This window comes from Syngnathoides biaculeatus, chromosome 18 (genome assembly GCF_019802595.1).
Source record: "Syngnathoides biaculeatus isolate LvHL_M chromosome 18, ASM1980259v1, whole genome shotgun sequence".
Lineage (NCBI taxonomy): Eukaryota > Metazoa > Chordata > Actinopteri > Syngnathiformes > Syngnathidae > Syngnathoides > Syngnathoides biaculeatus.
The window spans coordinates 4,317,438-4,424,092 of record NC_084657.1 but is presented as its reverse complement, the minus strand read 5'-3'; the positions used below and the strand labels follow the sequence as shown (position 1 = coordinate 4,424,092).

General features: G+C 41.1%; 3 protein-coding genes and 1 pseudogene across 11 annotated transcripts; 3 read left to right on the top strand and 1 right to left on the bottom strand.

Moving 5' to 3' along the window:
• Positions 1–6,443: 6,443 nt before the first annotated feature.
• LOC133491482 (RIMS-binding protein 2) lies at positions 6,444–78,425 on the bottom strand. 9 transcript variants are annotated; one of them, XR_009792418.1, is made up of 34 exons: positions 78,086–78,423; positions 76,051–76,953; positions 59,843–59,950; positions 59,523–59,651; positions 58,683–58,859; positions 58,343–58,564; positions 57,729–57,914; positions 40,601–40,768; positions 39,169–39,252; positions 38,949–39,038; positions 38,646–38,768; positions 38,455–38,559; positions 38,243–38,293; positions 37,776–37,808; positions 35,993–36,173; positions 33,982–34,071; positions 33,363–33,568; positions 31,150–31,256; positions 30,956–31,065; positions 30,020–30,889; positions 27,388–27,539; positions 26,819–27,292; positions 26,341–26,721; positions 23,577–23,732; positions 19,780–19,873; positions 18,446–18,591; positions 17,975–18,143; positions 16,554–16,622; positions 15,166–15,213; positions 13,520–13,632; positions 13,200–13,271; positions 12,140–12,259; positions 7,310–11,193; positions 6,444–7,013 (listed from the first exon to the last, which is right to left on the bottom strand). XR_009792418.1 is itself a non-coding variant. In XM_061802647.1 (33 exons), exons 2-33 carry the CDS (start codon positions 76,861–76,863, stop codon positions 10,879–10,881), a joined length of 6,162 nt encoding a protein of 2,053 aa, XP_061658631.1. In that variant the 5' UTR covers positions 76,864–76,953; positions 78,086–78,423; the 3' UTR covers positions 6,979–10,878. The 9 variants fall into 9 exon arrangements, 7 of the variants coding, with proteins under 7 accessions (XP_061658631.1, XP_061658634.1, XP_061658635.1 ...); XM_061802647.1 differs by having other exon boundaries at positions 6,979–11,193; XM_061802650.1 differs by lacking the exon at positions 15,166–15,213 and having other exon boundaries at positions 6,979–11,193.
• Positions 63,904–64,580, top strand: LOC133491552 (uncharacterized; annotated as a pseudogene).
• Positions 78,426–80,607: 2,182 nt separating the features above from the next.
• On the top strand, positions 80,608–91,089 carry LOC133492230 (scavenger receptor cysteine-rich domain-containing group B protein). Its single transcript, XM_061804307.1, has 11 exons — positions 80,608–80,734; positions 82,555–82,688; positions 84,785–84,823; positions 86,916–87,218; positions 87,353–87,421; positions 87,906–88,217; positions 88,592–88,675; positions 89,292–89,354; positions 89,459–89,773; positions 90,175–90,291; positions 90,619–91,089. Exons 2-11 carry the CDS (start codon positions 82,559–82,561, stop codon positions 90,933–90,935), a joined length of 1,749 nt encoding a protein of 582 aa, XP_061660291.1. The 5' UTR covers positions 80,608–80,734; positions 82,555–82,558; the 3' UTR covers positions 90,936–91,089.
• A 3,190-nt stretch (positions 91,090–94,279) lies between these two features.
• On the top strand, positions 94,280–103,331 carry ywhag1 (3-monooxygenase/tryptophan 5-monooxygenase activation protein, gamma polypeptide 1). The gene is made up of 2 exons (XM_061802828.1): positions 94,280–94,567; positions 100,802–103,331. The coding sequence occupies exons 1-2, from the start codon at positions 94,481–94,483 to the stop codon at positions 101,456–101,458; spliced, it is 744 nt and encodes a 247-aa protein (XP_061658812.1). The 5' UTR covers positions 94,280–94,480; the 3' UTR covers positions 101,459–103,331.
• The last annotated feature ends 3,324 nt before the right edge of the window (positions 103,332–106,655 follow it).

Genomic DNA, 106,655 nt, shown 5'->3' with positions numbered 1-106,655 from the left:
ACCATCAGCACCGGAGCACCCCAAGGTTGAGTCCTCTCACCTCTGCTCTTCTCGCTTAACACTAACGACTGCACCTCGTGGTATCAGACCGTCAAACTCCTGAAGTTTGCAGGTGACACCACGGTCATCGGCCTCATCAAAGACAGGGACGAGTCTGCATATCAACAGGAAGTGGCGAGACGAGAGCGAGAGAGTGTGATCTACACAACCTGGCGAACACACTAATAGACTGTAGAAGTGATTGTGGACTTCAGGAGACAACCTTCACCACAGTTGCCCCTGATGCTGTCCAACTGTCGAGACCTTCAAGTTCTTGGGAATTACGGTTTCAAAGGACCTGAGGTGGGAGACGAACATCAACTCCATCCTCAAAAAAGCCCAGCAAAGGATGTACTTCTTGCAGCTTCTGAGGAAACACGGCCTGTGGCGTGAGCTGCTGAGTCAGTTCTACACATCGGTCATAGAATCAGTACTGTGTACCTCCATCACAGTCTGGTTTGGGGGCGCCACACAAAAGGACAAACTCAGACTGCTACGGACAGTCAAAATAGCTGAACGGATTATCGGCACCACGCTACCCACTATTGAGGACTTGCACGCAACGCGAACGAGGTCCAGAGCAGACGGGATTCTTTCAGACCCTCCACATCCTAGCCACGAGCTCTTCCAGCTCCTTCAGTCGGGAAAGTGCTACAGCTCAATGCAAGTCAAAACTAGCAGCCATTCAAACACTTTTTTCCCCTCTGGCAATTAAGTCATTACATTCTTAATCATCAAATTTACTACTTTCTGCCTTGTGACATTGTTGGGACACTCACATTCTGCAGGTCCAATCAATAACTGTATCAGTAATTAATTTTTTGGGACTATCGCACGATTCGTCACTTTAAACTGCTCCTTTTGCACAACTGTCATTGGTAAAGGGACTGTACAAGCTTTACACAATGTGGGACGTTGACACACTTATCTCCTACCTGTTCTAAATGAAGATTTTACATCTTCTATGATTTTTATATGGAATAGTTCCTATAAATAAAAATGTCTCTTGTTTCTTGTTCTTGCTCCTTCGTTGTTCTTTGTTCTGTAAGTCGTACCAGGGCAGCACCGTTTTTTTTTTTTTTTTTTTTAACACAAAGATGGTTCTGATTCCGATTGCAAAAAAGAAAAAAAAAGCACAAAACTATGATTTCAAAATCCCTGTTTTGAAATATGTATATTAAGATTTAATTTGATTGCAACTCGTTAATTTATGTCGATGGGGAAAAAGTGTTTACAGTGAAGGTCAGAGCAAATTAACTGCAGTGATTATCAATTTGCATATATCAAGACAGTAACCACAAGATTTAGATGTTCTTAAGAAAAGTAATCATAACCACTTCTTTTCCATGCTATGTGCTTGCTGGTCAGCACTTTTAATTTATTTTTGTGTTCAGCGTTGCCATTGAACCTTTTACTATCTAGTTGAGTGTTAGAGGATCATTTGCTTTTAAAACTTACGATTAAATTAATGGCTCCGCACCAGAGTATGTGTGTGCCCCGCTTTAGGGAAGTGGAAGTGCAAATAATAAGTGTTGAATATTTCCAATATTTACATTGACATTTTTCTTGCATATCTGCAGCCAGTTTCACTTCGAGGCATTCTACATTTAGCTCTGCAACATTTGGGCAGCGGGATTGCACTGCCAAATATTACCAGCAGGGGGGAATCATAAGTGATTTTTCTGGCATCAGTCAGCAACTGTCCTTTGCTGTAGCCTACAACAAAATATTATCCATTTCCATTCACAGACCTTTAACAAATACTTGCACAAAATCTAATACGTAGATTTAGGATGTAATCATATTGCTGTTGGGGGAATCAGGCGAGATCATATTACCGGTACTGGTCGTAAAGAATGTTTATTTTTTTTGTACTTATTGTTCAAGATCACTGTGCTCTTTTCGTTGTAACCTCATGAATTTAGGTCATGAACAGGAAATATAAGGATGGTAAAACCAAGGCACTTGGAGTTCGGATTAAAGATGCTACAATGCAGTGTTCGGGTTAGTTACGTCTTATACTGTACATCACAAGTAAAGCATTACAATACACTATTTAATATGGATAGCAATGCAACATAAAAACATTCAAAAGTGATGGAATTGCCACGTGGTACAAACTTGGTCTAAATTAAACTGCACTTTGTTTTTGTTTTTTTTGCAGTGAGCCTCCAAATCTGTCACACCACCTTGAAATGTTATGTAGTAATAATGCAGGAGTCCGTATCTGATAACCATTACATTATTCTTACTTAAGTATACTGCTACACGATAGCTACATTTTGTACTTTCCGTGTTTAAGGTGTCGAGGTTTGTGTGTGATGTGCGCTTTTGCTGCTTCCGCTAGGACCACTGTCAGTAAATTAGTATCTCTGACACAGTACAGCAGGGGTGTCAAACTTTTTGTCGCGGGTCACATTGTGGTTATGGTTTCCCTCAAGAGGGCCGTTACGGTGGTGAAAACATAAAAGTTTGATTGCCTCATCATATTAGTGGATACGTGCAACAAATGTATGAATAATGTACAAACACAATTCCAAAGAAGTTGGGATGTTGTGTTAAATAAAAACAGAATAAAACTATTTGCGAATCAGGTTCAACCTATATTTAATTGAATGCACTGCAAAGGCAAGATATTTAATGTTCAAAATGATCAACTTTGTTTTCAGCAAATCAATTTAGAATTTTGTGGCTGAGGAATGTTCATCAAACAGTAAACAGGCTAATTGGGAACAGGTGAGTGCTATGATTTGCGTATAAAAGTAGCTTCCCTGAATTCATTCACAAGCAAAGATGGGGCGAGGTTCACTTCTTTGTGAACAGGTGTGTGGGAAAACAAACAGTTTAAGGACAATGTTTCTCAATGTACAATTCCATGAAATTGTGGAATTTCATCAGCTATGGTCTAAAATTTCATCAAAAGGTTCAGAGAATCTGGAGAAGTCGCTGCATGTAAGCAGTAAGGCCAAAAACCAACATTGAATGCCTGCGACCTTTGATCCCCCAGCCGGTACTGAATTAAAGAAAAAAAAAAGAAATCACATCAATGTGTAAAGGATACCACCACATCGGCTCAGCAACACTTCAGAATACCAATGTCAGTAAATACGGTTCGGCGCTACGTCCGTAAGGGCAACTTAAAACCTACTACGCAAAGCAAAAGCCATTCATCAACAACACACAGAAACACCGCCGGCTTCTCTGGGGCTGTGATCATCTGAGATGGACTGATGCAAAGTGTTCTGCGGTCCAACAAGTCCACATTTCAAATTGTGTTTAGACATGGTGGATGTCGTGTCTTCCAGGCCGAAGAGAAAAAGAACCATCCAGACTGTTATGGACACAAAGTTCAAAAGCCAGCATCTGTGATGGTATGGGGCTTGTGAAGGCACCATTATCGCTGAAAGGTACATACAGGTTTTGGAGAGACATATGCTGCCATCCAAGCAACTACTTTTTCATGGACACCCCTGCTTATTTGAGCAAGACGATGCCAAACCACATTCTACATGTGTTACAACAATGTGGTTGTTGGTATCAAAAAATGCTTGCAATATCTCATTATTATTTGTCATATGACAATTTGAAATTTTGGTACGCACTCTAGCAAGAGAATGGAAGCTCACACAGATAATTTGCTTTTGCAGGCCACAAAACACAAAAGGGGCCAGGCTGGATCTGGCCCCCAGACCTTGAGTTTGACACCAGTATCCTTAAGTACGGTGGTAAATCTTTAGAAGACCAGGAGAGGACTCCACTTATTAAATATTCCAATTTACATTTATAACATCACTATTGAAACCCTCCATATTGAAGTTTTGTTACAATTGTGTAAAAGCTAAGCAAATGTTAGTCAATTCCAAAGCAACACTATTCCCTATGTGGGTCCACTTTATGTTTTGGCCTGATGTTAATCATGCAAAGAGTAAGAATGGACTGTGATTAACTACAAAAGACTTAGAGGTGAGACCCCACCCCATTTTCACTATCTGCTCACCATGCATATCACCCCCCATACTCTTTGTCCCCAACGGCAAGACAACGTTTCCTCCATCTATTCATTTTTTTATGCTCCAAATGACAGGAACAACAACAACAACAATAAAAACTCCAATTTGACGCCTCTCAATGGCATTGCTTAAAAGTCTACTGCTGAGATGGCTTTTTTTTTTTTTTTCCATATTAACCCTTTTATTCACCAAGTGTTTGTGTTACCATTGCCGACGAGAATCTGTTCTCAATTTCCTTACAGCCCAAAGATAAATGATTAAGAGGCTGCAATCAACCAATGCTTTTGTGTTATGGGAAGAAGCTAGAGTACCTAGAAAAAAATCCACACAAGCACAGGAACAACACAGAAACTCCACACGGCAAGGCTGCAGTCAAGATTTGAACGCAAAACTGCAGAACAGGCAGACATCCGCTAGCCTCTCTCTTATCGCTTAACTTCTCCAGAAGTGAATGCAAAAGTTAAGAACTATTATAGGGTCCAACTCCAAACCAAAATGAATTTGAATCTCTCGTGTCACGCAACTTTCGGGGTAAAGGTCACCCGCGCCTGTTTTCACCGCACATTTAGCTTCACGCGAGTAAAGTCATTCCACGCAAGCGTCTTAGCAAAAACAAAACCGAGAACTGCGTGCTGCAAGACTTCCGCGACCACAGGCCTTGTCAAACAGGAAGGCAGACGCGACTGCCAGGCTCAACCAAACGTGGCGTGCTTTTTCACGCAGACCGTGGCCTAGTTGCGAGTTGCAACTGTCGCTTTTGCCCTTATTTGGGTATGTCCGTAACATAGCGAACAGAAAAAGCTGGGGTCTCGTTTGAAGCACCTCATTCACAGGACAACTTGCAGTGAGTCTGGCCTACGCTGAAATTCCATCACCACACATACGAAAGAACACTGTAACATTGGGGATGTAGGGAGTGTCCTTGGTAAGGAGGGTGGACAGCGTTGACAAAAAAACCACAACCACACCGTGCTTCATGAGGACTTCCTCTCTTTAGCAGTTACAGCGTGTAGGCAGATGCTCTTGAGCATTTCACTTCCTTTTACAGAGAATGCCATCTTCAGGGGACGTGAATTCAATAAGGGAACTTCTGCTTGAGCGAGCACATGCGGGGAGGGGGGTTGGGTGGAAGGGGAGCTGGCTGCCAGTCCAGATAAGTTGTATCACCTAAAGGCAGTAAGGGCTCTCCCGGGAAAGGCCTCGGCCTCACGCGGCTCTCCACACAGGGAGCCAGAATCACTTTCTCATTAGCGCCACACAAGACGTTGTACTCACAACTTTGTATTAAGTAGTAGCACTCGTGGATTTGTCCTGACTGAATAACTCCATTTACATGAGTAGGTGAGAGAGTACTTGTGTTGTGTTGTGACATATTACTCATGACACCTACAGGAAGTGGAAATGGAGGCAAAAGTAGAGCTGTATGTAATTGATCGTCACGGAGGGTGGGGTAACGTTGCATTTTTTTTTTTTTTAAACAGATAATTCCTAACACACGCGTTGGCCATTGCTCAGTCTACGGTTGTCACGGCCATTCCTGGCTCTGCCCCCGTGCGTCACTGTCAACCCCTACTGGGGACAAGATGAAAAGTTAAAACCAATGTTTTAAAAATGGGCCTTTTCTTAATGGTGGGACAAAATTGCTAATCTTGGGAAGTCATGGTTGATAAATCTGTTCATATTTCACAGTTTGGATGTCGGGCAGGAATAGAAAAATCATGCCTCAGTTCAGACAGCTTCCCTGTGGCCCCCCACCCCTCCATTTTGTGTGGGGCCACGCCCATTTGCAGTCTTATTTGGGGGTCTTTGACGTGTGTGTGTGTGTCCAGACTCACACGATAGCACTTCCAATATGATGATACTAATTACGTTAAGTAAAACAGCGCAATCTAATGAGTTCAAATACAAGAGAGTTGTATCAAATCTCCCCATTGCGATGATAAAAAAAAAAATATATATATATATAAATAATGGGACAAGCCGAAAGAAAGAAAATATATATTTAGTGACATTAAAGTCAAAATATTATAAACAACAGCACAGTATAGTCTTAGATCATTGTGTACTCCAACCAGATTAAAGAAAAGTTCATTGAATACTCTTTGACCGCGGAAATTCAAGCGGATCATTATCATCTTAGTAAATGGTTATTTAAAACAAAAAAGAAAAGAAAAGAAAGGTTCTATTCACTGTCCTGCAAGTGGTCACAATATTTGGGGCTGTTAGGTGTTTACTCTTACTTTGGATTTGGGACTTCAGAAATGTTCCAATACGGCTTTATTGAACCTTGCAGGGGGATGACAATAAATGCAATTAATGTAACTGTGTCACAGTTGCCTGATGCAGAGCAGCAAAAACTTTTTGGCAGAGACACAAATCTGATGTTGCCGAGTTTTACATTTACAAAAAAAAACAAACGAGAAAAAAAAAAAAACGGGAAAACAAACTGCCTAACGAATCGGATTCCTTAAGAGTAATACTCTCTTTAAATGATTTCCAAATATGTTAATTTACTTGCGCTCTTGTAGCGATGCATTTAGGTGCACGTGTCAAAGGCCAAAATCGGCCTTCATTTGACTTAAATAGGCAAAGTTAATATTGAAAAAGTTGATTTGAAAATTAGTCAAACAGAAAATAGAAATATTTTGGCAATTACACCAACTGAACACAGAAGATTCTCACATTTAGTTCAAGTAGATATATCATCTCCCCAAGTAGTTTGTGTTTTAATGGCTGGAAAAAAACGACATTCTAACCTGTCTGCCCATATTTTCTTCTTCTAACCATCTGTAGGAGGCAAAGTGTTAAGACGGAAGACCAGAAGGAGAGCGGCTGTGACTGTTAGACCTCTTTCCTGTGGTTACATCACGTGGTTGAGGAGGGTTCAAAAGGAGACAACTTCTTCTTCTTCGTTCACTTGTGGAGCTGGGCGACGGCACCCGCTCGGCTGGACGAAGACGATCGCTTCGAACAGAAAAAGGGAAAAAAATCGAGGTAAAGTATGACAGACAACTTTGATTCCACTGTTAGCATCGTCATCACGGCAATGGGAGAAGAATCTTTTGAAGTCATTTTAAAGCTCGGAATAGACTGAAGAAGTTTTGGTGGGACTTTTTCTTACTATGAAAATTATGTGATTTTGTTGTACTTTTTTTGTAATGCTTCTGTGTTTGCATCCGTTTGATTAAACAGCAACTTCTTTGCTTTTTTTTTTTTTTTTTTGGACGTAACTTGTGAATATGATAGAAAAGCTTACTCACCCCAGCCAAAATGGCTTCCTCAAGATAGTACTTGCTGTGGTGTTTATGCGGTGGCCATTTTTCTACCTTTGGGGGGAAAAAAAGATTACCAACTAAACTAATCAAATACACTTTTCAAGTGAAGAAGTAATTGTTTTATGGGGCGATAGGGAAGAGAAGGTTGCACGTTGAACATTTTTAACGTGCAACATTCACGTGTGGTTTCCAGAGTCTTAGTGGAAAGGGGGTTGGGGGTTGTTGTGTTCATGTGCAGGTGCAGCCAGAAGAGGAGACTACAGATAACAGAAGTCCAGCAGATATACAGTGCAGTCATCCATAAAGTAGAAAGCACTACTAAACTCCTCGCCACAGTGTAGTGTTTCCTACTTTATGGATGAGTGTACTGTTGGCTTCAGGGAACAAATAAACGGCGGCCTCTCCCCGGAAGTCCAAAAAGAGGAAGCGGCTTTTGTCTCGCGAGGCTACATATGTTACCCAGAGTGTTGTCGCTGCTATGTCACATGGGTGCTGTGTAGCATGCAGCAAAGCCTGCAAACTCTTTCCTCTGTTTTATCATCACTTCAACTCGGGTTTGGGGTCAATCGTGTACGTACATTCAATTAAATGTCATAGGGATGAAATAAAGAGTCAGTCAAATCTTTGGCATCCTTTCTTTCACAATTAAGAAATACACATGCTCTGAGTGCTTCTGTTTTGTGTGAAAATATACATACTTTATTTTATATGCGAAAAGACCCATATTTCAATTCTTTTGCATTCTACGCCTTCACCATACCAACATGCAAAAACAATATTAAAAATATTTACAGATGAGCTTCTATTTAGGTCATAAAAGCATTTTTTTACATCATATAAAAAAGGTTTTACATTATAAATGTAGGAGAGGTGGGGGGGGGGAGTCCAAACAGTCCATTATATACACAACTCCAACTACTTTTTCACTGCATTTTAGACCATCTACAACTCACATTGTAGACGTGTCAGACAAAGAAAACATGGAGATGAAACAAATGAATAAATAAATAAATAATAAGGCAGAATTTGGGCATAATATTGGTATTCATGCAATCAATAAACATTCTGTAAACAACATATTAAGACTAAGCAACGTCTTCTGGTAAGGCTAAATACTGTCAACTATGCGTATGTGGCCGCGATGCCGAGTAGGAGAAGTGCGGTCTACTAACTAAACAGCAGGTAGACATAATACTTGTGCATTCAAGGCCGTAAATACCAAAACAACTGTACACTTCAGAAACTCCCGTCTTCTGAAAACAAAACAAAAACAAGCAAACAAAAAAAGACCATTACATCCTCAGTCTTGCTTATGTCCCGGCTAATTTACAAATAAAGCGCCCATGCGATGCCCCGCCCCTGCCGCCTCCTTTTTATAGTCTTGGCATCTTCATGCTCCTTCTGGCTAACAGCGACTAATTACTTAACTGCTTAACGTGTAACTAAAGTGAGTGACACGACAGGAGCGTGACTAGATCCTCTTCCTTTGTAGCTAAACGAAGTGAACTAAAAGCACCTAAAGAGTTTGGCATTTTCTGCACTTTTTCCACTTTTTTGACGGGAGGCTACGCAAGCTACATAGTGAATAACCTGAGAAGTTACCAACAGGAGTCACAATGTTATGTGACGAGCTCGGACGCACACTCACTTCAACTGCAATGGAAATATAGTTTCACACAGTACAGCACACTCACACTACACGTCATCCACAAGTGTGTGAAAAACGTAAAGTGGACTGAAAATACTGCACACAGTTAAGTTATAACACTGTAGTGACCACACTTGGGTAGACACAAAGACTAAAGCCACACCACGTGGGCTCACAAACATGATGAAGCTGACACTGAGTCACACGATAGCAATTTTTCTGTCCAGTTCTTTTTTTTTTTTTTTTTACAAAATTAGTTACCACTATAGCAAAAAAAAAAAAAAGGTATTAATTGATTGGCGCGGCAATTATATAATACTACTGGGAGATTATTAGCGTACCCGCACAAGCAGCATTAAAGAGCCTCTCCCAGGCTTTTCAAATGGCGCACAACCAATAACAAATCCATGGTTAGTATTTTTATTGACTAATAATGCAAATGGTTACTGTTGCCCTCATCTGCACAGATTATTTACGATAAAGGAGGACTAACTATTGATCTTGCGCTTTCCTTAAAAGAAAAGCTTGGAGATGTTAATGTGTATTTTGAACATCCTTAAATCTGTCCCTCGTTACCGGAGATAAGTCATTTGTTCTCAACTGAAAGGTGAACTTAAAACCAAAGTATTGACAGTACCATACAACGTTTTTGGGTGGACCATTACGCCAATGTGAATTCTATATTTGTTATAAGTGCCTCCCTGAAGGCAACCACAACTATGATGAGGCCCACGAGGGAAACAAACTTGAGATGCACCTGTGTGCTCTTGCCTTCAAGTCACAAAATTTGTTCAGAAGAGTTCAGTAGGATATACAAAAAAATGAAGCGCTGTACACTATTGCATTTGAACTCAACTGTTCTCCATCAACATAGTGAACAGAACTGCCCCATAGAAAGGTTTAGAGTTTGAACATTAGCATGGGCTTTTCATGTTCTCACTATGCTTCTCCCAGTGGTATTTTGGTGTACAGTCGGTTCACCCAAGACAATCTAAATTTTTAACCCTAACCCTTTAGGTGTGAATCTGTGTGTCCATATGTGTGTGTGTTGCTACTTTTACAAAACTAAACAGCCGCCGTTTTCTGAGCTCGATGTGCAAGAACACCTGCAGCTATGCGCATTGAAAAAAAAAAAGTTCTGCTTCACCACACTTGACAAACAAAGACGTTGCCAACGTGCTGTGCAAAATTATGAGGATGTAGTACATATGAATTCAAATTGATGCAGTGCATAAATAATACCTTTTATTATGGTTTCTAAAAGTTTCTTTTTGTATGAATGCTGCATGCAAACTTTTAAATACATGAAATATGTTGTGTATATAACTTGGTGGTGATGGTGGTGACAACAGGAAAAGACTTCCTGTGTTAATCTCTGAAAAAGGTGTTTGCTTTGGGGAGCACACACAATTACACAACTTCTCAAACGTACTCTAGAGAGTTATCCACTGGGTGTACAATGAGGGAAAGCGATTGCCGCAGGATCAGTGTGACAAATGTACACACACTCAGAAACACGTGAGGACGAGTGAATAGTCGCGCAGCAGATGAGGTGGACTCCTGCTTCTAGTTGATAAAGTGTAAAGCATTTTTTTTGTTATTACCTGGACGCAGAAGGCTGAGGCCTTTCAGTAGCCTTCTGTAGTAGGGAGACGACCGCACATTTGATCTTTTATATTGCATATGGAAGCACGGGACGCTTTGATAAGGAACTATGAGAGTAGAGCGATTGCACAATTGGACAGGGTAACACTGTAATTTCCAGCTAATCAAGCAGTGCACTAAGGCAAATGTAGAATTCTGGACAGCTCTGATAGCCCCTGACTGCGATAACAAAGAGCAGACAGAAAGTCCTTCATTGAGAAAAAAAAAAAAAAAAAGAAGATTAAGTCTGAGGTCCTGCCTTTCATTCTTTTTTGCTGGATCCAAACCTTCTGAACAGTTTCTTGCCTTTAGAGAAGAAGCCCTTCTTTTTCTTGCCATTTGCAGAGCAGTCGGCCAGCACCGGCCTGTCTGCTGGGGGTGGGATTAGACGAGAGGCGTGCCCTGGAGCAGGACCTGGAACTGGGCCTGGGTCCGATGTGGTGCTTGTGGGCACTTGCAGATGGGGTGGTGGTTCTGAATGTTCTACTGGATGCGAGCAAGGAGCTTCTGTTTGTGGGATCAGAGTATCTTGGCTTGTTGAGGAACCGCCATCTTGGACCTCGAGAGAGGAGCTTTCCTTTAATAGGAAAAGGACATTGGAGAAAAAGGTTCAGTTATATGAATTAATGTATTATAAAATAGTAATATTTATTATAATGCAGGGTCCTCGGTTTACGATGGGAGTTACGATCCAATGGCAGCGATATACTCTGAATTTGTGCATGAGTCGGAATGTGCCACAATCACTAACCTGTGGGGGGGGCTGCATTGGGTATCTGGAACCTCAGTGTGGACTTACCGGGCATAACATGGCAAAAATATAAAAACAAAATAAAATATAATCATACTCACCAGAGGTGCTTAGTATTAAATGTTTTGTGTGCAGCTCTGTAGCTCTGACCAAGCAATCAAAGGACAAGAAAAACGCTGTCATATTTTCTAGGGCTGGATATAAAACAAATGAAAACTAATCACGGCTGTGGCGACATATTCTTACATGCCCCGCAAACTAGCTCATTATGTACTAGTCACCACAATGAAACATCAAATGTTGGGACCGCCGTAAACTGAGGAACCCGCGTACAAGACAAATGGTAGGTGGGATCATATCATCAGAAAAGTAGTCACATTTTATTCTAAGAACCACTGCAAGACTACATTTGGACTGAGGATTTGATGCAGGGAGCAAAGTGGACCTACAGCGGAAGGACATTAACGTGAAGAGGAATTGAATGGGGGTGGAGGGGGGGGGGTGCCAATAATGCAAACCGATGAGCTGCTCTCTCCCCCTTCAGATCACACTTACAATCAAGTCTCAAAGTGCACAGTTCGTTTCTGCTTCTGCAAAAGGTCATGCAGGAAATGGCGGAGCGGAAAAAAAAGCAACAAAAATTGAAAAATAGAAACAGAACAGTGCAAGACAGCAATCAAGATTCAAAGAAATACCAGCATGAATAAACAAAACGAGTGTGTTAGGAACATACAAAGGCTTTCAACATGCTGGATGACAATCACTGAACTACCTGCAATTCCTTTTTTTGCTCTGGTGCAGGCTGAGCTGAGATGTGTTCTGCTGGGGCATCTTCTGGTAAAGCCTGCAAGAAGTTGGAGGGCACTAGGCCTTGTTGTCCATTCAAATCGCCCTGACAGAGAAACACACACAGCTGTCAGATGGGAAGGGGGGGCATTGTGGGACAAACAACTGAAAGAAGAACAATTTACCCAAACTATGAAAAGATATCTATGGCAAGTGTGTCTACACTGGGCATTTTTTTGCTTTTTGCATATTAATATTGTAAATCTCTCAAGGCTGGATTTGCACTGCAGGTCCAAGTGCCCAATTCTGATTTCATGCCTCTTTGTGACATCCAATGTTCTTCTATTTTTTGGTAAATTTAAAACAAGACATGTGCTCATATAAATTTATGAGCGAAGGGCTAGCATATTTTTTTATTTTTTTTAATTTTTTCTTTCATATTACGTCACTTCAACTTTGCTGAACTTGTTAAGATCATTTCAAAATTTACGTATCTAATGGAGCATTTAAATTATATTTAATGCGTTATGCTCTCCCTGTAGTTTTTATTTGTGTTATTTGGGCAGGTGTGTTTTCGTCACGATTTGGTGTATTTCAATAATGTCAATTTTGCAGTGACAAAGTAAAACTGATCTGTGTGCTAACGCTGTATCTGCACTGATTTTCATCTCCATTTGGAGGACGTGTCATTCCAGTCAGACGATAACCAGTACCAATGCATTTCTTTCCTATTTATGCTGCCATGATGCATATTGAAATTATTACACTCGAGCAACAAATAAAAATAATCTAAATTGTGTTACTTGAACAATGCAGTGTAAATCGGCCACCAGTCGGCCACCTTTCCACCCAATGCTCGGGTCCTTGGACCTTGGTTTGTGTTGTTTCATTGTTGTACAGTGTCCTCGAGGGCCTCAAAAGGTGCTCATTAATTAAATTGTATTACTAGCGAGATCATTATTAAATTTCAATTATTTGCCACTGATACATTGAACTTTTGTTTGAAGTACAGAGCAAAATCAGAAGTTTTTAATTGTAATACTTACATAGAAGAAGCCATCTTCATCCATTTCACCAAGCACATGGATGATGTCTCCGGCACTGAAGGTCAACTCGGCCTAGGCAAACAAAGTAGATTATGAGCGAACATCAATCCATCCACTGTGCTGGTCAGGGTCGAGGGTAGTGTGAGCCAAAGGCGGACGGACACACCTTGGATTAGTTGTCAGTCAATCACAAGGCAAATTCAGACAACCATTCACACTCACATTAGTACCCTTACCAAGTCAGAACTGAACCCTGTACGAAAATGAGGCTTGTCATACAATCAGTAACTTCATGGGCAAATACGTGTGCCATGTCTGACCTCAATATCAGTGTTTGGGGAGCTCTCTCGTGGATCATAATCAAAGATGGCCACCATCTGGCGAGATCCGGGCTTGGGGTTTGCTGCAGTTGCAGCGGCTGCCTGGCTTGGATCTGTCCATCAAAAACGCATGGCCAACAAATACATTATAAGTAGTACAAGATGTTTTCAGTGACCACCAGCATGCAGATTGGTGCGACTGTATGTGTGAGAATCCACTTCATGCAGTAGGACACAAAAGGTAAAACTGACAGCATTAGTTAGTATTTTTGCCAACTGAGAGTTACTTTGCTCTTCATTCTTTGTAATCATTGTGGCACCACTGCGCGGAGAAAATATTATTATCATATGAGGTGAGTAAATGATGCAACCTGAGGAAAGAAGAGTTAGGATGAGAAACTGATTGCAATTGCCAATGGCAACTCATTAATGAAGAATTAATAGAAGACGTTTTTCCCAACTTGTGTGTTATCGATCTTCCCAATACCCATCAATTTTCTTAGCCGCTTAGCCTCACGCCTGTCCCAGCTGTCAACGGGCAGGAGGCAGGGTACACCCTGAACTGGTTGCCAGCCAATCGCAGGGCACATAGAGACAAACAGCTACACTCACAATCACACCTAGGGGCAATTTAGAGTGTCCAATTAATGTTACATGTTTTTGGGATGTGGGAGGAAACCGGAGTGCCCGGAGAAAACCACGCAGGCAAGGGGAGAACATGCAAACTCAACATAGGCGGGTCCGGGATTGAACCCGGGACCTCAGAACTGTGAGGCCATCTTCTCAATATATAAACAGTGAATTGGTGTACATTTCAGTGAACATCGGTTGAAAAAGATTGCTTGTCAACAATAGGGCCAAAACAGACAACCTCTTGCATAACAATGTTTGGGTAAGTACATGAAATTAAGGACCTTAAAATAGCTTTTAATTAGTACACATAGGCGGCATGGTGGAGCAACTAGTTAGAGCGTTGGCCTCACAGTTCTGAAAACCGGAGTACAAATCCCAGCCCTGCGTTTGCATGTTCTCCCTGTGCCTATTAAGTTTAAAAAAAAAACTATAACCTAACCTATCCACCTTTGAATGGCGGCGAGGTAAATAGGCTTCACTTGCTTCAAGGTACTCAAGAGCACTTTTACACTGTCTCCCCATTCAGGAAAGCATCACAGCACCAGAAACAACAGGGCCCTCAGTATATTGTTCTAGAAAACTGTGACTTGGTCACAGCGGAGGTAAGGATGAAAAGGACAACCTTCTGGTTGAGATGTAACCATTCTACAACTTCAGCTGTAGAGAAGTTCACCCTGAACTGGTCACCACTCAAACACAGGACTATGGGAAAAGTGGAAGTCTTCCATTAACCTTGCATTCATTTTTTTTAAAGAAATTGGGAGTATCTAACCCCCCAAAAATAAAATAACTAACTGAATAAAAGTCTCTTATAATGGCGGATGAAGATTAGAAGTGGCGTTACCTGCAATCAGAACACAACCTAGATGTTGAAGTAACTAATAATGAAAGGTCAATAAACATGAAAATAAAAGATGAACACATGCAAATTGTCCAGTGAACATTTGAGTGGTCACATGGTCATGCAGAAAAAAAAACAAGAGAAATTAAGGTTCAAAGAGGAAACAGCAAACCTTTATTGGTGGAGTCTACATTCTCCTCCCAGAGTGCTACAGACTCCACTAGAAGAGATGAGGGATAAAATTGCAAACATTTGCAGAAACAGCAGCAACACAGACCCAAGAGACACCTTAAATACTTAAAATGCATTCCGAATTTACAGTCCACATTACATAGCAGTACACAAATTCACAGGTAACGATCAGAGGGGATGATGACATTGGTTAATTGACCAGTTATGACATTAAAACCGATCAGCTGATCAGCATTAGATGCTAATTATCGTCCGATTCCGATCATGCTACTAATTTGTTTGCATTTCTGAGTGTACCAAAGTACCGTATATCAATAACCTATGCTTTAGTCATAATTACATAAATATTTGCATGAAAAACACTGAGGCTATATTTATAAAACAATCAAATGAGAAACAGTAAGCAGCAGTAACTGACTGTCCCTTTTTCTTTAAGTGATAACGTATTCTTACATGACATCTTACATCTTCAAAATGTCAGGACCCCATGTATTATAGGTATCATTTTCAGTACTATGGTCTTCCTCCTATTTATTCCTTTTTGTCATCACTTGTACATTTTCATGGTGGCCTTAGTAATACAGCAGTTACACAAAAACAAAGAAGCCACATAATTGGATCCTGTAGATCAGCAGTCCTTCACTTTTTTTACGCAATGGAGTAGTTTCACGCAAAAAAAAAAAAAAAAAGTATTTTGAAGGAAGGACTTAATGGTATGTCCAGACTACTTCAACATTTTGTTTTGGTTTACGTTATTGCAGAAAACCCCACCTCACAAAAGTAGGCTATTGAAAATGGAAGCAAAAGTTATTATTATTATTATTTTTTTGTCTTATATGCAAGGCTGTAGCCACATGTTACCCAGAGCACGCTTGGCGAGTACTGGTTACTGGTCTGTGGCCTAGTGGTTGGTAGCCGCTGGTTTAGATGGATATCACCGATACAAGTGGCTCGGTAAATGGATGGATGGATGGATGGATAGATGGAAGGAAATTACATCACAGGTTTGATGTTTTTTCATAGCAAGATGAATGATTGTAGTTTAGGCTCCGGAATACTGTTGCATTTTAGAATTTTCAATCAATTTATTTGTTTAAATTCCTGATTCATTAACAAACTATTCATCTTTAGAGGTTGCATTGTACAATAACAAAAACAGCTTCAGTAAAAGAAAATTAAAGTAGGCACAATAATAATGTTTGGCTAACACGCAGAGCCCGACTTTATATATCCCCTCTGGTCACTATGTGAAATGTAGCAAATCATGTTAAAGAACAAAGGTTTAAAACAAAACAGCCAAAAAGAGAAGCAAACCAGAGAAGACCCAAAAAAGAGGGGCAGTGGGAGGTAATCTGCAGTGAGACACACCTTTCTTGGATCGTCTCGGTTTCGGTGGTGGAACAGGGCGACGTGGAAGCTGTGCATGTGTGCGAGTGCCTTCATGGGATTTCAGAATAGAAAACCAAAATATGTGAAACCAAAAGTCACACCAAAAAGGAGGACAGGGGTGCAAAAACAGACCAAACAACGAGACAATGAAAAGCCAGTAACAACCAGTGCGCAGCAGACATACTGTAGCCGTGAGCACAAGTGGAAGTGAAAAGGTTTAAACTGTAGATGTTTACTCTGTACTCTGCACTGTGTAGAAAGCAGGAAACAGAAGCAAAGTGTCAGCTTGATTTTTCCAAGAAAACACTGCATGAAAACAGCCACTACATGATTGATGGTTATGAACTCAGCAATAACAACACAGTGGGTAAAAAAAAAAAAAAAAAAAAAAAAAAAACTTTAAAAACCATTAGAGCACACATTGACATTAAAAGTTGGAAAAGCTTCCTCCCCTTGATTAATAAGAAAAATGGGCCTCATCCAAGAACAGCTTTGTACAGGAGTCATGCGTCTTAATGAATAACAAATCTTTATTGTATTTGCTTTTTACAGCTTTGAACTGCAGCCGCCAATGATCTGTCACATGAGTAGCACTAAGTTAGGAAGTTCAATCACAGAAACTCCTTTCGAAAACCAAACACTCCATGACTAACACAACAGATCACGAGACTTTCATTACATCTTACAGCTTGGAATGGTATAAAAAGTCATATCCTCACAATTGCTGGAAAGTCAAAGTTGTTGTCCTGAAACCCTAACAGTGGAAAAAGACCAAACATAATCTTTATGTTGTCTAAGAATTTATTTACCTCACTAAGTAGCCAAAAATGTATCAGTGCATTTAGGGGCTCAGTACTTGCTCCAGGATACTTTAGCGTGGCCTCAGGAAGATAACACGGTTGAACTGCTAACTGCTTACTTAGTCACTTAATGAAAGGTGGGTCCAAGTTGGCTCAGACTGTTGAGTCCTTTTATCCCAAGTGGAATGTGTACTGTGTGATTGCCAGTACAGAGCTTAGTCATTTTACGTTAACAGACACACATAACAACATCACAATAATGTTGTGCACTGACGTAATTCATTCTCTCCACTCTGTACATTACACTTTTGTGAGTTTTGCAGTTCAGGTGCATTTCAATCTTGGGGCAAACTGTCTACCGCTCAACAAAATGGACTGAAATATCAAGTGGTTCTTGCATAAGACCCACTATCTTTGCAAAGCAAGTTTAGGTTTGTGCAAATGCAGCCATTTTCACCCTTCCCACTCAAAAATAAACAATGGTGATAATGTGAATAATTGTTTTAACGTGGAAGTCCAAAAGCAATTCAATTTTAGGTGTAATGTAACATATCTGTAAGGCATCATTTAACAACAACAAAAAGAGATCCGTTTACATACCAATTTTTTCTATGGCTGCTGGTGTCGATAAGAAGCCCTGTTCCAAAAGCTGCAGCCGGGTTTCTTCATCCTCCACCTGGATCTCAGACACCATGTTGCAAGGCACATAACCGAAACGACCACCAGACTCCCCTCTGTAGAACCCATCAGAGTCTTTATCCCCGCAAACCTAAGCAGATGATATAAACTGCCCGTAATTGATGCTTCATTCACAGATGACGTGCAATTGAGCTGGCGTCACTAATACTGTATGTTCAGCTTCATTGTTTGTGCACTACTAATCTATTTAAACTGGATGTTCACGAAAATGTTAATGGGATACTGCAACTCTATTCTTTGGCATTTTTACTCGAGATGTATCAAACGTCATGATCATAGGTGGCTGCTGAACTGGGAGCAAAGAACACTTTTTTTTTTAAGGGGATCATCTTTGTTCTGGATTGTGTGGTCTATGTTTTGCAGGTGACATACTATGATGATCTGTCCCTCTCGAAAGGGCAGCTCCTCCTCAGCAGCATCCGGGTTGGGTGACATGGTGGCAGGGTCGTAAGGAAAAAGGGCCACAAAGATGCGAACTTCACCTTTGTCCCCTTTTGTCTTTGGTGATTCAAAACAAGCTGCAAGTACAGTATAGTGTTATGGATTCCGAAAGATACATACTAAAAGTTATCAAAATCAAAATGATATGATATGGTATTTCAAAAATGACAAATATGGCATCATTTATCTACAAGTGTAAGTTCTTCACCAGTGTTGAAGACATAGTATATTCATTAAGCGAGCATAGCTTGCAAGGATCTCTAAAAATGGTTGCGGAAATTTGCCCCTCCCCCACCACAGTGCTGCTCTGAACAGTGCTTGCTTAGCCCAGGCGTGTCCTTAAAAGAGGTAATCAAGCTAAACCACTGATCCTAAGCTGTTTGAGCTGTTTGACAAACATACACTTGGTCATGATCTCCAACACCCAGCAAGAAACGGGAAATGTTGCTTGACACAATCTGATCTTGAGCTAAGAACTGTACACTAGCAACACAGCCACATATACAACAGGCATTAATGTCATTTTACTTTTTTTTAATGCAGGCTTTCAAATGCTCCATCACATTACTAAGGGAATTTAAAAAAAGAACATTTTATGGCCTTGCTCCTGTGCACAGTATTGCAGAGGTGCAGCACAATGCTGGTGTGACCCAAGAATTTGTGACCACGTGTAGACAAATTTGAAGAACTGTAGTGAGACTTAAGCTCTTTTGAAGAGAGCTGTTCTCTATCTCATTATGGAGAATCAGGCCATCTGTGGCAAGAATCATGGACCGAGAACTTGCAGTTTCACATCCTCGCTGATTTGTAATAGATACAGAACATCTCTGATCGCACTTTCAAATTAGCAGATACTTGAATGCACTTAAGCTACACAGGAATATCTAGTTTTAAAGAGTCAATTTAAAATAACTACTTCACAATAAAATCAATAATAAAAATTCAGTGAGAGGAGGAAGAGAGCTGCTCCTACATTATCACTCCTTTTTTGGGCCAAACAATGTTACTATTTTAAGATTGTCACTTCCTCCTGTCATGACAAGCCACTTTAAGTTAAGCCGGTTCTGAGCTTAGTGGGCTCCCACTTCTCCATCACTGCTGACACTCCTGCTTCCCCACACATGTTGTTAATCTAGCAACTAGCATACAGGTGATTGGTCAACTGTAAGCACAAATGTGTCGTCAAGACTTCAACATTCCCACTGGATTGCTTTGTCGTGGAACAAGAGTTCAAGAAGAAACACAAAAACAAAGGAGTGTCTGACCTTTGAGCTGCCTGCTCTGCAAATCAGATGAATTAGAAGATTGTTTGGAGTTTGGCCCCCCTGATGGACTTGCTTCAGTTTGTTGACTCGGCTCCTGCGCATCAGAACATAAAAAAATAAGTACAACATTTCAAGAAGAATGGTGATCAGCATTTACAGGGGAAAGCACAAGGGGAATTCAAAGGAAGAAGCAAATGTATTTTAGGGGTTTAAGCCGTAGCTCAGTGGTTAGAGCACTGGTTTGGTAAACCAGAGGTTGTGGGTTCGTATCCCACTGGGGCCTCCACTCCCTGAGAAGGGCTGCGTCAGGAAGGGCATCCGGCGTAAAAATTGTGCCAAACATATATATGCGTTCATCTGAGATGACACGCTGTGGCGACCCCGAAAGGGACAAGCCGAAAGAAAACACACACACACAAGGTGGTGAAATCTCTTGTAATCTAGGGTGCTCATCAATAGGAAATATTACTTGCTGCTAAAAACCAATACTGCTCACTGAATTGTCATAATTTTCATGTTCTCCATGATTCGTTATATAAAAAAAAACAACCATAGTCTCACACAGGGTTTCTGAAAAAAATGCCGCATCAGAGGTGTAAAGGGACAGAGCCTTTCAGACATAACGGCTGAAGAAGTGGTGCTTTCTCGTACCTGTAGTGAACATTTACACAGTCGATGCAGGTTCGACTATAGCGATCATTTGATTTTAGCGACGTCAGCACCAGTGTCTAAATAATTATTGAACATCAACAAATTACTTTTCATTAACTGGAGACTCTAAATTACCCGTAGGTGTGACTGTTGTCTGTCTCTATGTGCCCTGTGATTGGCTGGCAACTAGTTCAGGGTGTAACCCGCCTCCAGCCCGAGGAAAGCTGGGATAGCCTCCAGCACTCCCACAACCCTTACAAGGATAAGAAGGTCAGAAAATGGCTGGATGGATGGAACCATTTTTCTTTAACAGAAAGGGGACACTGAAAGATGTTATTCTCAGTTGTTAAACTTCACACAGTGGTTGTGGATTTTTTTCTGGTATTAATTTAATTTAAATCTATTGAATAAAATGAATAAATAATATTCAGAATCAGAATACTGAATAAAATCATACTATCTCTCCAACAGATAGTAGCCATTCTCTTGTCCTCAGTAGGACGTGAATCATGAGCCTCATGTAACAAAGCCCAAGTCCTTACTCATGAGGCACAACGTCGGAAGCAGGCAAAGATACAGGTCGACTTAAAAATCTCTATTTTGTATGACTAACTTGAACAGAGGATAATGAGATGGGAAAAGTCAGCTTTGATGGACAGAGTAAAGGGGTAAAGTGTCTGATGATAATGGAAGGAGGATTCATTTCTATACCGCTATGGTACTGTTCCGGGGAACTACCAAAAAAGGATTCAAAGGGAAGGACCAAGAATGCTTGGAAAGGATGGTTGCTGGATGCTGTACTACTGTTTTACCAAGGACTTTGTTCCTTGGCGGGAAGACGGTTTGATGTGCTCCATTTCAGCCCCCTCGATCCACCACTCTGAGCTCATTTGTTCCAGCACCACCTCTCCTGAAGAGCACGCCTCTGGTTCCTCATTGTCATCCGTGCCATAGTCCACATCAATCTCCATCCCACGACTAATGGGTGACTTCACAGTACGTACTGTTTTGCTGACTGGGTAGGGTCTTGGCAGGGTAGGGCCATGGCCTGCATTAGCTGCTGCTGCTGCAGCCTTCTGACTCCTGAGCATGGCCTCCCTCCTAAGGCGGTCCCCTAACCCTCTAAGTAGTACTCTGTCTTTGTTGAGAGCAGACTGAGGAGGACAGCGGGCAGAAACTCGCCTGCTAGCTGGACCTTCACATAAACGCACTTCTGTTTCACCAGGATAACTCACAGTGTCAACTGCATCTGAATGATAGACTCTGTGCTGCATCTTGGGCTTGACTTGTAAGGGTCCTTGCCTAAATAAAGGCTCTTTGGTGAGGGATCTGAGATCCCTGTTGAAGTGGTGCTGCCGAGGGGGAACGTGTGGTTGGTGGTGACACTGGGAAGCATGATGAAGGCGTTCTGTCTCTCTGGGATGAAGCTGGCTGGGCCTCGGCTGAATCTGTATGTGACGATGTAAAGGGTCTTTCAGACAACCATCGTCCTCTTCAGTCACCTCAGGAATACTGAACAGTTGCTTGGTGTGGTGTGCTTGAGGGGGTAACTTGAGGATCCTCTCAACATCTTCATCACTCTCTGAAGGCTCTGATTTGGTTAACTATGATTGACAATAAAAAGGTCCAGGAAGAAAGGCCATATCATTGTTGAGCAAAAAAGAAAAAAAGAGGCAAAGAAAAGAGGATGAGCAAATCATGCAAATGGACAGGAACAACACAACAAGAATCACAATAAAGCATGTAACAGGAAAAAGGTCATAGAAACTAAGTTTTCTTGGACTCCACACCCCTGGTAGGGCCACCCAATGCAAAAAGGTCCTAGGTGAGGGACCAAACCACAGCTCCATAACCCCCTATGACGAATACAAAAATTGGATCGAGGGTTCTCTTGGCCGGACGCAGGTCACTGGCGCTCTGGAGCCAGGCCTGGAGGTGGGGCTCGAAGGAAAGTGCCTAGTGGCCAGGCCTTCACCCATGAGGCTCAGCCTGAAAGGGCAACATGGGTCCCCCACCTGATGGAGTCACCACCTTTAGGAGGGTGCATAAAGGTCAGGTGCAGTGTGAGCTGGGCGGTGGGCGAACGTAGTGACCTTGGCAATCCAATCCCCGGGTACAAAAGCTGGCTCTAGGGACGTGGAATGTCACCTCTCTGGCATGGATGGACCCAGAGCTGGTGTGTGAGGTCGAGAGGTTCTGACCACATATAGTTAGGCTGACCTCCATACACAGCATGGGTTCAGGTACTAGTTCTCTTGAGAAGGGTTGGACTCTCTTTCACTCTGGAGTTGGCACAGTGAAAGGAGCCGAGCAGGTCTGGGAGTACTCATTACCCCACCAGCATGGTGCCTGCACGTTGCAGATAATGTGGTTCTGTGGGGTTCATCAAGCTCTGATCTCTAATCCTCACAGTAGCAGTTCACAGGTGAGTGAGAAACAGCTGGGATGTGAATAAGAACCTCCAAATCTGAGACCGTGGTCCTCAGTTGGAAAAGAGTGGCATGTCTTCCCCAGATTGGGGATGCGATGCTGCCCCAAGTGGAGGAGTTTAAGTATCTTGGGGTCTTGTTTATGAGCGGTACACTGTCTACAGTGACGTGGACTTTGTATCGGTCCGTTGTGGTAAAGAAGGAGCTAAGTCGAAACACAAAGCTATCAATTTACTGGTCGAGCTATGTTCAACCCTCACCTATGGTTACGAGTTGTGGGTCATGACCGAAGGAACAAGATCCCAGATACAAGCGGCCAAAATGAATTTCCTCCCCAGGTTGTGAGGGGTCTCCCTTAGAGATAGGGTGAAAAGTTTGGTCAGTGGGAGAGCCACTGCTCCTCCATATTGAGCTGGCTGGTGCATCTGATTCAGATGCCTACCGGACCCCTCCCTGATGAGATGTTCCAGGTACGTTCCACTGGAAAGAGAGACGCTGGAGAGACGTCTCTTGGCTGGACTGGAAAGACCTCAGGGTGCCCTCGAAAGAGCTGGATGAAGTGGCTGGGGAAAGGGATGTCTGGGCCTCCCCAGATAAGCTACTGCCCCTGCAACCTAACCTCAGATAAGTGGTAGAAGATGGATAGATCTATGGATTGAACTCTAGCAAAGATACAGTAAATAATTCCCAATATAAGTGCACATAATTCTCACTTACTCTGCCAGCTGTAACTGTGTATCCCCTGGTGGGTACTTCCACAATGTGGTCAGAGAAAAGTTCCTCTTCTTCCTCTTCTAGTATGTCAGACAGGTCTGAGCGGCTGTTATCAGCGAGGTAGTCACTAGGAAGCTCGATCAACCTTGTGCCATAGCTCTGAGATGGGAAAAACATCATAGTCGTAGTCATTTTTCCACATTGAGTAAGTATTTTTTTATTATAATAATACATGCTGAAATTGTACACCTCCTGATTATTTGAAAAAAGATAAATTTCAAGAGGCGGCACAGTGCCGCAGCTTTAAAGCATTGGCCTCACAGTTCTGAGGACCCAGGTTCAATCCAAGCGCCGCTTGTGTGGCGTTTGCATGTTCTCCCTGTGCCTACGTGGGTTTTTTTCAAGGCAGTCCGGTTTCCTCCCACATCCCAAAAACATCCAACAATAATTGGACACTCTAAATTGCCGCTAGGTGTGATTGACTATTGTCTGTCTGCATGTACCCTACGATTGGCTGGCAACCAGTTCACGGTGTACCCTGCTTCCTGCCTGATGGCAGCTGGGATAGGCTCCAGGACTCTTGCAACCCTTGTGAGAATAGGCAGGTAAGAAACTGGATGGATGGATGGACATTTCATCAACTCCATTTGTAGATATAATTAACACTGATAATGTTGAATGAAAACATGACAAAAACTACTCATGTAATTCAACTTTTCGTGGCTCTAAATGATTCAGAGTAACGTTAAACTGTATAAGCCAGTGTTTCAACATTTTTGGAACCAAGGCATGTAGGTTAGAATTTTTTATGGCACAGGACCTAACAAAATTCTAATAAAAGCATATACTGTACACTAAAATATCATAATGAATGATAATGATGTTCTTGTCTCAATTTACTCACAAAAGTATTTGTTTTGCCCGTTTAATTGAATACAAATCTCTTATTCTCCTCCATAAATGGCAACAAGTGCAAACAGGTTAATTACGCCTCTGCTATATATCAGATGCGCAGGTAAATGTATTGCCTGTTAGTAAACGTTGGCAGTGAGCATTCTTTAATCTGACCTCTGCAAAGCCCCATAATATATAATAGTACCGCAAGCAAAATGTGTTTAAAATGAAAATAAAATTTGTTGTCAATTTTGGATCACTTAAGTAAAATTGCATAATTTCCCTAAGAACACATGCTCTCTCACGGCACATTAATGTGCCACGGCATATTGGTTGGTTATCACTGGTACGGTATAATCATCCTGCACAGGGCCGCCTGAAAATATAAACACTACCGTATTGATCATATTCAAATGAGTGGTCAATAAACTTTACACCAATCTGATCGGTTTGATAGGAAATGGCCGATAATTAGCTTTTTATGCTGATCAGCGTTCAAGTCAGAATAGAATCTGCTCTTATTTGATATAATGATATAACGTTGAATACTGACTCAGGAAAGGTGTCAATTTTGTTCTTGTTGGATTTCAGTGCAGCTTTAGATACGGTAGACCGGAATAAACTGCTAAACAGGTACAAAAGAGATTATAAGAAAAGAGAATAGCGGTTAGTAAATACCTAAAATACATTGAGTTGCCTTGTGTATGAATTGCACTTTACAAATAAATATGCTCTGCTTATGTCAAAATTCAGCAATCACATCAATGACTAAAGTTTCTTTCGGCTTGTCCCTTTCGGGGTCGCCACAGCCTGTCATCTCAGATGCACGCACATGTGTTTGGCACAATTTTTTTACGCCGGATGCCCTTCCTGACGCAACCCTTCTCAGGGAGTGGAGGCCCCAGTGGGATACGAACCCACAACCCCTGGTTTATCAAACCAGTGCTCTAACCACTGAGCTACAGGGCCTCAGCAATCACATCAATGACTAAAATGTGCAAAAGACATTTATTCCTTGTCACCGTCGAATAATGCAGCCCTATGGGGGCACAAACCAGTGCAATCTGTAGGCCGGTCCCAAGCCCGGATAAATGCAGAGGGTTGCGTCAGGGAGGGCATCCGGCGTAAAAACTGTGCCAAACAAATATGAGCGTTCATCTAAAGAATCCCATACCGGATTGGTCGTGGCCCGGGTTAACAACGCCTGCCCCCGGCACTGCTAACCTGCAGGGCGTCGGTGGAAATTCAGCTACTGTGGGTCGCATATGATTCCTATTTTGCGGTGTCGCAGACAAACAACACGCAAGTTATTTGGTTTTTGTACACAACTCAAGTACGTCATGGGGAACATAATCTGTTGTAAATGCTTCAACACAACAAATTTCATTGGACACCTGAAGAATGTAACCAAGGAGGAACATGCCGCATTCATGCAACGCGGCGTGGAAAGTTAGTGTTCACGTCATTAACAGTAAACGTGAAAGTAACGTAATTGTCATAAAGTGATTTAACTGCAGTAAGTAAGCACCCATTACTTCAGTCATGTTGTAATGTTGATTTGACCTAAACTAATGGCAGTGGTCAATCCTTGAAGGCTCCCTCGTTGATGTTTTAAGTTTCATCTAAAACGCTAGAGAAACATTTTCAAGATACTCAGTATACAGTACACAAGTTACACAATATATTGAACAAGTCATGTAAATAGACTGCACAACAGGCTATCTTGTGATCGGATCGATGATTCGTAAAAAAAATATTATTTTTTATTTGCTGATAAGTGTTCGGCCCCAAAAATACTGATTGTGTAAAGCCTAGTTGTCGATGGTAGTCAAAATTTGAAAACAGAGAGAGGACGTTAGCACTTCATACTGACCTCTTGCGTCCTTGTGTACGCTGGGTCCCGGTCCTCTCTCAAGAACTCCTCAATTGACACTAAGCGTTTGTTCTCTTGTTCCTCCTCAACCTCAGAGTCCAGTGGTGAAGTACTGGGGGGTCGCAGGATTAATGTGTCCAGAGGATTAAGGAGGTCTGTGATTGGGGCTTTGGGTGGTGTGGGAATACGCTCCGGCGCTCCAAGTTTGGCACAGGGATCCTCAATGAACTCTGTGATGGATGGAAAAGGACGTATACTTCCGGGGCTGTCTGCATCTCTGCGTTGATCCAGTGTGACCGCTGGTACCACCTCTGCTGTTTGTGCGGGTGCTATTACAGAGGCCGCTTGAGGAGCTGACAACGTAGGGGACGTCACATTTATCTGGTGAAATAAAAGAACAGTCAGTTGGACAGTCAGTATTTAACAGAAAGAAAAGCTTTGAATCTCATTGATTGGATGCTTGTAGAGTGAGGATTACCACTGGGGTTATGATTGATGAAACGGGTAATGTAGCTTCACACACAGGCATGGGAGCAGATGTGGGGTCAGCCCAGGCCTGTGCAAATGAGGATGATGACACTAAGACCTCAGAGTGTGGGACAACAGGACAGTTGACACCAGGCTTCACTGTGAGGCCAGGAATATTTCTATCTGGATGTGACGGGCAGGGCAGCGTGGAGACTTTGGCAGCAGAGTTTCCATCAGAAAGCAAAGAGGACAAGTTATTGGGTCCTACAGGGTTACAAGTGAGGCGTGGCACTACCGGGGTGGTTGCAACTGGGCCAGCCATAATAGCAGCTAGCTTGGAGGGCACATTGACTGGAAATGAGTCACAAGACTCCCCGTGTGCAGACATTGTGCGAACAGTGAGCTCCTGAGCCGCCTGGAGGGATTGGATCTGGGAGGGCCCCAGCAGTGCACTGCCGGCTGTCGGAGAAGACAACTCCAGGACCTTGGATTGGAGATGACACCACATTAGAATTAGGCCACAGATTGATTTGAAGTCCCAACCTGCGGGCTGAAAGACATTTCTATTTCAGGTCATACCTTTTTCCCATCCGCATATATAACGTAACCAGTGACACGGACTCCGTTGGAGGTCCCTGCACAATCGATAGTGACCGGTAACCAGCTGATGAGGGCAATACCTGGTGAAGGACCATGCTCCAACTGTACATCCAGTGGAGCATCAGGAGGGCCTACATAAACAACATACAGTGTTGAGGAAAAGGTACTGCACAAGAAACGCTTTGTGTCAACATACAGTCAGATGATGTGGCAATTGCAACTACAATGCTTTCAAAAATTAATAGACCATATATACCTGTGTTCCCAGACTGGGGGCATGAAACTTAAGCAAATTTGAAGTGATCATTTAGAGAACTTGATTCATAGACGACACTGATCACTATTCTGAATTAAGAAATACTAACATTTAATCACTACATCACGATTACAACACTACTCTGCTAAAACATCTACAAACACGGGACTCGATGCAAAGTTTTACATTCCAAATTAATTAAACTGTGTATCATTGTTTGCATGAGGGTTGGGTATGACATGGACTTGGAAAACAACATGCTTGAACGGCTGTCACCGCTTGTGGTCACTGTTTAAAGATAATTTTGGAGCAAGAGACTAACATGTCTGTGGTATATATGACTGTAGGGAGGGATTTTCTGCTTGACAAATCTACAGACTATGGATAGCAGTAACAATAATACACACCCCTGAAAAAGTATTGAAAAAGTGTGTTCAATTCCCTCAATTTTGCTGGAGACTGAAATGATTTGGGTTTGATCAAAAATAAAAATGTTGAGAAGAGATCAACAGTTCAGTGTTTATTTCCACGTACTCCACCTGTATTTACATCTGATTTAAAAATAAAAAAAAAAACTTGGAAGATTGCATTCTTTGTACAAAAACACATTTTAGGCTAGCAAAATATCAGATAAATGAATTGAAAATAAGCAAAAGTGAATTAGACAAGATGTAGCTAAAAAATCCTTTGTTTGCAATAACTGAATCAAGCCTGTGCCCGATTGAACAGTAGACCTTAGATTTATTCTTTTGTTATGCTTTTCCTGGCTTTCAGTTTTTTGTTTTGGAGCATTACTCCCTTCAGTCTCCACTTTTGCAGGTAAAATGCACGGTTGAAAAGTGAAGTGAATGTGAGTGGAAATGGTTGTTTGTCTGTGGGCCCTGGGATTGGCTGGTGACCAGTTAAGTTTCAGCTGGCAAAGGCTCCAGCACGCCTGATCCTCAGAAACTGTGCGGGCAACGCTTTACAGCTGCGCCACTGTGCCACCAACATAGTCCATATCTTTCCTTAATATCGGATTAACTGAATGGAAAATGGCGGGATGGTAGTTGACTGGTTAGAGTATCTGTGTCACACAGTTCTGAGGACTGGGGTTCAAATCCCACCCCCGCCTGTGTGGAGTTTGCATGTTCTCCCCGTGCCTGTGTGGGTTTTCTCCGGGCACTCTGGTTTTGTCCCTCATCTCAAAAACCTGCATTGATTGGAGTCTCTAAATTGCCCGTACGTGGGATTGTGAGTGTGATTGTTGTCTGTCTCTATGTCCCCTGCAATTGCCTGGTTAGGGTTTCAGATCAGAGTGTAACCTGCCTCCTGCCCAAAGATAGCTGGGATAGGCTCTAGCACTCCCCGCGACTCTTGTGAGGGTCAGCGGGTAAGAAGATGATGGATGGATGGATGGATAAAATATAAATACAATTAAACTAATATCCAGCGGGAAAATACCACTCAAAACATCTGGTCGTCATCCAGATTTTCAGGAATGCAGTGTTATTGCGTATATTGCTGCGAAATGCACAATTTGTTTAGATCCATGCTTCTCAAGCAGTGGCATAACACAGTATTTGTGGGTGACATAAAGATCCTACTGCAAAGCAGAAGCATTGCTGTAATTCTTCATTTATTTATACAACCAGCTTAACGGTTGCCTCTTTAGCATTGCATCTTTACGCCTCTCTCTCCAGGCATTACCAATCAACGTTTACATTTATGTAACAGCTGGAAAAAAAAACTCTCCCTGTATCATCCATTACCTTCAGAATTGTTTGTTTTTTTTCCACCCATAGAAAAACAGCTTACAGAGCTTCATGTTGGCAACACTGCTAACTATTATAAAGATACTTAGTTTTCGCAGACAAAACCTGAATCTGAAACTGAGTGAAGACATTATGCGTTATATATTGTTTGCACAATAAATTTAACAAGCCAGACCTGGGCAACAAAACCAATGTTCATGTTCCAATGAATTTGCTCATATGAAAAATTGCCTTGTTCAGTCAGAAGATACCATCTTGCTGTGTAGTTGTGAATCTGATCCAAATGTAAAGAGTTGGAGACAGGAACCTTTTTTGTTCTCATATTAATCTTTTGATTCAAACCCATATTCTGCATCTTAAATCGATGAATAGGCCTCAGCAGTTCAATGTTGTACCTTTGGAGGGGCGTGTACACTACATCCACACTGAGACAAAAAAAAGTTATGAGGTACGTCCCTTCAGCATCGGAAATTAAGCACATTACACTTGAATGGAATGTGAAAGCTATTCAAAACTTGCAGCTAACATGACTAAGTGGGAGAGTGCAATGGGATAAGCCTCTTCAACATCTGCAAAAAGAGTTAAAAAAAAAAATCCTGACCTGCCATGAGTGTGCTGAAGTTGATGCTAGCACTTCTGCGTTCACGACGCTCCACAGGTAACTCCCAAGGCGTGCGGTGTGGCCGCCCCTCCACTTTGACTGTGTACTGCAGGCTGGGTAAGAGGTTATTGAGGCACAGCGTATAGCAGCCAGCCTTCACCAGCTCACACTCTTGCTCATTCAAGGACACAATGTGCACATAGTTGCTGTTGCTAGGCAGCCAGGACAGGTTGGCAGAGGTGGCGGTGATCCTGTCTACACGCAGCTGCGTGGGGGCCACACAGACGTCCCTACCAATGAGCATACTGCAGCGCAGCTGGTCTGAGAGGCCCTTCTCTGTTAGGCTCTGCACAGATACACGGTAGGCTTTAAGGTTGACGTCGAGTCTTTCCAGCACTGCCTTGGTCTGGGCACCGAAGGGCACATTGAGCCGGAGCTCTTGGTCCACATACACATTATAACTCCACACATTGCCCCACCCAGCTGGCACCAATGGAGGATCCCAACTGATTATGATGCTCTTGGCAAGCTGCTTGATGAGGGTGAGCTTACGTGGGTAAGGCACAGTGTCCACTCCCACCTCCTCCAAATCCAAGTCCAGGCCATTGGTGAGGGGGGCTGAGACAGCCAAGGCCGAATTGGAAGAGGCTGAGGCGGGGCCAGGGACAGAAGAGGCCTCTATTCTATCCGAGGCACGGACACTTGTGTGGAGGTGACGCTGGTGGCTGGCACTGTGCAAACTGCTGTCTAGAGAGGAGTTTTGGGTTGTATCAGTAGTCGCTGGTGGATGAGTACCCATGATATCATCATCTGATACACGTTCCACAAAATTAGAGGGGACAAGTCCTCTAGTTCCATCTACCAACTCGCCTGACAAAAAAAGAAAAAGACAGTAGTATGAAGTGACTCGTAAAAGAATGAATTGTAAAGACTTACCTTCATAGAAGCCATCATCATCCATGCCTCCATACACATAAATGTATTCTCCAGCAGTGAGTGGTAGCTCCATTTCAGGGTTATCATTGGGGCCATCGTAAGGATTATAGCTGTTTAACATGCATTTTTCACTTAGATTATATTATGATCACTATTTGTACAATGTGCCAATTCATATTCATAAATCTACAAACCTGTATCGTGCAATATAAACCTGAAGCTTTGATGCTCCTCCGCTAGCAGTGTATGGTGCAGCAGCAATGTCAACATCCAACTCCTCCACCTCACTTGCAGTGTCAACCTGGGATAATCACAAACACAAGGGGTAACTGAATAGCTTGATGACAAAAAACAGTGGTGGCTCACTCTTATACAGTGAAGAAAATTAGTATTTGAACACCCTGCTATATTGCAAGTTCTCCCACTTAGAAATCATAGAGGGGTCTGAAATTGTCGTCATAGGTGCATGTCCACTGTGAGAGAGATAATCAAAAAAGAAAAATCCAGAAATCACAATGTATGATTTTTTAACTATTTATTTGTGTGATACAGCTACAAATAAGTATTTGAACACCAGTAAATCAGCTAGAATTCTGAGCCTCAAAGACCTGTTAGTCCGCCTTTAAAAGTCCACCTCCACTCCATGTATTATCCTCAATCAGATGCACCTGTGTGAGGTTGTTAGCTGCATAAAAGACACCTGTCCACCCCATACAATCAGTAAGACTCAAACTTGTAACATGGCCGAGACCAAAGAGCTGTCCAAAGACACGAGAGACAAAATTGTAAAACTCCACACGGCTGGAAAGGGCTACGGAGAAATTGCCAAGCAGCTTGGTGAAAAAAGGTCCATGGTTGGAGCAATCATTAGAAAATGGAAGCTAAACATGACAGTAAATCTCAATCGGAGTGGAGCTCTATGCAAGATATCACCTTGTGGGGTCTCAATGATCCTTCGAAAGGTGAGGAATCAGCCCAGGACTACACAGCAGGACTTGGTCAATGACCTTAAAAGAGCTGGGACCACCGTTTCAAAGGTGACTGTTGGTAATACACTAAGATGTCATGGTTTGAAATCATGCATGGCACGGAAGGTTCCCCTGCGTAAACCAGCACATGTCAAGGCCTGTCTTAAGTTTGCCAATGACCATTTGGATAATACAGAGGAGTCATGGGAGAACGTTTTGTGGTCAGATGAGACCAAAATGGAACTTTTTGGTCATAATTCCAGTAACCGTGTTTGGAGGAAGACGAATGATCCATCCCAAGAACACTATCTCTACTGTGAAGCATCATGCTTTGGGGGTGTTTTTCTGCACATGGGACAGGACGACTGCACTGTATTAAGGAGAGGATGACCGTGGCCATGTATTGTGAGATTTTGGTGAACAACCTCTTTCCCTCAGTCCAGTCTTTGGAGGTTGCTGAAACTCTGTTTCTCAGTGACAGCCCAGAAACCTCTCTGATCTAGAGAAGACCTGTGTGGAGGAGTGGGACAAAATCCCTCCTGCAGTGTGTGCAAACCTGGTGAACAACTACAGGAAACGTTCGACCTCTGTAATTTCAAACAAAGGCTACTGTACCAAATATTAACATTGGTTTTTTCAGGTGTTCAAATACTTAATTGCAGCTGTATCACAAAAATAAATTGTTAAAAAAATTATACAATGTGATTTCTGGATTTTTCTTTTTAGATTACCTACGATGAAAATTTCAGACCCCTCCATGATTTCTAAGTGGGAGAACTTGCAATATAGCAGGTTGTTCAAATACTCATTTTCCTCACTGTAAGTATCATCTAAAAACATTCCAAGTAAGAAGTAAATTAATGTTGTGAAATCATAAAACCTAGACTAATAATTTTGTCATTAACTGTACATGGCAAATTGTTGTTCGAGTGTTTGTAAAATACCTGGAGTGATGATTTCCATTCATCATCATAAAACATAGTGTGTGGATATTTATAGCTTCCTGGTAAGCCATTTTACAACTATGACGCACATAATCCAGTGGCAGGTGGATGGATTATTTTACCAAATATGAGCTTTATTGAATTGAAGGCAGACCTGCAGACTGGATGATAAGACCTCTGACCTAACCTGTCTGTCACCCAATACACAGTAAGCACAAGAACCCATGAGCCTGTAAACAACTTAATGAATGTAAAATCTTATATTCAGCTAGTGTCTTCGTATGAGATGAAAGACCATTGCAAAGCCTAATAATGGCATTATTTTGTTCAAATGTATTTAAAAGTTATCACTACTTTCCACAAATACAAGTTCTACTGCTTTACCATCAGGTATGTGGGTCCTTTTGAACACCGTTATCAGATACAGCCCCTTTCTAATCAAGGCTCCCATTTTGACAAAAATAAATGACTGCACGTCCATCCATTCTCTTGTACCTCATGTGTTGGGCTTGATTTGTGCGGACTAAGGTGGGTGTCAGACTTTGGGGTTCGGTTCGTGGTCTCAGACTTGCTGGAGGATGAAGCTGACTTGCTGACACTGATTGTGGGAAGCTCTCGATGTTTGGTGACCGGCGAACGCTCCACCCTGGACAGCCCTGCAGCATGGGGGGTGGTACCCATGCGTAGTGCAGCAGCCACATCTAAAAGGGGAGAGGGAAAGAGAGAAGACAGTGGTAATACAAAATCCACTTAACAGAATGCCTCTACTGTAGCTTTGTTGGACCCATGAGTGACTAGGTGGGTGAGGTCACTGGTTAACATGCAGCAAGCTCAAGGTTGAAACTGGCTGATTAAACAGTGGAGAGAAATCCTGCCTCCATCTGTCTGTAGTCACAGGTTACACTACCTTGTGATAGCATGTGTCACACCAACATCACTAAGGGGCTTAACTGATTCCACAGACACTTTTCACCTCAGCTCTTGAGAAGAGCCTCATGCAAGTTCTGTTACGGCATTTGACCGTGTGGGTGAGATGACAGGTTAGAACATGACATGCTTTTGTGAGCGGACCCAACACATTATGAATAAGAGTGAGTACCGAATGGATTATTACCCTCAGGGCAGGAGAGAGTGTCACCTCCCTCGAGACTCCAGAAGGCTATTTCACTCAGAGACTCCATATCCCAGGAGCCATCTGTACAGTCTAAAACACATGAACAAGTAAGAGTTTGGATCCATGGGCGAGATGTGAAGTTGTTAGATTTGCCCAGAAATTGAGTGTTTGGCATCAGCAATCTCATTTTAGATTATCTTCAGGCATTCCAGAAATACATACTTTAACGTGTGGAAAAGATACTAATCGTGCACTTTTATTTGAGTCAATACAAGTCAAGATGTATAAAACAGTCAAAACACAGCAGAAACATATGTTAGCTGTATTGTAGGAGAAACTAAAAATTTAGGGTTCATTAAAAAAATGTTAGATTGTAGTTCGCTTAAATCTTGCAATCCAAATACATTTCACAAGTGATATCTCACTGTCAATACAATCTATGAAAATACTATCATTATTTTAAAGTGCAGTCGGTGTTCACGCTGTCCGTTTGGCACTTTGCCAATGGCTCTCTGAAACAGGATGCGACAATGTGAATATTGGCCATTGTAGGAATAATTGTGAATATAATTATCATGCATCTGCTTCCATTTATGAACATCAATTCTCATTTCTTTATTGCCAAAAACAATTGTCTCAGTTTTGTTGTGGTTCAGTTGAAGAAAAGTTTGGCTAATCCAAGTATTTATCTGCTTTAGGCAGTGGGACAAAACCTCATTTGAACTGTAGTCATCTGGAGACACTGCTTAATATAAGTGTGTGTTTTGTGCATAGCTTTGATAATCAAAATTAAAGTTTTGAAAAATTTGACCGAACAGTACCATATACACACTGAACATGAAGGGTCCAAGAACTGACCCTTGAGGGACTCCATACGTCTTTGCCATTTGTTGAGATTGAACACTTCCAGTGGTTACAAAGTAGCTCCTTTCCTCCAGGTAGGACCTAAACCATTTAAGTCTGTTCCATTTAGTCCTACCTACGTTTCTAACCTGTTCAGCAGTATATCATGATGAAGAGATCCAACAAGACCAAAATTGACACCTTTCCCGAGTCAGTATTCAACCTATGATTTAGCACTTTGACAGAGCAGAATCTGTACTGTGATGAGTTCGGAAACATGATTGAAATATGTCAAAAAATCGATTTAAAAAGAAATTGATGAACTGGTTACAAAACAACTTTAACAATCTTGGCTATGAAAGGAAGATTTGAGATGGGTCTGTATCTTGCTCACATGGAATCATCCAGTGCTCTGTTTTTTAGAAGAGCCTCAATAGCAGCAACTTTAAGAGCTTTAGGAAACGTGCCAGACTGAAGTGAGCAATTTATTATTTGCTGCAAATCAGATAGCACTGACTTCACAATATTTTTGACAAAGTCAGATGCCATTGAGTCAATCCAGCATGTTAATGGTTTCAATTACTGACCCGTTTTCTCTACAGTTGTTTGGTCAACTGTATCAGATTCTGACCAGGTAATCGAGTTTTCCCTGGGTGGCTTTAGATGTACAATTGTTTTATCATTTTGCTGATTTTGTGCTGACATTTTACCTGATGGCTTGTATTTTTCCACTAAGACAACAGGCACACTCATTGCATTTATCAGCTGTTAGGAGTTCATCATAAGGTGATATTTAATGCACTCATGCATACCATACTTGACTTTTCATCAGCATATCTTCCATGTGAACCATCTTAGAAAAAGTAGCCAAGGATGGAAACAATAAGTGCAGAGAAGAAACCAAGTCAACAAATTGATTAATGGGTACCGTACATAGTGTGTTTATGTACTGTTTTTTTAATCAACTACAGCAAATTAAATCATAGAATCATGAGTTTACTTGAGCTGTCAAAAAATGTGGTCTATATTATATACTTTTATTATAACCTTGAACCAATAAGAACTCAATATAATTATACAGTGTAATCAATAATATGACCTGAGTTGAAATCCAGTACATAATTTATCGCTCATGTGGGTGGTTTGGGTCCTTGTTTGTGTGACTTACCTCGCTCTGTAGACAAGCCGACTCCATTTGTCAGAACAGAGAGGCCTGAGTGGTTAAGAAGGCTGGCACCAGCAAGGTCCACCTTTGACGCCTGCAGTCGAAACTTGTCCAACTCCCGGGACAACAAGCCAAACTGTTCACTCTGGCTACGACACTTCTCCTCCAGATCTCGCACCTTTGACTGCACAAAAGCAGAGATGATTTTGTCAAACTCATCATGCCAGTAGAGATGGATCTAAATCTGAGTTGCTAAGATGCAAAACTATTGTTCACCTGCCCACTGCAAATGAGGTAAAGCAAAAAGATGCCCAACAACCACAAATTAAACAGATAAGTGCAGTGTAATATACAACTAATTTTACTGTGCAGTACAAAATTATTGCTTTGGGCTTTTTTTTTTTTTTTTTTTTTTTTTTTTGGTGGGGGTGGCTTAAAACGCCTAGTACCAAATTTTAACCAAAAGTTATTGTAAATAATTGTAAAAAACAGAAAAAGGTTGTAAACGTTAAGTTTCAGATTTGATCGAAACTTAACACGCTGGTGTGCTTCGACATGGTGACATTGTTGACATACAGCATTTATCGAGTGCGAGTCGCTTTCATGAGCCAGGACAAATTTATTTCCTTCCTAGTTCCAAATTCGTTGCCAAAGGCGAACGGCTTGACGACAAATGTTTCTCTACCAGAAACAGAATGTTCCTGACTCCAGAGACTTGTGTTATGTATTCGTCAGCAAGAACACTGCCACCATTCCGCTCTTTTTCTCTGTGCTGCGACAATACACAATATATATACAGTAACCATCATGACATGGCCAACACATCAATACTCCACATTCAATATGCCCTAACATGCAGTTAGTTGATGCACCGCTGATCCTCCTTAACAGGCTAAGCTTGTGCTTGCGGTGGGGGTTTTTCTGGTTGCCTTCACATAAAGCAGTCTAAACATTTCCTGTCTGCAACACCAACACACACACATTATTTTACTTACGCAATTCTGAGTGAGGTGCACAATGTTAGCTGAAGAGGCAATAGACAACTTTAAGAATATTCTGACCTAATAGCATCATCATATTATTTATGTAAATGGGCTAGTATCAGGGACCAAATGATGCAACTGTCCCTTTCCACAAAATTTTCACTGATGAGCCCAAAAATATTGACACGGGATGAGACAAAGGGCCCATTAGTGCATTAACAAACGTTAATAAATTCAGACCAGTTACTTTAAACCCACTTGAGGCAAAAAAATAAAACAAAGTATAATGTGGGTATGTCAACACCCAGATCCCAAAGGATTTCAACAAAAGTAATTGAGGTTTTGTGTTTCCACCTACAGAGTTTAGGGAGGATTTTGTGAAGAGAAAGATTAATATTGCGATCCATGGGATCAAGCAAACTAAAGGACAAAGGTACCTGCATGCAGTCCAGTGTACTCTGGTTAGCACAGATATGAGAAAAGGGAGAGAAAGAAGTTCAAATTCATGCTTTTGAAACAACAAGGTAAGACACAGCATCCCGAGCGAGAGGAAGCAAGAAAACCCTGTTAAACGGTAGTAACAACAGAATGTCTCTTGGCCCTTTGTGCACCCTATTAGTCCTCAGATTATTTTTATAATCTGTCAAATAATGGCCAGTGCCAGTGTGTAAATTAGGCAACACAACTTCAGGAGGAACAAAGACTTTCTATTGTGATGGGTTTGAGTTAAATAAAGGGAGAGAATGCTCAAGAAAAAAATTTAAGCAATAGGAAGTAATATAACAAGGGCAGCTATACTCTACCAGCTCCCTCTGCAACACAAGCTGAGTCAACTCCTAAAATCAAATACACAATTAATTTTAAAACAAATTGTCATATTGGAGAAATAACAGACAAAATAACGTCATTCATAAGTGTTACGTCTACACTTTTTTTTGGGTAAGAATAATGTATGTGTAAAGGATGTAAATTTCACACTCTAAAATAATTTGTTCTTTTCTGTGTTTTAGCTGGGTGGATAGTACCGTATGTACATTGTACTTTGAGCAAATAAAGACAGTGCGCTGTTTGGATATTTAAAATGTCCCCATTAGTTACAAGTACAATGGCGTGTTGAACGGATATATGGGAAGTCTAAAACAGTAATTCTGGAAGAGGTACATTTTTTTACTGTCATGGGACTATACAGGGCGTTACACTACAGTAAATTAATAAATTGGAGAGTTAAATTCCCCCCCCACCATTTTACACCAGTGGAATACAACCTCACCTCCAACATCTGGACCACCCCTTCATGCTCCCTCTTGGCAAATAACTGGGCCTAAAAAGATAATAATAATAACCATATAAAGTTCCAGAGATTTTTGAATTTGCTTAAAACACAACATTCATTGTCAGTATCATTAGTGCCCAAAGGTTGCCTCCTGCTGGGCAAACTCCTCTTCATTGACAAAGTTGTGTGCTGAAGAATGTGGTTCTCACCCGTTGTAACCGTTTGATTTCATCCTGCTTGAACTTAAGGATAGCCAGAGCCTGCTCATGTTCCAATTCCAACTGCTGCCTTCGCTCAGCGACCTCTCGCATATGCTGCTCATACAGACAAAATATGAGTTGTGAGTAGTAAAAGAACAGTTCAAAATTTTATTAATAACGATTTGAGACGCATTGCACACCTTTAGGACCTGCTCTAGGTTCTCCAGTTTGGCACAGAGTCTCTGGTTCTCCTCGAGAACTGAATTGTGTTGAGCGGTCACTTTAGAGAGTTCTTCCCTCAACTCCTCATTGTCAACTCGAGTCTGAGAAACAACATGATTATTTTATTGTTCCTTATTGTCAAATCTGTCCTCATAGACTAGACTTTTAAATTACTCTATTTGTTGCTTGACATGGATTTTTTTAAATTAAATACCAGCTTTTGAAAACTGTGGCAGAAAACAATAGTAGCCCTAACGTTGCCAGATCATTGGGAGGCTAACCTGGTCGAGCAGTTGTGCCTTCCTCCTGAGGAGATCTGCCTCCTCCTTTAGTTTCTCATTTTTGCCCTGCTCATCCTCAAGCTGGCTCTCCTGTTACGCGAACACCCGACAGTGTTTGAGTACAACAATTGCAGTGAAGGTTTTCGGTTCACTGCATACGCATATTGGACGCCTTTCAGACAGCATAATAAGGAAAAAGTGGAATAAGAGGATCACTTACCAAATCCAGGCATTTCTTCTGCCGCTTCTTTGCTTCATGCTCAAGATTTTCACATTCTTTTCTCTTCTTTGTCAACTCACTCTCCTAAAATGGCAAAATAAAAAAAATCCAAACAAGTGCAAATAATGTGAGCAGACATTCTGAGAAATTGATAGTCTTCTAACTGGGTCTCAACTTTGTTTTGGTGGGCTGGATCCTACAAACTGTATTTCAGGTCCAAGAAATCAAATCTTTAGTGGTCTGGTGATGGACAAAGTACTATTTCCGTCACAATTTACAAATCAGAACATGTTAGCTCTCAGTTTCCATGCAGACCTCCCACACGAGAGCAATGAGGAATTACACATCTTAACATGATTTAATTTATTGTCAACAATACAGAGCAATGGAGAGTATGGTAAGGAAGTGAAGAAACTGGTCCAAGCAGGGTGGAACAGCTGGCGAAAGGTGTCTGGTGTGTTATGTGACAGAAGAGTGTCTGCTAGGATGAAGGGCAAAGTTTACAAAACAGTGGTGAGGCCGGCCATGATGTACGGATTAGTCGACGGTGGCACTGAAGAAACAACAGGAAGCAGAACTGGAGGTGGCAGAAATGAAGATGTTGAGGTTCTCGCTCGGAGTGAGCAGGTTGGATAGGATTAGAAATGAGCTCATTTGAGGGACGGCCAAAATTGGATGTTTTGGAGACAAGGTTAGAGAGAGCAGACTTAGATGGTTTGGACATGTTCAGAGGTGAGAGAGTGAGTATATTGGTAGAAGGGTGGTGAGGATGGAGCTGCCAGGCAAACGAGCGAGAGGAAGACCAAAGAAAAGGTGGATGGATGTTGTGAGGGAGGACATGAGGACAGTGGGAGTTCGAGAGGAGGATGCACGAGATAGGCTTAGATGGAAAAAGATGACATGCTGTGGGTGACCCCTAACGGGACAAGTCGAAAGAAAATGAAGAACATGATTTAATTATTCTCAATGCAGCTTACATACACGGTCGTGCCACTAAGGGGGAGAAATCATCTTCTTTCAAGGCCATAGGACTTCAATCAAGTATTACCACTGTGATTTGTGTGAAATACACCTTGTCAACAACTGAACTGCAAAGCAGAAAGGCTGTTCCCCAAAATAAAACTATTATTAGTTACACCTGTTAACATGAGTGAGGGACTCGGTTGATAGGTTTTAATGCCATGTATATTTATTTCATCCATCTATACATCCATCATCTGAGCTGCATATCCTCAATGGGTTTGTGGGAGTGGTGGAGTCTATCCCAGCTTCCTTCAGACAGGAGCCAGGTACACCCTGAACTGGTTTCCAGCTAATCGAAGGGCACATATAAACAAGCAACCATTCATATTCATCTTTACACCTACGAAAAAATTTCGTTCAACAACACGTAAAAAGCTTCATGTTGTCCACTGATACAAGAGATACTGACCAGATAGTGAAGATGCTTCTCCTCTGAATTTTTCTCCTGATCGGAGGGGGTCAGGCTGAGGCCCAAGTGGGGCGTCACTGGCAGCCCCGACTCCTCCTCCTTTCCAGGAGTTTTCTCACACCGTGCTGGAGATTCATCGAATGGCACACATGGGGTCTCTCCTACAACCTGACATGAGAAGAAAAAAATTGGCCAGTCAATAATTTTACAAACCCAATTCCCATTAAGTTGGGACGTTGTGTAAAATAAAAAACAGGATACAATGATGGGCGGCAGATGTCAAGCATTGGCACCACAGTTCTGAGGATCGGGTTCAAATCCCAGCCCGCCTGTATGGAGTTAGCATGTTCTCCCCGTCGCTGTGTGGGTTTTCTCCGGGCACTCGAGTTTCCGCCCACGTCCCAAAAACATTGCTTCATTGGAGGATTTAAATTGACCCCTCCGTACGGGGCACTTAACCACGCCCCCTGAAGTGACGTCACGCCACGTGCGCTGACGTAAGACAAACAGTAAAAATGGCAAATACAATACAATACATTCTGACCTGAGACAGACTCCATGCTTCTGATTTCATTCAAATCAACGATATATTATAGATTCTAAATACAATACATTCTTAACTGAGAGAGACGCCATGCTTCTGATTTCATTCAATCATTCACACGTAGCAATGTTATGCTAGCGGAGAACGTGTCATTCATTTATACGAGACGTGTATTAAAAATCAAATTTAGGGCATATCTTCGTGCAAACACAGTCTGGTTAACCTTCTGGCCGCGAGCCGGCAAGAAATCAATACGTTTGTGCAGTCCGATCATCGCTAAATATCGCTCAACAAAGAATAAGTGTGTCAATCGTTCACACGCAGCAGTGTTATGCTAGCGAAGAACTTCGAATTCATTGATACGTTGATTGAAAATCAAATATAGGGCATACCTTCGTGCAAACATATGTGTTCCGGTTGATATTAGATGGATTTAGTTGATGAGGCGGTCTTCCACAAAGTTTGATCCATCGAAGGCATTTTTCGTACTGGGTCTTCGGTTTTGGAAAGGGTACGAATCGAACTCCACAAACTAGCCTTTCAGGATACCTGTCGTCACTATTACAAAGTCCGTGACTACACCTCTTAACCATATTTTTTGTTAAATAACCCAAATCCGCGATAAAACGCTATCTAAACCTATACTGACCATTCAATGTTGTCAGAGAAAATGGCGGGAGCAAAAACGGGCTTTGATCTATGTAGATCTCTGGCCTCTGATTGGTCAGTGACACGGATTGCGCAATATCCACGGAGGGGTCAATTGCTCCTAGGTGTGATTGTGGGTGTGGTTGTTTGTGTCAATGTGCACTGTGATTGGCTGGCAACGAGTTCAAGATGTACCATGTTTCCTGCCTGGGATAGGCTCCATGTTTCCTGCCTGGTATAGGCTCCAGCACTCCCACGACCCTCGTGAGGATAAGTGGCTCAGAAAGTGGATGGATGGAAGGATGTATACAATGATTTGTAAATCGTGCTCAACCTACAGTACATTTAATTGAATACACTATAAAGTTATTAAATGTTCAAACTGATTAACTTAAATGTTTTTAGAAATTGATTATTATTGGCATTTTATGGCTGCAGCACCTTCCAAAAAAATGGCACCGGTGGCAAAAAAAAAAAAAAAAAATAAAAAAAGATTTGAACAATGCTCTTCAAATACTTGTTTGGAACATCTCACAGATGAATGGCCTAATTGGTAAGAGGTGGGTACCATAAATGGGTATAAAAGTAGGTTCCCTGAATTGCATTCACAAGCAAAGCGAGGGCGAGGTTCACTTCTTTGTGAATAGGTGTGTGGGAAAATAATCAAAGAGTTTAAGGACAATCTTTCTCAATGTACAATTGCATGAAATTGAGGAATTTCATCATCTATGGTCCAAAATATCATCAAAAGGTTCAGAGAATCTTTAGAAATCACTGCGTGTAAGCAGCAAGGAAAAAAAACAACATTTAATGCCTGTGACCTTCGATCCCCCAGGCAGCACTGAATTAAAAAAAAAAAAAAGTCACATCAATTTGTAAAGGATACCACCATATCGGCTCAGCAACACTTCAGAAAATGTCAGTAAATACGGTTCGGCGCTACATCCGCAAGGGCAACTTAAAACTCTACTATGCAAAGTAAAAGCTATTCATCAACAACACCCAGAAACACCGCAGGCTTCTCTGGGCCTGAGCTCATGTGAGATTGACTGATGCCTAGTGGAAAAGTCTTCTGTGGCCTGAAGAGTTCACATTTCAAATTGTGTTTGGAAATAGTGGATGTCATGCCCTCCGACTCAAAGAGGATAAGAACAATTGGGACTGTTATGGACATGGATAGTTTGGGGTTATGTTAGTCCCAATGGTATGGGCAACATATCTGTGAAGGCACCATTAATACTGAAAGGGACATACAGGTTTTCATCTTCATCTTTTGATGGACAACCCTGCTTATTTCAGTAAGACAATGCCAAAACACATTCGGCACGTGTTACAACAGTCTGGCTTTGTCGTAAAAGAGTACAGATACTAGACTGGCCTCCCTGCATTCCAGGTTTTGAAGCAAACTTTTCAGCCATCCAAGTGTGGCACATGGTGTTTGGACATTAATAACATGTACAGTTAAGAACATTATTATTTTTCGCCCACCCAATACACGACACACACAAAATTTTCTAAAAATACTTTACCCCTCAAATTCAACTCTTGTGTCACTGGACATGTACAAAATATTTGCTTCGTTTAAGTGTGTTCCTTCTTATAGTAACAGCAATTCGCCAGCGGGGGGCAATGTGTTGCAGCCGCCGGCCGACGTTGCCCAGCTCATTAGCAGAAGAAGCGGACAAGGAGACATATAGTGCGTGAGAACTGTTAGCGGATGCTATTTTTGTGCTGTGAGCTAAATGTGTATTCTGTGCTGTTTACAGGTAAAATACACGGGAGAGGGGGGGATCGTTGCTGCGTTTGAGATGCATTGCTGCTGATCTTGTATAGCATTTCTAGGTTTTGACACATTAATTGAACATGATAAACCCCGCGTTAAAGTCTTTGGACATTGATAACTGTAAGTGTTATTAATGTCCAAACTCCATGTGCCAATGTTCATTGTATTATGCTTTTATTTTTTCAACACAGTGTCCTAACTTAATTTGAATTAGGTTTGTACATTATTAGAAATCTTGACAGTAACATTATTTTTATTACTGTACAATAAAGCATTCCCAAAAAAAAAAATTACTGAATTGTTGGAACCATGGCCAGTGTCTGAAAGGGAGCACTGTAACTCTCTAACTATAATTACAGTAAAATATGACAACCCCCAATTGTGAATGACAATCATTCAGCCAGCCTCCTTTACCATTGTCTGGGAACAATTAATAATCCAGTCGGATTCCTTCAAGGCGGGAACATGATTAGAACACAGCATGAAACTTTTACATTCAAATTAGGAAGGGTATAATCAGCAGGCTATTCTTACTGACCAACTATGGCAGTAATCTCGAGAAACACGAGGATCTTTGCAATTCTCTGCTACCGAACTGGGGGAGCAGGAGGCTCACGCTTTGAATTAAGAGTCCATCAATTTTCTATCCCTGTTATCCTCACAAGGGTCGTGGGAGTGCTGGAGCCTATCGCAGCTGTCATCGGGTAGGAGGCGGGGTACACCCTGAACTAGTTGTCAGACAATTGTAGGGGACACAGAGACAAACAAACATTACCACCTACAATAAGACCTAAAGGCAATTTAGAGTCTCCAATTAATGCATGTTTTTGGAATTTGGGAGGAAGCTCGAGGGTGTGGAGAAAAATCCACGCAGGCATGGGGAAAACATGCAAACTTCATATAGGGAGGCTGGGATTTGAACCTTGGTCCTCAGAACTGTGAGGCCAACACTCTACAGCTCCTACACCATAGCAGTTGGGAGTCATTATCTAATTTTAGAACAAACCTATTTATGGTCAAGAGCTAAAGAAGTGACTGCGCTAGTGACGCTAAGGCCACGACCTAATAACAGGATCAACAGCCCTCAGCCACACCTTGCAAAACGAGTCCCTTTTGTAGAATACTTACTTACCGGTATTTTTTGTATTGTTTGATCATTTATATATTTTCTGTCACAACAGCATCAGTGGTCCAGTATCCACAATCATAATGATAGCATCCAACAGTTATCCTGTGTTGGCGGTCATATCACTATCATTCTGCATGAAGTAGTCTGCTAACGAACAATGGAAATACAGACAAACAGATTGCTGAACAATTTATCACCCCTTTGAGATGGTCAATATAAACTTGCTAAAACTATAAATCTAATGCTCCCTAAGAGTTTTGCAGAGTGTGCGATGTGAGGAGGGTGTGTGGCTTGGACGATCATTTCATCAGACTTGATTTGGAAACTGAAAAGGCAGACACCAGTGTAAATAAGGCCTCACTTTCAGAAAACCTCTCTAAAATCTAAGTAGAATGAACTGACAGCGCTCAAAGGCAACAGAGTGAAAAGGTAGAAAGGTGACTAACATTTCCGGCAAAATGTTCGAAAGCGCACTGGCGTCTAGGTAATTGTTAAATGACATACCTGTGTAATAACCAAGACAATTCATGGAGCTTGCAAAAATGAGCAAATCAGGAGATGAAATGATGTTTATGCTGCTCAGCTGAGCTGTTGGAATCTGATTGGAGGTGGACAGTTGATTTGTAGTGTTAATCATGGTCAATCAGACAAAATTAGGGTCTGGAAGTCTTGAGGAGTTTGATCTCGGTAGGCATTCATGTGGCTTTTTTGTGTTTTTTTTGTGTTTTTTTTTTTTTTTAATCCTACTCGCTGAAACTTTCAAAACAAGATCTCTGAAGCCCAGTCAGCCCCTACTCATCATTACGCTATTTACATGTAAAATACACTTCGACTTACGAAAAATTCACGTTATGAAACGACTTCCGGAACAGATTGATTTCGTAAGTAGAGGTATCACAGCATTGTGATATTTCTTTCAATACAAATCCCATTTGCAATGAAGTTGTGAGATTTTGTAAAACGTTAATAAAAATGGATAAAATAATTTGAAAACCCATTTCCGCCATATTCAATTGAATACACCACAAAGGCAAGATATTGAGTGGTGTGATTGATGAGGCTTATTTATTTATTTGCAAAGTTTCTCTTATTTTGAATTTGATGCCTGCAACATGTTTCTAAAAAACTGGGACAGAAGCAAAAAAATATTGGGAAAGTTGACGAATCCTGAAAGTTACCTGGAACTTTTCCCAAATGAACATGTGATTTGTAAACAGGTGAGTGTTATGATCGGTTATAACGAAAGGCTCAGTTGTTCACAAGCACAGATGGGGCCAGGTTTACCGCTTTGTGAACAACTGAATGAGCAAATTGTTCTTAAGTTTAACAATGACATTTCTCAATGTGCAATTGCAAAGATTTAGGAATTTCAACATCTACATTCCATGTGAAAAGATTTAGAGAATCTGTTGAAATCTCTGCAAGTGAGCAGCAAGGCTGAAAAACAACATTGAATGCACACAAACTGTCAAATGATTGTCTGTTGTCATTCCAAGCAGCCCCATCTACGGAGATAAATTCCTTGTGTGTTTTTGACATACTTTGCAAATCAATGATTCTGAATCGTTTGATCCCTCGGGCAGAAATGCATAAATGGCACCACTGTGCAAAGGATATTGCCGTATGAGTTCAGGAACACTAAAGAAAACCATTGGCAGCAAACACACAGCTATATCTACAAATGAAAGCTAAAACGCTACCATACAAAGTGACAGCAACACCACCAAGAAACGCCATCATTTTCCGTGAGCCTGAGCTCATCTGAGATGGACTAATGCAAAATGATTAAGTCTGCTTATGTGTCCACATTTCAAAGTGTTTTTGGAAAGCATGGCCGTTGTGTCCTCCAGGACAAAGATGAAAAGGACATCCAGATAGTTATCAGATCAAAGATCAAAAGCCAGGATCTGTGATGGCATGGGGGTGTTTTTTGTGACCATGGCATGGGTAACTTGACATCTGTGAGGGCTCAATTATTGCTGAAAGGTTTTGGAGCAATATATGCTGCCATCCAAGCAATGTTGCTACTTATTTAATCAAGAAAATACCAGGCTACATTCTGTATGTGTTAGAACTGTGTTGCTTCATAGTAAGAGTGTGAGGACTCTTCAGTTTCTGCCAGGAGTCCACACCTGTCTCCCAAGAAAAACATGTGGCACATTATGAAGTGCAAAATATGACAAAGGAGCCCCTGGACTGTTGAGCAAATGATGTTGGACATCAAGCAAGAATTGGAAATAATGCTAGCTACAAAGCTTCAACAATAATGTCTTCAGTTTCCAAATGTGTTGCGAAAAGGAAACGTGGTAGAACATAGTGTTAACCCCTTCATGGGCAGGATGCTAATTTTTTGCCTTATTGAGATAAAAGTCTTCTAACAGGCCACAATCAAGGAAATAACACTTCTTTTTCGTTTAACGCATAAAACAAAGGGCAAAAAAGATGTATCCTCTCACGGGCAGCGTCCCAAAACTGGACGGGTATGTTATCAGTTCTGTGAAGTGGTACATACTACAGTTATGTTTATTAATTAATTCTTATTCTAGAACGACACTTACGCATTAATAATACTGATGGATTAGCAATTTAAAACAAACTTGTTTGCATACTGACCTTTCCCCCTTTCTTCTCTTGGAAAATGCTCCATGTGTACATGAGGCAGCCATGTTAGGTTAGGAAGGAAAGGGAAATAACTCCGTGCTAACTTTGACCGATGAGTTATCCTCTCCAAATACCAAATTATGGCTTCAGATTAAAACACTTAAATATTTTGATATATTGAAGGATATAATGCGTGAAAATCACAATGTCCCAAAAATCAAATTATGACACTCATTTTAGTATATATTATAATATCATAACGCCTGAAGCGTATTTGTCTGAATAGTGAGGTTACACTTCAGTTGGGTATACTATATATAGTACTGAATGTAAATTTACCCCATGTTTAGTCAGAAGTTTTGAATGGGTGCCAGTTTCATGTCACATTGTTAGGCCTGCAACATATAGGGGGAATCAGGAGTGAGTGACAGGTTCAAACTGGTTGTACAGCCACTGGATTAATTTCTAGTGTGCAAACCCTGATCAGCTGTAACATCAATTTTGCACAATTGAAGCATGGCTATGATTAGTAAGCCCAAAACTAAGCATTTTTTCCATCAGTTTGTCTGCAGAAAATAAAAGTACAAACCCTCTTATCAAGGGTGTGGTACTTGTTATATGTGGATGAGTCTCTTTCCTAAGATTTCAGCAAAGGTCATGACACAAATAATAAAAGAGGGGTTACTTTGTTGTTAAAACCCTTCTTAGCTTTAGCATAGTGAATCTACAAACAATGAAAATGTCCTTGTCCAAGTGCACGTCTCTTGTCCAAGCCACTTATCCTCACAAGGGTTGTGGGAGTGCTGGAGTCTATCCCAGGTAACATCGGCTAAAGGTGGACTACACTCTGAACTGGTTACTCATCAGTTGTTTGGATTTATTCTAAGAGCTGGCTACAGTTTAAAGTACGGTATAGTAATACAATTGTACAGCGTAAACTCATTATACCCCCTTCACCATGCCTGTCAAAGCCAGATTTTACCTGTTTATAGACTCTTGTGTATGGGACAGACAATACTGGATGAACTAAGACGACCCACAAATTTCTTTACTGCAGAAGGAGAACAGCCAGTGTTTGAACAGAACAACAGAAAGCCAAGACCAGGAAGTCAATTCTGGCTCTTGGCTTAAGAAGCGATGGTCATTCAGGATCGTGCTCTTGGATATACATGGAAATACAATGAGATTGGTGGGAATCAACTCTATAATGGTTTGGGGGTGGCCGCAATACAACCTCTTTAAAAGATGACCGTCACCTGAACTGAACCACATCAGAAGAGTTTTGGTTGTCCCTAATTGCTGGAACAACATGACCTGTGCCATGGCACAAGTGTGTTTCTGAGTTCTTTAAAAAGTTCTTTCCACCTTATAACTTGGTTGTTTCGCAAATAAAAGCTTTGTCAGCTGTGAGCTTTTATACAGACAGGCATGTCTTAATACAGTGAAGAAAATTGGTATTTGAACACCCTGCTATATTGCAAGTTCTCCCACTTAGAAATCGTGGAGGGGTCTGAAATTTTCATCAATGGTGCATGTCCACTGTGAGAGAGATAATCCAAAAACAAAAATCCAGAAATCAGAATGTATGATTTTTTTTAACGATTTATTTGTATGATACAGCTGCAAATAAGTATTTGAACACCTGTCTATCAGCTAGAATTCTGACCCTCAAAGACCTGTTAGTTCGCCTTTAAAAGTCCACCTCCACTTCATGTATTATCCCGAATCAGATGCACCTGTGTGGGGTCGTTAGCTGCATAAAGACACCTGTCCAAGACAATCAGTAAGACTCAAACTTGTAACATGGCCGAGACCAAAGAGCTGTCCAAAGACACGAGAGACAAAATTGTAAAACTCCACACGGCTGGAAAGGGCTACGGAGAAATTGCCAAGCAGTTTGGTGAAAAAAGGTCCACTTTTGGAGCAATCATTAGAAAATGGAAGCTAAACATGACAGTAAATCTCAATCGGAGTGGAGCTCCATGCAAGATATCACCTAGTGGGGTCTCAATGATCCTTACAAAGGTGAGGAATCAGCCCAGGACTACACAGCAGGACTTGGTCAATGACCTTAAAAGAGCTGGGATCACTGTTTCCAGGGTGACTGTTGGTAATACACTAAGACGTCATGGTTTGAAATCATGCATGGCACGGAAGGTTCCCCTGCGTAAACCAGCACAAGGCCTGTCTTAAGTTTGGATGATACAGAGGAGTCATGGGAGAAGGTTTTATGGTCAGATGAGACCAAAATGGAACTTTGTGGTCATAATTCCACTAACAGTGTTTGGAGGAAGACGAATGATGAGTTACATCCCAAGAACATCAACCCTACTGTGAAGCATGGGGGTGGTAGCATCATGCTTTGGGGGTGTTTTTCTGCACATGGGACAGGACGACTCCACTGTATTAAGGAGAGGATGACCACGGACATCTATTGTTAGATTTTGGGGAACAACCACTTTCCCTCAGTCAGAGAATTGAAGATGGGTCAAGGCTGGGTCTTTCAACATGACAATGACCCGAAGCACACAGCCAGGAAAACCAAGGAGAGGCTCCGTAAGGAGCATATCAAGGTTCTGACGTGGCTTAGACAGTCTCCAGACCTAAACCCAATAGAAAAGCTTTGGAGGGAGCTGAAACTCTGTGTTTCTCAGCGACAGCCCAGAAACCTGTCTGATCTTGAGAACATCTGTGATGAGGAGTGGGCCAAAATCCCTCCTGTAGTGTGTGCAAACCTGATGAACAACTACAGGAAATGTTTGACCTCTGTAATTGCAAACAAAGGCTACTGTACCAAATATTAACATTGGTTTTCTAAGGTGTTCAAATGCTTATTTGTAGCTGCATCACACAAATAAATCATTTAAAAAAAATCATACGTTGTGATTTTTGGATTTTTCTTTTTAGATTATCTCGCTCACAGTGGACATGCACCTACGATGAAAATTTCAGACACCTCCATGATTTCTCAGTGGGAGAACTTGCAATATAGCACGGTGTTCAAATACTTATTTTCTGCACTGTAAATCAGGTCCAGTCAATTGATTACAACACAGGTCCAGTACTCCAATCAAATATACTCTTCATCGTTAATCTTTTTTATATAACTATTAAAATTTGTACATATGATTGATTGATAGATAGTTAAAAAACTAGCCAATTAAAATCTTATCTATAGACATTATATAGTGTTAGAACTATAACAACACAATTTCTCATCTGGGTATGCATGTATTTGTGATAGGAACTTCCTGAAAGCGCTAGTCTGTCTCTTGCTGAAAATAATCTTTTAACTATTGATTTTTTTATCTTGGAAGAAAATGTGATCATTTTTTTGAAAGAGAAAAACTTAGAACCTATTTTTACTATGAAGGTGTGTGACATAGGACATGTACCCTGATCCAGTGTAGCCTTGCCTGGGGTCCCGACAAGCCAGACCTCAGAATTTTACTGACATTAAGGGCAAGGGTATTAATTTCAAATTTAAAGAGTTTCAGAGAGGTCCGATATGTTAAACAGTATTGCTAAATCCCTCACTAAACACACTAGTAACGTCTCCCTTTCTGGTGAAATACGACAGAGGTTCCCTGACCTCACATCTGTGACCTTGGAGTGGTCTTTGACTTTTGAGACTCATATTAACAACATAACTACTGCAACACCATCCTCTTCGGCTTATCCACCAAACTTCTCAATAAACTTCAATTTATAGACCCACTCTCAAGAACACTTCAGAGAATCTTCTGGCTCCCATTCCACAACGCATCCAGTACAAAGTTGTCCATAAACAAGCTCTCTCCTACCTTTCCCAACTCCTCCACCACCACACCCCCTCCAGTAGCTGCCCCTCCTCTGACAATAACCTTTTTCGTCGTGGAGTAACAGAACCTTTGCCTTATCTGTCTATCCCAGGTAACATCGGCAAAAGGTGGACTACACTCTGAACTGGTTACTCAGTCGTTTGGATTTATTCTAAGAGCTGGCAACAGTTTAAAGTACTGTATAATAATACAATTGTTCAGTGTAAACTCATTATACCCCCCTTGACCATGCCTGTAAAAGCCAGATTTTACCTGTTTATAGACTCTTGTGTATGGGACAGACAATACTGGATGAACTAAGACGACCCACTAATTTCTTTATTGCAGAAGGAGAACAGCCAGTGTTTGAACCAGAACAACAGAACAACAGAAAGCCAAGACCAGGAAGTCAATTCTGGCTCTTGGCTTAAGAAGCGATGTTCATTCAGGATTCGATTGGTGGGAATCGACTCTATAATGGTTTGGGGGTGGCCGCAATACAACCACTTTAAAAGATGACCGTCACCTGAACTGAACCAAATCAGAAGAGTTTTGGTCAATGACCCAAATTGCTGGTGTAACATGACCTGTGCCATGGCACAAGTGTGTTTCTGAGTTCTTTAGGAAGGTGTTTCCACCTCATAACTTGGTTGTTTCGCAAATAATAGCTTTGTCAGCTGTGAGCTTTTATATAGACAGGCATGTCTTATTACAGTGAAGAAAACCTCCACCACCACACCCCCTCCCATAGCTGCCCCTCGTCTGACAATAACCTTCTTTTTTGTCATGGAGTAACAGAGCCTTTGCCATATCTGTTCCAACGTTCTGGAATCTTCTCCCAAAACCCTTTTAAATACCAACTGAAAACCCAACTCTTCTGAAATGGTTTTAAAGTTATAATCTATATTTTGTTTCAAAAAGAGAATGTGGGGAAAAAAAAATCACGAAAGCCACTCCAAGAGTAGATGACGGAATGCTGATTAAGCCTATCACATTCTGACACATCTTACTAGATTTTTGTAGATGTTTTTTTTTTTTTTGTATATATATATATATATATATATATATATATATTCAGTGACTATCCTATACAATCCTGCGTTGGATCACTTACTGGCACTCTAAAATGACATTGTAGAAATGATGTATTTTGCTTCCGAACAGGCAGGCTAATATATGGATAGCATGCAGATCGATTCAGCTATAGAGAAAGCATGTGAGGTTGGATGGAAGACGAGGAAGCTGGAGAAGTACTTACCCTAATTTATATCGAAACCAAAAAATGCAATAAATAAATTACGGTATGGGTTTAATATATAAATCAGCCATGTTTTCTTGTCTTTCTTGCATTTTTATACTCTCTTTATATCCTACTATTTTTTATTTGTAAAGTGTCTTTTGAGTACCCATTAAGCGGACTCTATAAAATAAATTTCATTATTAGTTGTTATCTTGTAATTTTTCAACATCATACATTTGGAAAACATGTATCCAAATCAGAACAACGGTGTACTTATTGAGGGCCTCTGTTGTAGCGTATGAAGTCTGATTTTGAATTTAAGTAAAAGCTGAATTTTAATTTATTCAATTATTCGATATGTAGATTATAATTTTAAAAATCCTATCCTACCTATTGTATATTTTGTTTTAATTTGTCAGTATCCATCATTTAATCCATCCATTTTCTGTACTTCTTATCCTCACTCCGGTCACTGGTATGCTGGAAATGATCCCACCCTAATTCTGGACACCCTGAATTGGTCCCCAGCCAATCACAGGCCTAATATTAAACAACCATCTCCACTCACTAAGGACAATTTATTGTCTACAACCAAATTGCCATGCATGTTTTTTTTTTGTTTTTTTTTTGGTGAGGGTGGGGTGGGGTGGGGGGGGTGGAAAGTGCTCTGAGTGGCACGAGAAAACAAACACAGGCATGGGGAGAACATGCAAACTCCACACAGGCTGGGCCAGGATTTGAAGCCTGGTCCTCAGAACTGTGAGGCAGATTTGCTAACCATTCATCGAGCGTACTGCCCCGCAGGGCACATATAGACAAAAAATATATAGACCAAAAACAGTATTTATACTGACATTTATACCTACGGGCTACTTAAGAGATCTTCCATCACCATGCTTTGCATCATTTTGGAATGTAGGAAGAAATCAAAACACCTGGAAAAAACCCACGTGGGCATGCAAATGCAAACTCTAAAGAGGATGACCGGAATCCAGATTTAAACCCTCAACGACTGAATAGTGAGGCAGATGTGTTAACCAGCCAAACAAAATCTCACCAATTTATCAATATATAAATCCAAATAATTAAAACAGAACAATGCAAATGTGAAACAGCAATACCATGTAATAATGCTAAACAATTTCCTTTCTTTAACAGTTTCTCAAATACAATGTCATGTGACCCAGTGTGACCCATTAATATGAGCCAACGGGTTAAATCCTGCAAAAGAACAGACATCTTTTTTAAGGGATTTGACTGTGATGTGACATTTTTTCTACAAAAGGAAATACAGGGAATACAGAAAACATAACACATAATGTCCCACAGATGAAATATGACTACATAAAAGCATTGTCATAGAAAATAATGGGGTATCTGCATAAAAATGGAAAACTTAAAATGTGGGTTTGTTTTGGCCTATATATGTTTGTATCTATGTATAAACTTCCACCAGTTAAGGGTGCATTGCACTTCTCACCCAAACTTAACAGCGAGAGCCTTCAGTGTACTTGTGACTCTAAAAGGACAAATTAGAATAGAAAAGTGATGGATATATAAACTGCCAACATTGTTGAAACTTCATAAAGGCTCCATATTCTCCCCATCAACACTTATGTCCCTGTAAAACATTTGCTTGAAAAAGCTTTGTTTAAAGCCCAAGTGTCATCGATATAAACATTCTAAAATAGATATTGTAATGAAAAATACATAACATTATTCACTTCAATGTCTATACGAAAAAATAAATGGGAGCGGAGAGCGCGTCATCAATGCGCAAAGTTGCAGAAGTGTCATTCAACGATATCCAAGTGGTCGCCATATTGGCTGCTTCCTCCGTCCGTGACGTCACCCGGACATTCGCCAATGAAAACACGCGGTGAACCCTAACTACGGGAGACAAATGCACCCCTTCTGACGCGGAAGCTCTTTTCGAAAAGGAGAACACCACACAACCAAGTAAAGTTACCGGGGCAATATTACACTATTGTTTCGAGCCTTCGGGGCAATACTACACTATTGTTTCGAGCCATATTCAGATGATATGCGATCACGGCCAAACAGCATCCCCGTCCGATCCTATTCCGCGGCGGAGATGAGCCATTGCGGATGAGGCGGCCGGTGTGGCTTATGACAGAGCCTAGCCGTCCTGCTTTAGGGGAGTGTTCACAGATGCCGCAGTACTGAGCAACACAGTCGAGCCGGGGCGCTTTATGCGCGCTCGCGGCTGAGTGAGGCATTCTCGGCTGGGTTCTTCAGACCCGCCCCCGTCCCCAAACCTGACGCGTAGCCTTTGCAGAAGCAGTGACGGCCGAACGCGCGCCTCAGCCGGTGTGGATGATTTTCAGGGCCGTGCTGGCATACAATGAAGCCGAGCCGTGCTGCTTTTAGGGGGATGTTCAAAGCCGCCGCAGTACTTGTTGAACACCATCGAGCCGGGGCGCATTACTGCCTCCCTGTTATTTGGAACCCACGAAGCTCTCGTCCTCTGCACCCGTGCAATCCATTTTTCACAACAAACCGGGTCATTTGGAAACTTAGGAAGGCTAAATCCATCCTCCGGAGTGTTCAAGTAACGAAGGAACAACGAGCTACCTTCCCGAAGGTAAAACTAATGGAAACAAACGAGTCCACTTGGGGGCGCCGCCGTCCTTTACATCACTTTCTGCTTCTTCTCAAAGGATTTTCATGGCGGGAGTTACAAAAAGCTGTATACGTCAAAATCATGTTTTGTGGTGAAAAAACGCTTGGGCCCATATTGGCTGCCGTTTTTCCATTAATAACATACTAAAAATCATCCATTTCATGATAGGAGCCCTTTAAAATCTTGAAATAAAGTGTGCTTCTGCAAACTAAATAACAATTACCTAAACAATTACCTAATCCACTTTCCCATGTGTAGTATGTACATTGTTGCTACTGAATTGGCATTCATCACTCAAAGTAATTTGGGATAGGTTTGAAGCACCACCCCCCCCAAACCCACACACACACCGCACCCAAAGAACTTTGATCATCATATGCAGTAATACAGTGTATAAAAAAATAAAAAGGGATAAATGGATACGTGAATTGGGCTGAAACCAAATCTACAGTATGTTCCAATTCATTGATGCACCCGTCAACAGAAACTAGCGGCTCCTCTGTTGGATGTCTACAGAGCTGATAACTTCAGAGGCACTTCCCAGTCAACTCTTGTTAAATGGCGCAGTCTCGTGTTTGGGAGATTTTGGTTACATCACGTGCCCACCCTTACGTCATGATGCTGCTACATGTTAACATTACTAAGGCCTCTAGCCCTGAACCACATTATAATCACTAGAAGATCCACACTAGGCATGCTTCTTATTCTCTCCATCTGAATAACGCCAAACAAGCAATTAAATTAATTTTGAAGAATTGTGATTTCTGTGAGCAATGGAGTTTCAGGCAGAGCAACTATACAGTACTCATTAATCATGAGTTGGGATTGTTAGAAAACAGATTCATTTGGATATTAGATCAGACTGCAGCATGTTGTCCAGGAGAAATATTAACGAGTTTTAGTGACGGATCCGATTGAATCCACAATTGTTTTATGTCTTTTAACCTCAACACACAGTCACTACTATAGGAGTTTAGGTCAGTCACTAGCCACAAAATTAAAAACGGATGTACTATAGCCAGTTAGGACTAAAAAGTACTGTTGAGCTCTACATGCAGGAGTATTGTGTCACTACAAACACTCCACACTGGGGTGGTCCATGCATACTAAAGGATCAAGAACAACCTGGGCACTTGGTGCACTAAAGCAGAAACATACCCCATTCAGCAGTCCCAGAGTGCCATAAGCACATTGGTGTAATCCCTGCAGACTACTGAAACGGGTAACTGGATCACTTCTTTTAAAAGCACCTTAATGGATTGGCCTAGCCGTTGATTTTCTTTTTTAATACAGAGCATATTGATGACCAGCAATCAAATGCAATAGCATCCCTTCACTGTCAGTATATAAAACTTTATCATCTGAAGGCTTACAAATAATAACATAAAAGTGGGGTTTTGACTACCTTTGTGTATTTTAAGTATCAATGCTAAAAAAATATATATATATTTAAAAAAGTAAATCCGAATTAATATTTGGCAAAAAAAACAACCAAATCTGCAGAAATTATGTTTTAACAATTATAAGAACTCAATGCGAAAGGACCCTAAGGTCCTTTTTTTTCCCAAGTCATGATATAACACTGACAGGAGTTGAAAACTGTAATAAATTAAAACAACGCGCAATGCTTTGAGCAAGCTATTGTCACCATCCCAAATTGAAACCAAGATAAATGTCATGACAATATTAAATTTAGCACAACTGAAATCTCGCTTCCAAACAACTCAGATGAGGTAAACTGAGAAGAAATGCCATGGAAAGCTGTATCACACCAATACAATACGAACTCATCCGATGACCTACCCCTTTTGCGTGATCTGAGGCAACATCAAGGCTGTCGCTGGGCCTGCTAGTTATCCAGAGCAGGACTTGACAGAAAAGTCTTTGGTGTGGCTGAATCTTACCTACCACCCAAAACCCTCTCACCGCTGCCACAGCAACAGAGAGCGGATTACTGGACTGTACCATTCTGTTGTTGAAGGGGATTAGAGTTCACACAACATGGCCCCGTTCTGGGTGTTCGTGTGCCTGTGAGTGCGTGTGTGTGGCCCACAAAGGACAGATTACCACAATCGGCATTCTCATTTGAGCTTCACGGGGAAAGACTGTACATCACAGCCACTTGCAGAATAAGAATATGATACAGTGTATAGACAATGCCATGATAAACATGAACATCAATAAATATTATATTCTAATCAAGCACAGATGTTCTCCCGGTTACACATAAAATACAGTTAAGTGGTGTGCTTGACTAACTGACTAAAGAACCTCAACCCCGCATTATGTAACTGATTCCTACGTCTATGATGTAAGTGTATTTCTGTCTTTATAGCCAGTGGACAAACATAATCGAAGCATCAATTCAAAGGTGAAAAGGGTAGGAAGTGATTCAAGGAACTGAATCCAGAGAAGGTAGGTATTAAATGTAGAGAGGATCATGAGTGTGTGAGTTTTTTTATCTTTGATGAGGTTCAAGTTCGAGAAAGGAAATCATCTCATTATGGCTTGAGGCAGATTAGTATCGGATCAAACGACATGCCATTATATAACACGGCAAACAACATGCATGCCAGCGTAAAACATACGATCAGATTCAGGGCTGAATGTTATGATGCTATGGTATTAATTTGAGGTTAAAATTTATGCATGGTCCATAATATAATTTCCCACAGAACCACATCAGGGGCACTTGCAAAGACGTTGGTAGAGTTTGTCACTGTATGGAGTGATTTTTACCTTCTCTTCTGGAGTCTTGACCACAGCAAAAATCTCACACTTCTCTGTCCCACCAGGATCAGGATTGTGGTTTTGGTGCTCTGTGGTTGAGATGATGGCCAACTGCCTTTGGAGCCGTAAAACTTCTCTTTGAGACTCCCTGAGAAGTTTCTCGAATTGCCCTCTCCTTGAAGGGATAGGGGAACCCTAGAGAGACACGTATAGATGATATCTGTAAAATGCAGATTATTAAATTCCAACAAACTGGTATAATAGTGGTTACAAGTAAACTTTATATAGCCATATTCAAGCATTTAAGTAGGTACAGTTATGTACTGCTTTCGTGGCCATGGTTTGGTACAGTACACCCCTATTTCTCTTGTATTTCCACCGCTCATGTGTAGTGGAGGGTAAATCAGCGTGGCAATAATTCAATAACTCTGGAAACATGGAACATCAATGAAACTAGTAGCTAGCAGCTCGCCAGATGCTTTTTTTAAATTCACTTTTATCCGCCTCTTATTCGGTCATGTATTGCACTTTGTTGCGCTGAAAAAAAAAAAAATTGTGGCCTCCTCCATGATTAAGTTGACCATCCCTGTTCTAAATTGTTAATTAGTTCCAGATGTAAATACCTGAAAATAAAAGCAGACATGTTGACCTCTTGTCACATATTCATCTGTTGATACCAAAACCAAAATCCATACAGCTGAAAGCCTGCCTGCCTGTGTGTTCGTGTTAAGGGCAGGGTTTTTAGCAGTACAATTTTTGTCCAGCAGAGAGCAGGCTTGTGTCAACAAGTGCCACAAAGGCCAGGCTGATGCATTCCTTACAAAGGGAGGGTAAAAACGTTCAAACTTAAGAAAGAAAAAGAGAAAAGCCCAGAATCAGTGAAAAAAGTGAAGCCTAGATATGAAAAAAATAATGTGGTCTGAAGACATGAGTTGGTGAGAAATTAGAAATAAAAATGTGTACTTCAGCAGTGTCCAGTCGTGCCTCCAGTTCCCTAAAGTCCTTCTGAAGCGCAGCGATCTCCTTGTCTTTGCACAACAGCGCATCTGCGTGTTGGGCCAGGTCACGTGCTCGCTGACGTGCAAATGCCCTCTTGTATTGTTCCACTGATCCAGGCCTTATCAGTGACGGTGAACTCAGCTACAAAAAGGAAGTATATGGTTTTATTACAAACCTACACTAATGCAGGAGTAATGTCATAATTATATGAAATCATGAATATGAAACAATTTTAAAAAAACATTAGTAAGCAGCAACTGAACTTTCCTTGTGCCATGTGGCACCATATTATGCCACTTTGTGAACTAGTTTACTGTGCACCATCAAAAGATGTCAGTACCATTGTGAACCAAAAACCCCTTGCATTTAGATGCAGTCAACATAAAATACGTACATGTAAACCTTCTAGATTGAACTCCACGTAATTAACCAAAAAATTACAAATCACAATTCTAGAAATATATTCGCAGTTCATAGCCCTGGTCACAATATAAATATATGTTTTTGTTTTTAAATCAAAGCATTGCTTCTAAATTCAATGCTATCTTACCCTTTTCACTTCCGGATCACTAATAATTATCAAAGCAGACTATTTATGCATGACAATAAGTGGGCCAAACAAAGGAAACAGTTGTAGTGGGATGGATTGTTATTACATTATATTTTCAACAAGGGTCCTATTCACCACATGCACTCAGCAGCTTGATGAGTAAATTCGAGCATCTGGGTCAGAGTGAGGACAAACTGCCTGGTCAACATAGTTCCAATAAAAAACATGAACACTGTTAAATGTGTGCAATATACCATTTTGAGGTTAGCCTCCTGCAATTTCCGGGCCCTCTCCTCCAGCCTTTTGGCAAGCACTGCCAGCTCTGTGTTCTTTCTCCTCAGCCGCCTGACCTTCTCCTCGGTTTCTGGAGCACTGCTCTTCCGCTAAAAACATGGGCATAACAAATAACACCGTACAAAGCCTGCAGTGAATTGGAAAAAAAGTAACTACACACCTGAAAATTATTACCACTATTACCACTATTGTCTCCCTTTTTTAAAAACAGGTTTCTTGGGAAACATATGCAACAGTTACTATGTCATCTTCAGTAAAGAATGGCAACTCTTAAACTTACCAGCAGGCAATTTTCCTCCCTCAGTATGCTGCATGTCTTCTTAAGCTCATCGAGAGCACGCAAGAGTTCAAAGTTTTGCCTTACCAGAAACCGGTAGTCTGCACCATTCTGGAACAAAAATCATTAAATGGATGTTAAAAAATACTGGCACATGAGAATCAAAACATTGTTTTTTAAAAATCTTATTTTATAAGATAACGTGGGCATTCTCATATACTTTAGTATGGCTGTGCAACAAAAAGCTTTCGCCTGCATCCATAACACTTCCTGATGATAGTTGACAGAAGACCACCACTGGACAGGCTTTTCATTAGAGCAACTCAATAGGCTGACCAATCTATTACACCACACTCGCTCAGCATAAATGGAAGAGCTCTGCACCCACGCTGTACGGTGGAGAGAGTGACTGCCAGTGCGCCACACTATGATGTGCTCTCTTTACATTACGCCGAGACTTGTGAGAGCCGAAACAAAATTTGCCTGCTGAGAACTCAAAGATAATTTCAGACGCAACCGAGAATGAAACGATTATTGAAATTTGTTCTGCGTTGACCAAGACAAATGGATCTTGCCAGACATACATGAAAGAATCTTTTTTTTTTTTTTTAAACAATGGTAATGATGTTTGAGGGGAATAACTGTGGTTCCCCCAAATTATCATCAGACTTTTTTTTAAACGTCAAAAACAATGTGTATGTGTTTTTTGGAGCACACCATACTGTATAATTTGTTTGGACAAAATTTTAACCTTTCACACACAAAAATTAAAATGCTAAGTGTCATTTTGTGAATAATGTGGTCTTAGTAACAGGTTGACTATAATTCTCTAAAAATTGTAACTGGTGCTGTAAACGATCTTAAACTCTGGATTAATTATCAGTTATGTACTAAACTTGCATCTGAGGCTGTTTGAACGATCCTCTTCCAATATTATTTAGACGGTATCTCTCAGAAACAACCCAAACAGATAAGCATAAGGTATTTGAGGACACATATATTACTTAGTGCGAACATGATAGTGAAAGGGTGCAAAAAGAAAAAAAAAATCCAGCTCCCTATAGCCCTGTGTAGGAAGGAATAGATGCCTGGAATTAAAAAAAAAAAACAAAAACATGTTTTACAAACTCTTAACACGACATTCATTGACAAGACGACTGTTAATGATGTGTTTTTTTAATCCCTTGAACATCACAATCATATTTGGAATAATTAAATCACAATATCCAACTTCCTAAATATTTATATATGGTGCAGAATTTTGTACCACAAAATGTTTTTAAATAAATCGACTGCAGCATGACATACAATTGTAATGGACACATGGTCCATTTTCAATACACTGTGTGCAACATTATTAGGAAAGCATTTTGACCATATCATGACTATCAGGCATATTCCTAATGAATTTAATCATACCAGGGGCTCTGCATTTGTATAATGAGTGTGGGTGTGGCCCAAGGAGATCAACACCTTTCAATACAACCTATATGAAGGTGTTTGTAGTTCTGAGGCAACACCATTGGCAAAATGGGCCAGAAAAAAGAAACCGATTAACAGATTCTGAAAGAAGTCTCACAGGAATGCAGCACTCTTTAAATATCTAAGATTTGGTGCCGTGATCCCGGTTGCAGATAGTCAACAAGATCGCAAGATAGAGAGATACAATAACAATACAAAAGTCAGCAGCATAAGGTATGAGAAAAACTGGCCCATTTCTTATTAGCCAATGGGTTCCATGAAGTACATTTAAAAATACGACCTACAACTGAATAAAATTTTTAAAAACATAGAATATAAACATGAAAAACAAGTAGCACTCCCGTGACCTTTGTGAGGAGAAACAGCTCACAAAATACATGGATGGATGAAAAATAACCTCAACAAACAACCAACCATCCATGCATTTTCTGTAATGCTTATCCCCACAAGGATGACGGGCGAGGTGTAGCCTATCCCACCTATTTCGGGCAAGAGGCAGAAATGAGGTCTGTTATGTATTTGAACATTCAAATTTTACATGGAAGTTTAGTTTGACAGTGAACTTTCATTGGTGTGTAAATAAATGACTAACATCAACTCTTACTCCTTGCTACTTTGTTAGCACCTTAAAAATGTGTTGTCACATGCTGTCTAGGTATCGCTGAATAGAAGTGCTGGAGCAGAGCATGGAATGGATTGCTTGTATAAAGTTAAAAATTGGAGATTTTAGATCTAGTATGATATACTATACTTTTTTTTTTGTACGACATCGGACCAGGTGACACGGTGGCGCAACTGGTTAGAACGTTGGCTCGAGAGTTCTTTTTCACAGACATGACAAGTTCTGCAGGGGATTACTTTCTGTTTACGAACGATAATATTAGATGGTGTTATTTTGTTAGTGGTTTGAGGAGTTAGCTAATCCCCAAATTGTGGCATGGACAGCTGGCCCCAAACTGATCCTTCACCTGCACTTAAAATGGGAATCAATTCATATTTGTGAAATGTTCCTACATAATATTGAAATTGTTTTAAAAATCAGGAAATAAGTTTTAATTACACTTCATTTTTCTCCCTGTAAGTTGTGAAGTCCACTCAAGGCCACATAAATTATTCTTCCCTCTACTGAGCTCTCTCAGAACACATGGACCTGGATCATTTAGCAAGGCAGATGTAACTCAGTAGCAGGGGGCCAAGGGTCTCTCTACACAAGCTGTCAGGATAGCCTTAGCATGGGGGAGACTCATTTACCGACTGTATACCCCATTTGCATCTATATTTAAGTGGCTTGTGTACAACTGAAGAAGTGATGCTTTTTAAACTGACCAATATTGAAAATATTCAACATTATCACTGGCCCACATCACCTTCTGTATCTCTATCAAAGCATCATTCAGTTCATTTTACTATACTGTTCCACCTGTTCAGAAATGAACTAAACTCACACACATAACCGATACTGTTGCAAAAATCATTAGCCTGCCCGTACCCAAGCTCACTGAACCCAATAACAAAGCTACCGTAATGTAGCTTCAACAGTATAGGACATTACTAACCCACTGCATGAATAACTCATCCCAATGCTTTCAGGTGCAGGAGGGGTCTCTTTGGGAAAAGCCTCATCCCCGCAATCAGAGCTACCAATACAACAGGAGCTATTGAGCTATTGAGGGTTGTGTTGCAGTAATTGTTGTGTTTTTGTCCTGAACTGTCTGTTTTAACTGACAGTGATCTTGTGGAGTTCATCTATGGCATGTGGGAAACAATTTCCCTGTGAGGACAATCAAGTTCAGGTCTAATAGCACTGCCTGAGGCAACAAAACATTTTTATGTATTCTTGAACAGCTCAGCAATCTGAACTAAAACAGGCTGGTTCACTTGTGTGGGAAGAAATGTAGGTGCACTTTTCAAGGAGTGATTCAGCAAAATATAGAACTCCTACACCTTCAAAGCTCTGACAAGCTGACTTTGCTGCGTGAGCACTTGTGCAACTAAGAAAGACTGTCCGGATGCGAGTTTAATGACTTCACTGATCATTGGTGTGAGAGGGACATTTACTTCTGCAAAAAGCTTGTGAGTCAGCTTTGCATCAGCGGTTTTTTTGTTGGTTTTTATTTCCAATTTTTTTTAAGAACGATTGTAACATTTTTGATTATATCAATTCATAAAGTTGTGCAGTCAGAATTGTAAAATATTTTTGGGGATTTACAGTGCCTTGTGAAAGTATTCGCCCCCCCTTGAACTTTTCAACCTTTCGCCACATTTCAGGCTTCGAACACAAAGATATAAAATGTTCCTTTTTTGTCAAGAATCAACAACAAGTGGGACACAATCATGAAGTGGAATTAAATTTATTGGATATTTTTTCTTTTTTGACAAATAAAAAACTGAAAAGTGGGGCGAGCAATATTATTCGGCCCCTTTACTTTCAGTGCAGGAAACTCACTCCAGAAGTTCAATGAGGATCTCTGACTGATCCAATGTTGACTGATGATGATAAATAGAACCACCTATGTGTAATCAAGTCGCTGTATAAATGCACCTGTTCTGTGATAGTCTCAGGGTTCTGTTCAAAGAGCATCATGAAGACTATGGAACACACCAGGCAGGTCCAAGATACAGTTGTGGAGAAGTTTAAAGCCTGATTTGGATACAAAAAGATTTCTCAAGCTTTAAGCAGGAGCACTGTGCAAGCAATCATATTGAAAAGGTAGGAGTATCAGACCACTGCAAATCTACCAAGACCAGGCCTTCCCTCTAAACCTACACCTCGAACAAGGAGACGATTGATCAGAGACGCAGCCAAGAGGCCCATGATCATTCTGGATGAACTGCAGAGATCTACAGCTGATGTGGGAGAGTCTGTCCGTAGGGCAACAATCAGTCGTACACGGCAGAAATCTGGCCTTTATTGAAGAGTGGCAACCAGAAAGCCATTTATCAAACATATCCATAAAAAGTCTCTTTTAAAGTTTGCCAAAAGCCACCTGGGAGACACACCAAACATGTGTAAGAAGGTGCTCTGGCGAGATGAAACCAAAATCCAACTTTTTGGCCACAATGCAGAGCTGAAGACTGCTGTTCACAAACGGTCTCCATCCAACCTCACTGAGCTCGAACTATTTTGCAAAGATGAATGGGTAAGGATTTCAGTCTCTCGATGTCCAAAACTGATAGAGACATACCCAAAGCGACTTGCATCTGTAATTGTAGCAAAAGGTGGTGCTACAAAGTATGTATGTAAAGGGGCCAAATAATATTGCACGCCTCACTTTTCAGGTTTTTATTTGTTGAAAAAGTTTAAAATATCCTATGAACTTCATTCCACTTCACGATTTTGTCTGACTTGTTGTCGATTCTTGACAAAAAAATTAAAATTTTATATCTTTATGGTTGAAGCCTGAAATGTGGCAAAAGGTTGAAAAGTTCAAGGGGGCAGAATACTTTCACTGTATACCCATAACAGTAACTAAAGAGAATATATTGTGAAAATATTACTACACTGAAATATGTATCAAATGACCAGAGTTAAAAAAAAAAAAAAAAAAAAACTCAATCTATATATCAACAAGCAACAATTTACACGATGGGGTAACATAAATTGAACACAGTGAATATGACAACAAAGTCGCAGACCATAATTTACTGTATGGAGCTTAACACCGTAATGACAAAATGGCATAAACTACTTGGCTCCAACCAGCAGAGGTGCTGTACAATAAGCGACTTTATCGAGTTTAGCGAATTTTGCAAGTTGGTTTTTGTGTATTACTTCCAATCTTTTTTGATAAGATGGCCTGACTGTTACACAATATGTAAAAGTTTTATTCAATGTGTAGCTTGGGAAGAGGTTTACATGAAGTCTCTCTCTTTTGCCTGCAATCTTTTTCTACCACAACAAACTAACAAAACAAGGTTGTAAATGATTTATAATCTAATTAAAAACAACATGCACAAATCCTGTCAGGTCTGACATACAATGCATTTTATATGATGTTTTACTGAATAAGGTGGGCTTGGCGCTATGGTGGTGGTTAGCACATCTGACTCGCAGTTCTTACATCACAGTCACTGTGACTAACCACATCTGGGAAAGGTTGGTTCAATTTCACAAATACACCCAAAGCTGATTACCATCATACTTGTTGACTCGAGAAATCCCTTCGATAGAATCTGTCAGAGAATATGGAATAAGCTAGAAGACCTCAAGAACCAATGCATCATGCCACAATCCAAACAAATTTAAGAAGGAATGAGGGAAAAAAAGTAATTGAAATCCATCAGTCTCAAAAAGGTTACAAAGTCATTTCCAAAGCTATGGGGCTCCAGCAGACAACAGTCAGAGCCATTATCCACAAATGGAGAAAACTGGGAACAGCCCTGTGAGCTGCTCCCACAACATTACCATGAATACAATTATTCAAAGGTCTGACAATGACTCATCACGGAGGTCACAAAAGAACCTTTAACAACATCTAAATACCTAGTCCTAGCATCAGTTCAGGTCAGGGTTTTTAATGCTACCGTAAGAAAGACGCTGGCCAAAAATGGTATCCATGGCAGAGTTCCCAGGTAAAAAACCATGCTGTCACCAAAGAATACAAAGTCTCATCTCACATTTGCCAAACCATATCTTGATGATCCTCAAGTCTTTTGGAGAAACAGTCTGTGGCTGACGAATCAAAAATGTAACTTTTTGGAAGGTGTGCGGCCTGTTATATCTGGCATAAAAATGGGACCGCATTTGATAAATAGAAATTTATGACAAAATGGTGGCGGCAGTGTGATGGTCTGGGGCTGCTTTGGTGCTTCATGACCAGGAAAACCTGTTGTGATTGATGGAATAATGAATTCTGTTCTGTACCAGAAAATCCTGAAGGAGAACGTCCAACCCTCACTTCGTGCCCTCAAACTCAAGGGCTCTTGGATCATGCAGCAGGACAACGATCCGAAACAGCAGGTCTACATATGAATGACTGGAGTCGCCTAGTCAATGTCTGGATTTAAATCCAATTGAGAAGCAGTGGTGTGACCTCAAATGGGCAGTTTATGCAAGAAAACCATCCAATATGGCAGAGTTGAAACAATTCTGCAAAGAAGAATGGGAAAAAAATTCCTCCAGAACGATTTGAAAGACTAATACTACTTATCCCAAGCGCTTGATTTTAGTTATTGCTGCCAAGGGTGGCAGAACCGGTTAATAGGTCCTGGGGGCAGTTACGTTTTCACAGAGGGTCAGAAAGGTTTGGTTTTTCTGTGTGTCTTAATAAATTTAATTGTCATTGGACAATGCATTTTATATTTCCTTGGGCTGTCTCTGAGTGATATTACACTGGTTTGACGATTTGAAACCTTTGTGTGATAGATATGCAAAAGAAAAAATGAAATCAGGGAAGTTGCAAATACTTTTTTACAGCACTGTAGTTCTCAGGCCATCATAAGAGACGATAAAATGTCTACAAGTTGATTTTGCAGAAACACCAACATCAGTAATTTGTGGCAGCAGATGGTACCCTACACTAAAGACATGCATACATGAGTATATACAAAGCTAGAACTACGAAAAAGTCAGCCAAGTATCATATGTCTAGTAGAATTTAGAATAAATTATAATTTAATATAATAATTTATAATTCAGTGATATGTGATTTGTACAACATCATTGGACTGCTATCTTGATACTCAAAGCACTCCAAAAGGATGCTCATTGTGCGAGGTGATTTTAAAAACAACAGCTCCTAATGCTTGTATATGTCATGAAGATCATTAAGTGTTGTTTCAAATCTCCTTCTGTATTTATCAGTCAGACACCCTTGGGGTACCTGACGCTGACGAATTATAGGGGGTCTGCCTGATGCGGCAAGAGGACAAAGAGCCAACATAAAAGATTGCTTTTATCCCCCAAGCACTGAGCAATCGACACCCACGTCCCCAGTAATCACCGTCTGGGTGAGGTCTAAATAATAAATGAAGAGATAAAATGTGCTTTCTCATAATGTTTTGACTGTTTATCCTGGCCAATGTCAACAAAAAAAGGTCCGGAGCAAAATATGTTCATTACAAATCAGACGATGTCTATCATTTTAGATACTCATGAAGGCACAGAATACTTAAAGTGATGATGGCATGTCCAATTCAAATTACACAGGCTGTATGAAAAACAAGGTAAATGTGGTAAAAAAAAAAAAAAAAAGAACGAAAAAGAAAAAAAAATAGCAATACATTTCATGTTGCATATGTATTAAAGGCAAGGGGACCACATTATATATCAAGCTAGCAACAAGAGCAATAATTATAATCCATTAATATAGCTGTATCAATCTCTTGGGAACGAAACATAAAAAAAAAATCACATCCCCTCAGACTTTTGGGGTTATTAAAGCATTATGTTAAAAAAAAAGATAAGGCACTGACATGTGATTCTTGAGAGAAGTATAATTGGAAAAAGGCCAGATGGGCTGCAAAACAACATTTTATACATGTATAAAAAATATACACACACACCTGCATAAACACACACACACACACTGCATACAAAGGCGGGCGGGCGAGAGGCAGTGTACACCATGAACTGGTTGCCAGCCAATTGCAGTGTACATAATTAAACAACCATCACAACTGGACCTGCCGCCATGAACTGACTGTATTGATAAAAATATGATACTTCATGCAGATTTAAATGTGGAAAAAAAAAAGGAAAAATATCCATTATTAAAGTCAGTAATGGTGTAGTGGTTCAGTAGCCTGACTTTGGTACAGGTAGCGTGGGTTCAACTCCTACTCAATAACAGTGTCCATACGTGCCCTACAACTGACTTGCGACCAGTTCAGGGTGTAGTCCATCTTTCACCTGAAGTCAGCTGGGAGAGGCTCCAGTCCCTCGTCACCCGAACCAGGATAAGGGGTGTATACAATGAATGGATGGATGGATATCCAATGTTAATGTTACTATACTAAATCCAGTACATGCTTTATGTAATGAAGGTAAATTGTCAATAATTTGGTTGTTGTCCTGGACCACAAAATGTTGATGCATTGTGCCACAAATGTGACATACTTTTGAGATACTGTAATGCACGTCCTTACTGATTTGCATGTTGTCCTTAAATGTAACAAGGCAAACTAATGGGTGGTAAGGGAAGTTTTCATATCCACTCATCCTTATTCTACACTACCTGCCCTCATTACCATTAGGGTTGAGCTGGGACCTATTTTAGCAAATTTTGTCCAAGGGGTGGAGTAGACCCTGGACTGGTCACCAGTCAATGGGAGGGCACATATGGACAAACAACAAATTACACTCACGTTCACATCGACAGACAAATTATATTCTTCAATTAGCCTAACTTGCGGGTTTTTGGAATGGGAGGAAGACTGCAGACTGGCAGAAACCCCATGTAAGTGGAGTGTTGTTATTTTTTTACATATAAAATGAAGCTCTGAGGTGGGCTCTCCTATCTCTAGGGTTGAGGTCACCGAGGTGGTTAAAAAAACTCCTTGGTGGCAGGGCCCCGGGAGTGGATGAGATTTGATGAGAGTTCATAAAGGTTCTGGATGTTGTGGGGCTGTCCTGGTTGACACGCCTCTGCAACATCACGTGGACATCGAGGACAGTGCCTCTGGATTGGCAGACTGGGATGGTGATCCCCCTTTTCAAGAAGGGTGACCCGAGGGTGTGTTCCAACTACAGAGAGCTCACACTCCTCAGCCTCCTTGGTAAGGTCTACTCAGGGGTACTGGAGAGGAGGGTCCGTCAGGAAGTCGAGTCTCGAAATCAGGAGGAGCAATGTGGTTTTTGTCCTGGCTGCAGAACAGTGGACCAGCTCTACACCCTCTGCAGGATCCTCGAGGGTGCGTGGGAGTTCGCCCAACCAGTCTACATGTGTTTTGTGGACTTGGAGAAGGCATTCGACCATGTCTCTCGGGGAGTCCTGTGGGCGGGTTCTTCGGAAGTATGGGGTACCGAACGCCTTGATACGAGCTGTTCGGTCCCTATACGACCGCTGTCAAGAGTTTGGTCCACATTTCTGGCAATAAGTCGGACTCGTTTCCGGTGAGAGTTGGATTCCGCCAAGGCTGCCCTTGTCACCGATTTTGTTCATAACTTTTATGGACAGAATCTCTAGGCGCAGCCAAGGCGTGGAGGGTGTCCGGTTTGGTGGCCTAAGCATCGCACCTCTGCTCTTTGCAGATGATGTGGTTCTGTTGGCTTCATAAAGCCCTGATCTCCAGCTCTCACTGGAGAGATTCGCAGCTGAGTGTGAAGTGGCTGGGATGAGAATCAGCACCTCGATATTCCAAGACTATGGTCCTCAGTCAGAAAAGGGTGGCGTGCCCTCTCCAGGGCAGGGATGAGATCCAACCCCAACTGGAAGAGTTCAAGTATCTTGCGGTCTTGTTCACGATTGAGAGAAGAATGCAGCGGCTGAAATGAGTTTCCTCCGCAGGGTGTCCGGGCTCTCCCTTCGAGATAGCGTGAGAAGCTCGGTCATCCGGGAGTGCCTCAGTGTCGAGCTGCTACTCCTTCGCATTGAGAGGAGCCAGATGAGGTGGCTGGGGCATCTGATTCAGATGCTTCCCGGACGTCTCCCTGGTGAGGTGTTCCTGGCATGTCCTACCGGAAAGAGACCCCAAGGACGACCAAGGACACGCTGGAGAGACTATGTCTCTAGGCAGGCTAGGGAACGCCTCGGGATCCCTTCGGAAGAGCTGGAAGAAGTGGCTGGGGAAAGGGAAATCTGAGTATCCCTGCTGAAGCTACTTCCCCCGCGACCCAAACCCGGAAAAGCGGTAGATAATGGATGGATGGATGGACAGATGGATGGATAGATGGATAATCCAATAATATGGACAATAGGACTTAATTTTTTTGTTTCTACCATGCAAGCAAGGTATGTAGAGTACACGTGCTTTTTTTTGTTTAATTACTGACTTAAAAAGTAGATTTAGCTAAAAATTGCAGCAACGGATATTTCTCCAAATATGAACACTATAGTATACTCCATTAAACACGGGTGAGACTGAAGTGACTGCTTTTGCATGAGACAACGAAAGCAGTGCATGACCCCTGTTCCATTGAGACTGTATACGCCATACACCTACATACACAGCTGGACAGTGGGGTGAGATGGGGTGTGCTGAGACAAATACTCCAGAGAGTACCCTCACCCTCGTCGATAAATCATTCATAAGTAATAACATGTCAATATGCAGGAACCATGTGGAAATGAAACCATTTAGAACGTTATAGAAAGTCTATCTTAAAGAAAATTAATAAATGAGATGCAATGAGCTATTTTCATACAGCATGTTTTAGTTTTTTAACAGACATGAAATTGGTTCTCTAAATATTTCAAACTTTGATGATTAAAGAAATGGGTGCTTTCAGATATGCGTTAGGCAGTTCAAGCAAAGGAATAGTAAAAGACAGATAAAGAGGTCTTATATGAAACTACAGCGCTCCACTTTCTGCTTTCCCACAGGTACAAAGTAGGTCGACTGACATAAGCACCACAAGCATTAGTGTCTCTTCTCAATATGTGTACACCTTTGTGTAACATGGTCCTCATTTGACCTGTCCAGTTAGAGTTGGCTCCAGCGTAAACAAACTTTTGAAAAACTACTTGAGTAGCGAACCAGTCGTGAAAAACAAAAATCATATGAAATTTAAAGACCTGAAACACTGGTAAGAAAACGCCATTCAGCTATTTAATTATTTTAAATATACAGCATTCCTCAAGTCCCCAAGAGCACCAAAAGTTCACGCAGGTGTCACAAGTTACCAGAATTACTGTTATAAAAAGAATGGAACTGAAGTTTAAGTTTAATAAAAGTGCAAAGACGTAATCGGGCACAAGCTCCACACGCATCATTTATGAGGACATCTGATACAAAATATAATTAAAAGGCACTCAGTGTGTGTGTGTGGGTAAACCAAACAAATAGCAAGCCATCCATGTGGTATCCAAACAGGTGTTGAGCTCAGAGGACCACACAATCAACAAGTTGTTCCTAATCAGAGGTTTTCTTCCTATTTCAATAAAGAAATTCCACTGCTTTTATCTACAAATGGACCTTAAAGAGGGCATCAGCACTTTTATCCAACCTGGAGAAAATACCAGTTTTTAAACAACTCACAACGAATGTGACTTTTCTTTGCCCTACCCATTGGGAATCAGTTCGGAGTGATTATTTTTAGCACAAGATAAACATTCATAGAAAACTCGAAATTTTTTTCAATTTTTACCTAATCATGTACAACAGCTTCTCTTCTTAAGCTTAATAACCGAGAAGTTGATGCTACTGTTGTTAAAGAAAATCATATCTTCCTGGCAAGTAAAAAAATAACATACAAGTAAAAACCTTAAATTGGAAGCCTTAAAATTAAACAGCGGCCACCCCCAAGAGGGTCCCAAAGAGTAATTTATCATGCTTAGTTCTCAAGGTTCCTCAAGGTTTGAGTTTCCAGTGTTTACTTTTTTTAAAGTGGGATTGGATATTAGCTAAAAATCAAGTCTATAACATTATTTTCTGGTGTTTATGTGATATAACATTCAACCTAAACTACATGTTTTTTTGTCATCCACTAAAAGTGGCAAGACAACACAAAAACACGTACCTTGTGTTTGCCTTCAGCTTCAAAACCATTTAGGTTTGCACAGAGCGAGTGGTGCCTCTTTCTTAACAATGACGTTGATGTGATATTAGCCAAGCGTGGCATAGCCTTGTCCAGGAGTCCTTGACCCTCATCTCTGCAGTCTTCTGATTTCCCCAAATTTAGTTGTGTTTGTTCAAGACTTTGGGTCTCCTGTCGGCACTCCATATTTACTTGTGCAGATTTCTGGTCAGGTGGCTCTGGCCGAGTCCACAGATCATACATCACTCTCACTTAGTCAAGAAGTAAAAAATAAAAAGTGGACTGGATTGAAGTAGTACAGATGGTAATAGCAAGCTCACACAAGCTTTTAACTGAGTGGAGAAGTGCATGGAAAAATTCTGGCAAGTTGTCTTTTGAAACATAAGGTACTCACTTTACAAGCAGAGCTCTTTTTCAAAAACAAATTGAAATGTCTGGAACCAAACTAAGGACATTTAACGACATTGTCACTAGCCACAAAAGAAGGAGCAAGAAACCTGTTAAGGTTTTGTGGATTTCCCATCATTTAAAGACAAAGCTGTTGTCATTCCCAAGCAATGACGTCTTCCAAAATGAGAGCAATGCTCTCAAAAAAAACACAGGCCATCCTCTGCCACCGACAGCAATTTAGTTACGGTCATTGTCATTAGACTCAAAATGTTCTTAGTACAGATTCAAGCTTTAGAGTTACGCTTCCTCCTAGGAAAAATTGTTCAGCCGTGCCTCTCCACTGTCGTCTGTGCCTGATTTGTAAGAACCAGGAGAAGAAACTGTGTAGATATTGCACGTCATGATGAAACAAAACATATAGGCCCAAACTAAATTAGCAAACAAGAAAAAATACGGCGAGACAAAAATGCAGGAGGACTCCAACTAACAGCTTCCAACTGCGGTGTCCCTGTTAGGCTGATATGTCCGTGGTATTTTAGCTCTTCTGCTACGAGTCCGTGCTGATCGGTTCCGCTTACTCCTTTTATCCAGATGCAAGAAGACCACGTCAAGCTGCTTGATCTCATGTTATTTCCAGCGTCATAAAGGTGAAGAAAAGGGACGATTGAAAAAAACGAGTGTATAAAACGGTGGGTGTCATTGAGAGGAGGGGGTGGGGAAGACTTCTTTCATCATCCTATCACAAAAAAGCCAGCATTCAGGCAGTGCCCAATCATAACAACGACTATAGCTCGTTTCCATGGAGATGACGCTGGAATGATGTTGGCTCCCTATTGATCGTTCAAGAGGCAACACAGACTACAACACAGGGAGCCTGCATGAGACACGCAGTTGAGCATGTGTAACAAATTTTAAAGTGGAGTTGCAGTTTTACACTTGTAGTACCAATTAGAAGCCTGACAACATACCAATACTGATTTGACATAAATTTAATCTGTCGTGCAGCTAGCTGGCACATAAAAATAGAGTCTTGGCAACATTACTCCTCTTAGTTAGTTAGTTGTTTGGACTGGGCAGCCATGGCAGAGGGCAAAACTTCAGTTAGAAAGACTACGTCCACATGATTCCTCAATCAGAACGTACAATTGCTCTCTGGCATCCTAAGAGAACTGTCACGAGCCAATTTACTGTATGCTAGCCTTCAAATCTTATTTTGTTTACATTGTTCTCATCTGACTAAACTTGCTTTATTCAGATAAAACACATTGGGCATAACATGTTTGAGCTCAAGAAGGTTGTTTATTAGCTTTACACTGCTTCACTGCCGTCACACACGTTGAAGCTACAGCTGATGTACTTGAGAACAAATCAAACAAGACATTTTTGTGTCTCACATGATTTTATTCAATAGTCCACGTCACTAATAGACTCTCTATTCAATCTACCGTTGTGTAATGTTGGATCACAAGACTCTTACTTTGGTAGCCTGAGGAATTAAACGAACTAAATCTACCAATGAACAATTAAACTTCTGTTCCATTCATTGGTGTACTGTATACAAAATAGGGAACAAATATTGAGTTTTGGCCTGTACGAGCCATTGGTGGACAGTTTTCAGTTAAACGTGTCATACAATTGGAGAATGGCTTCCCTGACTAGCAGAAGAAATAAGATGTTCAAGGAGATATGTTGAGAAATCATTCTTTTACTGTTTTAATCTTGTTAAAAGATGGTTTTTGATTAGATTTTCTACAGGTGAAAACACATCACACATGAACGTTCCCCCATAAAGGCAATTTTTTAAACAACATTTTCTGAGAAATCATCACCTAAATTTTGAAAATGCTTGCTATGTCATACTCAGGTTGAAATGGTTGTTCCAACCAGATTCAGCATGATGAAAGGCCTTCAGAATTGGCCTTCAATGGTAAATTTTTGTATTCACAACAAGCAGCTCCAAGTAAAAAATGATCTGGTAAGTTACAGCAACTGACAGTTTTCACCATTATTATGTTTCCTAAAATTGTACACAGTACTGTGTACAAAGCAAATAACATATTCTCACATTTCGCGATACTATGTTCCTGTCCAACAATGAGATAGAAGTTAGTGCTGATAGAAGAGCTAATACTGTGATATGATCACACATGCACTCTGTTGACAATATTTTCTCTTTTCACTTGACATATGTAGTGGTATCTGGATTTTTTTATGATTGATGGTTGGTACATTGGGCAGGTTATGTGATCTTACGACAAAAAAACAGAATGTCTCTATTTTGGATTTTTGTCACTTGCTACCAAACCAGCCGATGTCAAAATTCCCTTAACACACATTTTGACAAATCTTGGCTCATTTAAAGGGCTCCTGTCATGAAATGGATGATTTTTAGTACGTTATTAATGAAAAAAACGTCAGCCAATATGATCCCATGTGTTTTTTTCCACCACAAAACATGATTTTGACATATACAGCTTTTTGTAACTCCCGCCATGAAAATCCTCTCGAGGGATTTGTTTTCGAAAAGAAGCAGGAAGTGACGTAAAGGACAGCGGCATCCCCAAGTGGACTCATTCTTTTCCATTAATTTTACCTCCGGAAGGTAGCTCGTTGTTCCTTCGTGTTAGCCAAAATGCCAGCTCATTGCATTGCAGGACATTACTTTAACACTCGGTAGAATGGATTTAGCCTTCATAAGTTTGCAAGACACCCGGTTCGTTGTGAAAAATGGATTGCACGGGTGCAGAGGACGAGAGCTTCGTGGGTTCCAAAGAACAGGTAGGCACTAATGCGCCCCGGCTCGACGATGTTCAACAAGTACTGCGGCGGCTTTGAACATCCCCCTAAAACCAGCACGGCTCGGCTCCATTGTATGCCAGCACGGCGCTGAAAATCAGCCAGAACGCCTGAGGCGCCGCGTTCGGCGGTCACTGCTTCTGCGAAGGCTGCGCATCGGGCTCTCTGGACGGGGGCGGCTTTGAAGAATCCAGCTAAGAATGCCTCACTCAGCCGCGTGCGCGCAAAAAGCGGCCCGGCTCGACTGTGTTGCTCAGTACTGCGGCATCTGTGAACATCCCCCTAAAGCAGGAACGCTCGTCTCTGTCATAAGCCACGCCGGCCGCCTCATCCGCGATGGCTCATCTCCGCCGCGGAAGTTGATCGGACAGGGATACGGTTTGGCCGTGGTCGTATAACATCTGAATATGGCTCGAAACAATAGTGTAATATTGCCTCGGTAACTTCACTCGGTTGTGTGGTGTTCTCCTTTTCAAAAAGAGCTTCCGTGTCAGAAGGGGTGGGTTTGTCTCCCATAGTTAGTGTTCACCGCGTGTTTTCATTGGCGAATGTCCGGGTGACATCACGGACAGAGGATGCAGCCAATATTGCGACCACTTGGATATCGTAGAATGACACTTCTGCAACTTTGCGCACGGATGACGCGCTCTCCACTCACATTTATTTTTTCGTATAGACATTGAAGTGAATAATGTTATATGTATTTCATTAAAATATCTATTTTAGAATGTTTATAGGGATGACACTTGGGCTTTAAATACAACTGACTAGAAATGTAAAATGGAATAAAACTGCTACACTACAAAACTACATACCGTAGTTGTCCATGGCCATGTGGCCATCCTTAAACACAGATTAATCAAATAAGAATGAATGGAAGATCTTCTGGAAACATAAAGTCTCTTACCTCCATGTTTCTGTCCATGCATTTGAAGGGAGGGACCTCGTCTGACCCAGGAGACTGTGTGGAGTAGGGGGGCCGGTCGTTGTGTCGTGCATGGGGGGTGTTGTAAAGGCGACAAATTTTCAGAGCACTGCTCCAACAGGTGTCCGCTGCTACACTCGCGGTACAGGCGTCATGTACACACAAGTCACTGCTGACTGGCTGCAGTATCGGCCGGTCCTGTTTGGTTTTCTTCTTGGATGGACAAGGGGTGATTTTGGATCCACATGCGGAGGTCCCAGAGTGGGTTAGATGAGGCACAATTTGATTGAAGCTGCTGCCATCTTGGGTTAATTGTCTTGCAATCTGTCTTTTGTGCAAAAAATCTTGGTGGGTGTCTAGTAAGTGGCAGAGGACGATGGCTTTTTCTAGCTCCAGTTCCTGCCGTTCTAATTTATTGACTCCCTGCTCACTATTTATCTTCCCAGACAGCATCAGCAGCAGCTGCTCCACATTTGTCCGCGTTTTGCGTGTGCCACTACCTGCCTCATTGTTACTGTATTGCCCACTGTCTTCAAAGGGACAACGTGGTCTGCTGGAGTGTTTGCTTTGTCGGCACGCACATCTAGAAGTCACCTCCCTCACGGTCCCTTGTGGTTCCTGAAGGTGCCCCACATAGAGGGCCTCCCCTGTTTGCTCCTCTTCCACTTCCAAAACAGCATGTAGCGTTTTTAGAACATGTCCAATACTTGCTTGGCCCTGGCATGGTTTCTTGGACGACAATACCAGAGGGTTATCTCTCTCTTTTCTCATTGTGCCACAGTCAAAGTTCAGCATGCACAGGTGATACGGTTATCTCTACAGAGTGGATCATGAGCTCAAAGACATGTGGATGGGCGACAGATATGCAGCATGCAGACCAGGACACTGGAATGTTGAGACAGAGAAGGATGCACAGTGCAGAAAATGGTATGGTAAGATGTGGAAATGCAAAAAAATAGTAATATAATCTATTGTAGTTAAGAAGATATCCTGACCACTTGCACAATAATGCATAATGACATCCAATCCAAGAGCTGTAGTAAATACTTATTTTTTATGAAAGTATAATATTATATCCTATATCCTCCTCGAATGAAAGAAGTGAATATATTGGAACAGCTGCAAGTATGATGCAGCAGGCTGGATTAATTTGAATTTGTCATGATATATGTAATTCTTTGAAAATTCTCTGCAGGTTAACTCATTTTACATGCATAGTATCAGGAGAAATGGGGGAAATCCCAGAAAAGAAAAAAAAACAAAGCAAAGCATGTTTTGTTTTGAATAATATCATTATCACTTGCATTTTCTATAAGCAAAGGTGAAATAAAAACGGATTTAAGTGTGTGTGGGAGTTACTTAATTATACAACCATATTATACCAGCCCAACAACAACAGTAATATATCTTTCAATTATCGCCATTCCAACACTCAAAACTGGCCATTTTCATACTTGATGCGGCTCCTGGATTGGATCTAATAAAATCTTTGTCTGTGTATTTGCTACAAGCATGTTACAACGAACGAGATATGAATGTGATAACCTGTGGATTGAGAGATTAGTACTAGCAAATGATAAGATGGAGACATAGGTCAAATAAAATTCAACTAACTCTAACATCGAAATAATGTCAATGTATTAATACTACAAGTGAGAATCTCGTTAAATTTAAAAAAAAAAAAAAAAAGCTAAGTATGAGTGCAATGGAAAACAGCGTTAGTGTTTAAAACGTCAGCGTAAACTACAGTCGGCAACACCCAGACGCTTCGTGTTACAGAGCCAATGGCTTATTAGTAGTCCGCTATTTAATTAGCCTGCGTGAGTAACGCACAATGTATTTAAACATACTACTGTATATGATTTTATGAATTAAACAAAAAAAAAAAAAGAAGAAGAAGCTGAAGGCTCTTGTGAAAATATAGGGAGTCGGAGTTCATTGTTATAGCTAACTTTATAGTGCGTTTGTTAGCCAAAATTAGCGTACTGGTTAAATTTGCAACTTGTACTAAACTCACCTCACAGCGGATTCGAACATTGCAACGTCACTTCGCTTTCGCTGCGTTCGTCTTCTCTTACTTGATATTCGATATTAAGCGCGATAGTTACACCGTGAGCTCCAAATGCTCCTTGGAGCCATATGCGACAGTGGGTTTGTTTATCCGTAGGGAACATGTCACACGACTGGCCCGTCCAGGAGCGATGCTGCCTTCACGGACCCTCCGGCCACTAGTTTTCAGTGGTCTCGGAGGCTCCTTGGACTGAAAATATCAACTTCGCATATCTCGTTGGTAAAACTTACATAAACTTACAAACATAACATGATTCATGAAATTCAAAGGTGGTGAATGCTCGCATATCTCCACCGCTGGTAAGGGCACCATAAATTCAGTCAAAGTGTAGGATGAGGACCACTAGTGGTGATGATCTGTCAGTGCAGAATATTCCACTCCACACTACAAATACAGTTCAGCGACTTTGGACTCGATCTTGTATTTCCCGGTACACTAGCCGGATCTTGTCGTTTGTTGCGTAATTAACTGTTAATAATAATGAGTAACAATGGTACAATTTACTGATTTAACCAAATAAACCTGAAGCCTATTTGGTGTTACTCACGGTGTCAGGCAAGGTCGAATTTTGACCTGATTTGTTTTAATATACCTGTATAAGTGGGTGGAGGGGGGGGGGGTCAACTATATATACGATGCTCTGAAAAAGCTTGGGACATTTATCTTTCAGGGCAAATTTCTGGATGATCATAAAATGTATATCTACAATGTCTAAAAATTTTGACCGCAGATCTCCAACTATTCAGTGTTTCATGCTTCAAAACTTGTTTTCCGTGTTTCGGTACTATCCAAACTTGTTTATCTGTAACATAGAACTGATCGGGAGATTTCACAGCAGACACGGTCCAATAAAGTCCATGCCTTCCTGTGACTCTTCAAATCCCTCTTATATCTGTCGCAACCTGCTTTGACACTCTAAGCTCAGTCGCTACGACCTCTGAGAACGTCCTGTTTGAAATCTCGTAAACGCAAGGTACTGCTGATCGATTATAACGCGTCTCGATGTCATGATGTCAAAATGTGAACAATATAATGAAGAGCGTTTTTTTTTTTTTTTAATTTCCATCTTAAATGAACCGGGAAATTGATCAAATATCTGTTGTGACATTTGTTGTTCAGCTTCTTGTCGCATTATATTCTCTCTGTTGTCATGTGCAGTCCTACGCCATATACTTAAGACGAATGCTGTAACTACAAATTATTTTCTTAAAAGAATAATCCGTATATTTCTTTAATTAATCAGTGGATCAGATTTGAAAAGTTTGAGAACCTCCACCCCCTTATTAAAAACTATGTAATTATTTCAAATTGATAGTGCAGAAGTTGTACAAACATAAATTGTTGCTGGTTGAGTTGCTGGTTCTGTTCTGGTTTTGTCTATCAGAAAATCTGTGATGTTGAACATTGTTTTCCATCGTAAAAGCAGACGTTTTAAGAGTCTCCTTTCATGGAGGACTACAGAAAACTGAGAAAATTTGCTGCTAAGGTGCTGAAATTCAGATGATTTGGACAATTTCAATTTAAACATTGGCTCAAAATGATGAATTGATTCTCAAAAATCATTACCAATTAATTTGAGCATTGATAAACTATTGATTCATCGTTGCAGAGCAGCTGATGGTACCTGGTAAGTGGTGAAAGGTTTGTGAGGAGAACACGTCATGACATGAGCTATTTTTCCTTATCAATTACAGTATATAACCATACTGATGTATAAATTGGGTATCACATTTTATTCATTTCTCTTAGAGTCTGTAAAATCCTGTAGAAGATTCATTGATATTCGAGTTTGTGTCGTGGGGTTTCAAATAAGTTAACATGTCTGACATTGTGGTAAAAGGGAATAAATAGCCATGATGTGTTCTAGCAAAAAGTTGAGTTGTGCTGTGTTTGGGTGGGGACACTAATATTTGTCTTGTGACATTTGGCCTACAGGCTTTAAGTTTAACGTAAAAAAAAATGACATTCACAGTTTATAAAATGAGTTTCTTGCTTACACTGTGCATCATGTCATGCATCATCAGACATTTTGCATTTCAGCTTGCAAAATCAAAATTGAAATATGAATTACTTGTAAATACAGCCTAAAGTCATTGCCAGTCCACCCCCATCACCATAATACTGAACATCAACATGCTCCCCCTCCCAAAAAAAAGACACACCCACAACAGGTTCTGAACTACAGTCTCCCAATGGGATCCTTCAGAGGCAAGTGGGACATGACTTTGCCTGAAACAGGAGATGCAGGGATACCAATGAAGCATTAGCTTTCCTTCTTTGTTATTGATTTGTTGGCCCCTCCTGGTTTGGAAAGGACATTTAACATTCAATGATGTGCTTTTTATTGTTTTTAACTTATCTCTGTCACCAAAGCCAGACATTTTTAGTCGGGCAGACCTGAGGAGATGACAGACTTCAAACTAGAACTGATGGCGGCTTGAGTGACTATTTAGGCAAAGTCTGATTTGGGACACCTGGAATCCAGATAGTCACTGAGCTTTAAGCTTATATTTAACGGCATTTTTCAGGTGGAGAACGATTTTTATTTTTTGTTATTATTCAAAATTTGGGTGACGCCATATACTGTCTCACAAGGTATGTACAGGTATAATTTATATCATTTTGTTTTACAAGTCGTCAAATTTAGGAAATAACAATGATATTTTGAGACAAATTCAGACAAAAGATTTTTATTTTTTGTTATTATTCAAAATTTGGGTGACGCCATATACTGTCTCACAAGGTATGTACAGGTATGATTTATATTATTTTGTTTTACAAGTCGTCAAATTCATGAAAGAACAATGATATTTTGAGACAAACCTTGCTCTGTGTTAAGAAAATATGTACAAATACATTTGAAGAGTTACATAGTTTTCTATATAACTGCACATTTTAATTTCATATTTTTGCTAAAGATATATCTGATAAATCTATAGAATTACGATGCTTATTGGTTTTAGTTTCTCAGTATTGAGAATTCAAGTAGTTTGTTTTCATTCCTCTTTATTGGAGTTAATAAAAAGTTTTAAATTTTGCAGTCTAGTTTCAATTGTTTATATGCTTTATATTCATTTATTACATTATTGAATGTCAGCGATGTCCTTAAAATAGATGTTGGTGGTGATGAGATTTACCGGTATCGGTTATTTATCGAGGCTGGGAAGTGAGAAGGGAGGGGAAGTACAGGTGACACAAAAGGCAACATTATTCCCAAGAGGATCCATGTTTTATCCAATTATGAATGATGATTTTTTTTTTCTCTCTCTCTTTTATAACAGAACCGGTTGGACGAGAGCACATAAATGGTTTGCTTGTGTAGACATATAACATAAGAGTGGATCATGAATAAACATCCCCACCTCCCACCGGACAAATATTTTCATGAAACTTAAAATGTATTTTTTTTCCAAATTCCCTAATCTAATAAAAAAAAAAAAAAATTACCGACATGGAAAAAAAGTAGCTGTCCACCGTTGTCATTCCAATTGTTTAAAACATACTTTGGATGAGTGAAACAGTGGCCAAAGATTCTGACATACAGCCCGCCCTCCTCCTGTCGTGCAGGAGATGAGAGGCGCCCCTGCGGTGTCATCAGGTGCTGAAGCGTTTTAGTGACAGATTACAGGAAGCAGTGTTTATGCCTGACCACGGGGGCCATGGAAAGCAGAAATGTCTTTTTGTGCCCCCTGGGCCCGGAATGTCCACTATCTCGAGGGACCAATATCAAATTCTCCTCTCATCATCCCCTAATATGCATTCCTGTGTAAGGTCAGGGGAAATTCTACGAAGGAAAAAGACAAATATTTTGAGGCTGCGCCCCGCCACACTCCAATTTCTTGATCACAACAAACAGTAAATGGCGTAACGGATCGGTCCCGTCAAGATAAATGGAACATTTTAAATACAGACGTTGTCCACTTCCAGTCAAGTCATTAAAAAAAAAAAAAATAATCAACGGCTGACTGAATTTTGGACATTTCAGTGCTTTCTGTTTCCTTCTGTTTCAGTCACAATTTCTCTCTGGAATGTTTTTACTTTCATGAAAACATTCAATGGTCATTCATCACATTCTCCCTCACAAAAATTTTGGCTGCTCCCTCTACCATCTCCCTCTGGCTACTGAGTGATTGTCTGTGAATCCCCAAATTCTTTATCTGAAGGGAATCCCCTCAATATCGAAAAGCACATCACAGGCAACACCTGACCCCTAATCCCCAATAATGGTGGTAAATGCTCCAATCACGCAGACCAGCATCAACGCCAACAACTGCTGCGTGATCGTTTGGGAAATCATCCACTACTATAATTTGGCTACTACAGAATTAGGCCACAAATAAGTGCCTGTTTGCTGTATGATACACATCACTTAGTGTGTTAATTAGTAAAAGGGACATTATAACAATGTTTTGCAGGCAGATGGTCAGTCAGGAAACCATGCGAGGACAGCGTGTTTTGGAGACCATGTACAAGTCCTTGAACCCTAGTATCTGGATTCTGGTGACCTTGCTTGGATCATTTGTCTTCATGGCTTTCGGTGTGCGACTGGGTGAGTAGATGTTAGGGTTTAAGTAGGTGTGCAGAGCAAAATATCAATACTGCTGCAGTTACAGGACTGATTTGCAGTATTAATGCAGGAGAGTATCAACATGCCAACATCAGACTTCAATAGCCCTGAAAAAGTTACCTATTTATTGCACTTGAAAAGTGAATTTTGTGAATATTATGATGAACACATGCAGTCATGTAATTGCTTCATAGGGACACTTACATGGTTGTCGGCAAAAATATTGCAATGCAGTATCATACTTTTATGATTGTATTTTATTAGAACAGTTTAGGTGAAATGGGAACGATAACTTCCATGGAGTCTCGTGAGATAATTTGTTCTTGAGTGAACCATGTTTTTTTCTTTGAGTTGTTTTCTCTCCCGTGTTTCTGGCTTTTTTTCGACTACAAAGTCACTGTATCTTGCAATTAGTGTTGAGTACATGTATATAGAGCTTGTGCACCTAGGTCACCGAAATCACGTGACTGGCCATATTGCTGGTCAAACAAAGCATTGTTCAATGCTAGTTCCATTGAGATGAAACAAAAATATGTCTTAAAACACGACGCCCAGAGTTTTGTCCGAGACCGTTAAACATTTAGAAGGTGATAATAAATGAAAGTACGTGGAAAAATGAGTCACTTGGCATAGAGGATGAATATTTAATCCCGAAGTCGATGTTTTCGCCAATAAGAAAGTGGACTGTTAACCCGCTTCTGCTTGTCTTGGACAACTGGATCTACACATGTATCTGGTGAGTAAGTCGTTGAGATTTACACAGAAGACTTTGGAAGCATAGAAAAGTCTGGATGCATACAAATACTTCGTTGCTGGATCGGTTCTCAACGGGGAGATGGCTCGTGAACGCGGAAGCGTGTTCGGCTTACACGTTAACCTTTGCCAAAATCCTTCAATCTTTTCAGCTGGTATTCAATACAAATGCCAATATTTAAATAAATGACCCTTGGTTTTACACAAACTCACATTTATTACCTATGATTGAAAAAAAATGACGACCTGTTGATGGCTCATGAACACCTAAGGAAATTCGGCTAAATGTTAACCTTTGCCGAAATCCATCTTTTCAGCTAGTATTCAATACAAATATCAATATGTAAATAGATGACCCCTAGTTTTACACAAACCGCATTCATTAACTATGATTGGGGTAAAAAAAAGAGGGCGGGGAGTCGGCTCCTCCGTACACGGATGCGTATTGGGGCCAAACGCACACACACACCTCTAAACCTCTCTGTGACAGACGTTTTTTTTTTTTTTTCTTAAATCCACATTGTTCTCAAATGAGTCAATTTGCAATTATAAATACTCTGTAATTTGAGATTAAGAATAATTCCTACCTGAAATGAAGTGATCGCTACACAGGTGTGTATTTGGTTGGGCACCAGCCATCACGTGTAATTGCCGAAATCCATCAATCTTTTCTGGTCTTTTCAGATGGGATGCTACAGAATCTTCTTATTTTCCTTCCGGCTGTCCCGTTAGGGGTCGCAAGAGCGTGTCATCTTTTTCTATCTAAGTTTATCTCATGCATTTTCCTCTCTAACACGCACTGTTTTCATGTCTTCCCTCACAACATCCATCAACCTTCTCTTTGGTCTTCCTCTCACTCTTTTGCCTGGCAGCTCCATCCTCAGCACCCTTCTACCAATATACTCACTCTCTCCTCTCGCCTCTGGTCATGTCCAAACCATCGAAGTCTGCTCTCTCGAAGCCTGTCTCCAAAACATCCAACTTTGGCTGTCTCTCTAATTAGCTCATTTCTAATCCTATCCAACCTGCTCACTCTCACGGGGAAGCCTGTGAATTGACTGACATTGGGTGGGATGAATAGAAATTTGCCTCTGAAGTCTTTGTGACATTTTGAAACCTAAGAAAAATTCCCCAGCCATTCTTTCTTTATGACAGACCCAGAAACACCTTCTCAAATAAAACAGTGTCTTACATAGAGTTCATAGCTCAGTCGTTAATGACCAACTTGACATTTTTCTTTTAACTTGATAAACAGTTAATATTCTCCTGATCCCTAACTTGTCCATCTTTTCATTGGCCCATTTCTTTTCTCATCTCCCTTTAAGATGATGAACTGCAATTCCTACAGAGGAAGCATTACCAAGGTAAGAATGAGGTATCATTTCTAAACCTACATGTACCTGCCAACAAATCTTATGTTCTGGAACTTAAGAGAGTGTTGACATCGAGGTCATTCTGTAGAAAACAGTCACCATTGACTGGCAGGTTGAAAAAGACAATAGGACGTGCCTTGGGCCTTACAAAGGACGGTCCCACCATTTGACACGACTTCCAATGAATGACATATGGTAACCCACTGTGTATAGAGACAATGGGAAGACTACAATTTTTTTGAAAAGGTATGTTGTCCTTAAATTGCAGTTAGTCATGTGTAAACACAATGAATCCCAAGACTGGCTTATTCTTTAGTTTTTCGTTTTTTTAAGATATGATCCCATTCAGGCGGCATGGTGGCGCAGCTAGAAAGTGTTGGACTCACAGTTCTTAGGTCCCTTGTTCGGTCTCGGACCCGCCTGTGTGGAGTTTCCATGTTCTCCCCGTGCCTGCTTGGGTTTTCTCCAGGCACTCCTGTTTCCTCCCATATCCCAAAAACATGCAACATTAATCGGACACTCTAAATTGCCCCTGGGTGTGATTGTGAGTGCACCTGTTTGTCCCTATGTGCTCTGTTATTGGCTGACAAACAGTTCAGGGTGTACCCTGCCTCCTGGCCTTTGACACTTGGGATAGGCTCCAACAATCTGGCGACTCTCGTGAGGAAAAGCAGCCAAGAAAATGGATGGTTGGATGGATGGATGGATGGATGGATGGATGGATGGATGGATGGATGGATGGGATGATCCCATTCATATTTTCATCGATCTGTATGGCTCGATTTGGATACACGTCATGAAGTAAAATAAAACACTTAAAATCAAATACCCTCAAATATGAATCAAGCTTCCAAGCAGACAATTTGGATATCCCTTTTTATTGCGAGTGGAACGCAGTGGTGGGAAGTAGCAAGTGGATTTTTCACTTATCTGTTCTTGAGTATTTCTTTATGTGATTACTTTTTACTTTGTTTTGAACACATATAGTTTAAGCCAGAAGTTCACATACATTTGAAAAACATGTTTCATTTTTTGTCTCATTGTCTGAAGTCAAATCAGACTAAACCGCTCCTGTTTCAGGTCAGTCACGATCACCAAAATCATTTAATTTCGTTAAATGCCACAATCATGAATCATTTCTTCCGGTTTTAACTGTATCACTATTTTCTGATCCTGACTTAATCATAAGTCTCTTGAGTTTTATAGGCCTAAAAATGGTGACTTGATTTAAAAAAAATGGAAAAAATTAATGTAGAAATAATGAGTCAGGATACAGTATTGAGGTATTGCTTGATTGAGATCTTGGGGACAGAACAGGAAAGTGTTTATGACGATGACGCAACAAATTCAGACAAGCATGAAATTCCCTATGCACGGCCCTATTTAAAAGACTTGTTTGACTTTGAAAGCTTCAAGAATGATTTGTGGTGAAATGGACTTTATGTGGCACAAAAGTAAATGACTGGTTAGAGTGTCTGACTCATAGTTCTGAGGACCGGGGTTCAAATTACTTGCCCCGCCTGTGTAGAGTTTGCATGCTCACCCCGTGCCTCTGTGGGTTTTCTCCGGTTGCTCCAGTTCCCTCCCACATCCCAAAAACATGCACTAAGCCTGTCACTCACTATGTGTTGCTTGCATAGATTGGGAAAAAGTACTCACAATATTTGTAATTAATAACGACTTTGTGGTAAATTGAGTGAAATTGGATACTTGTGCATGACACTGCTTATGATCTCTCGTGGCAAACATGGCATCCTGGTTGGGAATCACTGACATAGACACTTAAACATAGAATGGAGTGACTGACATCAACCAATGGATTAATTCCAGTTTCCATTCTGTCATTTCCGTGACTTTGATTGTTTATTTGATTTTTTTGGCGCTTGCACGCAAATCGCTTTTGGTTTTCAATAAATATAAGCACGATGATATGAGACAATAGGGTAGCTCGAAAAAAAAAAAAAACGGAATTGGGCATTAAGACCTGCATTGTTAATCCGACCTAGAAAGTGAAATTATCATCATGAACAGACAGAAAAAAATAAAAGGAGTAATTAACTTTGTTTTCCTTTTCTGTCCAAAGTGAAACTGGCAAATGGGCAGAACCGGTGTGAGGGTCGAGTGGAAGTGTATTACAATGGTACCTGGGGCACGGTGTGTGATGACGAATGGGACATGCTGGATGCCCAAGTAATCTGTCGCCAGCTGGACTGCGGAATTGCTGTGGCACTGGGCAACAGCACTCAGTACGCTCAAACCTCGATCCCCATCGTGCTGGATAACGTGGACTGCAATGGGAGTGAAACAAACCTTGGTTACTGTGACAGTCTGGGATGGGGCATTCACAACTGCTATCACTACGAGGATGTAACTATCAAATGTCGAGGTAAAAACTTTAAAGGACTGTTATATGTAACCAAGGTGGTGTCTCCGTGAAAAATAAAATGTGACAATATATTTACATTTCCAGTATTATATTATCTATACATTTTTATTTGTTTATTTTTTTTTTGGCATTAGAACCACTGATGGTAGGAGCAAAAGCTTCAGGGGATGTTACAACACCTCCACCCAAGAATGCAGTTGTAGGTAAGTGCCTGGCTGCCTCCATGGCACATAATCAGTTCTAAAAACTATTGGTGCTTTTCCATTGTCCAAAACTCTAGCTTCTGATTTCTTTTATCAGGATGTGGTCACTTCAAGTGTGTCAAGTAGTATAGGTGATGAAAATCACTGCGTCTTAGATACAAAATACAACACGCCAAATTAGCTAGTGAGAGTGGTGGTGTTACCAGAAACTGTTTTACAAGAACAAGCTTTTTTCACTGATTAACAGATGAAACTGTTTTGTCTTTGCAAAACATTATCTTGAACCATAAGGTGAGAACATTTGATGTTAGTAAAACAGATGAGCATGTTGAGATGTCCTTTTCCACTCGAGCATCAACCTGTCTTTTCTTCCTTCCTTAGTTTCCTAAATTACCTGTTAATTGTTACACGAATGTTCTGTGTTGACTTTGCCATACATTCTTCAAGAACCTGATCCAGCTCAATAAAACCTTTCCTTCTTTAGATGGCACGGTGCGTCTAGTAGGTGGAATTGACTCTTGCCAAGGCCGGGTGGAGATCTACTATCAGGGTCATTGGGGCACTGTGTGTGATGATGATTGGGATACGATGGATGCGATGGTTGTGTGCCGACAGTTAGGCTGTGCCCAAGTTCTTTTAGCTCCCATCCGTTCCTTCTTCGGTCACGGCACCGGCGATATTCTTCTGGACAATGTCAACTGTATGGGCCTTGAGGAGCAACTGAGTCAATGTCCACACCGTGGCTGGAGGAACCACAACTGTCACCATCATGAAGATGCTGGGATCATCTGTTCTAGTACGTTACTCTGGGTCTTGTATGCAAATATGCATAAATTTAGAAGTACAGCGCACTCGAGAGAGAAAAAAGTTACCAGAGAATAAATAATGTGTTTTTGTTTTTTTTTGGTTCCACATTCAGAGCTGTACTTTTATGTAAAATATTTATATTGACGGAGTGAACTCCATACAGAACTGAAACTGATACTATGTCTATGTTTTGATTAAATGAATTTTTTACAACATTGATGTAATTGGACATACAGTATTCAAAGCTTTGCCAAAGGAAATTGTGCTTTTATGTCACGAGAAGTGGATGGAGGGTGACATCTATTTTTTGACTTTGGTGAATGACTCATTATTTGTGACTCATTATTATTATTATATACTCAGGTATGGGACCCAACCCAACTGTGCCTTCAGTTTACCCTTCCACTGTAATCCAGGGGTTGACCGGGTCCACTCTTGAAACACCAGGTATTTCACTAGCACAAGTAAATCCCAAAACATTGAGTTTCCTGGCCAGATTTGAACCTTGGTCCTCAGGACTGTGCGGGAGATGAGCTAACCAGTCGTCCCCCATTCCACAAATAATAACAACGATAAGAACTATGTGGAGTTTGCATGCTCTCACAGTGCCTGTGTGGATTTTCTCCGGGTACTCTGGCAACAAGCATGGTCGGTTAATTAAAGACTCCGAATGTGAGTGGGAATGGTTGTTTGCTTACATGTGCCCTGAATTTGGCTGGCGACCAATTCATGGTGCAACGCGTCTCTCTCCTGAAGATAGGCTCTGACACACCCTTGTGAGGATAAGTGGAACAGATGATAAAGGAATAAATAATAATAATCGTTCATTTTATTTAAAGACACCTTTCAAGCCACCATTAAAAACATAGCTTAAACAAATCAAGCAATACAACAAAAATAACAATAGGATTTGAGGATTTTTTTGTACTTTAATGATGTGCACCTATTAAATTTGACCGACAGGAGGAGACATTTCTCCATAATTTTCTTGCACTCTATATCACATCACAAGGCCATGGATGTATTGTGCAGTACTGCATATTAATTGCATGTTTTCTCCTAGTAACAAATGTTGATGTCACAGCTACAGAAGTCAGCAATATTCGCACCGCTCTGCCGACAAAAGGTAACTCTCCAGCTAAAAAAAAAAAAAAAAAGTATGCTTAATTTCAACAAATTTTGGAAACATTTCCTGAATGTAAAGGCTCACAAATATGTCTCTCCGTGCAGCTCCAATGGCTCTTCGTGTGGTGAGCAAATACGGCAGCTGCCAGGGTCGCGTCGAAGTGCAATATAATAATGTTTGGGGCACGGTGTGCGACGACGGCTGGGACATGCCCAATGCCATTGTGGTGTGTAGGCAGCTCGGCTGCGGCGCGGCTATTGAAGCGAAATCACAGGCCGCTTTTGGCTCCGGTTCGGGTCCCATCCTGCTGGACAATGTGCAGTGCACTGGTACTGAAACACACCTATCTCAGTGTATCCACTCTGGCGTGGGTCAACACAACTGTGCCCATCATGAGGATGCTGGAGTTATCTGTACACGTAAGACTTGACTAAGAACTCTTCGACATGACACTGGGTCAGTAAACAACAGCAATTAAGAAAATGAAGACTAATGAGCATTTAGGGTTTGTCTGCATTCATCGTCTTCATGACGAATTCAGATAACACATCGTCTAGAGCTACAATAGGGCTATCTCATATAATTTGGATTTAAATATAACACCACATTGATGAAACACACTGTTACTCATACAGCAGTATCTTTTCACCAGAATTACAAAATATTCACAGTCAACAATTATAGAATTGTAGAGTAAGACCACCAACTAGCAGTGAAATTCTACTGCCGCTCAATTTTGAATATTATTGAATGAAAAGTCTTGATATTTGTATTTATTTGTGTATTTTTTATTTGTCTTTTTTTTCTGATTTCTTCCCAGCAATTAATCCCTCCAATGGGCTTATCCGTGACTTTAGAGCAACAGACGAGATGGCCCCCAGGGATCCCACTGCCTCCACCTCATCTACAGAAGGCAAGACTACACTCAAGCTACACTGTTTTAGAAATGAACAGGAATGTGTTTTCCGAATACTTGAAATTTTTTTTTTTTAAATATTGAGTTTCTTTACTAATCCCAGAAACATGCATTAACTGGAAACTCTAAATTGTCTTTACGTGTGATTGTGATTGCCACCGGTTGTTTGTCTCTATGTGCCCTGCGATTGCCTGACAATGAGTCCAGGGTGCACCCCGCCTCCAGCCTGATAATAGCTGGGATAGGCTCCAGCACTCCCATGATCCTTGTGAGGATAAGCAGCTCAGGAAATGGATGTATGGGCGGACGTTGCTTGGCTATTTTCAAAACTGGTTCTTCTTTCTACAGGCGCAGTGAGGCTGGTCGACGGCGAGCATGAATGCGAAGGTCGCGTGGAGATGTACTTAAATTCAGAATGGGGCACAGTGTGCGATGACGCCTGGGACATCCCCGATGCCAACGTTGTGTGCCGTCAGGTCGGCTGTGGAGAAGCCATCGCAGCATGGGGGGAAGCGCATTTTGGCCAAGGAACGGGAACAGTTCTATTTGACAATCTCAAGTGTAATGGCAGAGAAGTTTCCCTGCAGAATTGCTCCCATATAGACTGGAATATGCACAACTGTGACCACTCAGAGGATGCTGGTGTCACCTGCTCGCGGTCCTGATTCTAAGAGCACCACAGCACCAAAATGTGACAAGCAGTTGTCCCGGTACTGGACTTGTCTTCAGTATGTAAACAACAGCTGCCACATTGCAAAGGCAATATTCTTCTACCATTGGAATCCACGCATCACGTAATAACGCCCCAGAATTCTAATGTCTATTAAGCACTTTATGACTCACTCGGAGTTGCAATTGTACGGATAATGGGTGAAATGCCAACAAAATACATAGTATATTTAGAGAATAAGGCCATTTATCTGTAATGCATCACACAACATAGGAGTATTTTTGGAATGAGAAGCATTAACTTCACTGCTGCACATTTTTATTCTTTGATGGAGGTGAAATCTGTTAAGCTACGATTGAACGCTCGTCTCTCAGCATTCACACAATGCATGCGATAGCCAAATTTGTTATTTGATGAAGAGAAGTCTTGGTTATCTGCCTTGCCTTGTTTACATCTAAAATAAAAATGTTACCAAATGAAACATTTTTGTTTAAAACTCCACAAATGACATCAAATGTAACCCTTTAAAAGAATACAGGGGGGGAGACACAAACCTTAACAACGATACAGCAGGCAAGTATAACCAACCATGTGAAAAAATTGTATGGCTACAAATAAATTATTATACCGGTGTTTGGTAAAATGTCATGTAAACATGTACCACAAAGCAATCAAACTAAGTTTGATGAAATGAATTGGCTTATTTTTCAATAAATATTACCATTTGCTGTGTACTTGATTCAATTTATTCACGATAGACCGCGATGAAAACATCCAGTCGATGTGCTTTAACCATTGATTACAGCAAAGCACAGTATATTTTTTTTCCCTTTCAATACGTGAAAGAAAATGTTCCAACATGAGTAAAACAGTCTCTTGGATATGAAGACTGAATAAAACCTACATCTTCACATTATGCAACAGAAGACAAAAAACAGATCTTGTCACCATTACTGCAGGGAATCAAAATATGCCCCATTTCACTAAGAACCATCACAGTGCAGAGTAACTGTTTCAGGGCTCTGTGCAATCAAGAGGGTCACCAGTTACATACAGTAAGTAAACCCCTCCCTCCATCCATTTTCTGAGTCGCTTATCCTCACGAGGGTCAGGGGGAGTGCTGGAGCCTATCTTGGCTGTCAACGGGGAGGAGGCGGGGTACACCCTGAACTGCTTGCCAGCCAATCGCAGGGCACATCGAGACAGACAACATTCACACTCACAATCACACCTTGGGGCAATTTAGAGTGTCCAATTAATGTTGCATGTTTTTTTGATGTGGGAGGAAACCAGAGTGGCCAGAGAAAACCCACGCAGGTACGGGGAGAACATGCAAACTCCACACAGGTGGGTCCGGGATTGAACCTGGGACCTCAGAACTGTTAGGCCAACGCTTTCCAGCTGCGCCACTGTGCCGTATCACTTCACGTTTAAAATTCAAATCGTGCTTTCTGTGGCACTTCAAATTTAAATCCTGGTGGCACATATTCATTTCCATAGTATGATCCCCTCATATTATTACACGAACATAACAAGTAGATGGATGACACACTTTGAATTCAGAAGTCAGTAAAAAAAAAAAAAACTGCTTCCAAACTTTTTATAAGCAAAGACGATTTGCAATGTTGGTATTTTAGGAAGAACTACACATTTGACTTGACTTTTGCATACCTGTCAACTTTTCGGACCCCTATCCTGTATAAACTACCAAAAAAATCCTTATAGAGAGCAAAAAATCCGAAGCAAATTATATGTCAAAATAACGGAGGGTAAAAACACAAAGTTTTTCAATGATTTTTATGGAGAGCTCCATAATGATAATATCTGAAGTTAATGTCTAATTCTACTAAGTAGAATGATCAAAAAGATGGCTGTTTATCAGCTAGGCTACAATACCTCAGGTTTTTGTAAGAGAGATTCACCAAAGAGACTCAGTGGTGGGAAAAGAAAAATGTTTTGAAAGATTACATATCTACTGAATGCCAATGATCAATTCCTTCTATTTAGTGACTAAGGAAGGAGCTGATCTGATGATAAGGCTAACAATAAGCTGTTCCCAAAGTCAACCTGGGCCCGGACCCCCCAGTGAGTTGTTCAAACAGCTCCCGGACCCCCAATCTCAACTTTCGTCAATAATGTAGTGCTGGACACAGCTATGCCATTCAGGTACAAAGAAAAACTCAATTTTGGTCGCTCACGTGCTCTTGCTTTTTATTCTTGCACAATAAATCAAAACGTGGTTCAACAATGGAAAGGCCAATTCTCACATCATGATTAGCTTCCAGAGGATTTCGTTTTTTCATCATCACCTCACGAACGCCCTGGGGGTCCGTGGACCCCACTTTGGGAACCACTGCTATAGATGAACTCGCTGACATAAGCTATTGTTCCTATGAAGCCATTCTCAATCTTAGTAAATGGAACATCTATCTTGACATACATATGACACCCTTGTGGTGAAAACACAGCATTCAATTATACTATTGTCAGCTGTTATAAAAACACGACCATGAGCTAGAATGCTAGCAGGAGAGCTACAATGTCAGCAACAATAATCCCATGTAATTTGTAATGAGGTCCACCAGGCTAACTTGCGAGCATGCACGCTACATTAGCTACGAGCTAAGTCAAAATAATTTTGAGCCACAAAGGATCAAAGTCAAGATAAAAAAATGACACTCACTTTTTGTTGGAGTCACGTAATATCTCCGTATAGCTCCTATCTCGATAGGTCAGCGTCACCAATAGCGTATCATTAACGATTTGATCGATTGTGACAGGTAGCCGAGAGCCAGCAAGCAGCTCCTCGGCCGCAGTATCCACGTTTCCCGTGGTGAGGTGTCCGGCTCGGCGGTGCTCGATGCAGGCCAAGGATTTACTGGAAAGTTACCGGAAACTAAAGTATTTTGCTAATCTAAATCAACATTTCCCGCTGCGCTAAACATCATGCCTGCTGCGACAAAAATCTTTGATGCAGGCTACGTTTGGAATTCCCCAGCTTTGGGTTTTCCCCACAATGGAGTAGACTAGCAGCATTCTGGGCAAAAGCAAACGGAAATTTTCAGAATCCGTACGATTTGTGATATACGGCCGTACACGTAAGATTCACTGCAAAATCCGTATGAACTACAGCTAAACCGTACGAGTAGACAGGTATGCTTTTGCTGACCACAGAGTGATTTGATGGTCCGGGGATGGCCCCGAGCCGTGGGTTTGACACCTGTGCTGTAACCTAAGGACTTGAGCGCTTGACGTTGTAGCGAGCTGACTGGGCGTGGCAGGCCGTTACATCACCACCCAAGGACACGCCCAGCTGGGCGGGGACAACACCGGGGAAAGTGCTCCGAGTGGGAGGGGTGTCCCGTCCGCAGGCCCCACAGTGTCAGACGGCAAGCAGCAGCTGCGGCGAGAGGAGCGCACTCCATTGTTCTCCATTTCAGAGAGAAAAAGAAAAAAAAAAAAGAGGAAAAACTCACGCAGCGACACATTTCCTCGATTTAGACGCCCAGTGCACGGAAGACAGCAGGCTCAACATCCAACATGGTGGACCGCGAGCAACTGGTGCAGAAGGCCAGGCTGGCCGAGCAGGCTGAGCGATATGACGATATGGCAGCTGCCATGAAGTCGGTAAGTAGCCCCTCTTGGGTCGCCCATTTTCATTCTTCCTTTTTGTGCCTAATAAATCCTTCATCTTCTTCCATCCACATGATACATGTGCGCTTGAGTGACTAAACGCACGCCCTTTCCGCTCCAGGGCAGCAGCGCAAGGTGTCTTCACCACAAATATGATGTTCCCAATTAATTGAATATACGAATGAAATGGACGCTTGGAAGTTAAGATGAAAGATCTCAAATTGTAATGGGGGCAAAAAAACACCCTCAAGTTTTTTTTTTTTAAATTGTTTCTTTTTTTCTTAATGCGTTTCGGTCAACGTTATTTTGGAGCAAGGGGGCGGCCAGGCCCGTGATTGAAGCCCATGTTCAGATTTTTAGCCTTGTCATACATGTTAAGGGAATCATCGCGGCAGACTGGCTCATCCGGATCCGATCATTCATTTTGGAGTATTAATAGTTCTGGTAGCGGCGTATGGTGGTGAGAATTCGGAGCGCTTGATCTTGGGGCGGTGCCTTTCGGCCGGGCTCCCTTTTTACGGTCTGTGTGCGTGCCGGTAGAGGAGGCAGCAGCGCCCCCCCCGCCCCCCCCACACCTCCCACACACACACACGCACAACATCACTACCCAGTAGATTAATCATTGAATTGACCATCTAAACATGTAATGCAACGTTTTACAGTGACATCTCATCGAACGCTCATGAGGGTGCCGGTGCATATACGCGACCATCGAGAAACGGGGGCGATGGTTCCGCTGAATTGGCGTCGATTGAATATGATTTTGCACTTTTGCTGCACGAGATCGCGACGCATCCTCTTCACCGGTGCGCGTTTGACGCACAACATTGGCTCGAGCTTGATCGCAATCGATTCTGGCGCAGATGCTGGGCGCAAGATAGACGCCTCTCTTTTTTTTCTCCCCCTTTTTTAGACGTGGGTGTTGGTGGGCGCGCAGCTCTTAATTGTCATATTGCAGCAAAACGGTCGAACTGTCGCACGATGGAAGGCGCAGCCTTGTGTGGCAGAGCATCCTGGAGCCTCCGTGCAGCATCGGCCCTCCTCGACCCCCCAACAATCCAGCAGCACTGCACAGAGGCGTGTCGCTGCATCTGGCGAAATGCAGTACAGTCCCACCCGTAGTGCACCAATTCACGATCAGCATATTGTCTGGGCAGCTACTGTACTGTACTGTTAAACTACACTTTTACATATGGAAATTGCTATTTTTTTTAAAAAATAAGGTCCCTATAGATTGATACAGATCGAGAGGCAGGCGTACTTTATCAATAATGAACAAAATATCTTAATTGTTATTGCACTTTCCCCGAGAAATTGAAATAATCCTAATTCATTTTTTTTAGAACAAGGATCTACTCTATCTGCACATACAAGCTTAAACTATTAAGTATTTCCACGTATGGCATTATATATGTTTTTCTTCCGAAAGCCAGCATGTAATTATGTCTAGTTGTCCACAACGTTACAAGGACGTGGCTCCGCCCTGTCCCGTTTCTGCAGAGTCAGGGAAAGCGGTCTGCCCCTCACTCTGCCAGCGTCTTCTCTGCAGCACTGGGCAGAAGGGGTGTGTCTCCAGCCTCACCCATCATTTCAAGTGGGGAATCCCTCGCTACTGTCGACATGGCAACTGGCTGAGTGGGGGAGAAAAAAAAAACGGAGGCTCGTCACATTGGAGATTCAGCGGGTATAGAGATGCACAAGCAACTTTCACCCGCTGGCTCCATTTTTTTGTCACGGAAATCTCGGAACATTATGTGTCATCATTGACTCATGATGACAAGTATCGGTGATTATCAAGTTACGAATGGTGCACCAGGAACTAGTTTGTGTAGCAGTCAGAAAACATCGTCTAACAGCACAAGAAGCTTTTGATTGTTTTGCATTTACGGGTGAAAAGTGTTTTTCATTCAAATACTTACAGTATGTAAAGTCGTACTTTACTACACCTTCAGAGTTGGTCGTTGAGAGTCCAGTACACGTTCTGACATCTACAATTTCGGGTTACCTCATACATGCTAGGATCAGAACCCCAGAAGCGGAATGGTTTTTTTTCCATTGAAGCATGTAGGTTTCTCAGTCAGGACGTTAAAGGGCGTTAAGAGGGTTCACCAAGAAGGCAAGCACTTCTGATTCATGCGTTTAAATTGGACAACTAGTGCGCAGTCTTGTTTTATTCTACTCCTAATGGGTGGAAATGATAAATGATTATATTTTCAACATTATTGTTGACTGAGCCATATTGTTGTGAGCAGCCAGCAAAGAGATCAGTGCACTGCTCTTGTCAGGTTGCGTGCAGGTTGCTGGGGTCTTTCAAACCGCCATGCATATTGGTGGGTCCAAATGTGTTTGTGTAAAAGTTAAGAGTTGTGTTTTAATGTAAACTGCTAACAATTCCCTTCCAGGCATATAGATTTTGAGTTTCACCCTACTTACTACAAAAAGTAGCAGTCTTGTATGGTTGTATGATGATTGTGTACATTTCACACACCTCCATAAACATGTCTCTTGTCAATATTTCATGTCCACGGGCCTTGAAATTTAGGATCCTGTTGGGCTTTTGCCCCAGAAATTCTAATCTCACGGTTAGAATTTGCCAGTTTTTAGCATTATCTCGTTTTGTTCAATGGGACACAGAGCGTAAACTTTTTTTTTTTTTTTCAACAATGAACACCAAAACCTAAGATGAACACGATTAACGATTTATCGTATCATATTACATCACAGTCAGAAAATGGACATTTTCACTAAAACTGAACTGGACTACGCTTCAAAACTAGTCTTTGCTGATTACACATACTCTCCTGTACTAACATGAGACAACCTAATAATTAATCTCAGCATAATAATTCAGTAGCAGAGAGGCAGGTAACGAAAAGACACGGGGTCTTTTTAGGCAGACGAGAACGGCAGTCACCACAAAAACATTGCCTCGAGAAGGGTAAGGCTGACAAGACCATATCAAATAATGAAATCCGAGGGTCAAATCGAGACTGCGAGCAAAACATAGACACACAAAAGGGATGGTAAAGAAACCATAAATCCAGCAAGGCAACCCTCAAAACAAAGTCCAACAGAAATCCAAAAGTCCACAAGGAATCAATGGCAGGATTCGTGTGATGAAGCTCTCTGTCCTCTTATCTGATTTCACGAATTAAACACAAACACAGCTAACCGAACCTTAGCTATAGGAATGAATTCATGGGGAGCGTGGTGATTGGTGGTTAGTAGGCCTGGCTCACAGTTGATAAGTTCTGGGTTCAAATCTCAGCGCAGGCCCTTCCCATGTGGAGTTTGTATGCGCAGGTTTTTCTCTGAATTCATCCCACATCTTCCTCTTTCTTTCAACTGCAGCTCATCTTATTCCTTTTCAATTTGTAACTCATATAAGTTGATATTCAACCCAGTGTGGTGCCGTTTAGGATAATGAATTCCCGTTGGCATTTTATTCCAGCAGACTTCCTTTCCCGAGACTTGCACGTGTCCTCCTTTGGTTTTGAAATGACAAACCCATCATTTTTATTTTTCTCATGACCAGCGGCTGTACCAACAGGAAAAGGTTGTTGTACACGGCAACAAAGTGGCACTTGAAGCCGCATCATCACGATATACTGTATGCTGCTTCTCCTCCCCCTCTCTTTAGCTCTTTGTGGCTAAAGCAACAATCCCTATTCACACCACCAGTGACGTCAGGTGGTCCACTGCGCCTTTGTGCTCTGCTGCCTGAAAAGAGGGTCAGCAGGGGGCTTGTCACATCAGCTTAGGAGATTTTCAGACTTGGAGCAAAATCAGCAAGGAAACCCAGAGAAGAAGCGTGGAGCAGGGACAGGAGAAAAAAAAAAAAAGGGGGGGGGGCGGGGGGCCGCGAGACTTTTATACGTCTTTGGTAGATGCATCAGAACGTCAGTCAATGAAATGTGAGACTGGTCAGTCACTTCGAACTCTAAGTTGACATACACACACTGCACAGTCCTAGTTTTTGTCGTTTCCCCGTGTACGTTAATGACCAAAGAGGGCTGTTAAAGCGGAAGCTATCGACTGTCCCCAGTTGTTTGGAGGTTGGGGTGCCGTGTGTAAGAATGAGTCACGAGAGAGCAGCAGCAGCGATTGATGAGCATTATGGGTAGATAGAGCACTATTGTCATACTGGCACTGTGGCTTCTGTCAGGGTTTTCTGCTCACCCTGCAGCCTTGGCCACAAAGATAGCCAAGTTCTTTTTCTGACCCTCTTGTCACTTCTGTTCTGGTAACGTTCTATGTCCGTCCGGTCTTACTCTAGCTGAATTGTAATTTAATGGAAATGATGCCTAGGGAAGCGTAGAACCACAGTCATTGATGTGTTTCTACAATGACTTATGGGGGTGGGGCACCTTTCCTCTGTGCTTGCAAGTGAGCTCATTATGCAACTGATGGCGTTTTATTGCCTTCTTGCTTTTACAGTATAGAGGTCCTTTTATTTACTGTATATTTACTCAACATGAACGCCTTTTTGATGTTTGTGTTTTGGTATTGCTGAGTTAGTCTGTCGGGGAAATACTGACAGGTCATTGGGCTTTGAATAATCAAGTACCTAAATAAGCCTAAACAAAACAAACCAATGTGCATTAATTACACTGATTAAAAGGGAAAGGTCTATTTCGTAAGAACACACAATAACGTTACATCAATGATTTGATTCTATTTTGGTCGGTTGTTCTTGACTATATGTTTTCGGTTTGAGGTCTTTTTAAAATATTTTTCAAGGGGTCGCATCTGAGCGCCTAAAAAGTGAATATGACAAGTCGGCACTGTATGAGTGGGCTGAAAGGTATGAGGTGGGAATTGGTTTATTTGCAGGGATTCCCACCCACACTACTGCAGCTTTGTCCACACAGGCAGCCATGTCAGCATCCTTTCCACTAGAGATTATAACTCTGATAAGATTTTGCAGTTGCTATGGAAACAGGAGCTTGTACCAATGGATTACCTTTTCCGAACAGCTTTTGCTTTTTTACAGGTTATATCAGTGTGAAGCACGGCTCAGTCAGTTCAAAACAACCCCCTCCTACTTTTTGCACAGATTTAATAATTATTTGTTACTTCCATGGTTTGGTCAGAATGATGCAGTTGAATCCTGATGTTGACTGCGGTAGCCCTCAAGTGGAGATTTGCTGCTTTTTGTTCTTGTCCTTCAATGAGATGCTGAAACTTTTGCTGATAATGCTCGACTATAGCTGCATTTTCACATTGGACAGAAGAACGCAACAAGAAATTCCCACTCGTCACCTCTGGAATCAAGTGCACTAGTTGACTGTCAACCAGCAGAGGCGCTGTTGAGTCAGTAGGAACAGTTTTGCAGTCTTGTCAGGTTGGCGCTCATGGGAGGTGGTTCCTAGTACGAAACTGGCATCAGAGCGTGTTGAGAACATCTGCACAGAGATTCTCATGGTTTTAATTTTTTTTTTTTTAAATAAATACAATTGAATTGTTAGCTCTGTCTATTAGATTAATGCTTAAATTTGGGCACAGCCATCCGTGGTCTTCAGATGACAAAGTTTACCCACTAACCTGTAATCGCAGTGAAATGTGACATTGACTACGCAATTAAAGATGCTGTTGCTTTCCATCAGATGCATGAAAAGGGAATCATTTCAGTTTCCATAGACATACAATATAAGTACAATCACTCATCTGTTTTGGGCAATGTATTGTAGCCTTTAGTTCGACAAAGTAAAGGGGAAGATTAACACCCCACCCCCACCCCCACCCTCCCCGCCTCCCTCTCTGGTTTGCTCATGGAACAGAATTTGGTGATGAAAAAAGAAAGTAACAACAGGCTTTACTCTCTGAAAAGGTCTGTAAAGGCTCCTCTGTCGCACAGTCCCAGTGGGGTATAAAGGATTAAATCCCTTAGACAGACACGGGCCTGTCAAAACAAGCTTTTAGCGATGACGACAGCCAATCACCATTCACCGCCGAGTATGATGTCAGTGTGATGGAGGCGTGACTCACGCTTCCGGATGGCAAAAACTGTGTGTTCATGGGCTGAGCCGAAGATTTTTTTTCTCTCACTGATTTTGATTGTCATAGTGTCAGAAGAATGAAACCAATTTAGTTCGAGTACTTCAACAAAACTAGCATTGAAAAAATCTTGAAATTGGACGTATCCATATCAGAATCATTTGGAACTAAAATCATTTTCTTTGGAAGTGATAAAACATCCTAATACCGGTAATTGATTTTCTCTTTCAGGTTACAGAGCTGAATGAAGCACTTTCCAATGAAGAGAGGAACCTGCTCTCTGTGGCCTACAAGAACGTGGTTGGTGCCCGGCGTTCATCCTGGCGCGTCATCTCCAGCATTGAGCAGAAGACGTCGGCCGACGGTAACGAAAAGAAGATTGAAATGGTTCGGGCCTACCGGGAAAAAATCGAGAAGGAGCTGGAGACAGTTTGCCAGGATGTGCTGAACCTCCTCGACAACTTCCTGATCAAGAACTGCAACGAAACGCAACACGAGAGCAAAGTGTTCTACCTGAAGATGAAGGGCGACTACTACCGCTACCTAGCTGAGGTGGCCACCGGCGAGAAGCGCGCCGCCGTCGTCGAGTCCTCCGAGAAGTCCTACAGCGAGGCCCACGAGATCAGCAAGGAGCACATGCAGCCCACTCACCCCATTCGCCTGGGCTTGGCTCTCAACTACTCCGTCTTCTACTACGAGATCCAGAACGCCCCAGAGCAGGCGTGCCACCTGGCCAAGACCGCCTTCGATGACGCCATCGCCGAGCTGGACACCCTCAACGAGGACTCCTACAAAGACTCCACTCTCATCATGCAGCTGCTACGAGACAACTTGACGCTGTGGACGAGCGACCAGCAGGACGACGAGGGAGGCGAGGGCAACAACTAAGAAGAGTCTGCAGCGTCATTCTGCCAAAACACCACAACAGTCGCGCTCACAAATGACAAAACAAAATAATACTGAAAAAGTTAGAAATTAAGATAAACAGTGGGTAGGGGGTAAGAGGTGGAACATCAGCAGCCAATGGTACTAACACAGCTGCTGTCCTTTATTTTTCCACAAGCAAAAAGTGAAATAAGTAGGAGAAAAGAAGACCTTAGCTTGAGGTATAAACAGCAGTTATTTAAAAAAAAAAAAAAAGAAAAAAAAAGAATAAATAAAAAAACAAGAATGAATCGCCCTTCTCGGTAGCCTCTGCAGCATTTGCTTGAATACCACTTAGAAGCAAGAGGTGTATCTTTGGCGCCAGTGTAAAGACGCATCACACAGGCGGATGGCGAATGGTGTCATTATGCAAATGAAGCGGAGGTGTCTTATTGCATTGACTGAGGGGAGAAGCATCCAGAAATTGAGTTTGATGAATGCGCAAAGAGAGGCGAAAATTTGAGTAAGCTTGAATGTCAAGGCCTTGCTTTTCACGAGAGGGCAAAGCATCCGGATGACAAATGCGGCTTGTAGGGGCGTCTACATACATGCGTGTTGACGTGACATCTTTAGTTGCGGCGCTCTGTGGGTCGTTGAGTGAAAAGCAGGTTGTCTCTGTTATTGAGGATAACGCGGAGAGGAAAAAAAATAAACGTGTTCTTTTGTTTTGCTTTGTGTCAGGTGTGTGTCCAGCTAAGTCACACAGTCATACTGTAACTAAATATAGAACTTCATGAAGTAAACTTAGTGCAGCTTGTCCCTATCATGTGCTGATGTGCTTTATTGAATAAATTAACTGTTTTTGGACACCTAATCCTTAGTGTCAGTATTGTCGTCACTATAATAACCTCAATTGGCTCCTGATGTTAGGAGGGAAGGATTATATTCACAAAAGTCACATAGCAAAATGAGAAGTGGAGTTTGGTACTGGAGAAGGATCACGAGGCGAGAGATGGTTTCACCCTTACTCTTCAGTTCGTCGTCTGAAACGGCTTCTGGAACCGCAAGGCTGAAGTGTTTGTTCATGCAATGGTACCAGATGGCTCCATTTGGGGTTTGTGGATTCACTTTACCTGCAGTTTCTTTTTGCCTATGACAGTATTTTGTTTCTTCAGTGTAAAATGAGAACTGCTGTAGTATTCTCCATATTACAGTATTGTGCATGCTGGTGATGTATTTATAGAGTAGCTTCAATTTATTAACTTATACTGTAGATGTTATGTATTCATAGGATATTGGAAAATACTAGACCTTATTTCAGATGATTTTTCTATTTATTTCTTTTTATTGCAATTGTTCGCTCGAACTTATTTTCAAATGTCTTTTCTTTACTCCATTTGCTGAAGTACGCTATACCAAAACAGTAATTGTTACCAATAAATTGATCTGTTACAGACAATACCATGGTGACATGCAATTCTTGGTTAGGACAATAAGCTGCTAGTTCGTGATACTTTGTGACCTTTGACCCGATACATTAACAGCAGGTACATAGTGTAGCGGGCTCATGAAAGCAAACTCCTGTAATTAATGAAACACGACAAGATAATGGACATAAATAACATAATCCCAATATTGACATGACTGTTTACATGGTCGGTGCATGACCTCCCGGACTATTAATCTTATCCGTAATAAAGATGACTTTTGTATTGATGCTTTGGCAATGACAGAATGATCATATTCCAATTCCAAAGCATCGTATAAATATTAGTATGCCTGCTGTAGGTCGATACATCTTGTCAGTATCTCAGTATGTTGGAAATTTGTTCTGTTTTGCAATCATCTGTCATATAAAATCTCTTGGGAAACACAATTAAAGACCCAAATATAAAAATGCAGTATTTTTATTTTACTTTACAGATGTAATCATATCATCAGCGGCTTGTGAGACAACATAGTTATTAGCATTAGCATTTCAATGTAGAGTTAATTATTGGGGACTAAGGAATGTACTGTATGGTAGCAGGTAGGGCCTACTGAATGTTCTGTACTTCAATAACTGTGACCTCATTTTGTTACATATTATTTAAACTACCATAATAGTAAAATAAGAGGTATTAATTTAATTAGTGTCAATCAGAATACACAGCATACAGTATTTAAGTGACTTAACCTTAAGAGGATTGATGTCTTAATGGCACTTGTACAAATAATCCTGCAAAAGACTTTTTTTTTCTTTTACTGTTAAAATGCAGTCGAAACCCAGTTTACATGCACTATGTAAAAAGACTTGCTTTATTATATATATATATATATATATTCCTTGTCTGACATGAAATCGGGCTAAACATTTCCTATTTAGGTCAATTAGGATAACTAAACATATCCTTCCACTAAATGCCAAAATAATGAGAGGAGTTTTATGACTATAATGCCAAATCATGATGCAATTTCTTTGGAAGATTTTGATTTTTGACAACATTAGAGTAGGTTAAAGAGTCACCCGCGCATGTGTAGTACTTGAATGCAGCCCTAAAACACACTACTTCTTTATGAACCATCGTGACAAAGTCAAAAGAAATCAGCCAAGATATTAGAAAAAGAATTGCACAAGTCTGGTCCATCCTTGGGTGCAATTTCCAGATGCCTGGATGTAATTTTGTATTTGGCAAATACTCCTAACTGACCTATGACAGGAAAATCACATCATGTCATTAAATTTTTTTTGTTATTAATTTTTATACAGTGTATGTAAACATCTGTTTGTAATTCTTAAATGATGGGAAGCAGTGAAAAAAGGTGACTCTTGTGGTCACCTACCACCATAGTCTGTAGTTATGACTCAAGTATTGGGTAAAGGCAACCTTTTAACTGGACTAAGAGCAGATGGAGCAAAGAATTACTCACCAATGTGATCTTTTCATATTTCTTCAGTTCCTCCCAGGTGAGTAATTTGAAGAAAAGCCACCTTTGTCCACTTTGTCTTGCTGTGAATGAATGGAAACAAATGATGAAAATGAGCATTTTAAATTGATTTGCTTGCGAGAGTTTGAAAAATAACTGTTCATAGCTTAGCAGCTAATCAAGAGTCCAGGCCTCTCATTAAATAACCTCTGCCTTGTAGGTGCTCATATTAGGATTTGATTCCAATTCTAGACTTTAAATTGATGGCTTTGTGGAATTAAAGTGCAAGTGACTTCAGAAAATGAGACGGCATCTTGTGATAGCTTGACATGACATCCACTAGAATCCTCCTGGATTTTCCAAGTGAATGTTTTCCGTTTCCCAAGATGTGTTGATATTGTATCATGAAATATTGATGGTTCATCAATGAGACTACATCACACAGTAAATGCTGATGATGAATGAAAACATGAGCAATTACTGGTGCTTAATAATAACCATAACAACTATAGTAGTAATAAAAAGAAGAAGACAAGCAATAATAATCATCAACAATAATAGCTTGGATTTATGTGACAGTGATTATTTCTTCTGTGGTGACCTGCATTCAAAATGCCTCATAATGAAAGACTCCTCACTACCTTTACAAAATCAACAACGGCTTTAACTTGGCTTCCTTTTCACTTCTAATAACCTTTTACACATGAATAATTAAATATTACATATAATGATTTAGCTGTAAAGCGTCGGCCTCACCGTTCTGAGGACCCGGGTTCGATCCCGGCCCTGCCTGTGTGGGGTTTGCATGTTCTCCCCGTGGCTGCATGGTGTTTTTTTCCAGGGACTCCGATTTCCTCCTACATCCCCAAAAATATGCAACATTAATTGGACACTCTAAATTGCCCCTAGGTGTGATTGTGAGTGCAACTGTCATCTGTCTCTATGTGCCCTGCGTTTGGCTGGCAAGCAGTTCAGGGGGTACCCGGCCTCCTCCCCGTTGACAGCCAAGATAGGCTCCAGCACTCCTGCGACTCTTGTGATGATAAGCAGCCAAGAAAATGGATGGATGGATCTCACTTTTAACATCTTAAATTGGACGAGGAAAGCTGATGATTTCAGAAAGGTGCAAATCATCACCACCAGGTGTCCCCACCATTGGAAAAGTCACACTACTGTGTATCGCAACCACTGAATAGTATTTATTTCATCAAAATCACACAGAATAGGACATTCAGAGACTCTCCACTGTAGAAACATGCTGAAGTCGTTCTTCTTCATTGTGTCATGTGTGCGGAGAGGAAGGAATGGGGAGGGTTGAGAGGGACCCGGTCATTGCTTGTTCACTTGAGGCACCTCCCTGGTTTCAAGGCCTCACAGCTACTGGTTTGATGGGAGCTCGCATGAATCATTTATGCCTGCATTTAAGTGGAAGGAAGGGGTGACTCAGAGGAAGAGAGGAAACGTTGAAACGCTAAGTGGTTTGGAGACGGCAGGCCACTTCACCACAAGAGTGCCGGATTGTTCTTCCGACGAAAACGATTCCTTCTTACTCAAATATCCTCGTGTGAAAATGGTGGACGGATTCAATATTGACTACACTCTAATACTGCTTTCTCTCAAAAACGTTCTCCGCTCATACATATTTTATTGTTTTTATACTCAAAATTTCTTTTTGCAATTGGGTTAAAATTTTCCACAATGCTCAGGAGCAAAACCCTAACCCTTTTTTCTCCAATACTTGGTATTCTAAGGTTTTTGCAAATGGACACTACTACAAAAAGGCCTCTATTAGATGTGTTATTTTAGCAATATTTAGCAAAGTTCTCTTATTTACCAAAAACTCTCTTACTAAAACAAAAAGAAATGAAAAAAACCCATAAAATTTTCTAGCTGAGAACTTTTATTGGTTTTTTTTGTTCAAGTGATCGTCAAATATTGTGTTTGAAAAGAAGGGCAAAACTGATAATGGAATCCATCCCAAATCTTTCTGCCCACAAAACAAATCCCACCCTAGGTCTCACACTGAAATTTATTTATTATTTTTTTTTACCTCCCCCTCCAACATATCTTTGTGTTTTTGGGTGTGTGCAGAGGTGCAGCCAGAAAATTTCGAGTGGGGTGGCCACAGTAACCCCTGGCCACAATGTAGCTGCACCCCTGGCAGTGATGGTGTTTTGTTGAGTGTGAGAGGTAAATATTATTTTTGGCATTTACGTTATCTAACAAACAAACACTCAATGGACACTCTACAAAATCTTATTTAAAAACTGACAAAATGATAAAGCATTTACCGTTCCATACAGACCAGCGTACA

Excerpts from the sequence above, each read along its gene's own strand:
- LOC133491482 (XM_061802647.1), bottom strand. The coding sequence starts at position 76,863 with ATGCTGAACTTTGACTGTGGCACAATGAGAAAAGAGAGAGATAACCCT. Across the intron at positions 37,809-38,242 it reads GGGTGGTCCAGATGTTGGAG|GAGTTGACTCAGCTTGTGTT; the intron begins GTGAGGTTGTAT and ends ATTTGATTTTAG. Across the intron at positions 13,272-13,519 it reads CCCCAAACACTGATATTGAG|GCCGAGTTGACCTTCAGTGC; the intron begins GTCAGACATGGC and ends TTGTTTGCCTAG.
- LOC133492230 (XM_061804307.1), top strand. The coding sequence starts at position 82,559 with ATGGTCAGTCAGGAAACCATGCGAGGACAGCGTGTTTTGGAGACCATG. Across the intron at positions 89,774-90,174 it reads TGCTGGAGTTATCTGTACAC|CAATTAATCCCTCCAATGGG; the intron begins GTAAGACTTGAC and ends ATTTCTTCCCAG. Across the intron at positions 90,292-90,618 it reads GACTACACTCAAGCTACACT|GCGCAGTGAGGCTGGTCGAC; the intron begins GTTTTAGAAATG and ends TTCTTTCTACAG.
- ywhag1 (XM_061802828.1), top strand. The coding sequence starts at position 94,481 with ATGGTGGACCGCGAGCAACTGGTGCAGAAGGCCAGGCTGGCCGAGCAG. Across the intron at positions 94,568-100,801 it reads TGGCAGCTGCCATGAAGTCG|GTTACAGAGCTGAATGAAGC; the intron begins GTAAGTAGCCCC and ends TTTCTCTTTCAG.